Here is a 144,179-nt window from a genome sequence, read left to right as displayed (position 1 = left end):
TGGTAGTTAGTAGATTAATACGATCTAATATTAAAATGTATTTTGTCTAACAACATGAAATTTATTGCTTTGGCTAAATAGTCACTAGACCTAACCTAAAAATGTATTTTGTTTGATCACGTGAAATTATTAGGCCTAGTACTAATTCCGAAAATCGAATGCTGCTTTGAAATGTATGCTTAAGAATACTTACTCCTAAAAATGTTGCTATTCTAGTAGGCCTAGTTATAATTTTATTGCTGTGTCCGTGCGCATGATTCCTTCTCCATTATCTTCTTTTTACAGTTCATTATTCATATGAATTATAGATTCCTGAAGCGTACTCTGAATGGCACACGATTTCTTTCTTGGAGGAGTCACTGCTATACTATTTCCTCTCTTCGACGTTATTGTAATAAAAGTCTAAACACGAAAGAAATTAATTAAAATGTGAAATGGTATGTTTCTATCGATTACTGAAGGTCATGTATCACATCAAGTATGTTATATTTATTTACACTTACCTGACTATAATATTGAATTGTAACCATAACACAACGCAACACATAAAATAACTATTATACTCGTATATTAATATTAATACTGATATTAATTAATTATTATTAGTATGTACAAATTTCACTAGCTTCCAATAATCGGCTCAGAAATCTATTACAATATGAATTTTCAGAATTATCATACTGACAACTGCAGTCACTGCTGCCAACATAACAGTTGGAAAATTACTAAGCCTACCAGTTGTAGTAGGCCTATATCTCAGTACCGAAATTCGAAACAAAGTTGGCAAAAGAAAATTCAACCTGCAAACTATAAAATCACCATAATCCACAAGTATATGTAGTAATGGGGGGGGGGGAGTTACATTTCATCTTTAGGGTATTAAGTAAGCTGATTCGGACTATAGTCGTACACCACAATCATGGAATCAAAACTTTAGTAATTTAGCGACATCATAGTATTTCTTCAGCTGTATTGGACCTTCACATTATTGAAGATCCTACTACATTATTAATGTTTTATTATCATTATTATCATTATTATTATTATTATTATTATTATTATTATTATTATTATTATTATTACTACTACTACTACTAGACCTACTATTTAATTATTTATTTATTTATTTATTTATTTATTTATTTTATGACTATTTTTAAACGGGAAGGAGGGGATACTCTGATGGTAGATATGAAGAAGTAAAGGAGAAAATGATTATGGTGATGACATGAAGAAAGAGTAGGTTTAGCAGAAGGAAGCTAATGAAAGCAAAAAGAACATTATAATGGTGTTGATGACAAAAAATTACGATGCCGATTATGGTGTACAAAATTAAGAAAAAAAAAAAGAAAATGCGACAGAGAACATAATAATGATGATGATAAAAGGAACATGAAGATGACAATAAAAGTAAGAAGGTAATGATGATGATAATGCCGAAAAGATGACAATAAAGAGGAGATGGTAATGACGAAAATGATAAGCGAGGAACACGATGACTAACAGGAGATGACGAATCCGAATGCAAAAATGACTATATGATTATGATGGAAAAATGGATGACAAAAATAAAAGAAGATTTTGGTGACAAAAATAAGAAGCCAGCGATGACGAATAAAAGAAATGTTTAGGATAACCAAAACAAGAAGAGAAGATTAGTCTGTAGTGTAGAAAAGGAGGAATAATGTGATTAAAGTACCTAATTGACGAAAAGGAGGTGATGATGACGGAAATAAGATGAAGAAAAGGGAGAAGATTAGGGTGACGAAAAGAATATGACAATGAGGAGAAGATGATAATGAAAAGAATATGACAGTGGCAAAAAAGAACAGATAATTATAGTGACGAAAACATGATAATGAGAAGATGATCATGATGATGATGATGATAACAATAATAATAATAATAATAATAATAATAATAGCAACCATCTTAATAATTATTATTTACTTTTATTTATTTATTTAATTAATTTAATTTAATTTATTTAATTTAATTTATTTAATTTAATTAATTTAATCTAATTTATTTAATCTAATTTATTTAATCTAATTTATTTAATCTAATTTATTTAATCTAATCTAATTTAATCTAATCTAATTTACTTAATCTAATCTAATCTAATCTAAGTATTTATTTATTTATTTATTTATTTATTTATTTATTTATTTATTTATTTATTTATTTATTTATTTATTTATTTATTTATTTATTTATTTATTTATTTATTTATTTATTTATTTATTTATTTATTTATTTATTTATTTATTTATTTATTTATTTATTTATTTATTTATTTATTTATTTATTTATTTATTTATTTATTTATTTATTTATTTATTTATTTATTTATTTATTTATTTATTTATTTATTTATTTATTTATTTATTTATTTATTTATTTATTTATTTATTTATTTATTTATTTATTTATTTATTTATTTATTTATTTATTTATTTATTTATTTATTTATTTATTTATTTATTTATTTATTTATTTATTTATTTATTTATTTATTTATTTATTTATTTATTTATTTATTTATTTATTTATTTATTTATTTATTTATTTATTTATTTATTTATTTATTTATTTATTTATTTATTTATTTATTTATTTATTTATTTATTTATTTATTTATTTATTTATTTATTTATTTATTTATTTATTTATTTATTTATTTATTTATTTATTTATTTATTTATTTATTTATTTATTTATTTATTTATTTATTTATTTATTTATTTATTTATTTATTTATTTATTTATTTATTTATTTGAAGCGTGCATTTCCAGAACGTTGTAAGTGCCAATTTGTAAAGTTTACAGTACGAACAAAAAATAGTGCTATACAGTACATCCAACGTTGTGACTTGCACAACCTGAAAGTGCACTACTTTATTACTTGGAGCAGCACTTTCTTTATAACCTTTCGTAATATTGTCAAACAAGACACCTACAGCTGATATACTTATGTGAAAAAATAGATTTTCCCAGTTTCGGCACTTACAACGTTATGGAAATGCACGCTTCATTTATTTATTTATTTATTTACTTACTTACTTACAAACTTACTGGCTTTTAAGGAACCCGGAGGTTCATTGCCGCCCTCACATAAGCCCGCCATTGGTCACTATCCTGAGCAAGATTAATCCAGTCTCTACCATCATATCCCACCTCCCTCAAATCCATTTCAATATTATCCTCCCATCTATTATTTACTAATATTTAATGTGCTGTACATCAGCCAGGGGCCAATAACAGTTCAGCACATGACAATAGCATTACAATAACATAATAATGATAGAAAATATTGATAGATGAATATGATGATGATGATGATAATAATAATAATAATAATAATAATAATAATAATAATAATAATAGGCCCTAATAATAATAATAATAATAATAAGAAGAAGAAGAAGAAGAAGAAGAAGAAGACGAAGAAGAGTAAGAATAATAACGAAAAGGTAAGCGAAGATTATTGTGATGAAAATAAATTTATGATGGAAAAGCAGAAATAAGCTGGTGATGACAAAGAAGATAATACAGAGACAAGGGGATATAAATATTAAGTTATAGGCCTAATATGGCGCTGAACAGAGGATCAAGATAACGAAATGGTGATGAGGAAAAGAAGAAGAGAAGATTGCGATGGCGAAAGAATAAGATGATGATGTTGAAGGTGAAGAGGATGTGACAGTGAAGAAAAGATGATACTGATGCAGAGGAGAAGGCAAGGTTATGGTGAAGTAAGTCATATGGCAGAAATGAAAATATTGTGACAACGGTAATAATAATAATAATAATATATAATAATAATAATAATAATAATAATAATAATAATAATAATATGATGATGATGATGATGATGATATTGAAGAGGAAAGCATAACGAAAAGATTATAATGACAGCGGAGAGAAAAGAAAAGATGACGAAAAGGAGAAAATCATGGTGACGAAAGAATAGAATACTTAGTAACAGTAATAATAGGCCTAGCAATGATGAACAAAATGACGTTGGCAGTGTGTGTGATGAAGGTGAAAACTTCTAAAGGAAAGAATATGAAGGATAAAATGCTTAGAGTGATGCTAAATATGCTGATGATGAAAATGATGAAAGTTAAAGAGGGAAAAAGAAATGAAGATAACACAATTATAATAGTATGAACTCTTGTGTCAATTAAAACAGGAGACTGTGGTTACTGCTGTGCATGTGGATGGTAACGAGTGTAATTTATCGGTATTAACTTCGTAGCGACATGCCCCAGGAAGAATCCATTAAATTTCACCCGGAAACTTACTGTGTGCTACTTCTTTCTTTTGTTTTTTGTTACTCAAGAGCCACTCTACGTTGTCAATTCTGGTTTAGTCTTTTTGTGTTTCGCTTTTTAGGCATAGGTTTCACGTTTGATTTGTGAAGCTGAAAGTTTTTAAGTTCAATCGGTGGTCATAACCTTAGACCCAAATAAGATATGAGTTCATATAAGAGGAATTACATTGTGTCCTGCGCATGATCCTGAGGAAAGACAACAGACCTCCAAGAGGAAGTGGTGACGTCATGTTTTACGAACAGATAAAAGTAGAATACCACATTGAGTCACAGGGAGATCTGGGTCACTCTAGTATAATAATACGGGAAAAGTTTTTTTTTTTCTTTTCTGGTTCTGAACAGTTCTTTCAAATACGTTTTATAGTGAAGTCTGTAGAAGGAAAAGAATCGGCTGTAAAGTGCGACACACTACTGTTCTTAATTATTGCAGCCTTTGTAATAGGAATAAGTAATATAAAAATTAATATGAAAGAGAATATTTACTGCCGACTTTAAGCGCAGCTATAAACACTCGAAGATATGCTGCAGCTCAGGTTTTCTATCTCCAATAGCAATTAAATTCCGGCCTGCAACGTGGCTATAAGTACTTTTGGCTAGCTCGAAAACGTGGACCCGCATGTCCAGAGTTAGAAAGAAACACCACAATTCTGGGCAGGTGAATCTAAACAGGCAAGAAAGAGTCTTGTAAGAAAGTCTTCAATTACTACTTGCATTACAGGGTTGTTTCCGATCTCTGACAACGAATTTGAATGACGTCAGGAATCACACCGACACACAGTGTGCAATTTTCCCGATCTAGGTGGACAAAAATCAAATTTCGACTTGTTTAGTTATGCATAGGTGAATATGAATTCGTGTTATTTAATATTTGAAGAATGTTGTGAGTAATAGATTTTGCTGATTTATGAACGGCAAACTATATTTAGAAGGGTATAAACTTTAAGTTCTTCCTAACACTTCTCACTCTGGTTCAGTCGTAGAGAGGCTTACTATGTGGGTGAAAAAGAGCGAATTGTTAGTGATTTATTGTGTTCTGAAACATGGAATTTGTTCAAAAAGGTACGTTCTTACTAATGTAACTTCAATTACAAGTTTATAAAGTATTTTCCTTCTTACAGTAGAGTTTAAATATTACAGTTGAAAAACTTATGTTTAAAGTTCTCCAAATATAATGTGAGTTTAAGTACAGCCGGTCACGTCCGGTTACAACAATTATTTTATCATTTAATACAGCATGATTTAGAGTGTTGAATCCTTGTTTTAAAGTTTGCGCGTTCTTGCGTATTTATCAGTAATTAGTTTTTTCATTGTGGAACGTACGGTAACTGTTCCATGTTTGGCTTAACAGAATAAAAGAATCATTGACTAAGGAAGTCTTTAATCACTGTGAGAGTGTTTTAGGCCTACAATATTATTCATATGATACGGAATATCAGTTTAAAAATACATTGGACACATTTTTATCTAACCTTAACAAGCGCACAGTGAATCTAAACGCAAATCATTAGCTGGACAAAATTAATAACTTCTCTGCAGTCTAACGCATTGTTATGAAACTTTGTACACGACTTAAAGGTGGCACATATGATTTGTATACAAATTCTAATTACGTTTGCACAAGAAAAAATACCCCTTTATAGTGGGTGCATTTAGACAGAATTAATAACTTCTATCTAAAAGATTTTTATGATACATTGTACCAAAGTTACAGGTAGCATATATTTTTGTGCATAAACTATATTTACGATTCCATAAGTGGAACTACTTCTTTTAGGGATGCATTTAAACAAAATTAATACATTCTCTCCTATCTAATAGACTTTTATGAAACTTTATGCAGAAGTTTCAGGTGGAATATATTTTTTTGTCTACAAAGTCTAATTATGTTTTGTAAGAGGAATTGCCTCTTTATAGTGGTGCATTTAGACAAAATTAACAATTTCTCTCCTATATAATATATTTTTATGCAACTTTGTACAACTACTAGGCCTACAGATAGCATACATATGTAATCAGAATTTGTACACAAAAAATATATGCTACCTGTAACTCCTGTACAAAGTTCCATAAAATCTGTTATGTAGGAGAGAAGTTAAACTTGCATAAATGCACTCCCTATAAAGGGGTACTTCCTTTTTTTGGAACTGTAAATATAGTTTATACTCAAAAAATATATCCTACCTGTAACTTCCGAACAATTTTTCATAAAAATCTGTTAGATAGGAGAGAAGTTACTATTTTTGTCTAAAACCACTCCGTATAAAGAGGTAGTTCCTCTTACACAATCGTAGTCAGAGTTTGTACACAAAGAATATGTGCTGTCTGTAAGGTCTGTACAAAGTTTCATAACAATCCGTTGGAATGCAGAGAAATTATGAATTTTGTCCAGCTAGATTTGCGTTATTGCACACTGTGCGACAGCTGAATTGCGGGGAGAGGTGACAGACCAGTAGTGAGTGATTTCATAATCAGAGTGCACGGTGTATCACAGTAGCAATGCCCAAGAAAATCGAGTCTTTTTGGGAGGGGTGCATAACAACCCTTTCCGATGTCAAGTACAATTACGTGAAAATCATAGGAGCCTGCAAAAAACGTGATTTCCTTATTTCCAAGAAAGGCATCTTGTTTGTACCTAATAAGACTGGCAAAGCTGGGATGAGATTAATTCCAGAGTGGAAAAAGCAAGCAAATCCACCCCCCGTCACAAGTCGCCGCACCCCACGAGATGATACAAATTAATTCCATTCGACCTTTACCAATCTTATTAAGTACACAGAAGATGCCTTTCTTGGAAATAACGAAACCTCGTTTATTGCAGGTTTCTTAACTGTACTTGGCATCGGAAAGGGTTGTTATGTACCCCTCCCAAAAAGGCTCGAATTTCTTGGGAATTTCTGCTGTGAGTCGCCGTGCACTCCGACTATGAGATCACTCACTACTGGTCTGTCACCTCGCACCACAGTTCAGCTATCGTGTGACTCCTGACGCACGCCATTCAAATTCGTTATCAGAGATCGGAAACAACCCTGTAGGCCCTCTCGTTCGTTCTTTCTTCACCCTTGTGAGAATTTTAAACTAACCTAGTGGCTTACTACATTCAGGATATGTATGGAGCGAAAGCAAACAAAACAAATTATAAGTTAAAAGTGCGGTTTACAATGTTCTATTTCAGTTATATTTCTTAAGGATAAAGAAATCGGAAAATATGTGGTATTATAAGTTTATTAATACACAATTACATGAAACAAGAAGGATGGCCAAACAGTCGATTGGTAGACCGTGAAAAGTAAGACAAGGAATAATAAAATAAAGAAGGAAATAGAAATGGAAGAAAGGAAAATAAAAGAGGAAAGATAAGTGGAAGCAAAGATAGAAATAAAAAAGAGGTAGATCAAGGTATTAAAAAGAAAGAGAAGGAAAGAAAGAAATATAAATGGAAACCAAGAAAGAGAAAAGGAAACTGGAGAAGATAATAAGAGAAATAGAGTAATGAAATGAAAAGAAAGAAAAAGAAACGAAAGAGGAAGAGAGAAAAGAAAGAATTGAAAAAGAAAGCAAGAAATGAAGGAAGAGGGACATAAAATAAGTAGGATATAATAAAATGTAAGGAAAAAAAAGGGGAAAAAGAGAAAATCAGGAAAGTAGGAAAAGAGTGGAGGGAAGAGAAGGAAAAGGGAACGAAGAAAGAATAACTTCGAACTTACCAATCAAACAAAAATATCACATTACACGAATATGTAAACTATAAAAATATTACTCAATGACTACAAACACGACATGTAATACAATTTATATGAAATGCAAATTTGTCCACATAGTGCAAAAATTGTAAACGAATTCCAACTCACATATAAATATACAACATTAATAATTCATACAACAATATTGCACGATTTAATTATGAACATACAACATAAAAATGCTTCTTTCATTAGTAAGTGAAGGCTCGTAGTATGTCTTTTTTAATATTTTTAACTTTTACCTTAATTTAAGTCTTTTAGCATTTGCCTTCACTACTATGTTAACATCCTATTCTACTTATTTAATCAAATACCTTTCAAATGAGGTTAATATATTTGCAATTACATGTATCTGATAATGTCGCGATGACGACGAAAACGTTAATACAGAATATAAAATATGTAATATAAGCATGATACTATATGATAAGTCAATGACGGATATATAATCAAACATTTATGTGATATTTTGAAGAAGAATGTAAGAAACACTTAAGGAAATTAAAGAAAAAGAAATAGATACGAGTAAAAGAACACATAAGAACCTGGAATGGAAGCAAATACAGAAAAGACGGAAACGGCACAACGTAAAAAATAAAAATAGGGAAAGAAACTGAAAAATAAGACACAAATAACGAAAAGAAAATGTGGGACGTGTAAATAAAGGCCAGGAAAAAGAAAAAGAAACTGTACGACATTGGGAATATATAATGAAATAAAATAAATATAAACAAGTAGAACGAAAGGAATAATAAAAGAAGGAAAATATTAAAGAAAGAAAAACGAAGATGAGACATGCAGGGTTGTAATGTGTGGTTGCGGGTGGAATTGTTTGCTGCTGATTGCGCCGACGTTAATTGGACCGCAGGACCGATGGTATCTACTCGTGGCGCGACTCGCATGCGGCCTCAGTGGTGTCATCTGTGGGCGACAGTCTTAATTAGAGCGAGGCTTGTCATTGCTTGGGGAAGAGAGGATGAGTCATTCAAGTGGGGTAACCCTCCGAACAGGTATAGTACGTACTGTCCACAAATATTTTCTTCCGATTAAAATAAATTCTGTATCAAAATTATTTCAAAATCATATTTAGTCACCTAAGTGTCCAGCCTGAGTGCAGTCACAAGGGAGGTCTGTTTATATCTCGGCTATACAAACCGGGTATAGTGTATATTACCAGGCAAATTCCAAGCTCGGAAGCAGTAGGGATAATGTACGGGGTACAAGTACAGTACTTGAATAAAATAATAGCCAGTTCATTATATTTTTAGCAAATAGTACAGCAGCACTGTTGGCCCTGCCTAAAAGCAAAAGTATTCTTCTTTTTCTGCTTCTTTTTCTTCGTCTTCTTCTTCTTCTTCTTTCATTCCAATTTTACTGTTGGCCTTCAGTAAAAGCAAACGCATTCTTCTCCTTCTTCTTCTTCTTCTTTCATTCCAATTTTACGGTTGGCCTTCAGTAAAAGCAAAAGCATTCTTCTTCTTCTTCTTCTTTTTCTTCTTCCATTCCAATGTTTAGACCCGCTCTAAGGCTAATAGGCTACATATTTAAAACTGTTTGTTAACGCTCCATCGTCTTCAGTCGTCCCAAATCTCTTGGTCCCTTCGGTTTATAAAATAGTAGGCCCACCAACATATAGGCCTAGGCGAAATGAGGCTGAGGATTCGCCATAGATTATCTGACATTTGCTTTACGGTTGGGGAAAACATCAGAGAAAACCAACCAGGTAATCAGTCCAAACGGAAATCGAACCTGCGTCCGAGCGTAACTACTGATCGACAGGCAAGCGCCTTAGCTGACTGAGCTACGCCGGTGGCCGTAAGTGCATGATGAGACTTGAATTATTTTGTCATCGACTACAATTTTAACTATGATATTAGTCAGCGATGTATATAATGGAGTGGGAAAGGAACTGGCCATCCTACCTCATTATCTTCTGACTTAGTTTACTCATGAGTGACATCTTATTGGTGTCACGAGGTTACAACTGTCTTCTGATACTTAACTAAACAACAATTAGGCTATTTTAGCTCTTCGTTGATACATTTCATGTATGGAAATTGATTTGGTTTTTTTCAAATCATATTTTCTTACCATAATCCTTCACTATATTATTCATGATGGTAATTGACCTATCATTACTACTACTATTATTATTGTCTGTCTCAGTGGTAGAGTATTTCGTTGTGTACGGTGTTTCAAAAAGTAGCATCCAGCCATGTGGATAATACTACAAAATCCTTGAAGTTCTTAAGAATTTTATTATTATTATTATTATTATTATTATTATTATTATTATTATTATCATCATCATCATCATCATTGTGATTATTACTGTTCTTCTTCGTGAGGTTGATGGAGATATCTTATTTAGTTGCTTGTATCCAATATCTTGAAGCCAGCCCGTAACCATGATGAAAACATTATTTTTATACTAGACATGTCATTCTAAAAGTTACAGAACATGTATTTTATTTTTATACGATAATAATAAATTATTATTATTATTATTATTATTATCATTATTATTACTATTATTATATTACTACAGCTAGAATTTATAAAACTTGACTCTCACTTTGAGAGAGGGTCAGAGGTTAAGGGTATTCGAGAATAAAGAGCTTAGGAAAATACGAGGACATTCAATAGCCTATATTATGCAATGACAATACTGTAAATCAGCGCTCCTAGCGGTGAGCATCGGGATCTTTTAGTACGTAATAGAGGAGCGATTGTTGTATAAATGTGGAATATTAAAAGCCTTTAAGTAACCATATTTTGTGACTATAGGTACTGTTTCTGATTTGTATTAAGTAATACTTACTTACTTACTGGCTTTTAAGGAACCCGGAGGTTCATTGCCGGCCTCACATAAGCCCGCCATTGGTCCCTATCCTGAGCAAGATTAATCCAGTCTCTGTCATCATATCCCACCTCTCACAAATCCATTTTAATATTATCTTCCCATCTATGTCTCGGCCTCCCCAAAAGTCTTTTTCCCTCCAGCCTCCCAACTAACACTCTATATGCATTTCTTAATTCACCCATACGTGCTACATGCCCTGCCCATTACTAAATCTCAAAACCTTATTCCTTTGCTGTGGTCGTGCCAGAGAATCAGTCCCCTTCCGAGGCTTATTTGAAGGTTTCGTAACAAGCTGTTTTTTACGGTGATGGGTTGTTAGCCCTTCGCCCAACCCCCAAGCTGGAGGACCACCCTCATCGGATGTCTGCGACTGTTTATTCAATATATTCACAGTGTATTAAGTAAAAATGTTCAGTACGTATGAACAAAGATGCTTCATAATAATACAAGTTCCAAGAGGAACAAAATGCAACTCGGTGCTTCAGAATATTGAAAGAAGCCCTACACAATTAACTATTGCAAGATGGGTGGAAGCGAGGCATTCACTTTCAGACAAGAGCTGACAACCAAAGAGCTTTAGATTAATCAGTGAGAGAGATATCCAAAAATGATGCTGCAGATGGAGTCCGCCATTTTCCAAGAATTGGGCAACGTATTGTTGACATGCTAGGGAACTATATTTGAAGTATGTAATGTCAAAAGTAACCTAAATAAATTTAGTGTGAAACTGTAACAATGTTGCTATTAATGTTCGAATGGTATTTGGGGCTAAGAGGGATGAAGTTACAGGAGAATGGAGAAAGTTGCGTAACACAGAACTGCACGCATTGTATTCGTCACTTGACAATAAATAATAAATCCAGATATTTGAGATGACAGGGCATGCAGCACGTATGGGTAAATCCAGAAATGCTTATAGAGTGTTAATTGGGAAACATCAGGGGAAAAGACCTTTGGGGTGGTCGTGACGTAGATGGGATGATAATATTAAAATTAATTTAAGTGAGGTGGGATATGATTGTAGAGACTGGATTAATCTTGCTCACGATAGGGGCCGATGGCAGATTCATGTGAGGGCGGCAATGAAGCTCAGGGTTCTTTAAAAGCCATTTGTAAGTATGGTAGTAAATATTATTACATTACTACCATTATTCTTATTATTATCGTCAGTATTACTATTACAAGGCCGTCTTGATGACGTAGTAACTTTGTAGCGATAAACGTGAGCACTTTCTCTTGAACTGTCTTTCAGTAGAATGATTTTACAATCTCGTTATATGAAGGTAGCGATGATTCTGGTGATAAAGGCTTGACGGACGAAGAGGCATTGAGCTTCAGTCTTAGTGACAACACTATTAACCGTAACGGCTCGACAAATGAAAGGAATCGAAGCCGCCGATGAGACGACTGGGGTGGTTACGGTCTACTGGAAAGCAACTCTGCATAACAAATACCATCGCCACGATGACAGGTTATGGATGAGGATGACACAATCCTATTCTTGGAATGGCTCCACGTGAAACTACTGTACCAAGAAATGCTGGGCGTTCCGACAAACTCTTAAAGAGTGCTACAGTAAGTCGACTTCCATGCAATTTCACTCACATTTCAGCTAAGCACATCCTTACATGTCATTCGTTATGTACGAAACAAAGGTTGCTAGGGTTTTTTTCGGGGTTCTTCCGTTTTTCCCTCATCAATCCGCCAACATACTCCACAATTCTCTTTCATTTATTATATCCTTCTATCTGCCTGCCAGAAAATTCTCACACTTCTCAGAAAATTAAACAAGACCGAATTATTTCAGTGGATCCCAAGACATTGCAATGTTCCTGACAACGCGTAGATGCTTTAGCCAAAAAGAGTGCTTCAAATCACCCTGAAAACCACATCATATCAGTCTCAAAAGTTAATAGTAAAATACATTAGAAACGCATATTTCAAGAGTTGGAAGACAGAACCAAGGAAAAATAGTAGAAGGCATAAATTCAAAACATCCCAGACGGACCACGAAAAACATCAGTCGCCCTTTTGCCGAAGCAATACTGTTCAGGACTGCTTTCGACATCTCCATCGCTTTGTAATTGTGATGTCTTCAGTTTGTATTCTTTATAACTCATCTGAAGTTATGAACAGAGAACACCTCCGGAGATGTCCACCTCTGCGGAGTTCCTCTGAGCCACTCAGTCATTCCAGGCAAACTGGGAATTCCAATGAAAAAGTCTTTTTCAGAAATATTTGTTTATTATTAGTGTCAGACATAGATAAGGCTCTAAATTTAAATATCCTAATGTTTCATTTTCAAAAGAAAAATATTTTACAAGTTTTATAGACACTGAATCTAAGTGATTTTGGCTAGATATAGGTACTTTTTGTTTTCCTAAAGTTTGCAGCGTTTACTCATAGCGAGATTAACTGTTAATATATGTTTTTAAAGGAACTATTCTTGAAGAAATATTTTGGGAGCCTGCACTATTAATTCCACAGCTCCACGATCAAGGAACTTTTACTCTGCATTATATTCTGTCATTTATTTTAAGTGGTTTGTGTTAATAACAATTAGCAATCTTACAGTTCAAGTGAATATTTTGACTTAGAAATGTCACAGTTGTTTTGAAACTGGAAAAATGAAGGACGTTAAATCATCTGTAACATTCGTGACAAAATGTGTGTAACATCCGGGACGTGGAAAAAACAGCTATAAAACGCTTACCGTTATGTTTTTGTGAACTGATTGGACGCCATGAGATTTGCATAGCTTTCACATGGATACCATGAGAATGAATCTATTTTTGGTTGAGGCAGAGACCCGTGTTTTACACATTTTTAATAAGGTGTGAAGTGAGTTTAAAAATCTTGTAACATCCGTGACGGAACCCCCTTTTTTTTTTTGCAATAATAATAAATTTTATTCAAAAACGGTTTTTTTTAATTAAACTGATCTTGTAAATTGATTTTAATAATAAAAATTTGCAAAAGTAATTTCATTTTCAATAGCCTATATAGAGTTTGATAACAGTAAAAATGTAACATCCGTGATAACAGAAATGGCAGCATTAAGATACTGAAAAACATCTGCATAGTCAGATATAATGTTTTATTTCAGTCGTTTTAAGGGTAGAGGATGGTATTTTTTTGGTGAAAAATGAGTAAATTAAAAAAAAATTCTTTAAAATATTCTGTGATATGTGTGGAATGCATAGCATAGCATTTTGTGGGTATTTATGCCCTTATCGAATGTTGAGTCGCCATTTTTAAACTTCCTGCGTTAAGGATTTTTAAATCACTCGCCCACTTTTATTGTTGTTTCCGGTAAATTAAATTTTCAAAAAATTTTTTTTTTCTTTAAAATACCCTTGATATGTGTGGAATGCATTGCATAACATTTTGTGGGTATTTGTGCCCTTATCGGATGTTGAGACGTCATTTTTAAACTTCCAGCGCTATGGATTTTTAAATCACAAGCCCGCTTTTATCGGTTTCCAGTAACTTCATCTTTTTTTTTGCTACATTGCCAGACAAAAATGGATATAATTTCTGAACTATTAAAGATATATGCATGAAATTTAGAACACACATTCTTTAGACTTTTAGGAAACTTTTCTCTGTAACAGAATTTTGTTAATTGATTTCATTTTAAAAATAAGTCCGTTTGTTTGCAAGAAAGGAAATCAGAAAACTGTTATTAAATTTTAATTGTTTATTTTACAAACGTAGGGACTAATATCAAAATTCTGTTATAGACAGTTTGTAGAACATGCTTTTGCAAATACAATGCAAAAAACTGTTTGAATCTATCTTTAAAAACGGTTTATATATATATATATATATATATATATATATATATATATATATATATATCGGTCTTAGTACAATTCTGCATTGGGTATGTTTTTTTTTTTTTTTTTCAAATTTGGGCCCCCAAATAATTTTTTTTTTTTTTCAAAATATTTTTATTTGGTTGAGTTGCCACAGCTATGAGCTCTCTACATACAAAAAAATTAATATTTTACACCAAATAGGAAAAAAGTTTAAAAAAATACCATCCTTTCCCCTTAAAATGTTTGTTACAGATTTCTGCTTGATGCTTTATTGTTTTGTAATTCTTAATTTATTCTTGCTTAACATTTAAGCCATGTTAAGGTATTCATTGTATTGTTTCTTTTTTTTACACCTTTTATTCATTATTATTTATCTCTATGGCAACTTCTCCTTGTAGAAGAAGAAGAACAAAATAATAAATTAATAAATAAACATAAAATAATAAACAATGTGAAATAGACCCCTGATTCTAACTGATCTTGCGAATTCTAACTCTGATCTGTAGGGCGCAAACACGAAACAACTAGGAGACGAAATAATAAAAGAAGCATAGAGGAGTACTGAAGAATTTCCATATGTCAACGGACAATGGAGCGGGCGGGCGGGCGGGCGGCGACTTCCGCACACGCCTGGCAGTGGGCAGTTGACCGCGGGCGGGGGCAACGTACACTATGCGCTCCAGATAACGCGCGGTGATGCGCGCTATCACGGAGATGTGGATCCGCAACTAATCAGGCGGGCCGAGCGCGCGGTCCGGCCTGACAGCTCCGACATAAATCGCCCCGGATTAATTACCTGGGCCCGCGGGTGGGTGGCAGTCGATCACCTCGGACCAGTTCGCCACGGCCGCAGTCAGCGTAACGCTCCGTGCGCAGTAAGCGTTCTGCCGGCCGGGGTACCACAACCTATAGTCCCGTCGCTCTAATTTCCGGCAGCCAATCGCGTTGCAGGTCGGCTACATTTAAATGTGTGCGTCTTGTGATTCGCTGATTCATTTCTTAAGGCTCGATACATACTTAATATAATCGCCCGCCATTTTAGCTTTTTCGTTGGCGTTCGCAGAAAGCACACGAAGACGTTATTTGCCGCTCAATTATTTGCTGAATTACATTGCGTTTGATTTATTATCATAGGAGCTACGACATGATAATGTTTAAAGGTGTGGCTCGTATGGTAGCTCGGCAACGTAAGAACAAAAATGGCGAACAATACTACCTACCTAGACTTTATAGAGCCTTCACTTTCTAAGACGTAAGCAAAGAGGCGGAGTCACGCCGGAAATAACAGCGTCGGGATTTTAAGAGTGCTGCTATACGTTACACAGGGTAGAAGGTCTTCAATGACAGTAACTTCACAGAGTCCATCCTGAAGACCAAGAAATAGAATTTTCCTTTGATATTTTGTGTTATTTATTTGTATTTACTGGAAAATCGACTTTGTTTATAGAAACAATTTCAACATCGTAGTAGGCCTAAATACAGCAGTACCTATTTGCTAACGTATGGACCATCCTCCTTCTGAACATTAAAATGACGTCTTTCTAAATACATAAGCAGGACGCCTTTTTCCTCCTTCTGAATGAAATATAAGCTTTTTTTTTTACTTGATTTTTAACGACGCTGTATCAACTACGAGGTTATTTAATGTCGATGGAATTGGTGATAGCAAGATGATATTTGGCGAGATGAGGCTGAGGATTCGCCATAGATTACCTGACATTTGCTTTACGGTTGGGGAAAACCTCGGAAAAACCTAACCAGGTAATCAGCCCAAGCGGAAATCGAACCCGCGCCCGAGCGTAACTCTTGATCGACAGGCAAGCGCATTAGTCGACTGAGCTACACTGGTTGCCCATAAGTTTTGAAAATATATATAAACGAAGAATGAAGACTCAGGAAGAAATAAAATTAATAAATTTAACTGAAGCTTACGTTTTGAACCTGTTTTGAATATATTTAATTGGCCACCGGCGTAGTTCAGTCGACTGAGGCACTTACCTGTCGATTTGGAGTTCCGTTCTGGCGTGGGTTCGATTCACGCTCGGGATGATTACCAGGTTGGGTTTTTCCGAGATTTTCCCCAACCGTAAGGCGAATGTCAGGCAATCTATGGCGAATCCTCGACCTCATCTCGCCAAATACCATTTACCAATCTCATCGACGCTAAATAACAGAGCAGCGTCGTTAAATAACCAACTAAAATACAGCCTATATAAAGAATCTTCCAATAAAAGTGTCCTACTTTTAACATAATAATAGCTGCCGTGTTTATGAAGTTACAGAAGTCATATTTTCCCCTTAGTTACAGTTGTTGGTAAATAGTCACGCAACGTTACACCATTCCACAACGCGTAGAAATCGTTAAAATCTGTTATCAAAATAGGGTATCCGTTCGCCATGCATTGCTTGAAGTGTACGGTGTGCGTAATCGACCCTGCGAGAGAAAAATTCGACGTTTGATCGAAAAATTTGAGGTAACTGGTTCTGTCGCAAATCAAACAAAGTCCGGTTTCAGCAAGATGAAGCCATGTGTCATACTGCTCACGAAACAATCGACATTTTTGAGGGACAAGTTCAGTGGCTTCATCATTTCGCGTGGTGGTAATGTTAACTGGCACCCGAGATCATGTGATTCAACAGCGTTGAATTACTTCTTATGAGGTTATGTTGAATCACGGGTTTATGCCAACAAGCCAGAAACAGTTAATGACCTAAGGAACAATATAACGCGCGTTATTCGTGAAGTTGAGCCTGGTTTATGTTTGTTTGTCATTGAAAATTGGAAGACCCGTATACGCGCAACCCAACGAAGCCATTTAACTGATGTTCTCTTCCATATGTAAGGCATTAAGTGTACAGTACTTCAAAATAATAATAATAAAATAAATTAACCTCTTTCGTTTATACAATTTGTTTCATTTTAAAAGTATGACACTGTTATTGGAATATCCTTTACATATACAATTTCTCTTATTATGTTAGGCCTATACGCGATGTGATTTTTCATAACAAGAGAAATTGTTCGCCATACCTTACGTCTCTTCCCGGGGTCCCGATAAGTCGAAAGACCTGTCAAATTGTCATGCTCATCAATAATAATATTGTAACAATGAAATTAGCCTATAGTAGCCTATATTTTAATAAAAAATATTTTACAATGATACATATTTGTAATATTAATGTAGGCTACATACCAACAGCAGGCTTAATGCACAAAAAAAAAAGTTCCATTCATACTATTTAATTACTTGTACCCCTGATCACACGTATTTATAAATTACACCTTTTAAAATGATTCATGTTTATTTCATCATCCTTAATTAAAACTTTTCTATCATTTATCTTGTTTATATTATTCAAATTATGTTATGGATTCTGCTGTATGAGATTATGGATAGTCACGTATCAGAGATTGTATAATATAAATTGATAATTGAAATGGAATGCAACTGTTTTAATAAAAATGAAACTGAATCAACAAAGCCTTCTTGACTACTAGTCGTACATAGAGTTAAATGAAGACTGTATAGCTGGCACAACTGGTAAAAAGAGAGCACTGGTCATCAAGGTCCGTCGATAGCTGTTCGTCAGAGACATCTAGCGACCTTGCTGGTCATAACACACTACTGCCATCTAGCGGAATATTTGTAATGATGAGATGGTACAATAATACATTTTCAAGACGGTTTGGTAAGTCAATTAATATTTTATTTTATTAGAGTACTTTATTCCTTCTAATCTTTATATACTTTCTTCTAATCGTGTAATAATCAATTAAATTCCATTCAAGTTTTGATTTTCTCTAGATAAATCGAAACCTCTAGTGAGGTTACTGTTGATAAAAATATTGCTTTCTAAATACAAGGTTTGACGTGCCTGAGCTTTTTGTCCCAAATCCCCTCATTCAATTTTAATTGCAATTATGTCTTACTTTTTGAGACACATTGTAAACACAACCAAATACAAGTAAAGTCGTCGACAAAGCCATAATTTTCAGAAAACATTAGTTCTGCATATCTTCAAAAATATTACGTGCAATACGCATTTCTTAAGTGCACATTCGTATAAATTTGGTGTGTTCTTATGTAGCGCAAAAAAGATGAAGAATGTCTCTTCAACGAAGTAAAGAAATCACGTCTTCTGCGCTAGTAACAAGTTGCATGACCACGTGTGTTTGCAGCTCAGTTCGCATGCACAATCATCTCTAACTCTCCATTAACTTTGTAAAACATTACTGCGATCTGAGAGGCAAGTGATGCGGTCTACGAGTGCAATAAGCGTAACGCTGTGTACACAGTAAGCGTGCTCCATTGTGAACACGCACATGCTACCGACAAACTTAAGATTGAATTTCCTACAAATACCCAATCTGTAATGGTTGACTGTGATTTATATTGAATCTAAAGTTTGTGGATTCAAACCTGGCTGCAAAAATAAATAGTCGTGATAACTAGAGGTCTCATCGCAGCTTCAATCCGTCAGAATGCTTCCTATGAGGTTTATGAGGAGGTTGGTTGTGTCTCTTCTGATGGCTCTACTAGACGGGCTGATATCATCATAATTGATCGGCAGAAGGATAAGGGTGTCATTCTGGATCCCACAATCCGTTTTGAGATGCATGAGCAACAGCCACAAGAGGTGTGTCGTGAAAAACAAGTCATATATGAGCCTTGTTGTCAGCATCTTGGAGCACAATACCACATCACACATTGGACAGTTTTTGGGCTCATGTTCGGTGCCCGTGGCACGATCCCACGTGAAACTTTAAATCAACTTAAACAATATAAAATTTCTGATGCAACGATTGGTGCCATAGGATCTCACGTGTTAAAATCATCCTTAGCTATAATTAGTAATCATTTGTACCCAACAAAATTTTTATTGTAAATGATTTCCTACGTTTTCTTATCTTAATGTTTTTTTCTTTTTCTTTCCAAGTGTCACAAAATTGTTTTGTTTACTTATTCTTTATGAATTTATTAGTAGGCCGATCTATCGAACCGTTATTTAGGGCGGCTTTTGTTTCTACAAATTATCTACGGTAGGTAAAATAACCGTCATCGAAGAAAAATTACTGGCTAGCTGTTTCTTCCCTCAAAGAGCTTACTGTTTAAGAGTAGACATCAGGGTTTAAGCCACAGTCGCATTTGTCGCATTTTGCTACTCGACTTCTAAAAATGCAACAAACTTTCAATGCAAATGTGCAAAAATGCGACAACCACATTGGATTTCAGAAACGAAGATGGTAATGGAGAAAATGTAAAAAATGTTATGTTTTACTTAACGACGCTCGCAATCTACTGACATGAGCCTGTCGCATTTAATCACACTTAAATGCCATCGACCTGGCCCGGGATCGAACCCGCAACCTTGGGCATAGAAGGCCAGCGCTATACCAACTCGCCAACCAGGTCGACGAGAAAATGTAATCAGAGATGTTTGAATTTAAATGAAATATTAATGGCATGAGCAATGTTCAAAAAGGTATTGAGCAATAGATGTTCCGGAATGGATTTCAAATAGTTGGTGCAATTCATGTAAGTTAAGTGAACAATTTCTTCTAATTGATTTATATAACAAAATTATTCTATCCCATTCTGTAAATTGTGAGCGAGAATTTAGTTACATGAGTCTTGTAAAAACTGGAATTAGAAACCGCCTTTCAGTAAAAAGAGTTAGCATTCTGTTAACAAATCTTCAAAGGTTTATTCGTAAAGAATTTCAATACTTAAAGGGCCCATAAAATAGCGTATTTTAATGTGATGTAAATTCAGCGGTAATTGATTCTAGACATACCTACGTGTAATGATTTACTTACATAATTATATCTAGAGTGTAATAAGATGGATTGAAATTAATAAAACTCCAAGAAACAAATTACATAACTTTTCGTTTCTGCATAATTTATTAATTTTATCTTTCTGTAGAACTATTTACAATATTGCACATGCTGAATAAATTTAAAGGAAAAATTGTTCCGGGGCCGGGTATCGATCCAGGAACAATTTTTCCCTTGTCTGCTTCACAGGGAGCTTTAACTGAAAGCTAGATTTGCATTGCACAAGCTTTTCACAATTTGCACAAATATAATTTTCCATTTCTTGCATTTTTGCGACAATTATTTATTTTCTAGCTTAAGGGGTTAGGTACAGCTTGCAGCAATACTTTTTTTTTGGAAATATTCAACATTTTTTCCTCCATTACTGTATCTTGTACACTAATGAAAATTGGTATGTGTAAAACATTATCCTTCTGCTATATAAAAAAATATTTTTACGATTAAAAAAAATATTTATATATATATATATTTTTTTTTTTCAAAATTCAAAGTTCACTGTGCAGTGATGCAGTGATGAAGCTTTTCCCTCATAACTCATAAGTTAGTTAACTTTTTCATGTTCTCTCTCTTTTATTTTATTGCTGAAACTCATGTTTACATTACTTAATGAACAATATTTTTTTTTTATTTTGTGTTAGATATTTGACAATTTTTTAAATGAATTTATTTTTAATCAGACAATCTATCAAAGGTAGAGAAGTGATTTAGCATCATATTGTAGATATGACATGCATAAATACACACCAAAAATTTCATCACAGAATGTTGGATACTTTTTTAGTTATGAGGAAAACGCTTCATCACTGCACAGTGAACTTCGAATTTTGAAAAAAAAAAAAAATATATATATATATATAATTATTTTTAAATCGTAAAAATATGTTTATCATATAGCAGAAGGACAGTGTTTTACACATACTAATTTTCATTATTGTACAAGATAGAGTAATGGAGGAAAACAATGTTTAATATTTCCAAAATTTTACTCCTTTAAGCTGTTCCTAACCCCTTAAACCCTGGTAGACATTCGGCAAGTTTCTCCTTAATTGTGAATACTCACATTTAAATACATTTATTTCAATGATATTTCCGTTCTCGTTCTCGTTCTCGTTTTCGTTTCCGTTCCCGGTTTATTGTGAACCAGCATTAACACGTGTTACAAAGGATTCTTTACTGAAGTAGTGTTACGGCTGACGAGTCATTACTGGCATTGTGAGGCGCGCCGGCGGCCGCATGTGGGTATGGCACTGTATGATGTGGAGCATTGGCAGGGCAACGTCTCTTGCAAGTTGCAACTATTTTACATAGGCCCAAGTACAATATGCAGCTTCTCGGAAGCTGGACGGGGAATATGAAGAATAAATAAGCTGATCGCATTGTTTATGGAGTTGCGCACATAATTGTGGAACCAGTCCCGCTCTATTGTTACGAGAGACCAAGGCAATCTATTATACCAATTTTCTGCTGAACGTAAAGGTCTATTATGCAATGTAAGGCGACAGTTACAGTGAAATATTTATTACAATTAAGGGAGTATTTACAAAACATAGTAAATTAAATTGCTACCCCGGTGGCATTGTTTCTCCACACAGCGAACTACGCTACGAAACTCGTTTATAGGATCAGAGGTTTGTTTTCCATCATGTTGGATATTATTTGTGACTTTGTTCTACCAATCATTACTTTAACAATGCTAAGACGACAGTTTTAGATAACTAATGATATGATATGATATGATATGATATGATATGATATGATATGATATGATATGATATGATATGATATGATATATGACATGATTTATGATATGATATGACATGATTTATGATATGATATGATATGATATGATATGATATGATATGATATGATATGATATGATATGATATGATATGATATGATATGATATGATATATTTTATTTTAATTATTTATTTAACCTGGTAGAGATAAGGCCATCAGATCTTCTCTTCCCCTCTACCAGCGGATTACAACTACAATATTAAGAATACATTTACAATTATAATTACAATTAATATTAAATTTACAAATACAATAAAAATCAAAGCACTAAAAGATTAACTGATTAATAAAGGGTAAACAGTTTATTGTAGAAGTTAAGAAAAGAGAAATTTGTTTATTAATTAAGTAAAAATTAAACCTACTCTACGCAGTAAGAAAATGCTTAATAAGTTTGTTTTTGAACACTGCTAAATTCCGACTGTCTCTGATGTCACTGGGTAGGGTATTCCACAAGCGCGATAGCGAGATTGTGTATGGAAAAAAATAATAAATTAGGTTTTATTTAACGACGCTCGCAACTGCAGAGGTTATATCAGCGTCGCCGGTGCTTCATCCAGCCCTTTTTCTACATTAAACTCGATAATAGACTGTTCTCCAACTCATTCCTCACTCCAACTTCTTCCATTCCTTCACTTAACGATCTCCCCTTTTATTAGTTACTTTTTCTGTCTCTTTCTTCTTTAAATACTTTCTTATCCCTGTGTCACTTCTACCTTTCATATTTCTCGCACAGCTACTAACATTTCTTACTATTATACCGGTATCTGCTTGCTCTCCCCTTCTTCTGAAGTTTTAGATAATTAAAAAACACTATATGCGTATCAATATTTTCTTTCAGTATAAGTTATAAATAATAATAATAATAATAATAATAATAATAATAATAAACATAGGCCCTATAATTAACATACGAATAAAAAAAAATACACACCTCTCGGCTAGGCTAATGCTTCGCATGGCAGAAAAACCTTGACCGAAAGTGTCACAGAAAAGGAATCACGTCCAAATAACGAAAATTTTAGAAACTACGTGATATTCTGACAAGATCTGAAAAATATAAACAATAATATTTCCAACCGAAAATACAGACTTAATTGTCAACAAAACGACGTCAATATGCAAACACCAAGACTATTTAGGCAGCTCCTAAATTACCAACTAAGACATGAAAGATCTCTGGGAAGATGATCAAACTCTGATAGGAGGCCGTAACAGATTACTGTGTGTAAGGTTAGTGAAGAAATTACGGTACATCAAAATAAATAAACAAGTAAATAAATAAATAAATAAATAAATAAATAAAAAGTGATTGTAACTTTTCCATTGTGCCTTCCTAAGGAACGGAAAGAAAAGTAACAGAAGAAGTAAACGAAAGCAGAAGTATAGAAATAATAATAATAATAATAATAATAATAATAATAATAATAATAATCTCATGGAAAACTATTCCTTTTTGTAAGAATGCGTTGAGAATATACATGAGAATGGAAGTTACATGTTCTTTGTAAATTATTCAATTCGTTTCCAATTTTACATTTTGTGACTATTATTTCTAAAATTACAAGATAGGCCTAAATATAATAAAAATTATTCTTATGTGAAGTATTATCGTATGTAAGTAATAACACTGGTCTGAATGGATTTCATTGATTACAAAAAAAAATAGTGTTTATGAATCAGAATTTCATGCTGATTACAAAAATGAAGTCCGTTTTCGTGTACCACATAGGAATTTTTCACAATTAAAAATGTTATGCTTCTAATACTTATCTTAATATTGTAAATTATTGTTATTTTTCTGCGCTTGACATTTGTTAAAGACAATTATTTGACAAAATAATTATAAGACATCCATTATTAATTCTTGAGGATTTATCTATCTCCACCCAACATCATCTATAAACAGAAAGTTGAAATCCATGTGTTTTGAGATCATAAAATGTATTGAAAGAAATATTTACTCTTTTAAGAGGTTGCTATTGAAATAAACCATGAGAGAGTTAATTAATACAGGATCAGATATACAGATTTATACGGGGTGCGATCCAGCCTGTGAGACTATACATTTAAAACCTTCCAGAGATAACCTACCTCCCTTAGAAGTTGTTTTAAACTTGAAGGTTCAGTCCTATGTTGTTCATTATAGTGCAAAAGTGAAGTGGGTCAGCAGTTCTCATTTTTTTCGAGAGAGTAGAGAATAACAATAGTGTTGTTTCATATAAATGCCGAAACGTGTGAAATTTGTTTTAATGAAACGATTTGTGAAAGCTCTAGATAAAGACAGTGAGTGCTTTAAAATACTTTTGTGTTAAATTTTCCACATTAACCTATCGAAAAATTAAAGCTGGTAATATTTATTGGCCCAGAAATTCGATAAATTGAAGATGCACAAGCAGTTCTAGAATACTATGAGTGAAAATGTAAAGGGTGCCTGGAATGCGTTAAAAACGTTGATTTTAGCACATTTTTCCATTCGCATCTAAATTATTTTCCCGATAATTTAGGATATTTTAATGAGGAATGAGCTAAAATATTTCGCCAAAATATCACAAAATGGAAATGAGATATGAGGGGAAGTGGAGTGGTAACATGGCGGCTGATTGCTGGACTGCTCTGAACAACATTCGAGGAGGTCGAAAAGGAGGAAATCTGAAGTTGAATCATAGTCTAGTATATACGAGTACAGTCACGAAGCTTGAGTTGTGAGGGTGCTAGGAACAACTGACTGTGGCAGTACTATTTCGCATTGTCTGTAATGGGGCGATATTAGCGATCCTAGTGGTTAGTAACTATCTATGTATGCATATTTACTACGTATTGAGCTTCGTGACTGTATATACTAGACTGCGGTACAACATTGAATTAAGGTTATGAATGTGATTACTAATAGTTAATAGCAAATTGTAGTCCAGTTTTTCTTACAAAATGCTTGTTGAAAATAATTTTCATGACGTTTGACAAAGCTAAGACTTCATTTCTAGGTAGTAATTAATTTATTAGGATTTATTCACTTTTTATGATTTGTATGAAAACTTCACCTGTTGGAAGAAATTGGAGACATATTTTCGAATTAAGCATAAGAAATCCGTTAAGAAAGCAAACCAACAGAAAAAAATGTCTAAATGCAGACCAGTATTATCATTGAATTTTGCCACTAAGTGGCTTTTCGGACTCTTAAATTTATTGAACCCAGTAATGCTGTTGAAGGGCGTTCTTCCTATATATATATATATATATATATATATATATATATATATATAACTTCTAAACATTTCTCTTGTAATTGTTTTAAATATTGTCATTTATTTTCTAATAAAATAAAATGTCCTTCCTTCATTTCATTCAAGAAAAATAATCACTTTTGAATTCATTCCATAGAAAATTTTGCAATATATAACGTATAACTTCATTTTAGGAGGTAATAAATACTGGTACCAATATAATTTGACAAAACTTAGAGATATCGATATTTTAAACGATTTAGACTACAGCATCGAGATTCTTTGGGCTCAATGACATGTTTCAATCTAGTTATTTTTACACAATCTATAGCAACGTGAACTTTTACATAAACATTTTCCAAAAAGAAAAAAAAAACGAACACTGAGAAAATATATTGTTGTGCATTTACCAAGGCGTTTACTTCTCATTGGAACGATCGCCACGTACAATGCAGATGGTGTGATGTTGGTAATATTATACAAATGCTGTTACCTGCTTAGCGTGGATGTATTGGGCGGAAAACTCCGTAAGAAATGTGCAACATCGTTGCAAGTAAGAATCCAATGGGAGTGTTTCAGTGCTTGTCACATAACAAATGCTGGTGATATTTTCTGTGAGCTACCATAGAAATCAATCCCTGATAGGTTTAAACTGATCGAACTAAAGTCTATAGTACAGTAAGTGCTATATATTAAGTTCCCACCTGTGACTACAACATTCACTGTTTTCTACACAGCTAGATACATGCAGAATACTTGGAGTTCAGTAAATTTTCTTGTGTAATTTTTTTAAGTTTCCGGTCTGTGAATAAATGGAAACTTTCCAATGTTCTGAGACATTAATTCGATCCTTAATTATCGATAATAAAACTATTCTTAGTGCAAGTGTTATTATTATTATTATTATTATTATTATTATTATTATTATTAGTACTATTATTATTATTATCATCATCATAAAAACAAAATTGTGATTACTAATTAGTGTGCCAAAATTTTTGGTGTTATAGTGGAAAGCAAACTCTATAGCCTACCTATTAACTTATTCACTACATAAACCATGGAACTTAAAAACTGGATCTAATACGTTTAATAAATTATTTTTATTCAACTACAGATTTACTACCGAGAGTAAAAGACGGTCGTAGCCTTCTGCCAATCATACCACCCCATTCTATATTTCGTATATTTTCCCTTATTGTACTAGATATCCTTTGAAATTTATTTATCTTCGAATAAATATCTATTTCATGTATGTAGTCTGTACAGGGTGTTTCCGGATGGTGTTACAAACTTTCAGGGATGATGGGGAAGGGCACATGTATCAATTTGATAGAAGGAACCCTGGTCCGGAAATGACTGAGTCGAAAGTTATAAGCAAAAATAGTTGTGTGGAAATGGAATTGAAATTTCGCACCACGTGCCCTCCTTCCCTTAACCTTTGGAACAGTCGTGAAAAGATGGTATGGGTCGGATGTCTCCTACTTGGGTACTTGTACGATACAATATGTGAGCTTTTTACTGTTCCCATTGCCTCATCCGTATTCGAAAATCAGGTCTGCATATTCCGCTCTCGTGTACTCCTCCATTTAACTAGGACTGATCGACTGGATACTGCAACTTGTACACATACACCGCTGTCTATAGACGTGCATATCAGGACCGACCATGTCCGCTACACATTACGCTATCTGCATTGCTTTAGTATAATTTCCTGTCCCCACCCCTCAGACAACGCACTGAATGGAATACTGTTAGTAGACAACGTAAACAACGTCAGATGAATACAGTATGTGTAAGATGTACAGATAAATACACATAAATAAGGTGTACAGAGGAATAAAATTATTTCATTTACACAACTATTTTTGCTTGTAACTTTCGACTCAGTCTTTTCTGGACCAGGGTTCCTTATCTCAGATTGATACACTTGCCCTTCCCCATCATCTCTGAAAGTTTGTAACACCATCCGGAAACACCCTGTATAATATTGGAACGCAAATATTTGAATTATTATTATTTTTTTTTTGTTATATGATTTAATTATTGAGTAGAATTCTGGAGCGACAATATTCCCTTCTCTTAAAAGCCATTAATTTTTAGTTGAGGGTATTTTAAAATGTAAATTCTTCATGGTTGTGTTCAATTTAATTTAAGGCGCTCTGAATTTTATTTTCTGTTCTCACTAAAGTAACTTGAAAGATCATAGCTTTGTCCTGTATTTCGATTTTATCCCCGAATTGCCATTGAGCTACTCGCTTTAATGCAAACTTAAAATTTAAGAGCTTGGAGCTACCGAGGTTCTAAATTTATAGGCCATTCGGTATTTCGTGAAACCTACCTGCGTTTCAGGGGAGGAAGAAAGTGGACTGGGAAGCTTTCCTCCCTCGCTACGCTTCTATTAGTAGCAAGCGAGCTCGCTTATTCCCACCATAAGATTCTTACTATATGCTACGGCGCACGAAAGGATTTGGTTTCACGAGATAAAGAATGACCTATACGTTGTTAAGTTTAAATCTACGTGCATGTATTGTGAATAAACATATTTAATGCAATGACTCGTAGCTTTCATTTTAACATTAGGTTTAGGTTTCGATAATTTGCGTTCTGAATGTGATCTTACACGAAAGGATTTTAACTCTTTCTGTGCTGCAGTGATGCATCTCTGTCTGCCGGGCGGGATCTAACATCGGCGGAACATCGCTTAAAAACACACAAATGAAATTATACATGAAACGTAATATGGATATAACATACAACGCCAATATATTTAGGAAAACGCAGGAAAGAAGGCAGTGAAAAGGGGAGTATTGCGAGAAATGCTGCCATAAATTGTTCACCAGAAATTTTAGTTCATTTCAACCAAAATCTCCGGAGTAGAAAGCTCTATCAGTAATAGATAGGAAGGAGTTCATAGGGAACGCGAGCTGCAGATGATGACGCCGTCGATGTGAGTGAACGAGGTGATAATGACAAGGTGCGCGCTGCCCGACACGTGAGGTGTTGGTGGTCTTGTTTGGGGGCGAGGTGACACGCCGGATCGTGACTCTGGGGTGTGGGGTACACACATTTGTCCGCACTTCACCTTGTTTGTGCACCGCGCCTCGGTTTACGCCTCCTGCATACTTTTGTGTCCCTCCTCCCCCCCCCTTTTGTTTGTTGCGTCAGGGTGATACAATGTTTAAATATGTGCCGCATTCGACAATCATATTATTCTAATATTATTTCCATGTCATTTCCCATACAAAGTCGATATTCGATGTAAAATATTGACAATGATATTTCTTAACTTAAAAAAGCTTATGCTTGAGTGTCAAATGAATAAAACGTTCCTAAAGTTTCCACTTCTGAAGTCACTTGTTTAACAACGGCATTGAGTTGGTGCAGCACACTATTCTGACGTCACTTGCTTAGCAATGGATCAGACTCTTACATAGATATGGTGTTAGCTGGAAGGATAGATTTACTTTCTTCTATGAATTTTATTTACCGGTATTTATTTTATCACAGATTCGCTGTCTCTTCTGTTTCGAGTTCTCCACACTTCTACTCCAAATTACCTTCGTTCCCGGTTTAACTACTTATCCTCCAATCACAATCAAAACACCAGGTCACAGGAGAGCCAAACCCTAGCAATTCCTGCCCATAGAACATCCTACTATTCATCCTCTTTTACTGTCTCAGTCCCCCGTGAATGGAATTCTCTACCTCAGAAGATTAGGGGCTGCCAGACAATAGCCACTTTCAAGAAAAGACTAAACGATTTCTTACGGGCGCAGTTAAATTGAAGTTATAATTGTGATCGAGATTAATAATTTAATTTAATTTTGGTATGACTATTTTTATTACTATTATTATTATTATTATTATTATTATTATTATTATTACATAATTATTTTACTGTTATGAAGATAAAAAGAATTGTCATTCTATTATATTAATTATGTATTATATTGTATTGTAGTATTGTATTGCTTTGTATTGTATTGTATTAATTATGTTATATTCATAGCAATGTAGTAATTTTCTTTTATACTGGTTGAGTGGAAGAGAAGGCCGAATGGCCTTAACTCTGCCAGTTAAAATGAATTATTATTATTATTATTATTATTATTATTATTATTATTATTATTATAAAGGCTCTCCAACAAACCAATACAGATCAAAAGGAGCAATGCCATTGTAAATACTTGTACACATATGTGGTACAAATTTTAAATAAAGAAATAAATGAAACATAATCATTAATAAATTACAACTAATAAATTGCATTAAATTTATTTCACACTTAATCATATTCACAGTGCTTACAAATAAGAACTAATTTCTTAAACATCTATCTCTCTATTCCTCTGTACAGTACATCCTTCTACTAATCATCTTTCAGCATATCGATTCCACGCCTCTGGAATTCTCTCCCTGACCATGTCAGAGACTGTCGGACAATATCAAAATTCAAATTTAAATTAAAACATCACATTCTAGTTCATGGAATTGTTTGTTGAATACCTGCCAGATTGCGCAACTTCGGCTTAACCCACGACATATAATAAATATTGTAACTATGCTGTTGTAAAATTGACAATTAACATGTAATGTATTTATATTATTATTATTATTATTATTATTATTATTATTATTATTATTATTATTACTATCATCATTGCTATCTCTGTTTTTCTTTCTTGTATTAGCTCGATGAGAGCTCTATAGTGTTCTTTTGACCCTGTTGACCCTCTATAGGGCTTTAATTTAATATGTATTATTTTCATCAGCGTCTGTATTGATTTTTTGCATTTATATGTGCTATCTGGTAGGATGGAAGAGAATACCTTGGCCTTAATCCTGTCAGATTAAATAAATAAATAAATAAATAAATAAATAAATAAATAAATAAATATCACAATAATACCCAAGAGAGAGCACAAACTTTTCACTGAATTGCAAAGATCCTATGAATCCCGTGTCTCTTTTTCCCCAAATTGACTCTGACTAGTTTCTGACATTGAATATGACTTACAAGATCCGGATGAAGACAGATTCTTTAACGATTACATATTTAATACATGGTTTAACTTGTAAAGTACTAAATACTATCTTCAGTGTCAAATGAGAACGTGAATTACAATGCACGATTTCAGAACACTTTCAACCCGGTGTAAGTTGTAACACGCCAAGATAGCCAAAATAAATAGCCAAGAACCCTGCGGTAGTAAGCCTTACTAGTATTTCCACATGCATGTTCAAATTTTCCATTTTTATCGAGAAACTCAACTTGAAATTTGTGTTTTTAACTTGTACATTTAAGTGTTTTTCACTGTTTAATGTTTTTATAATATTGACTTATGTTTATTTTGATGTATGTAAAAATCTTGAAGTACAGTTTTGATGCAATGTTTTCCACAAGATATCTTTAACTATCAATGTCTGAAGATGCCACACTAGAATGGAAAAAACATTAACAAATTAAAATACAATGTAAATTTATAATTGCATAATACGCATTAAAGATAAATCACATGATTGAATAGCATTTTTTTAAATTTAGTGTTTCAACATTATTGTTCTCTTATTTTTAACATTTTCCAATTTTAGCAATTTAATCTACAAATTTATTTCTGTATTCTTATGAAAAGTTTGCGAATATTATTAATATATTTTTATTGCTCATTTTATTGCTGTATAATTTCTGTATCTATTGTTCTAGCCTATTGTTGACTAACAGCTATTGGTTAACAAGCTAATATTAATAATAAATAAAATAAATAAACAATCCAGTATTGTTATGGTCATTATCATCTTAAATCATGATTTTATAATTTTTGTAATATTTTACAAATCAAAGAGGCAAATCCATTGTTTTTTTTTTCCAGTCACACGACTCTTAAGTTTTCCGATATTTGCCCCCACTCAGCTTATCTCATAGATAGACCTACAGTTGCATACGAAACTGGGGATAGGCTATATCGTTTTTACTACTTTAGAAAATAATTTAATTTTTTTTTTAAATATCAACATTATCTTTCAAAATCATTTCTATACAATTTTATAAAGATATAAGATAGGAAGATGTAGAAAATTGCGAAGAGAGAAGAAGAGGAAAACGCTGAAGATTTTACTCCTTCATTTCAGATAAAGAGACAATCTTTTTAATAGTCTGTTTGTAATTAATTTTACAATTGCTCTATCAAAGGCTTAGCTTGATATCACATTTTTCTTTCATCCTAAAACTAAAAACATTTCTCCGTAAAATTAAAAACAATGTTCCTTCTGCCGGGATACGCAAAATAGAAGGAAAATCAACTACCTTTTATCTCGTGTTGAACTGTTTTATCCTAAAGAGATCATAAAATTTTACATCCTCCATATCGGCAATTCTCACTTCATTCCGATTACACCTTATGTTTAAAGTGGAAGCTATCTTAAGAGAAGACCAGCCAGCAATTCCGATCCGCGAGTTCAGATTACGGAATACACTCAATAGAATACACTCAATAGAGATGTAATAACTAATATTAACGCCCATAGAATAATAAAATTAATTCGCAACCGAAAAGGAATCTGACCTGTGCTGAAATCGTAAACGTAGCCAAGTGGCTATATAACAGCATAGAAAGCAATTTCAAGTTCTAATTCGAAGAGCATCATAAAATTTTACAGACCAGTTTACCCATGAAATACTCTGTTGTAATGTCTCCTGCGTACGGTTTTCCCCGCATTCGCTGCGATGTTAGTGAGATAGGCAACGGAATGGCGCATGCATTACGGCAGAACTGCCGAGAAGGAGGCAGATGGCGATTACGGGGCTCTTGTCAAGATATGTCGCGTTCTCTTCTCGTAAACGGAAGCAGAAATTTCAGTAAGTGAAACTTAACGCGAGAAATGGATTAAGTTCTCCAAATTAGTAAAACTTGAAGACGTTATGCGAGTCATTTTCGCAACACTTACATATTTGATATCCCCAAGCTAAAATAATAAAACTTCACATACAGGGCTTACATTTCAAAACTTTCCAGTCTAAATAACTAATTATTTAAATTGAATTCAATTTAAACAAAGTACACGTCAATTTAGATATTGAGGGAGAAGTCTGAAACCAGGCTTAATTGCATTTTAGATTTAACCCCCCACCTCCCAGCCAACCCCACTTAGAAATTTCAAATGGCACCCCTATATTTTTATACTTAAATATGAAAGAGAATTCAATTGTTTATACACCTCATTCATTTGTTTTCGCATCTTTTGTTTTCTATCGTCACCTGGCAACCTCTATTTTTGTTATTATCAATTGATTATAGGATGGAAACACAGATTAGTTTGTGTAATTTTCTAAATTTAATCAATAAGGAAATATCTGTCCAGAAAACTAAGTCGATGGCCTTTCAGGGAAAATTTCCTCTCAGATGTAAACTATTAATACAAAATCAAGGAAATGAACAAGTAAGTTCCTTTAAATTTTGGGGGCACGATCTATAATATGAGGGAGAGATAGATGCTGAAAAGAAGAGAGAAAAATTTAATCGAATTTGTGGAACTATTAGGAGAACACTAAAAGACAAGGTTAGAAAGGAAACATACATGAACTTCTATAAAACAATGGCAGTTCCATGCGGATTATATGGCAGTGAAACTTGGACCCTTGATACAAAAACACTAATAAAATACAAGCAGCAGAAATGAAATTCCTGAGAGGATGCCTAGGAGTCACAAAAAGAGATAGACTACGTAATAAGGACATCCGAAATCTTCTAGAAATATACGAATTGAATAATAAAGTAGATGATTATAGACAAACATGGAAAGACCACGTAAACAGAATGAACAATGAAAGAATACCTAAGAAGATTCTAAATTATAAACCGAAAGGTAAAAGGGACATTGGAAGACCCAAAAGAAGATGGTTGGATCAAAGAGACGCAACAGACCGAGAGGTCTAATGCCTGAAGTAGAAGAAGAAGAATCAATAAGGATGATTTATGTTCTCTCTTGAAGGGTATACACCATTTTAAAATAATTTAATACTCAAACACAACTATTACATGAAATGCTCAATAAGTTTTTATAGCTTTATTCTCTTCAGATCTAATCAACAATAACAACAACCCAGGTTGCCAGGCGTTGATAGAAAACAAAAGATGCGAAAACTAATCAATGAGGTGTACATAAAATTTCAATGCTCTTTCATATTTAAGTGTAAAAATAAAGGACTGCCATTTGAAATTTAAAAGTGGAGTTGCTGGGGGATGAGGGGGGGGGTAAATCTAAAATGCAATTAAGCGTGGTGTCAGACTTCCCCCTCAATATCTAAATTGACGTGTTTTTTGTTTAAATTCAATTCAATTTAAATAATTAGTTATTTAGACTGGGAAGTTTTGAAATGAAAGTCCTGTATATTGTTTCTTAAATTATAAAATTAAATTTCTCTTACATTTTTTTAAACACAAATACTTGGCTTTAAGAAACTGTATTTCCCGTTTTCTATATTATTACAAAATCAATTTTAAAAAGTTTCCACTAAGAACAGAGAAATGCAGTGTCCTTTCTAGCATTTTGCTTTTTGATTTTTCAAATACGTATAATATAAAATGCCTTTATTTTATATTTGTATTTTAGGTCAGTTTAATCAACTGTCCAAAGACAGGTCTGAACCACACAAATGACATCAACAAGGCATCATAGAGGAACTAAGCCAGGAGATAATGGCCAGTTCTTTTCTCCCTCCATTGCATATATCGCCGAATAGCTACATATTACACTACTCAGACTTCATATGCATACAAACAATTGTTCTCCCACTGACACACATCAAGTGAGATGAAGGCCTACAGACTGATAATAGATAATTAGGTACAAGAAAGAGACCTAAACAAATGAAACTACGAAGAAAGAAATAAAAATTACATTCCGAAGCGAATATAAAGCTCAAAAGCACCTTTTTCGTCTATTACGTTATTTTTACGTTTCAATAGCAATACAGTATACAACGACGATAGAATTCTAAGGTTAAACGAAGTCTCTACCTCATTCATGATAACATTGAACCAAACTAATTCTTGTTTTAAGATTTAAAACCATTTTCTCAAACTTGGGAAATGTAGGCCTATGTAATAAGCAAATGGCTAACAAATTTTCTGTTTATTTTTTTAAAACTTAATTGTTGTATCTTAACAACGGAAGCATTTGTTTTAGCACGGAATAACTAAATCCAGTTCTTCATACATTCCATGAGTGCTTAGTTCATCTTGATTTCTCAATTTGTTTAGAAATTATATTAATTTCATCTATGAATAATTTCAAGGGAAAAATTGTTCCGGGGCCGGGTGTCGATCCCGGGACCTCTGGTTGAACGTACCAGGGCTCTCCCAACTTAGCTACCCGGGAACTGGTACGTTCAACCAGAGGTCCCGGGATCGATACCCGGCCCCGGAACAATTTTTCCCTTGAAATTATTCTAATCTGCTTTACAGGAAGCTTCACCTGAAAGACTAGATTTGCATAATTTCATCTATGTTAGTTACTTTGTAAGAACCCTAGAGTTATACATTATTATATTTGCGGAAATTAGTTCTTGAAATAAAATGAATATCAAAAGTTACTAGTTGCAGCTCACAGGCAAACATTCTCACTGGGGTAGATAAAAAGTTATTTTTTCTTCCACCAAGTTAATAATGTCAAAACAAGTGGTTATTGAAGTTTTTGCTACTCGAGCGCAATTACAAGGTCGTCCAGAAAGTACGTTTTCCTGGGGTCGTTTACAGAACGAAAACACAATTTCAAGGAAAAAATTACTGGAACAGATACAACTGTTGAGCTATTTTTCAACATATTCCCCACTTTTGTATCCGCGTGTCTTAGAAGTCTGCCCCCTGGGATCGGAACCAGTGTGTGACAGCTGTCTGCACCTCTCTGTTGATCCCATGGTATGACAAATGTCTCAATTTCAGTGGGAAATATTTTGAAAAATAGTAAAACAATTATTGTAACTGTTCCAATAAACTTTGCATGAAATTGTGTTTTCTTTCTGTAAACGGCCTCAGGGAAACTTACTTTCTGGTCGGCCCTCGTAATTGCGCTGGAGTGGCCAGAATGTGTATAATCATTTGTTTTGACATGATTAAAACGGTAAAAGAAAAAAAAATAACTTTTTTATCTGACCCTCATGAGAATGTTTGCTTGTTAGAGTTATTCTCCAGGAATATCAGGAGATACCCTTAAGCAACCAATTCAAACGATATAATTCCCCGGCTCTCTCTCCTACCTTCTCTCATGATTGAGTTCACATGTATGTAGTTCCGAGAAGGTAGGCCTACCTCTGCATCTAGGATATGGTGCAAATACCCCAAATTCTCACAACACGTTGATCATTATGAAACACTCAAACCATGCTCATGGATGAATATATAATAGGATGCGAAACTTACTGAGTTTCTCGTAACACATACTAGAGGCGCTGTTGTAGAAATTGATCTTGCTGCCACCTATTGAGGGAGGGGCGTTATTACACCTAGCAGCGCACCAAGTAGCACTATGCATTTAGCAGCGCACCTGGTGTCGAAAATGTTAAACTGTGCAGAAAGTATTCCCTCCCACCCCATCGATATTCAAAACTAACCCAATTTAAAATAAAACATTTACAGTTTTATTCCTCACAGCATCTTCTACTAAAAATTCTTACCGGAGCCAACAGGAAAATAAAAGAGACGATCTATTTTACACTACCCAATTAAAATATAACCAGACAGAGACAAAAAATAAAGCAAAAGATTAGATAATTGGGATTGTATTCTTTGGATATTTATTGTACAGCGCAATGGAAAAGTCTCCAAGAACTACTTAGATAGTTCAATTTATTATATTACTATTACTTTACAATACATTCAACAACACTATTTTTACAACGTCCATAAACATCACTGTTTAACATACACTGCTTATACACACACGTATCACTTTATGTTCACTTATTAGCAAGTTTCTGTCTGCCATCTCGTCTCCTCGAACAATATCTCGAACGGATAAATAGAGAACTCTGGGTAATGTATCCAACACGTAGTTCTAATATTCACCACCTACGACGTTGGGCGCTGATCATCTTATTTCAGCCCCCCGCCGCTAGATGGTGCTGACCGCAGTTTCGCATCCTATTCTATATTCATCCATCCCATGCTTTTGATGATGTTAAGGTTGGCCAATACAGTTAAATAAAGAATGCTTTGTATGTATGTAGTTCAAGTTACGCTTTTAAATATCAAAACTAGCTCCCATACTTAACAAGTCTGACGACTACTAGTCTGTTCTGTTCAATACATAAGAATTCGTATCTTCTTCTTGTTGGCCAGGAGTTCTTTTCCATACACAATCTCCGATAACTGTTCACTATTCTTCCTTCACTCATTACTGGCACACGATCATTCCAATACTTTTCTCTCATCAACACTTGTCTTCATTATTCCACGAATCGTTATCGGACTTTTGTGAGAACGGGGAGGAACTTGCGGACTCCTTAACTTGGTAACTGCCGGCTACGCCCCTCAGACGTGATTCTCCAAATTTCGAATGTGTACAACCTTTACTAACCCGAGGTGTTGACAGGTCTCTGACCTCAGGAGTCATTTGTTGGGTGGCGACGGTCTGCAGCACTGTCATTAGTCTTATTTCCGAAGAAAGATGTGTTCTGCAAGGCAATCCTTCAACAGAGCGCCATCGTGAGTCCAGCCCTCGGGTTGGACCACCCTGGGAAGATAAGATTCGAGACAAGGACAAGTCTGCGAGATCGCCTCCCATTATGCAAGTGCGATATTGTTCCTAAGCCGAGCATAATTAGTTCCAGCGGTTTGAGCGTATTCAATCACTGCGACCTGAACCTCCCCGCCAGGTGAACGAGTGTCCCACATCACCACTCCACGCACACGCCATCCAAAATACAATTCTTCGAACACATTGATTATTTGGGCAAACTAACGTTATTGGAATAGTTATAGGCTTTAAGGTTAAAATATAATAATAATAATAATAATAATAATAATAATAATAATATAAATAATCATCACTTATTTATTTAATCTGGCAGAGCTAAGGCCAGTAGGCCTTCTCTTCCGCCCACCCAGACTCTAATTCTAATAGGCTAGAATACAATTAGTTACATAGTTATTACATTAATATCTAGATCATAAAACAACATGAAAGTAAATAATGAAAGTTGGATAATAAATGTTAGTGTGACAATAATAAACATTGGTAAGAAATAGTTATAATAATAATAATAATAATAATAATAATAATAATAATAATAATAAAATATAATAATAATGAGATAATTTAAATATTTATTCTGTGATATATATATATATATATATATATATATATATATATATATATATATATATATATATATATATATATATAAAACCATTAAACATTGAGAAACCTGAAAGAGCTATTATTGCTAACAAGAATTTTTAGAAAAATATTTCATTAGTCTATTCTTAAATTGGTTTAATGTCTGACAGTCCCTGGCATTACTCGGTAGGGAATTCCAAAGCCGAGGAACAGTCACAGTGAAAGAAGATGAATATGAGGATGTTCGGTGAGAGGGAATGGATAATGTTGAGGAGTGTTGTGATCGTGTGTCTAGGTTATGATGGGTGGATCAATTTTGAAAACAAGACGCAAGATAGACAGGAGTGGAGAAATGCAATATGAGAAAGAGAAGGGAAAGACAGTGGATTTTTCTACGATCTTCTAGACGGAGCCAGGACAACATTTCGAGGGATGGTGTTAGGTGATCGGCCCGGCGAATATTGCAGACGAAACGGACGCACATATTATGAACACTTGCAGTCTCTGCGCCGAAGTAACGCTTAGATCAGTAAACAGAATATCACAGTAATCGAAGTGGGGCATCAATCCACCTGTCAAGAAAAAAAAGTATCACGGAAGTGACACTTTCTATTAAGTTATGTTTCATGCGTTTTTCTAACAATTTCAACTTCTATGTTGTGTTGTTATAGCTTTCAACTCTACTTAAAATACATATTTAATCCTGTCATTTAATATGCACCAGAAAGGAACATCAACTTTCGTTCTATGCATTACACAAAAATACACAAAAAATAAGATATTTCACTTAATTTGAAAATTGCATTGTTTAAGTGGATAGACTATAGGTCTACTTATTTACTTACTTACAAGTGGCTTTTAAGGAACCCGGAGAATCATTGCCGCTCACAAATAAGCCCGCCATTGTTCCTATCCTGAGCAAGATTAATCTAGTCTCTACAATCATATCCCACTTCCCTGAAATCCATTTTAATATTATCTTCCCATCTATGTCTCGGCCTTCCCCAAGGTATTTTTCCCTCCAGATTTCCAACTAACACTCTATATGCATTTCTCTATTCACCCATACGTGATACATGCCCTGCTTATCTCAAACGTCTGGATTTAATGTTCCTAATTATGTCAGGTGAAGAATAAGTTAAAAAATTACAGGTATAAACTTATTTTTACATATTTACCTAACGTTTTATCTCAATAATCATCCTTCTTACTGCTAAAATTTAACACAACTTAGGAAAATACATTAATCATTATTTAAAAATTTTATTTTAAGAGTATTTTAGCAATACAAACGGTATAATCATTTTTTTAATCTATTTCCTTACACACGAAACATTATTGAGATCACAGTAATTTTCTAGCACTAGCAGTAAGGTGTTAACATTTCATAAATTCTGTAAATTTGATGAGAAAAAGAGATCATTACAAAAGTTTATAAAACTTAATAAATTTTAAGGTGTTTTCAAGCAAACTTTAACAGATGATACATTAAGAATCTGTGTGTATCACAATAGCCTTACTTCATTGCTCTGTATAATATGTCTAGATTTATAGCACTGAGCCCTATAGGTGTTTGGCAATGGTCAACACAGGTTATTATAGTACACTAGTTTTGTTTTATTTGTTATTACTTACTTACTTACTTACAAATGCCTTTTAAGGAACCCGGAGTTTCATTGCCGCCCTCACATAAGCCCGCCATAGGTCCCTATTCTGTGAAAGATTAATCCAGTCTCTATCATCATATCCCACCTCCCTCAAATCCACTTTAATATTATCTCCCCACCTACGTCTCGGCCTCCCCAAAGGTCTTTTTCCCTTCGGCCTCCCAACCAACACTCTATATGCATTTCTGGATTCGTCCATACGTGCTACATGCCCTGCCCATCTCAATCGTCTGGATTTAATGTTCCTAATCATACCAGGTGAAGAATACAATGCGTTGTGTAACTTTCTCCATTCTCCTGTAACTTCATTCCTCTTAGTCCCAAATATTTTCCTAAGCACCTTATTCTCAAAGACCCTTAATTTCTGTTCCTCTCTCAAAGTGAGAGTTCAAGTTTCACAGCCATACAGAACAACCAGTAATATAATTGTTTTATAAAAAATATAAATTATCGCCAAATCCTTCATATAACGGACAGATGGACGGACGGATGGATAGACAGACAAACAGATAGACAGGCAGATAGGTTAATAAATAAATATGTAAGTGAATACAAATATAAATAAATGAATAATTAAATAATATTTTGTACGATAATTTTAATAAGAAATTTTAGGTTTTTGAAATAATTATGTCATTTTCTTTAAATTTTAGGGATATTTTATGTCATTTTTCAAACTTTTTAGGTCATCAAAATCCAAGCCCTGAGAGAAGGAAGTAGGCTATAGCCTATATGACAGCAAATTCTTCAGATCGTAAAAAGAAATGCTCATTATTTGCAATATGGAAAGCGAAAGCTTATCAAATAATTGGCTGCACAGTAAATGATTTCATTTATGTTTAAATGATTATTCAAGGAAATAAAGTACAAATAGTAATCAGAAATAAATTTTTGGTATTTCACCCCATAATGGAACGTAACATTTACAACGTATAGGAACTTCTTACAGGTTTCATCATCAGGGCAGGTAGATGTGGCCAGAAGGGATCACCTAATCTGTTTGGCTTTTTATGACTGACTACTCCAAACAAATGAACTAACAGAGTAGGCAATCCCTCTGGTCATACATATTTTCGCTGATGATGGAACCTGTATATAGTTCCGAAACGTTGGAAATATTAAATTCCACTCTATTTCAGATCACATCCATCATGAAGTTCTAAAAGCGTATACAGATAGTAGTCTAATATTATTGGTCATATGATAAATAGCTTAGGATTTGCGAAAAGCACAGAATGTAGGCTTTAATAGAAAAGTATTCGTCAATGGGGTGACACTTTTTCTACCTTCTGAGTTCCAAGAAGTGTTATCACAGTGAAAGCATAGCTCAATAGAAACTGCGAGAGCTGGAGCCACGCTATGTAACCCCTGGAGAATTGCTACACCTGTGACACCGCACGCGTCAGGTGGACCATTGTACCAACGCCATATATCACGTGTGCGTGTTCATTTGCATGCGCCGCGACTGGCAGTCTGGCTCATTTCTTTCCAAATGTCAGCTCGTCCGATTTGAGACATTTCCATATCGACGCCTTCTCCTTCGCCCGAGCGTGGAACGGCGGCAGATATACTTCCTTGTGGCTTTCAACGTCCTCTGTGTTTATGTAATCTGTCATGCTTGCCAGCGAATCCGAGTTCGCGGATTAAAATGTGGGCCCATGGCAATGTATTATTAAAGCAATAAAATTTATTAGTAGGGCTCGGATTTTTAGGTGCTAAAAATCAGGAAAATATTTTTTTATGTGCTAAAAATCCGGAAAATATGTGACAAAAAAGGAAAAATATTTAAAGACATAAAATTGTTTAGTCACACGTTAAAAAGTGTTAAAATTTTTAAAAAAGGTATATACCTTGGGCAGACGGCCCGTTTCGACGTGATGTTACGTCTTCATAAGTGTCTCAGAGTAGTTCAGAAGACGTAACATCACATCGAAACGGGGCGTCTGTCCAAGGTATATACTTTTTTTTTTAAATTTTAACACTTTTTAACGTGTGACTAAACAATTTTATGTTTTTAACAAACAAAGTGTTAACGTGAACTATAATCAATGAAAAATATTTAATTATGTTTCAATTATTTTAGGTGAATATAAACAATATGCAGTATTCACCAGTATAAATTATGTTGTTTAGCCAACTGCTGGAAAATTACAATATACACAATGAGATTCATCCTCAAGTTGTCCATCACAAATGACTGACGATTATCGCGGAACACTGCCTTGTACTGGGAAAAAGAGCGCCCTGGCTATTCAGAAACAATATGTACTCCCTAGAGACATGTTGATAATTAGAAACGAAAACAGTGGCAGCTGATGTTTATGAAGCTATAATTGCTACTTGAATTAGCGTTATGAAAAATTACAAGGCAGTACTAAATGAAATATCATTGTTTATGTGTGTTAGTTACACAATTTTTTAGTGGAGACAACTTTTATCGCTTGTGGCGAGAGAGCAGACTGCAGTTCCACAGGTGGGCAATTCCGAGAAACAGTTGCCACGTCTAAGCAACTGCACTGAACACGTCACGTCTAAGCAACGGCACTGAACATACAGGTGATGATTAATCTGAAATGGGGCTTCTGTCCAAAATTACTTGATGAAAACCTAATTTTTATGTGTTTTATGTCAATATTTTAAAATATGTATTTACACAAAAAAATCAAAATAACTTATCTGTTTTTATGTGAAATAAAATTTAAAATACATGCTCAGTGACCTTTTCCGACACTTAAAACACAATTACGAGTTTCTATTAGAGTGCAAATAAAATATATTTATTTATCTAAGAATCCTAGCTCTACTTCATAGTATTACGACTATCTTCGGAGTAAACTAATATTGGTATTTGAATTTGGCATTAGATGGTATTTGAAATCTGGACTTACAAGTTAACAACATATTTTATAGGGTCGAGAAATATACCATTGAACCACGTACAACATATGGAAGACGATGAACTATCAAGGAAAATGTTACTTTACAAACCAAGACTATGTATAAGTGTGGGATGCACATATAAAATATGGCATGATCGTCTGAACCATAGACAAATAACACAGAAATAGGCCTAACTCCAGTAGGCCTTCACTTACTGGAAAAAAAATCGTTCGGCACGTTCGAATTTTTAGTATAATATCGCTCATATGTCCATATTTCCAAATTAAAATTCACAGGATTGCGATATTAAATTTTGGTTGAAGGCTTTTAATATCGAAGGTTGATTTTGATTAATTGTTGACTTCTGTTGAAGGATCTGAAGTCAGAAAAATTTGTTATAATGGTTTGAAGAATTGCCACATTTATAGCTCCATTCATGCAATATTAACACATTTAAATACATAATCAAGTAATCTTTGAAAATGTCTATACAGTAAACAAAATCAAACAGCGCTATCTTGTTCATATTCACAATTTAGGTTCAACTCATTCTAAGTCTCATGCAGACATTTCATTTTTCAATACTGCTTTCTCTTCATTTGGAAGTTCTGTCTTCGAGATTGTCTTCTATGTTCCAGCTTCACATTGTCTCTTTTCACAGCAGTAGTCAGCAACCAACATTTCATCCCACCTGCCTTGATAACGCTTTTATATTTCTTTCATGTCTTGATGAACCCTTTCTCCGTGTTCTTCGTTGTAAAGTCAAGATGGCTATGAAGGAAATGGATTTTAATACTCATATTGCATCCTAAATTTTTCATAGCTATCAATATATTTTCTACAATGTGGGACCATGTGGTATAGATCTTATGGTTGATTTTAAGTTTGGATAGACAATGTTTTTCATACTTTTCTTGTTATGACCGTCGACTTTCTCTTTTTATTAGTGGTTCCAACTATTTGATCTTCATTGAACTCTATGGACGATTACTAGTCAAGAAGCCTTTGTTGATTCAATTTCAGTTTTGTTAAAACAGTTGCATTCCACTTCAATTATCAATATATATTAAACAACCTCTGATACGTGACTATCCATAATCTCATACAGCAGAAGCTATAACATAACCTAAATAATATGAACAAGATAAATGATAGAACATGTTTAATGAAGGATGATAAAATAAACATGAATCATTTTAAAAGGTACAATTATTGAAGGTATAATGTCGACAAATAAAGAAAAAAATGCTAGAGAAGTGATGAAACCAAATGCTAGAGACGTGGCAAAAATGCTAGGGAAGTGATAAAAATTGTAGGATAAGCAGCCATGATTGGTTAAACACGTCGTTCCGTACCGTATTATTGGTCAAAAATAGTATGAAGTAGTAAACGTGTAATAGCCTGTTTAAATTAAATGTTTAAATACAATATGCATACCATATGCAGGGTGTCTCTAAATTAGACCGACAAAATTAGACAGCAGATATATAACCTTCGTGGAAGCATATTTTGTTAAGGAACCCATGGGCTGCGACGCTTCGTTTCAGTGCAAGAAGGAATTACAGGTCGGAATAAAGTAAGTAGGTATGTGCAAATAACAAGCGATTCTGTGTCACATCATTCTTTGTATTAATCCAAACAAAGAAAAAATACTTACAGAAAAACGAAACCAACGACGCATTAAACTATACTGAACATTATAACAGAATGAGTGCAGTACAAGTAGACGAATAACACGGATAACAAGAGGTCGTACCAATGGAAGTAAACAAACGTGCTTTAATCGATACCAAATGATACTGGGCTCCAAACGTAAACAAACCGAGTGATAGTAGTAATGCCACACCCCTCTTGGACTGAAAAGAGTGATTATCCGCTCCCGTCTTCTTGCAATGAAACGAAGCATGGCAGCCCATAGGTTCCTTAACAAAATATGCTTCCACGAAGGTTATGTTCCCTAATTTTGTCGGTTTAATTTAGAGACACTCTGTATATGATTTTTGGTTTAACATATAGATATGAATATAATGGTTGAAGATTAAACTGAAAACCTTTGACAACATATTCCTTCTCCTTCCGATCTCTCCATAGCAATTGTGTATTTAATATTCAACGTAACAGGTCTGCCAATATCTAATCACTGACCAAATGACCAAATGTGGCTAATATAGCTACTTCATCTCCGACTGAAATTATAATTCAGCTAAACAATAATATGATTTTATAGTTCAATAATAATAATATCAACGTTATAAAAATGATGACTCCTGTAAATAATGGGTATTCATAACATCTGTTTAAAATATTGTCAGATTGATAACACTTATAAATAACTAATTTATTTTCATCATTAACATCAGAACACAGCTAATATACTCCGACTCAATGCGGCAATCTAAAAACTCCTATGAGAACACAACTTCCATCAAAAGAGTTAAACACCCCTGGTCTTAACAGTCTGTGTCATAACGAGCATTCATCGAAGAAAATTCTGATGCATTTAGCTACGAATTAAAAAATGTACCCATTACAAGTTTAAAACCTCATGCAGCTGTATGAGTCATCAGAGCTGGCGTTATTATTACTGGCACAGGTATAAAATCACATTATCAACACAATCTATCACGAATTGGGCCATATATGTCGACTTCATCCAGTAGAGAAGCTATATACTCTACACTGACTGTAATCAACTTACAATGGAATTAGGCTATATTATATTCGAGGCGAGGAAAAGTTTATCTTAATCCAATACGGCAATTTTTTTTTTCCTTTCTCTCCGTGGTTTAGCAACGTATTTCGTCGAGTTCAATGCTAGCCACATGTTCAGGAAATAATAAAGTTTGTGTTTACCTATTATTATTGCAAATTATTATTGTACATGCTGGAAAAAAGAAAAAGTAAGCATTAAAAGGTCCAAACAAAAGGCGATAACAAAGATGTAGATTTACAAATTTAAATTCTGTTATGTTTGAAAAGCATACAATAGAAATCGTAGTTCATATATCCATACAGATTCATACCCAAAGTCGCCAATATTACCGTATTTACTAGCGTAATTTTCGCTCTCGCATAAATTTTAAGTGGCTATTTTGGGTTCTTTTTTTATCCTCGTATAATTTTCGCACTTTTTAATAGCAACAAATAAAAGAGACTCAGTTATACATCAGTTAGGCCTATAATAGGCAAGTGCGATAACCTCGCCACGGGGTTTCTCATAACCCTCCTCGCGGATGTCTGATCTTGAATAGTTGTGACAAAGCATTGTTTTTGTCTCCAAAGTCGTCACTCGCACACTGACCTCCCCTATCTCTGGCCAAGGGTTGCTAGTGATAGTAGTATTCGTTTCAGAGTGCCAAATATTACGAGTTAGTCGATAATGCTTTGAATTTTTGACCATTTTGAAATGTATATATACAGACGTATATTACAATAAAGTAAATTACTTTAATGTATAGAGTACCGCAGGTATATTTTCTATTTCTCGCGTAATTTACGCAACTCTATTTTCAAGATGATAGCTCTCTCAAAAAAGTGAGAAAAATACGCGATTATAGAGCGCAGTTGTGAAAAACTGTTTGATTTACTAAATTGTGTCGCACTTCAGTTTACGATGGTGATTTCATTATGTTTTCTTTAGTGTTTTAATATAGTATGAAACCTATTTCAACAATATTTATGTAATATTTAATGGTAGAAATCATACTTATGCTATACAAAAATCTGAAAACTAGATTATTAATTACATTTTACAGGGTGCGTAAAACTACTTTTAAAGACTTGCAAAGTAGCAGATCGGACCAAAAGACACTTATGGTAAGAAGCCATGAGTTGAAATGCGTAGCCAAAATTCCGCTTTCCAGGCGGGATATAAAGTGTTCAACAAGTAGGCCTGTAGTTGACAACCTGATTGAACGGACGGGAAGGCCTGATGGTCAGAGTCGAGCAAATCGGCCCAAGTCCACGGGCTGATACACCGCTGACGTCACTGGGCTAAGCAGTGTCGCACTGAACTAGCCCGTGACGTCACCCTGCACCACCGCACGGGTCGCGGCGGACTGCTTGTGGAGCGGTTTAGTGCGGTGAGCCCAAGCTTCCGCTTCTATCAGTTACTTATGAATTGAGTTGGCGCGGGTTTGTGCTTGTGTGTGCGGTTCGATCAACGATCAGCTACTGTTTCAAACGTTTTCGTTTTTGATTTCTGTTTTTCAAGATGAGTCCAAATAATGGTGCATCGCAAAGAAATACAGTCTCTGTGATGCTCTATTACACTATCAAAGTTCTTTGACAAAGAATATTATGATAAAATATTTCCTCAAAGATTTTTTATGAAAGATAGGATTTGGTTATATTACGCTACATAAAATCTTTTAAAACACGCTTTCCGTATATTAGTTGATACTAATATTTACGCGTTAAGTTTATGATTTGTTTATACTATTATTTACGCGTTAAGTTTATAACATCATGAATAAAGAACAGTATTATGCTTGTTTAGCTGCAATTAGTTCAATTAGGCTATTACAATATGCATGTTACTGAGAAAGAAACGCCTTTGGGTTAAACTCCTGATCACAATACAAATATGTGGACAGGGGTTAAACCATGTATTGCAAGACGTGATAAGAGAGGTATAAATCAGAACTTATTGAAAGACCTACAATGAGGGGACTTGAAAAGTTATACAAATTATCATAAAATATTATTTACTTAAAAATGGCTTTTAACGAACCCGCAGGTTTATTGCCGCCCTACATAACCCCGCCATCGGTCCCTATCCTGTGCAAGATTAATACAGTCTCCATCATCATATCCCACCTTCCTCAAATCCATTTTAATATTATCCTCCCATCTACGTCTCGGCCTCGCCAAAGATCTTTTTCCGTCCGGCCTCCCAACTAACACTCTATATGCATTTCCGGATTCGCCCAAATAATATTAATATTATATTATAAAAATTATTTATTTACATTTCATTTCCTTCATACTCCGATATCAGAATTTTTGTGGTAGCAACAATCTAGTTATATTTACGTTCCGCCATATTTGTTTCAAGGTATAGAAATCTTTTATCAAAGATAACAAGCTGCACTTACATTTAATAAAAGATATTTTATCAAAGGAAATTTTACAAAAGAAAACCCATTACACTGTCATATATTGTATAATATATATTTTATAAAAAGATCTTTGCAAAACACTTTGATAATGTAATAGCAGCCCGGAAAAACTTCATCCCAGACACCGGCCGTGAAAGCATACTTTCTAAAATACAATCTCTCTAGATAAAAAGTATTGAAGGAGAAAATCGCTGCTAGAAAGTTTAAAAATACAAAGTCGGATGAAAATTTCAAAAAGTACCATAGGGACAGTTTTTAAATCTGTGTTCGACATCAGTGGAAAATATTTTAATTTTGTACTGTGTCCTGTATGCTTATGCCACACGCCAAGCGAAAGCACAACTAATGCGGGCAAGCAGGAAAGGAGTAGAATGCAATCAACTGGTGGGATGACGTCACCGCACTGAGCAATGCGGTGGGCTAAGTTGGGCTGCGTAACCCAGCGTGATGGGCTACGAAGCGGCCGCGCCAAGCAGTGTTGGTCTTGGGTGGGCTGGGCTGCTTAAGCATTAGGATTGACAGTGCTACGCTGAGGGCAGTCTGCAGGACTCTGCTGATGGTCTTAACTCTGCTAGGGAGAATGAAACTATTATTATTATTATTATTATTATTATTATTATTATTATTATTATTATTATTGGGAGAGAGACCCCAAATGTTGGTTAGCTGTCCTTTTTAAAGGGTAACCATTGAAAGGTTCAGCTTACTGATCAGTGAATAAAAAGACAATAATTTCTTAATTAAAGATTTTTTGTTTTTCTATGAATATTAATTTTTATTATTTATAATTTATATATTTAATCGAAGTGAATGTAAATTAAAAGAGCAGCTATCTGTAACCGGATCATTTTTTATTATACACTTATGTGATGGTACAAATAATAATTTACTAGCCTATATGTAATTGAACCTCTCAAAACATTTAGTGCTATTTCTTCCAAAGATGAAATACTTAAACCTAAACGCAAGAATGTAGCACGTACTCCAATTAAAATCCCAATTACTTACCAATTTGGAATGTCATACTTTTCACAAAAATAGGGAATACGTGGCTCGTAATGTCTCTGTTTTTTCTTATTTACTTCTTCTGCTTGACTGGCATCCTTTTTTGAATCTCACAGTTGGGTCTAAAATGTATCCGAACATATTATTTCCACTGAGCGCAACAATATCTGCTCTTTTTTATGGAGTCGTCCGATGATATGCAACGCACCTCTTCAAATATTTCAAAGATGTTTAATTTCCTGAGCGATTCAACAATGCTGTTTCTCACTTTATTCATAAATTAATTATTATAGGCCTACTCAATTTATAAAGGAAAGTTACAATAAATACATTTATGCTCGACCATGCCGAAATGTAGTAATTATACACCTGGTAGCAGTCCTTTAATGCATGTCATTAAAGTACACCTACTCATTGAAGTACAGGTGTTTTCAGCCAATGACAACTCAGCTTACAGATGTTCAGCCAATGACAAGTCAGCTTTGTACCGTTATAAAACCGCAAGTATCGATTATTCTCGGATATTCAATCGAAAGAGAATTAGCGAAAAGTCACGGAGGCTGAAAATCCAATACTGTCGCAGAAGGTTATGTTCTGTTACTATAATAATTAGCGTTAATTGTAAATAATATTCAAATAAATTCAATTTGTCATCTCGTTTTTCAATGTCGAAGTCAATAATCAAGGTTATATCAAATTTAACGGGATTACACCAAGGTCAATGACATTATTGTTCCTCAGAAAAAATCAATATATTTTCGCGTCTGCGCACATCTCACAATTCACGACCTAGAACAAGGTCACTTCCGATCTTGTCAGATACAAATAAAATGTATACATCTGAATAATTTCAAGTCAGAAATATGGTCGAGCATAAAAAGTCGTATGAAATTCGCCTATAATGGTAATTAAGAGGCTCGTATGAAAATTATGAAACTCGCTTGCGCTCGTTTCATAAACATCCATACTCGCTTCTTAATTACTACCATTATAGGCTCATTGCATAATGTGCTATTATAGAAGTCTGAGATTTATGTTATATTTATATTAAAGATAAATATAAATATTTAGGAATATGTATTATATGAATTTCTCGTGTTAAATTCTATCGTCCCTGTTTACATGTTTCGACCTGTTATTGGTCTTCTTCAGAACTGGTCGTTGCTGGTCTTGGGGCCTCTTGTTTTGTTTTCTGTGGGAGTGTGTTTGTGTAGTGTAATGTGGAGTCAATGTGTAATCAAGAGGTATAAATACTTATTTACTAAAATACGAGGATAGGGCCTAATAATTTCAAGAAGAAATTTTCTTTTCTTTTAGATTTGTATGTGAATGTCTTCATTTCGTTTAGAAAATTACGAAAACTCCGCATAATTCCAAAATAGGTAATCATGTGTTATCGCATCAATATCATAGAATTTTTCCTTCCATGGCTCGTCCTTGGCTCTGGTCATTCATCCAGTGTCCCCATCCAGGAGCGACGCTCCGAAGGTGTAGTTCTTTTTGTCGCCGGTTTCGCGTTTTATAATGTGAGCCAAACTACATAACACCCCATAATGATGATAATGATTAATGAAGCAATTGTATAATCTGTGTAGAGGAAACGGGAGTTCATTATGTTTTATTTAGAGTTTTAGTATAATATGAAACTTTTTTAACGTTGTTTACATAATGTTTAATGGTAGAAATCATACTTTTACTACACAAAATTCTGAAAACTCAATTAATTACATATTTACAGATCTACAGGGTGTGTATAAATACTTTTAAAGATTCGATTCGCGAACCACCAGTTATAAACTTATTCACACTACAGAAATGCAGAAGGTAACATCTATCAATTCAAGATACAGATGACCAGACTTAGCGCTAACACAAATAGTCGCCACCTTGTCAAGAAGAGAGTCGTGGTAATTTCGAGAAGAGACAATACTAGTAGATACTGTAATCTATAAATCATACATTAAAATATTTCTTAATTTAAAAGCCGAGAAGAATGGGAGGATAGTAAGGAATAAAGGAGTGTTCTCTGTACTAATGCTGGCGCCTAATGGACATAACGAATTGTTTGGGATGCTGTGGCCATACATCACGCGCAGAGGTTGGCTTCATCCCATTGTTTCTCTGCTGATGGTAGAAGAATGAATTTTGGGGGGTCACAGCCCACACTGCCCCGCCCGGGCTCACGCCCCTGGCTTGCCTAATCTCCAATCGTTCAGTGTACATTCTCCACAGAGCACAAATGATGTCAAGTTGACGGGGTGGGCGCATTGTTCGCGTGACATCGAGGCCATATGATACGGAATTTAGTGCTACCGTCGGCAGTAGCACGTGTAATATGGACACGTGACGACAGCAACATTTCCTTCGAGTACTCAAGAAGCTGGTTTGATATCTTTTCTGTCTGCTTCCTCACTCTTTTCGCCTGAAGTGCCTAATTACGTTATCTTAGAGAAAATTTTGAGCATCATTCTCCGAAATTATTAAATAATTCATATTTTAACAATAATATTGTTGTTTGTTGTTGTTTAGTCCACTGTCCGAAGACAGGTTTGAACCTTATAAGTGACACCAATAAGGCATTACTTATGAGACAACTAAGTCAGGAGATAATTGGATGGGGTGACGAGTTCCTTTACCCCTCCCTTGCATACATCGCTGACTAATTACATATTACGCTAATCAGACTTCAGATGTATACAAACAATAATTGTTCTTCCTAGTTAGCTCTGTGGTAGAATGTCGGCCTCCAGACTAGCCGGCCCGGGTTCGTTTCCCAGCGGGATCAAAAAGTTTCATGTAAAATTCCTACCTCGGGACTAGGAGTGATGGCGGTGCGAAACTTCTAATCCAGGGATGCAGAACTGGTGAGAGGGGGGGCTGGAAAACATGGGGAAAGCGTTGGTTCCCCGTCCACAGCCCACCGGCGTTGAATGTCTTATCTGTGGCCCGTACGCAATCACATAATACAAACGCTGAATACAAATCCCCTCCCCTACCAAGTCAATGACGCGGGGATGGAAGGAAGGGGTGAGTGACGTATCCGATGAGTGACGCAACGCCACAATTGTCGCCCAGTTCTCCAAGCCTATTCTAATCACTAGATTGTGCACCAATATGCCTGGGTTAAATCTCAAATCTCTCCGCAGTGCATATGAAGAGAAGACATATTATGTCACTGTTGATAGTGATTCGTCCGTCGGACGGGGACGTTAAGCCTGGCGGCCCCCTTGGAGCTACTCGACAGGAGTAGGCTACGTGCCGGCACCAGGTTTCCCCTTCTACCTTCCTCATCTTCATCACTCATTCCAGACATTACATTTACACGAACACTTACACATACACTCACTCTAGTACACGACATAACTCTCCACAGATACACATCATGTACAGGGTGGCCCGCAGAAGTGGTGTACAACTAGAATGGTCAGAGCGTCGGCTTTCCACGCTGATAGCACAGGTTGAAATCACGGCGGGTCCAAGTGGAATTTATGATGGACACAATACTTCCTATTCAGAAACTTGTGGTAAATAATATTGTAAAATATGATTGTGATCTATTCTGTGTTGGAAGGCAAACTCAAAACGTTGCAATAAATAAATAAGTAAATAAGCTCATCAATAAACATATTACACACAAATAAATAAATAAATAAATAATAATTCAAAATTAGGAATTAAGAAAATAAACCAAAATACTTGTAAGAGCTATAAAAAAATAGATTCTAGCACAGTTATTCTTAATCTTTTCTTAACATAGGCCCACAGTATCTTGAAATATATTTATCCCACCATACTGAATTGAGACATTTAATTACATTCTTAATTTGTTGCATTATACGCTTGATTTATTTTTATCAAAATCATTTATATTTACAGTGGTTCCTAAGTAAATTAGAAAAACTTATTCATATAATAGTCGATTTCTACGAAACTGTATGAACACAGTTTGCTTAATAGTTTAGCAGAAATCGCTGTGTATTTCACGTAGATTGAAAATTTGCAGCTATTCACGAACTTCCCATTTTTCTGATATTCTAATCGAGTAAAGCCTTTAAAACTCAGGAAGAATTTCACGTCACTAGATTCTATTCTTTTTTATTAGTACGATTCAGTAAATAATTCCCGGAGGTTCAAAATTTGTAGTTATTTATCTGTCAACCTAGTCGAAAGAAGTCAACAATTTAATTTTAATCTATCTACTTACCTACCTACCTACTTACCTCTCTCTCTATATATATATATATCCATCCATCTTCAGCTCGATTGAGAGATCATTTGCACCCAAATGTTAATAAAGGTATAGCTGAAGTTTCAAAGAATTTCAATTGATGTTAATGGTGATAATTACTAAATGTCAGAATTCCATATGATCTGCAAACTCCAAAGGCTATACCCCCCTCTCTTAATTTCAAGGTCTCTTAAAAGCAATGACTTCTCTGCATGCAGAGTACACGGGAACCCCATTAATCAAGGAATTGGCAGGGTGTCGCCACCCTCTTGGTATGTGGCAGGTAACGGGTTCCACCCCACCCTGTGACATCTTATTAGCATCCCACCACTGCAATCCATCATCATTAGCATCAGTTCCCAAGTGACAGGACACACACCGAGAAGATTCAGAGCGAGGGAGACGCGGAGTTCAGGCACGAGAGGAGCTTAGAATGCACAAATGCAACATTCAATATTGTCGTGAGGACTTTCAAACTAGGCCCAATGGGACAGATTATTGAGGGCGATAACATTCTTAGTATAGCTCCCTTTGGAAATGAAGTAAGCTAGAGAGTTCAAGTGAACAACATTTTCTGAACGTGCTAATCTCAAGTCCAGGTTCCTTGCTTCGCACAGACAAATGATTCAGAAAATTTGAGAGACTAGAATCTCGAACCAGGGAAATATAAATCTAGCACTGAAACCTATTCGCGTAATATTTCGTGTCCTGAGGCGACAGGTTTCAATATTCTCCTGGTGAGTCGTGTGAAGAGGTGAGGGGATCGAGAGATGATTTACAATATAAAACGAAAAAAAAACTTATTAAGATACATTTATTTTGTATTTAGAAACATAAACAACGGTGAACATAATAGTACATTATGCAACGAGTCTATAATGGTAGTAATTTTTTTATTTTTTTTTATTTTAGTAGTTTATTTTACGACGCTTTGTCAACATCTAAGGTTATTTAGCGTATGAATTAGATGAAGGTGATAATGCCGGTGAAACGAGTCCGGAGTCCAGCACCGAAAGTTACCCAGCATTTACTCATATTGGGTTGAGGGAAAACCCCAGAAAAAACCTCAACCAGGTAACTTGCCCCGACAGGGAATCGAACCCGGGCCACCTGGTTTCGCGGCTAGACGTGCTAACCGTTACTCCACAGGTGTGGACTAATGGTAGTAATTAAGACGCGAGTATGTTTATGAAACGGGCGCAAGCGAGTTTCATAATTTTCATACGAGCGTCTTAATTACCATTATAGGCAAGTTTCATACGACTTTTAATGTTCGACCATATTTCTAACTTGAAATTATGCATAAGTATTCATGTTATTCTTATCTGACTGGGTAGCGGAACTGACCTTGCGCAATACTCGTAAATTGTGAGATGTGCGCAGACGCGAAAGTATTGACTTTTTCCGAGGCACGAATATCATTGACCTTGATATAACCTAGAGAACATTAGTCTTGATATAACCTGGAAATTGATTTAGACATTGAAAAACGAGATGACAAATTGAATTTATTTGAATATCATTTACAATTAACGCTAATTATTATAATAACAGAACATAATCTTCTGCGACAGTATTGGATTTCCGGCCTCCGTGACGTTTCGCTAGTTGTCTTTCGATTGCATACCCGAGAATAATCGATACTTGCGCTTTCATATTGCTACAATAGTGTTTTCTGATTGGTGGAACACCTGAACTTTAATGAATAGGTGTACTTTAATGAGGTCCATTAAAGGACTGCTACCAGGTGTATAATTACTACATTTCGGCATGGTCGAGCATAAAATAAAAAAAAACAGTTTAAATAATTATAAAGCAAAACCAAACTCAATAAATGAGTCTGTTTTTCAGAAATTATTTCTCAAATCTGCACTAAGTATTCGACACACACAGAGATACCACATCATTTTCAATTTCAAGAAGATTTCTCACTTTTATTTTGAGGGCAATCATAGATGACGAACTTATTTTGAATAAATGCGAGGTTGCAAATGTTATAAAAATGTAAGAGCTTCTTTTGCAAGTTCGAGGCATTCTTTTGATACAAAATTGATCTTTACTTTGTCTAGATTCAACATTCCATCAGTACTAAGTAGGTACATATTTCAATGAGTATTTTCTTTTTTTTTTTAATTTCAGCCAGTTGAACGCAACTGTCTAAAAAGGATTCAGTATCCATCTGTGACTTTAGTAATTGTTTTGAGTTTCTTCCGGAAAATACTCAGAAAGCTGTTGAAATAGTTATGGCTTCTCCAGGAAATAAAATCTCCATCAGAGAAGCTTGCAAATGATAGAAAATATATTTTTTAAATAATAGTGGGTTTTACAGCTGTATTTCCACCTACATTCCCTGTGTCCAATGTTCCAAGGTACAAGATGGTATGTTCCAAGGTGCATGAACCTGTTGTACAGTGGAATACTTTACATATCCTTTAATTTAACTTTTTTTTAAATTCTTAATAGATCTGTGAAACAGGAAAACACATGTAGAAAGTTGCAAAGGAATCTTCAATAATTATCTCAAGCATTTTTTTTCCACTTTAAAACTTTCATTTCCCGAAATTAAACAAATAAAATGTGAAAAGTGATTCAAGGTATACAAGAGTCCTCTATAATATTAAAAAGGGATTGTTTTTGAAAAATCTTGTCGCAATTGGATTTTGTTCGAAGTTTCCAGTTTTTCGACATTAGAAATTTATATCATTCCGTCAACATCTCGATTTTGTCATCATTCAATAGCATTCCCAGAACGCCGACTGGCGACGCACGAAGGGGGCTGGTCTAGAGACGAGTGGGACTTGCCTGTTCGAAACGTGGGTACACAGCGAATCTTAGTGTAGTCAACCAGTGTGAGTTTGGGAACGAGTCTACCTTGAGGATTGGAGCAATAGAACTTCAAAGATCGCAGCACTGAGTCGTAGTGCCCCTCCTCCTTCAAATTAAATTCAATAAAATTATATTTATATAAAAAGGAAGCCCGAGGCTGACACATAAAACAGACAAGCATGCAAAGTGAATCAATATTTACTTTTCGTTGTGGTCGAGGTATATGAGGATGAGAAGGATCTATAAACTTCTTCACCGTGAATTTATCGTATCTGTACAATCTCGTAAATGATGTCATTATGACTGCAAAAGTGAGAGAATATACACATTTTTTTGTGTTATACCATTCACCTCAGAATTCAATAAGATTACATTGCAATCAGGTGACATTTCAATTTTCTTAAATGGTCGAGCTAGATCTTTGAACATGGGAGGTGTGATATTAGGAGGAAGAAGAATAAAGTGCATAAGATGTGCTGATAATATGGCGTTGTTAGCAGAAGAGGAGATGCTGCTATGGCAGGCTTGGAGAACTGGGCGACAATTGTGATGTTGCATCACTCATCGGATACGTCACTCACCCTTGCCTTCCTTCCATCCCCGCGTCATTGACTTGGTAGGGAAGGGGATTTGTATTCAGTGTCTGTCTTATATGATTGCGTACGGGCCACAGATACGTAATTCAACTCCGGTGGACTGTGGACGGGGAACCCATGCTTTCCACCTCTCTCTCGCCAGTTCTGTATCCCTGTACTAAGGAATATGCTACCGGAGCTAAAGGACAGCTGAGAGTAGTATGGGATGAAGATAAATGCAAATAAGACGGGAACCATCGTTATAGGAAGAGAAATAAAAAAGATAAACTTACGAATTCTAAATGAGACAGTAGAGCAAGTGGACAGCTTCAAATACTTGGGGTGTACTATAAGCAGTAACATGAGCTGGTGCCAGGAAGTAAAGAGGATAGCAATGGCTCAGGAAGCTTTTCGTAGAAAAAGAAGCATCTTCTGGGGACCTCTGGAAAAAGAACTAAGGAAGAGACTAGTGAAGTGCTTTGTATGGAGTGTGTCATTGTATGGGGCAGAAACATGGACATTACGACGAAGACAAGAGAAGCGAATAGAAGCATTTCAAATGTGGATATGGAGAAGAATGGAACGTGTGAAGTGGACAGACAGAATAAGGAATGAAGTTGTGTTGGAAGGAGTAGATGAAGAAAGAATGATGCTGAAACTGGTCAAGAAGAGGAAAAGTAATTAGTTGGGTCACTGGCTGAAAAGAAACTGCCTATAGAAGGAGGCACTGGAAGTAATGGTGAACAGGAGAAGAATTCGGGGCATAAGAAGATATCAGATGATAGACGACATTAAGATATAGGCCTATGGATCATATGAGGAGACAAAGAGGAAGGCTGAAAAAGGAAAGATTGGAGAAAGCTGGGTTTGCAGTGAATGAATGAATGAAAGAATGAATGTGAGGGAAATCGATTTTTTCACTACCCTGCATTTTGATGTTAAAAACAAAATTCGAATTGTTAAATAAAAATTACAAAATTTCACCTCAGTGTATCCTTAAGTTCATAGAATTGAACATTTAAAAATTTTTATGCTCGACCATGCCGAAATGTAGTAATTATACACCTGGTAGTAGCCCTTTAATGCACCTCATTAAAATACATCTATTCATTATAGTTCAGTTGTTCAGCCAATGAGAAATCACCATTGTAGCATTATAAAAGCTCAAGTATCGATTATTCTCAGATATGCAATCGAAAGACAACTAGCAAAACGTCACGGAGGCTGGAAATCCAATACTGTCGCAGAAGGTTATGTTCTGTTACTATAATAATTAGCGTTAATTATAATTAATATTCAAATAAATTCAATTTGCCATCTCGTTTTTCAAATTCTAAATCAATTTCCAGGTTATATCAAGATTAATGTTCATGTTATTCTCTAGATTATATCAAGGTCAATGACATTCGTTCCTCGGAAAAAAATCAATACTTTCGCGTCTGCGCACATCTCACAATTTAGAAGGCCAGTTCCGCTCCTCACTTCGATAACCATAACATGAATACTTATGAATAATTTCAAGTTAGAAATATGGTCGAGCATAAAAAGTCGTATGAAACCTGTCTATAATGGTAATTAAGACGCTCGTATGAAAATTATGAAACTCGCTTGCGCTCGTTTCATAAACAAACATGTCCACACCTGTGGAGTAACGGTCAGCGCGTCTGGCTGCGAAACCAGGTGGCCCGGGTTCGATTCCCGGTCGGGGCAAGTTACTTGGTTGAGGTTTTTTCCGGGGTTTTCCCTCAACCCAATATGAGCAAATGCTGGGTAACTTTCGGTGCTGGACCCCGAACTCATTTCACCGGCATTATCACCTTCATCTCATTCAGACGCTAAATAACCTAAGCTGTTGATAAAGCGTCGTAAAATAACCTACTAAAATAAAATAAAATAAACAAACATACTCGCGTCTTAATTACTACCATTATAGGCTCGTTGCATAATGTAATAATAATAATAATATATACTTTTTTTAGGGTTATAGCACGTTAACACATGTGGTCCGCGCTGAGCGGGTTGGGAACCGGGCGAGGTGACGGCGCGCTCGCAACAAGTGAACGGGTTACAGGTCACCGGCAGAAGGTCAGTCAGTCTTCCCGTCCCCGTGTCAGGTGTAACGGTAAAATATATGGGCACGTATTATATCCCCCCTCGCGCTGTATTATATGGTGGGTGGGGCAGCAGCGCTATGTAGCCCAGATCACAACACGGAGCTGCCTGCCCACCCTCCTCTTATTTATAAGTCTACTTCACGTTTCATCCAAAAATTATTTTTTTGTACCTGACCCCAGTGGGCGTGAAGCTACTTTTTCAAGACAGCTATTATGTCAATGGTTATATATGCACTACTTCTTAAGGACGGATCTCTCATAACGCCATTGTTAATAAAGTCAACGATCGATATAGTATACGAGAACTGTCTTTCGAGATGTTTTTGCGATATCGACTAACGGGAGAAAGTTTCCTTTATTGTGATCATCTTGGACGCTTTGTTGATATCTCTGGGACTAATTATAGTGCACAGACCGCTCGGACTGCTTTTGTTTTCTCACGATCTTACATCTATATGTAACGGGAAGCGTAATCACAACAGCTGTGAAAGTACTCGACTGAGCACGTACGGGTTTTGTCTTCAAGTAGGCACAGATGATCTATAAAGATTTCAATAAAAAAATTCTCTTCACGATTAACTCTATTGTTATGCGATTTTTATACCGAACAATTGAATGCATTTATGGAATTGTCTTATATTTATTCCAGCTATAAAAATCCAAGACAACTGCTACACAAAGCCTCGCCCAATGCAATAATCACTGCACTGCAGTTGCGTATTTTAGGATGAAGATTGTAGGTTGTTCAGTGCACACTTAACATCTCCATCCAGTCTCTCCTGTAATTCAGTGCTGTAACACTAACTTTATTACTGCTGGGTTCGGGGTTTGCGACTTCGAATCCTACTGAGGAGATTATAGCTGGTGGCACGTATTCGTAGAATAGTCCACAGCTATAGAGTAACGGTTAGCACATCTGACCGCGAAACGAGCGGGCCGGAGTTAAAATCTTGGTTGGAACAAATTATTTAGTTGAGGGTTCCTCTGAGGTTTTCCTTCAACCAATCGAAACAGAATGGCTGGATAACTTTCGGCGTTGTACTTCGAATTCAATTCGTCATCATATTTGCCCTTCCCCTCTTTCATCACAATCTCCGTTTCTTTTCTAGGTTTCGTGCTTGCTCCGATGTAGAGTAGGCTGTGGATCGTCACCAAACTTGGACCCCGTGAATATGTGGTCGTTCGTTGTTGGTGGTAGTGCTATGCACCGTGGGCTCTCCACTGGGCTCATGGCAACTCGTGGAACCGGTGTTGAAAGATCGCAGTGAGGACTGCGTGGAAAGATAAAGTGATCATGTAGGCGGCGCACAGGCGATATGTAGCGCGAGGGACACACCATTCCAAGCCGAGTAGTAGCCCTACATTACGGTGTTACCGAATTGGCTCCCAGAGTATAAATTCCGAATTTCCGACTTTGCGCCTGGTTTACATTCGAATTGGCTCCGAAACTGCTATTCTGCATCAACCCCGACTGCATTAACACTTGGGACTATCTATATTACGTACGTCTGGTTAAAAATGTTATTTCAGTTGTGCAGTACTTCAGCCATTAGCTTCATCTTTACATTTTCGGTAAAAACTCAAAACTCTCTTTTTTTAAAAACTGCATTGAGAAATATCACGTCCTCTGTATTCTTCCATAACACCTTTAAAATTTTTCTTTTTTCACAATTTTATATTTTAGAGAGTACAAAATAACGTAACACATTTGTTTCAGATGTTGATAGTCCTAATTAATTCATCAAGTTGTCATGTTGACATCAAAGTTCAGATTTGTTTCCGTCTGTTATTCGCTAGGACTTTAGTTACAATGAGCTATATTATAAAATATAGTGCAGTTCATAATAATTATGATTAATGAATACTTATTGGATTATTTAACGGAAATCCTTTATATTTTTCTATATACAGATAGTATGGCCCAAACATTTTATATTAATTTTGTATTATTGATTGACTATGCCATAGCATATTTTTTATATTTATGGCTGTAATGAAATTAAATTAAATAGGGGAGCAGAGTTCATAAAATAGTAAACACATTCAAAACTACGGGATCAATATTGGACAAGAAATCAAATAGAAGACGTCACAAAACAACATACCAGAAGAAACAACCAACATTTCGGAAACGGAGCTGCACTATGTGAATCAAAATGCGTTTAGATGCTACAACGCGTGCCTCGTGGCAAATGAAGAACATTTTCAACATCATCTTTGAAAAGGAAAGCACTTTTTACAATTTAAAACTGTAAAAAAAAAAAAACTGTCCGTTCCACGGTATAGTTCGCATGTTCTTAACTCACAAGCGACCGCTCTGCGGGCCGCGTGTGGACAGCTGCGCTGCTCAATGCAGGATGCACTGAGCTTCCTCGAACGGGCCCTAACAAAATAAACGCGCTGTTGTATATTCAAAATCACGCCTATTCAGAGTCATCTGTCCCTCGATCCTACAGACGTACACAAATTGGTAATACTTATGAATTAAGCCAACATCTGTTGAGAAGAACCAATAACTTAGTTGTCAAGTGCTCAGTAATGTTGTTGTTTAGTCAACTGTCCGAAGTAAGTTTTGAACCTCACAAGTGATACCAAGAGGCACCACTTATGAGGAAACTAGGCCAGGAGATAATGGGATAGGGTGGCCAGTTCCTTTCTCCCTCCATTGCATATATCGTCAACTAGCTACACATTACACTAGTCAGACTTCAGATGCATACAAACATATTTTGTTCTTCCTCTGACACATATCGTGAAGTGAGATGTACTGCCTGATAATTATAGATGTACATATCAGCCAGAACCTCAATCAGAGGATGGCTCAGTATTAAAAACCAAATAACTATTCCTCTGAAAAGACAGAAGAAGGAATAGAAAGAAAGGATGGTAATACTTGAGTTAATCTCTATGTGAACTACAATGAAGTAGTGGAACAACAACAATGAGGATAGGGGAAGCATTCAGAAAATTTTATCCAAAAAATCACCAACACTGCAGCTGAAGATGATATGATCGTGATCCAGAGATAGCGGCAGGATGTCCCCCTCCTCGACCTGTTTTAGTAGATTATGTCCTCTTTTCAATCTTCCCAATCAACATTATCTAAGTTTCGTTAGAGGAACAGGTTACTTTGGAGTGAGACAAGTGGCCAACAGTCTGGGATCTCTAACAAATACCTCGTCATCATCTACATCCCTACGCAAAAACATACATACCTTTCAGGTTTATTTTCCCCACAACTTATCCTTGTCTATCTTGTATAATATCAGCTCCACAAAATAACACAAATCGCACAGAACCTGCACTTACTATAATTGAAGATATGTCTCTTTTTTTTTTTAGACGCTGTCAGCTAAATAATTTGTAGTCGATCCAGGAAGAAGAAAACAGTTGTCTTTTTCATTGATGTGACGACGCAACTCAAACATTATTGAAGTATTAACTCCAGGAATGTAATTATAGACGCTCATGTGTTAAAATGACCTGAAGCTAGGATTTTTAAAGTTTACGTTTGAACGAAATTTTGCCTTCACATCGTGTTTTATTAAGGATGCATTATTGGTCGCGACGGCTGCATCTCAGATCTGAGAGACACCGGTTTCGTAGCGCGGAGTTCCGGGATCAGCACCAGGCATGGTCGCATTGGACATGTGGTGTAATAATCAATGCTGAAGCAGATTTCTCTAGCAAGTATTTAATTTCACTTTGCTCTCATCCATCATCGTCACTGAGGTGTGCAGTGGAGAATTTATCACTACCCGCGCTGTGACCTGGCGTAGGTTAAAGAACTTGGCCGTTTTGCAAAGCCTGTGCAAGAATTCTTTTGCATGGTTTATTACAGCCTACAGACCTATGCGCTTTCCTTTTTATTTTCTATTCCGATATTCTGAATATACTGTAGTCCACTGGTTTATTGCGTCTGTCCATATATTTCTTACTATGTTTCTAGATTTATCCGCTAGATGCCTCTCCGTTTTTCACAAACAAAAATTGAGTAGCGCAAAGATTCGGATAGCCTCCTTTATGGCCCCAAGCACTCAAGTCTCAGCTTTGTGACTGTAAGGCGACTAAAGTTCTCAATTACTCTTAATGCCCTTTCCTTCTAACATTGGCATTAGTATTTAGTATTTATTTAAATTGGTAGACATATGGCCACCAGGCCTGCTCTTCCTCTTGCAACTTCAATATAAAGGAATAAAATTAAAATTATAAATTACAATTAATATTAAATTTACAATTGAAATAAAAATCAAAGCATTAAAGGATTACTTGATTAATAATGACTAGACAATTTATTGTAGAAGTGAAGAACAGAGGAAGAATTTTTTTACTGAAGTATAAATTAAACGTAGAATATATGAAGAGTCCACTGCAAGAATGATGGATGTCATTTGGAATACATTTTGCAGGAGAAGCAATTGAAAGTTTGAAATGCTTAGCGCTCAAAGCTTAACTGTGATTTTCCGATCATTACTGGACATTGACTATCAGTGTTAATGCCATATAACTCTCTATGCACATTCTATATGTCTTAAGCTATGCATTGACAGTCTTGGTTCATTTTCGATAAGAAAGTGACATCCATCATTCTTGCAGTGGACTCTTCATATGAAATTGATTTGTGAGCGTTAGCCAACTTTTATAGGTTATTCTGTGTGTTTGTATAAATTGTCATTTAGATCTATCATAAAGTAGAATTAGGACATGAATTGTAAATCACTTAATCATGATCATGTTTAATCAATATTTCATTATATGTAAGCCTGTTAATGTGCTCGAAAATGATTTTTATAATTAAGTAAGACTATTAGGCCTAATATTACTATTTTTGTTTGTTTCATTGTGTATTTAACTTCTGGTAGTGTGGAGGAGAAGGCCTCATGGCCTTAACTGTACAAGACTAAATAAATAAGTAAAATTATATAGGAATGAAATTACCAGAGATTGAAATATTTTGTGCTAGAATAAGAGAACTACATATTTATAAGAATTCATTTCAGAAAGAGTCTCAACTACTGGCAATGTGCCTAGTAAGTTTGCGTTTGAATTCAATTTTATTTTGACAGTTCCTGATGCTAGCAGGTAGCAAATTCCAAAGTCTTGACAGGGCTGTTGTGAAAGAGGATGAGTATGAGGAGTGCCATGAGATGGTATTGTTAGTTTTGTTTCATGGCGAGAGCGTATATATGAAGTGAGACTATAGGAATAGAAGAGTTCAAGATTTTGAAAAGAAGGAGATGTGGATGTAAATTTATTCTTTTATGCAATTTAAGCCAATCTATTGGTTCCAGAGATGGTGAAATATAAATAAATAAATAAATGTTGAGATTAGGACACATGTTTATATGACATTCTTTGCTTAGAATGTCTTCGAAAATAAGCTCCGTAAGTGGCGGTAAATCCTCGTGAATTACTCAGTATATGGAGTTATTTCTAGTTTTACGTTAAACGTTAGGTTAATTAATATTTTATTTATTTGTCTAATGGCTAGTACATAATATTTACTATCATTGACTGAGCGAAAAACAAGAAAGTGGTGAACAAAAACTACAGATTAAGTAATCAAAAACATTCGGGCTCTGGCTTCCCAGTAGCGGTCGACTTCCTTGGAGGATTTCAGAGCAGGGCATTTTGCAAGATGTTGTCTATCCATGTCTTCCTGGTGATGGCACAAAACGCAGGATGCTGATGGAAGGATGCCAAGACGATTGAGGTGTTTACCCAGGATGTCATGTTCAGTGTTAAGACGAAAGCTTGCAACTGCCAGTCTTCTGGGTTCAGGAGGTATATCCTTCAGTAATTTCCTACGTTGTTGCGAAATGTTTATGTCCAATTCTTGTTGGTGATTATTTTTTGTAGTTGCTCGATATATTGTTTTACTGAGCTAAATAAAGTTTTCCGTGGGTTTATTTAGAGATTGGCACCCTTCTTAGCTAATGTGTCAGCGTGTTCATTCCCATGTAGATTACAATGTCCTGGGATCCATTGTAACACAACTGTTTTGCCATGTTCTTTTAAAGTTGCAAGTATTTTTGACAATTATTGATTTGTTCTGTGTAGGGGTGGTCAGTTTTATTTATGGACAAAATGGATGCTTTTGAGTCCAAGAGGATGACGGCGTTTGTGAATTTATCCATATGGAATAAAAGTTGATTTAAGGCAATATGTACTTATAGCTTCCATTTCTCCATCATAGGCAGATAGATTATAATTAATTAATATTGTAAGAATGAAAATTATTGCATTTTTTCGATTGTCACCGTCCTTTTTCCTTTAGTGCCTCAAAATTGCAGATGAAAGTTTTGAAAGTTTCATTTCCATCTGGCACCAATATTACATTTTCTATCTACAGTATATTCATTCGAAAAATATAATCCACTGAAATCTCATCAATTTTGGGACACAGTGTATTTACAAGAAAACCCACGAAACAACTACATCCAAGAGCTTTAGTGAATCTTTCAGACCAGATTGTAACACAAATATAATATAATCAATAACAAAAACAGGGAGTATTTCCTCTTTTACTAGTTCGTGCAACAATATCAAAGTGAGGAATGATTGGCATCTTGTAAAGGGATAGAAGATTTATCAGAGTGGAAGATAGACTAAAAAAAGAAAGCAGGCATATCTGCTGCAGTTGATTAAAATGAGCACAAGCAAGACTATAAATGACAGAATCAACACAATTAAATGATGTAACATTGCGCTACTGCAAAAAAAAAATACAAAGTGGTTTCAAGATATTCCGAAGCAATGCATTGGAATGCTGGCTGCAACCGCATTTTTACCCTGTCTAATAAAGAACACGCTTTTATTGGTCTATTCCTAGCAAAAGCCTGTGAGGTTATGTATATATAGGTGCTATTCTTAAAAAACATGTGTAGTTTATAAAACATCAGATGTGTCGAGATTGCATCGTTTTAATAACTTCTCGAATCATTACAGAAAGTACCAGTATCTATGTGTGATCATTTAATTAAAATGCAGTTAGTCTACATAAACCAACCCTACTCTTTGATTTTAAGCGATTGCTTTTCTTTCCAGCATCCAAATATAATTTCATTCAACCTGTCCACTTGTGTCTACTTTTCATTACTTAGTTCACTACTTTCCTCCAGATTTATTTTAGATTTCTTTTCTTTCCCCTTTCTGTGGATTCTAAATTTACTATGTCTGATGGAAATAGAGATGTGCTTACCGATTTCATATCAGTCTAGTATCAAAGATATCGATTTCAAAAACAGATATGAATATAAATTTCTATATATAAAAAAATAAATAACATATCGATACATACAAATACATATCGATATGAATAAAAGAAAACAGTGGACAGGCATTGGATAGGTTTTTATTTCTCAACCGTAATATCAGGGACTGAAATGCTCTACGTGCAGATTTACTAAAGCCCTAAAAATAACCACAATTTAAAAAAATAGGCTTAAGGACTTAACTAACAGACGGTAATATAATATGCCCACTTTTTGTGGACCTCCCATCCCCTCTTCACCCTTCATGCTTTAGCTGCGTAAGAATTTGTAACAAATATTGTGAATTTCATTTTTGTTTTGTTACCGATAAGCTGCTATAATTTAATGTGTAACACTTTTATTAAGCAGCCAATGCTTATCTACTATAAGAAGTTCACAGAACACACACACCAATGGCTAGGTTTTCAATCATTTACAAATGTTAATTGTTAATTTTAATTATAATGCATCTGAAGATGATACAAAAAAATGGTATCGAAAACGTTCATGTAAAAATCTTATTCATGTAAATGACTATTATAGTAGATAAGCATTGGCGGCTTAATAAAAGTGTTACACATTAAATATTGTGAAGTTTTTATTAGTTGTAAGTACAGATACTCTTTATTACAAACTACCATTAAACATCAACAGAAATAGACATAGGGCTATTAGTAAATCACATGTCTATCTTCTATAGATGTGTATTCTCAGTTTGGGGGAAAATTCTGATATGAGCTCGTTAATAGTTTTCTTTTATTCACTTACTTACGATAAGTGCTTCAATATTTAATTCGTTACTTATTCATCCATTCATTTATTCGTCCACCTAATTATTAATTCATTCGTTTATATATTCATCTATCTGTTTATTTATTCATTCATCTATCCGTCCATTTATCTATTCATCCATTCATTTATTTATTCATGCATCTACCCATTCATCCATCTATCCATGTATTTATTTACTTATTTACTCATTTATTGTTTTCTTAATTACATATTTATTTATTCATTTATTTATTTATTTATTTATCTATCTATTTATTTATCTATTTACTTATGTATTTATTTATTCTTTCATTCATATACTCCTTTACTTATCTCATCGTTTCTCAATAACTAGACATAAATTCGACAGTTGTAATTATCTATGAATAGCCTCTGTAGTGAAAAATGTACGTTAGAGGCCTATAAGACCTAATTATATAGTAGGGTCAAATTTTAATCACTTCATTACTATCCCCTTCACATGTAAATTATTACGATGACTCGCTGATGTAGGCCTGTCTATTATGCACGGCCGATGAAGCATCTCTAACATTGCTTCATAAAATATCAATCAATAATAAAATAGGTGAGATGAGAGTAAAACGAGTGAAGAGAACGAATGTGTGTGCTAAAATAGCCTATACGTGTGCATGTAAGGCGAATGTTGTATATCTGATTTATGTACTTATATATATATATATATATATGTATATTTATTTATTTATTTATTAAGGTCTACCGAGCGTGGTAGACCTGCAGACAGTGCCTTGAAAGTAGGACTTGGGTTCGATCTCCCGAGACCGGCAATCCTGGCTTATGTTTTTAGTGGTCTCCCTCAGTCACACCAGACAACCGCCGGGATTGTTCCTTAAAATAGGACTGACCACAACAGGGCTGTTTTTTATTTAGACTTGTTAAGTAAGTTATTTAGATTCACACATAACTATTTAGGTACGTACTGATAAGTGATTAGATTTAGAAAGATGTTAAATTCATGTGTCTCCACACATATCCATCAAAAGTTTCATGATCCCGTGCAGAGAAACACAAGTTTGTTAGTGTACGACTTCCAAATGGGGAAATCGTTCATTTCAGGAGACGAAATTACTATTTGATTTTATAGCGTATTTTTATTCTTACATTTACTTATCCCTTTTTTTTTGCTGTAATTGTCACAGGGTGAAAACAAATTCGTAGTGATTAATATGCATTCATTCATTGATTTTCATATTAAATGTAGTTTGTTAATATGTACTAAACACTTTGCAGCCAATAAAATTTTACTCTATGATTGAAATTTATTTCTCATATTATTTTACTACTTAAAATATTGGCGTAATGGTTGTCTTTATCTATGTATAAAAAATGACCATTTTACAAGTATTTACTTCCGACTAGCAAAAGAGCTCTCTAGTTCAGAAGTATTAAGAGGTAACTCCGTATCTGTAACATTGGCATTGGAGCAATGCGTGGAAATATGCCGTGAAAAGATTTTATGCTTCTCTATTAAAGGAATGAAACAAGATAAAAATGAAAGCAGCTATTCGTATCGATGCCTAGAAATCTCGACAGGATTGCAGCCGGGAAAGGTCACCTGTTTATATGGTTGGAGGATAACATAGCGAAGGATTGCCCATAATTTTTGTAGACATTAAAAAAAAAAGAAAGAAACAGTGTTCACTTGTAGGAAATACATTCATGTGAAGTATGCAGTAAAAATAAATTAAGATAAAATGCGACTACAAATATATTTCACCGTTTATCGATTTGAAGATTTCTCCAACACAGTGGGCATAACCGTAAACTTATGAACCTATAGTCATAAACCTATCAACAGATATGTATTTGTTTCGTTTAATGAACGGACTGGCTTGTTTACAGCTGACAGAATTGATGCTTCTAACACGAAAATTCAGGACGAATGTAGGGATTATACGCAGATAATATTGAAATCAAGATATCCTTCATAACAGCACGGGGCATTCTTGACAGTATGAAAAATAACTATAATCATAATCATGATCAACAATAATCATAAGTTTAAGGGCGATGAGAAGATAAATGAAAATGAAGTTATGTTACTGTCAATGGCTATAATAAAAGTTACTGAGACATACAGCATCTGTGAAGTAAACACTATTACAGAAATATGAAAATGTATGCACACTCCTGAAATGAAAACTGTATGAATTGTGGCGAATTATTTAGAATTATGTCAAAGTCGGGGATACTTTTGGAGTATCTGTAGGCCTACTTAAAATTTTGCTAAAAAATAATTTCACGATGATAACATATTATATTTTCTTATACCATTTTTTGCGTCTCGCAAATGTAGTTTTCTTCTATCATGTCGAGAATATTGCTACCGTATATATGAGTAATTTATTTTCTTGTACTATTATTCAAAGGGCGGCCGGGTAGCTCAGTTGGTAGAGCAGCGAGCTACGGACTGGAAGGTCCGGGGTTCGATCCCAGGTGGTGACAGGATTTTTTCTCGTTACCAAACTTTCAGAACGGCCCTGAGGTTTACTCAGCCTCCTATAAAATTGAGTACCGGATCTTTCCCGGGGCTCATCCTGCCTAAGGTTTTTCCGTGGTTTTCCTAAGGCGCTAAGACAAATGTCGGGATGAGCCCTAAAAGAAATGGGCCACGGACCTGCACTCATATCCCCATGAATCTCCTTAATTAACAATTACATCTCTCCCCCCTCTTCGCAATTGAGCCATCATATAGCCAAATGGCTGGTCTCGAAATTGAGACAAATCAACAAGGCTCATGACCTCCTACATAATAGCCAAATTGGCTAGTCTCTTATATGAGACAACTCATCCTGCCTAAGGTATTCCGTGGTTTTCCTCAGGCGTAAGACAAATGTCGGGATGAGCCCTATAAGAAATGGGCCACGGACCTATATGCCCTTCCCCATATATATTCCACCTTTATTATAAATTATGTATGCCCTAGTTCAGATAATATTAATAGTCTATTAAACATATGAGGTCACTCAATAAGTCGCAAATTGAAAGGACAGGGATATCTCAAATTGCAGCTTAGATTTCACGGCGCTTCTTCCGACGGCCTTCACCTGCTTTGTCATCGAACAACAGATGACGGCGTCTTGCCATCCTGACGGCAACACCAGCCAACTCCTCCTCGCCCCGTTCCGTGATCAATTGATCAATCTCAGCCCCCCTCGCGTATGTGGTACCTAAGAGGTTACGTCCAATTTCGGCTTCCCCTTCAAAATTTTCTAGAGCTCCTTCAGGGGAGCAGCGTAACCCGGAGTGAGACTAGTGGCCAACAGGCTTGGAGCTCACATATTTAGTTTTGTACAGCCCCCAACCCCTTGCAAGGACGCGTTTTGCGTACCTTTTAAATTTTCCTCCCAATTCTCCTTCGATTTTTCGATTTTCGATTTCCCGGGGGTAAAAGGCGGTCAGAGCGTGGTGCCGACCACACCACCTCATTCTAGTGCCGAGGTCATGGAAAGCATGGGGCTCTACCTCCATGCCCCCCCAAGTGCCTTCATGGCATGTTACGGGGATACCTTTACCTTTTACCTTTACTATTATTCAAAGGCATATATTGAAATCATTTGCTATGAACCAAAGTAAGAAATGCTTTTCTAAATGACACAAAAATTACAATCTTCATAGTCCCAAAAAGTAAAATAATAAATTTATTTGGTTTTATTTATAAGCTGCGACGTTTTAAGTATATAAGTGAGAAATACTGTCATTCATTTATACTATCCTAACGCTAATTATTTCTGTGGGAATTACTGACGCATAACATAGGATTTTACAACTAATATTAATAAAGATAGCCGTTTTCCCATCGGTGTGATTGCCTGGTTAGGCGGTAAAAAATGGAATAAAATAGCACAAAAGTAGAAATAGTTCGGGATACTAGTATGATGATGAATTTCTCAAAAGTAATTATTCTTTGTTACGTTTGTCAGTTTATTCTACAGTGTGATAAAGGAGTCAGTTGATAAATGGGAAACATTACTCTATTTTGAAATACAATTGTATATAGTATGTTCACTACCGCAAAATGTGCTCCATTTACTTGAAGAGAGCAGTATATTATGATAATAAATGATTGAAAGAATTTTATGTTTGTCTTTTGAATATGCAGAAATTTGATCTGAACAAATGTAATTTTCGTTCTGAAAAGGAATTTAAAAAAATATATTTTTTTTTCGGATCACATTCCTGCACATTTAGGGACAAAACTATCTCAAAAGGGGAAAAAAAAACGAGCAAAATGTTATTAAACCTTTTTGTTTAAAATGTATAAAGAAAACCTCCTGAAATTAATGGCAATAATTACGGTTCAAATTATATTGTCTAATTGTCTTGAAAGCTTAGGCCTACCAAGATTTCTCCACACTCATGGTATACTTATAACTGAATTAGTGTACTTACTATGTACCAATAATTACGTATTATATACGATATGATTAACTTCTTATTTGTCCTACATTTCAAAGTAAAATACTGATATAAGATCTATGGAACATAATTTATCATATATAATAAACACAAAAAACCTCACTTCTTAGAATTTTAACGATTAACTTATTACGTAAAATTAAATTGATAATGCATTTCTTGTGATAACTTACAACTGGGTGCATGCTATTCGATAGCACATCAGTAAATGAAAGAACAAAATAAAATGAATAAATTATTAAGCACTCGTCGAAAACACCTTCATATGTAACTTAATGTTTTGTTCGTTTTGTTGGTTTAAATCTCTTAAGCATATAAGTAATTTTACAGTTCAGCTGAATTTTCAAATAAAATTAAAAAAAAATTACCTCACTTCACTCAAAGACAGCCTGGAGAGTTCATAACTTTTAGCATATGACCTCTTAATCTCTCTTAAACCTACTAAGAACTCAATAAAACACCAACGATGTCTTAAATTTAAGTATTAGCAAGTATTTTCGTCTATTGATGTCAGGATCCCATAAGCTCCGTGGCGTCAGTCTGGCTATCAAATATATCATCCGGCGTAGAAAGGGAAACTTAAAGACTGCAGTTACCCACTCACTGGGATCTATGTGATTCTCAGACGTCCATTGCTTGTCTTACCGTGGCCATAATGCGGGCCCACAAGTCAAGTAATGCAGAAAATTACCCAATTAAGTCGGTGGGGGAAAAAAGAAAACAGGTGCTTATAAGCGACACCAGCTATTATGTGAAATGCATGCGGGTTATCGAAAGCATTATTTTCGTTGCCTGGCTTCATTCGTCTGTAAGGTTTCAGAAAGACGTGTTCGGTGTCAGGCAAAGATACCAGTTTAAGACAATTAGCTACTGTCCATTAATTAAAAAGTACTTCCATCATTTTTCGTGGACAAAATAAACTTATAATACCCGTAAACAGGTAAAATATAAGTCAAACTTTCAGCAAAATTTCGCATTATACAGTTTTGTAAAGAAATAAAATGTAATCATATTCATGATGAACTTAGAGACACTTTTAACATTTTCATTCTTAAAATAATTCCGATCGGTCGAGTGAATCGCCGTATGTTATGAAATACGTACAGTTGGCCTATATTACACAAGAAGAATACTAAAACAATGTTATTAATAGAACCCGGATTTTTAGGTCCAAAAAAAAACTTCATTTTAGGATTTGTTATATCTAAAATGGGATTTTTAATGGTTTATAAGTAAAATATAGGAACAATATTTAGGGGAACTTAAATTCAGTTGTATTAGTTTTAAGGGGAATTAAAAGGGGTAACATCAGCTGCTTGTTCACGCGGATGAACGTGAATGTATTAGGAGAAAATCCACAAACTATTAGGGAAAACACGGGAATTTTACTTGAAGCAAGTAAAGAGATAAGTTTGGAAGTAAATCTCGAAAAGAAAAAAATATATGATTATGTCTCGTGACCAGAACATTGTACAAAATATAAAAATGGGACATTCATCCTTTGAAGAGGTGTAAAAATTCAAATATCTTGGAGCAACAGTAACAAATATAAATGATACTCGGAGGAAATTAAACACAGAATAAATATGTGAAATGCCTGTTATTATTCTGTTGAGAAGCTTTTGTCATCTAATCTGCTCTCAAAAAAGCTGAAATTTACAATTCATAAAACAGTTATATTACCGGTTGTTCTGTATGGTTTTGAAACTTTGACTCTTATTTTGAGAGAGGAACAAAGATTAAGGGTGTTGGAGAATAAGGTGCTTAGGAAAATATTTGGGACTAAGAGGGAAGAAGTTACAGGAGAATGGAGAAAGTTACACAACGCAGCACTGCATGCATTGTATTCTTCACCTGACATTATTACTAATTAGTAACATTAAATCCAGATGTTTGACATGGACAAGACATGTTGCACGTATGGGTGAGTGCATAAATGCGTATAGAAGGTTGGATATAATGGTAGGGACTGGATTAGTCTTGCTCAGGATAGGGACCGATGGCGGGCTTATGTGAGAGCGGTAATGAACCTCCGGGTTCTCTAAAAGCCATTTTGTAAGGGGAATTGGTTCTAAAGCCGTGCAAAATTTATGAAAATGTAACTACATTCTATTTGTCATAGCCTCGCTTATAATACTCACAACTAAATTATGTTTTCTTCTTATTATATCTCTTTCTACTCTTTAAGTATGTATTAGACGTTCTACACATTGCTTTACCTCTTAACGGAAATACATTTTCAGTTACACTTATAGGATATGCACTGCATTGCTACTATTTTCTATTTTCCTATAGGTACTTCAGATTTCGCAGAAATATTAATCACATAGACTTAGAAGCAGCAGAATGCATTCCTTTCAAAAAGAATAGGAATTCTTTAAATATTATGGTGTTGGGGTATATTTGACTTTTTAATAATTTAAAAATTTATATTCTCTCTCATATAATGGAATGTACGGCAGAATAAGTTTAATATATTTCAATAAATTTGATAGGGTAGCATTATAATACAACTGGAAAGATAGCTGAAACTTTCGTAAGCCTAGCTCAACTAGTTTATAAAACGTACTAATGATTTCGTAAATGTAGGCTTCCAAAAGCTGAATGTAGCCTATGTTATTGATTTTTACGGGGTCACGATTGGAATAACCACATTTATTTAATATGAATATTCCCAGAATACATATACACATATAAATTATATATTATTGTTCACAAAAGAACACTTTTTAATATAATCAAATAAAAATTGATCCTATTGACAAACAACTCCCTTTAAGAAAGTGAGTTATTGATTTTAAAATGTTTTTCATTACTAAAAGGAACATTAAAAGAAAAGCTTTTAAATAAGGTGAAAAAATCAATACAATGCATTGCAAAATTGTATCTACAAAACAGTAAAGATGTATCCTACTTTCTTGTTTTCGGTATGACTAGCAAAATATTACTATTTCATCCGTGCAGAAGTTGCATACTGCCACAACAAGTGTGATTTGCGTATTGCATTGCCCAAAGATTTATTAACTTTAATGGAACGGCGTAAAAGTGTACTAATGCAACAGTAGTAAATATAACGCTAGTATAAAAATAAAAAGAAAATGAGATATCAATGAATTCATTACTCTACATCCGACAATTGAAATTTTTGTTTGTCAATAATGCTGCACTACACAGAATTCTCTGTCTCCCCCCCTTTCTTAATGAGTATGTATGTATGTATGTATGTATGTATGTATGTATGTATGTATGTATGTATGTATGTATGTATGTATGTATGTATGTATGTATGTATGTATGTATGTATGTATGCATGCATATATGTTTGTATAAATATACTTATGTACGTGGTAGTTCTAATCTTTTAAATAAAATGCGATGTTGGTTAAGTTCAGAAAAAATAACACGCATAATATGTGGAGGAGAGGAAGGCCTTATTTTAAAAACAGCGATTTAGATCAATTTTGTCTGTGACATCACTTTCAGTCATTTCTGAGCCTGGTAAAATGCACATGCTCCTCCGTTCTATCATCAAATCATTTAGATCATTTTAAACATTAAGAGAGACTAATTTAAGTATTTAATGAAGTAATGTAAAGTAACAGCTCTACTTCTTTAGTACCTTTACCTACTGTGCTACCAAATGCTTATTAGTTCTCGAGATTCTTCTGTACGTTAGAAAAACGTTTCAGATGAAAGATGCTTTACCTTGAGAAAATAATCAGATTATCTAAAATTATGTTAGTACTTCATTTGCAATTCTAATGCTATTTCCCATTGCCTCAAGAAAGAGACAAACTGAAAAACTGTCAATGTAATTTTCTGAAAAGTCACCGATTATTATAAAAGTTTAAAATATTAACATTTAATTTTCCTCATCTACTTAAGAGATATTGGCCTGTAATGATTTGTATGAGTCACTCTCCTTTCATCTCATAAATTATGTAAAATGCTACTTTTGTACATATTACACAGCAGAATTTTTAATAGGCATATTTTGTAGTACCAGACAAAATACTTAACAGTTTTAAACACAATCCAGTATTGCAAACTACTTTTAGCAAAAAAAATAAATTCACTTGCTAAACAAAAAAATTACCAACTTTGTATGTAATTCAACGTAATAAAATATTCTGAATGAATTTGATTGACATTCTTACTTGGTCTTCAACGAAGATGTGATGTCGGAGAAGGAGCAAATCCTGAAAAGACAGAAAAAAGATTTAGTCACTACAGTAAACATGAGTGTTCCAAATTTGTATTTCGATACTTTCACAAATATACGTTTTTTGAACATCTAAAACGCCAGAATGAAGATTAAAACTGTATAGTTACAACTTCAAGTTAAAGATCGTGTTTTATAATAGTGCACATCTTATTTCATGCGACCGTTGTTTATTCATTGAAATATCTCCATAACTACAGTGTATTAATATTAGTTGATCCATTCAAGTCCATCATTGCTAATTTTTCTATCACTCCTTGCTACTCGCGGACATTATTTAGTACTCTACACACAACGGTAATTTTCGAAAAAGAATTAGATAATTTTTTTTCTCAGATCTGAGTTTTACACTAAAAATATTTGAAGATTAAATTTTTTGTGTGATAAAATAAAGCCACACTAGTAAAAATAAAGAGGAAATAAATTTCAGGATAAATTAATGAAATGTTTCACAATTTAATATAGATAGAATATACTAGTACAGAGCTTGCATATTCAAGCTCGTACGGACAGTAGCACGCGGCGGGCAGATTGGTCCGCACGCGGGTTAAATTACTTCCCCTACTGCAATGCACCGAAAGAGGGGTAGCGGTGAATGGTTGTCCATGCATTCGTTAAGTAGAGTAGCGATGTACAGTATAGAACATGGAGACATACTGTCCTTAATATGAGGCGTTCAAAGCTAAAGTGGATCATGTCCACGAGACGTAGTTTTGAGATAATAGAACTTAAAGTTAACTTGCTCTAGTGGATTATCTAATTTTACTAGTAATCATTTTATTACTTCATTCTCAAATTCTAGATTTATGAAATTTAAACAATTGTGATGTTAATTGACGCAACGCTTTGGTGACTTGATCCACTATGGCTCAGAACATCGTGAACAAATAATCTGAGCCAAAAGTGACTGGTGTTACCTACCGGCGAATGCTTGGAATTAAGACTTGATCCATTACTGCTCGGAAAAGATCCAACTTCAGATAATCAGAAAATGAATTAAACTTAATTTATTAAAATTTGTGACTTGATCCACTTAGTTCTGAATGCCTCATATGTGGAAAACATTGCATTATTAAAAAAATGATATTTTCAGAGATGCTAAATGGAAATGATCCAACGCAAATTAGAGCTCTTCTGTCGCCCCATTCCGTTAATCCAGGAAATTTGCCTCCTGAGTTGTAGCTAAAATTAATTGATCTTCCACATAATGCAATGCAGAAATATACGTATAAGGACAAACACTTCTTTAGCTTTTATAATTCTTTATGCTCGACCATGCCGAAATGTAGTAATTATACACCTGGTAGCAGTCCTTTAATGCATGTCATTAAAGTACACCTACTCATTAAAGTACAGGTCTTCAGCCAATCACAAGTCAGCTTTGTACCGTTATATCGATTATTCTCGGATATGCAGTCGACAGACAATTAGCGAAAAGTCACGAAGGCTGGAAATCCAATACTGTCGCAGAAGGTTATGTTCTGTTACTATAATAACACTGAATAACAAAAAAACATTTTCGGTGGATATCTTGGTACCCAACAGTCATTTTAAGACAACTGAAACATGCCGATTCCAAATATGCAAACCATTTGTCTCTATTACCCACCGTTCTAGAGATATACGACATCAACCATTATGTATAACAACTCACAGACAGGAGTTTCAGTAGAGCATTTATTGCTATATGGAGTACTAATGAACATGGCTTTAGCTAAGAAAATGGTGCAATTGCCCCACATGACACATAATTATAGTAGTAATATTTCAGTACCGTCCTGTAAGTCTTGGAAGTGGCTGTCTGCAATGGTCTTCCTCATTTGTGGACCAATGAACACACCTTCTTTCACTTTCACGTAACTCAACTCTGGAAGCTTGTTACACAGGTACCAAAAAGCATCTGAGTCGGTGTCTAGCGGCTTCACGAAATTCTTCATGAGCCCCAGCTGTATATGAAGCGGTGACATGATAACTTTGTCATGCTCAACTCACGGTACACGAAGGCTGCATTCTATTTCTGAAGGGCCAATTGTTCTTTATATGATGGTTCTTTCTATCTCTGATGCCCCACTCGCAGATGAAGCAGCAGTACTTGGTGTACTCTGTGTACATTCCCATGAGAATAGTGATAACGTTTAAATCACCACAGATATGCCAATTGCACTCCGGATAGCGTATTTTTTTCAAGAAATAGCGACATGGTTTCGTACGTATCTTTCAGTTGCGTAGAATATGCAACCGCTAATGACGAATATCTTTTTCCATTATGTAATAATATTATTTACTACCTTCAAACTTGTCTTAGATGAGTCTATGAACGGTCGCCATGATTCAATGATGTGTTCTACCCCGAAGCTTGACATAAGATGTTGAATGTCCATGCATTATGCAATAGTATCACTCATTGCAAAGAACTTCCCAAGTTCTTTATGTCTGTGCCGAAACTGTGTAGTCGTTGTAACCGGTGCAAGGAAATTAAATTGTTTAAGACGTGAACCGAGCAGTTCAGCTTGGCCTTTTGTTAGTGCCAGGTCCCGTACAAATCGCAAAGTTGAGCATTATTCATTAAATGAATATCTTCTGCATGTTGGTAGTAGTTAGAGTCTGGGTCGTTGGTAGGAGATGAAAGAGGAGTTTCTTCTTGTGTATCTTCATTAACTGTGTATTTTGCAGGTGCTGTTGGTATTTGACAAGTGACAGGGTCATGTGAAATTGGTTTAGAAACTGAAGGAACGTCTGGATACTTTACAGATGCACTAGTTTTGTAGGAGAATCCGGTGACGTTTGACAAAAAGAAATAGTCTGTGGTGTGGTTGCTTGACTCACGCCATATCACAGGAACTCCAAATGTCAGATGGTTACTGTTCTGCGCCTTTCTTATCCAACCGCACAAGTTGCATGCATAGATCAAACAGATGAACTGTGGTGCCCACGACTTACCACTATCCACTTTCGAATCAAAGTATAGTTCATATTATGTTTTCTTAAGAAACGGTGTAAAAGTTTTCCGATGGAATTTGTCTGTTACATAGCCGCACACGTATCAAAACACATCTGGTGAAATTCTATATCATCCGGAAAAACGACAAAAAAAAATCGACGAACTGTGTTCCATGTAAAAATACAATTTCATCGATAATTTCAAAACCTGACGTGATAGCGCAAAACGGTTTTCAGATTTGAAATCAGCATGAAAAGCTGCATTAGAAATAGTAAACATCATGTCAGATATTTACCACTTGTTTATCAGTGTAATTAGAGTTAATTGTAAATAATATTCAAATAAATTCAATTTGTCATCTCGTTTTTCAATTCTAAATCAATTTCCAGGTTCTATCAGACTAATGTTCATTCTTATTCTGTGCCAAGGTCAATGACATTCGGCCTCGGAAGAAATCAATACTTTCGCGTCTGCGCACATCTCACAATTCAGGTCAGTTCGCACAAATAACCATAAAAAGATCTAATTTTCAATACTTTCAAGTTAGAAATATGGTCAAGCGTAAAAAGTCGTATGAAACTTGCCTATAATGGTAATTAAGACGCTCGTATGAAAATTATGAAACTCGCTTGCGCTCGTTTCATAAACAATCGTACTTGCGTCTTAATTACTACCATTATAGGCTCGTTGCATAATGTACTATTAAACTATATACTGTATCTGAAGATTCGTAAATTTGCAGTGAAAATAACTCTATTACGATTTTCACCATCATATACGTACTGATAGGTCTTCATGAACCTAACAAAGCCAAGATTAAGGGTCAAGCTATTCGAACATAATAAGTGTCCTATGATTAGATTTGCTTCTTTAAATAACATTTTGAGAAGACGTAATAAGACTGATGTGAGGCGGAAATCGAAGATATTCTAGCGAAATTTAAGTTTAAAACGTTTATTTTCGCATAACATTATTGCTATTATGATGAAAATGATGTAATACTCCAGCGTTTCGAAAGTTGTATACATGAACACAGTCCATATTGTAGTGTAGCCTACAAGTAACATTTTTTTTAGTATTAGCCAAATCGGCTTCTATTTTGTAATTATCGAAACTTATTCTAAAACCATCATTGGTATCATTACCATGCTCACTATCATCACCCATTAACCTTAAAGAATACGACCTTTCGATGCATCACTCGTGTGAAAATTTTAAAATCGAGCTGGACATTCAATTATGCAACTCTCTGGTCGTGTGGTCTGTACAGCTCAAGAGAACCGCTTAAGACAGCAAAGATCGAACGTATAAGAAATATAATTTTGTTTTGAAATTTAATCCTTCAGCCACTATGAGATATAACTTTTCTTTGTTAGTTTATTTACTTATCTGCTTATTAACTTGTCATGAAATGCGTGCTGCAAGTCAGGCAATACGCTCATTGCCTTGTCCTCACTTCAATAAAGTGACGATCGGAACACATAAACTCATTATTCTACCTGTCACTTTATATGGTTGTGAAACTAACACCACGAGAGAGGAGCAGAGGTTAAATAGTGTGAAAATAAAGCGCTTATGAAGATAAATGAAGTAAAGGAGAATGGAGAAAGTTGCATCATTAAGAGTTTCACAGTTTTTATTCGTCACCAAATATAGTTAACGTGTAATTCTAAACTGTTCTTAAGGGCGGGACTTGCGTATGTCTGAAGGAAGAAACGAAGATCCCGGGCAGGATCTTGGAGTAGCTACTTGGGTTTCTCTTGCAAACTACATTGCTATATGAGCATCGTCCCATCGTGCCTGAATGATCTGCCGTTCAAATACGAAGCTACACAAAGAACTACAATTAAACTACACAAATAAACATTTATAAGGAGTCACATTAGCGAAGTCGTTTTCGGTGGTCTAGTTGTTACTGTACTCGCCACTCGATTCAATATTTACTTGTTTAGAAACCTTCAAGCGCGATGAACTTTCAAGGGCTGTAACAAATTCTGCACTGTACCAAGGAAACAGTGGTAGGTGGAATACGTCACCCAGTTCCAGGAATATAACTACGGTACAGTTGTGTTGGTCTGAATGATTTATTTTAAATTATTTATTTTTGTTTCTGTTTACAAATGGAGGGTAAGCAATAAGTACTAACTAGCACTAGAGGAGGTATTAGAAAAAGTAGTAATATAGAAAGTAGCCTAATACTAGAGATAGAAGAAGTAGTAGTAGAGGAAGTATTAATAGTATATTATCTACCAAAAAGTAATTGGGCACTCTTTTTGCCCCTTTAGAACCTCGTGGTACCACCTCTTGTTGCTATAACAGCAGCCACCCTGTCAGGCATGCTGTCCATTAGTTTGTGTAGGATATCCATTGGAATGCGTCGCCATTCCTCTTGCAATATGGCACTCAGTTGGACAATGGAAGTTGGCCGCATCTTCCGAGACCTCAATCGCCGGTCCAATTCGTCCCAAAGGTGCTCAATGTGATTGAGATCAGGACTCTGCAGGCCAGTCCAACCGGTGAACATTGTTGTCTGCATACCACTGCATAGTAGCCGCCGAAACATGGGGCCAACTTCCATTATTTAATATACAATAATTATATAATAAAATTATAATAATTACAGTAATAAAAAATAAAACAAAGGTAAATTTAATTCTAACTGTAAATAAATAAATAAATAAATGCAATAAACCTAGGACTATAAATAAAGACTATGCTATAATACCCATAATGCCTACTATAAGAAAAAGTAAACCTAACTTGTAAGTATTTGTATTAAACCCAACTATTATCAACATAAGTGTTTAGAAGCCACCTTAATTGTATGTATGTATTTATTTACACTGCAAGTGGGCAAGCACCCGGTGGCAGTGGTATATACAATATTGTGACAGCGACGTGAGATTCGAACTCACGACCAGCGTCCCGCATGAAAGCAGATCGCACAGGCTCCACGGAACATTGAGTGACGTCGCGCGGTGGAGAGAAGAGAGAGGGTGTATTACGTCACGCGACGAGTTTGCGCGCGCATCTGGTGCTGGTAGAGAGGAGAGGGCCCTGGATTTCTCTGGAATGCCATCTCTAGAGACGGGTGGAACCTTCGAGGTTACGTCGCTATGGTTATAAATTACGGTCGCGAAGGAACGACGGCAGTTTCAGAGTTTTCAGTTGATTAGTCAGCCAGTCAGTGAGAAAGCCAGAGCAAGCAAGCCAGTCTTGTGTACCGGAGTTCGACTCGAGTGTGCGTCCGCAACTGCGTCAGCAGCCGAAGGCCTGAGTTCGAGTGCAGTGGACCGCAGTTGGAGGGACCTGAGTTCGAGTGCAGTGGACCGCAGTTGGAGGGACCCGAGTTCGAGTACAGTGAACTGTCTCTGAAGGTCTGTGGTTCGAGATACTGTAAACTCGAGTGACTGAGATAGACGAACTGTGAACTGAGAACTGGTAGTTCTGATTTGTAAATAGTGCTTTGTAAATATTAGTTAAGATTAACAGTTCATTGTTGTGCGTAATAGTCCAAGTAAATTGTCATTGTCGTCGGTGGAGTGCTGAATACTGTGTGAGTGAAGATCCAATTGTTGACGAGAGCGTTTAAGGTGAATTGTGGAAAGGAATTATTGTTGTGACGAATAAATTACATTGTTGTTACTAATAAAATTCACAATATTAACAATACACAATAAAATGATAAGCAATACACAATAAAATTTACAATACATAATACAATTTACAACACATATACAATTTTATACACAATACAATAAGAATACACAATACAATTTAACACAATAATAATAAAACATAAAATAAAACACCTAATTTTACAACACAACCTACATAATTATGTAGAGGTCCTACATAAGTTTCAATAGTCTTTCACTTTACTCTCATCTCATTCCTTGTAGTGGCACTATGACGCATTTCACTGACACTTTAGCACACATTTCACTGACACTCTGTAACACATTTCACTGACACTATAGAACACATTTCATTGACGCTATAAATTATCACTGATCGGAACTGTTCACTGCACTGTAAAACCATAACTTCACTGACTGACCTCGCTTCACTGATACAACAGTTCAAATAAGTCAAATAATTGCATCCTTATGCATACTTATAAACAGAACTACATTTAAACTAAACATTTCTAGTCTAAGACTCTCTTACACGCTATTTTTAAATAATTTACAATTCAAACCAAAGAAGTAAACTCGTCAGGCTAGATAAATACATGTCACCTTAAAAAATTAAATGTTGAATGTCACCTTAATTTTAATTTGCACTTTATACACAACTTTTTAAGTTATTCTTGAATCTCCTTAAGGAAGGACAGCCCTCAAAGACCGCTGCAGGTAGGTCATTCCAATCATTTATAGTTCTATTTAAAAATGAGAATTTACCTATATCCGTTTTCTGTTTCCTACATTTGAAATTAATTACATATTAATTTAATTAATTATATGAGACAACTTAGATAATTACACTGCACCTACAATTACTCCTAAAATCTCAGTCTAATCTTTTCAACCTTTCTTTAAATGTATTGATTTTGAGAGGACCACCCTGAAAGATTGCCGCAGGTAAACTGTTCCAATCTACTATTGTGCGGTTTACAAAGGAAAATTTTGCTATGTCAGTTCTTTGTTTCCTGCATTTAAACTTCCTAATGTGATCAGCTCTGACTAAGTATGATGGTGTCATTAATCTAGCACTGATGTTGGTTCATGCTTTGTGTCCCATTTATGCCTTAAACAATGCGCTCAGTCTGGTTTTTCGTCTCCTTGATTTGAGAAATTCCCACCCTAAGTCTTTTATTATTTCTTCGCCATGTCACTTTCCCATTTTACATATTTTGCCGCCCTGTGTTGAACCTTTTCTATTGAATCAATTTGGTTTCGTCTATACGGATCCCAACCTATTGCTCCATATTCCATAACTGGGCGAACAAAGGTTTTATAAGCTAATTATTTTGACCTTCTGTTAGCTTTCTTAAGAATAATCGTAGAGAAGTGTACATAGTACTAGAGATAGAGAAAGTAGTAGTACAGAAAGTACTAGTAGTATTAGAGGTAGTAGTATGAGTAGTGAGAGAAAGTACTAGTAGCACTAGAAGAGGTATTAGAAAAAATAGTAATATAAGTAGTACTAGGAACAGAGGAAGTAGTGGAGAGAGTAGGTTTACTAGTAGTATTAGAGGTAGTAGTGCAAGACGTAGAACGAGAAAGTATTAATAGCACTAGGGGAGGTATTAGAAAAGTAATAATATAAAAAGTAGTACTAGAGACAGAGGAAGTAATAGTGCAGAAAATACTAGTAGTATTAGAGAAAGTAGCGTAAGAAGTAGTGAGAGAAAGTACTAATAGGACTAGAGGAGGTATTAGGAAAAATAGTAATATTAGTAGTACTAAAGACAGAGGAAGTAGTGGAGGAAGTAGGCCTACTAATAGTATTAGAGGTAGTAATGCAAGACGTAGTACGAGAAGTACTAATAGCACTAGGGGAGGTATTAGAAAAGTAATAATATAGAAAGTAGTACTAGAGATAGAGGAAGTAATTAATAGTACAGGAAATACTAGTAGTATTAGAGGAAGTACTGTAAGGAGTAGTAAGAAAATATGCTAGTAGCACTAGAAGAAGTATTAGGAAAGTAATAATATAAAAAGTAGCACTAGAGATAGGGAAAGTAGTAGTAGAGGAAGTACTAGAAGTACTAAAGGAAGTAATATTTAGAGGCAGCAGCAGCAGCAGCAGCAGCAAAGGTACCAGGTCATGTATAAGGATAGAGAATGAGAATGATGAAGATGTTAGCACCAGAAACGTCGAACTACCCCTTCACCTACTGGGGATTGAAGGTGAAGGCGTTGACTGATGTGTTGAACAACAAGAAGTTAAAGCTAACACTCACACCAGGCGACATAGAGGGCGGGCATGCAACTTGTGGACCGTGTACCTGTCAACACACCTGAGGGGCTCTGCCTCAGATCTAACAGAAATGCAGCGCAGTGCAATGCATTGTGTCCTGGATCAGCAGATAAAAGTGGCTCTTCCTCCCACAGACGAACGCTCCAATCACGAACTGGCATAATGTTACCAAACCTGCTGGGGGATTGTCAAATGCAGGCAGGTGTGGCGGACAAATGCCATTTCTTGTCCCCCGCAGTCAGAGGTCACAGATTGTCACTAGGGCGAACAGGATTTGAGACCAGGAGGCTTTGACGAGTCGAGGTTGGTTGCCGATTTACTGCGTTTGTCTCTGTAGTTATTATCAGAATCTCCAAGTCGACCTTTTGGTGTCCAGAATATCTGTGGTTTTCCTCGTTTCTCCTAGCGATTGTTCTAAGACGTGGCCTTGATAATGCCGCCTTGAGGTTTTATAAATTGATATGCTCATCATCAACCTTGTAATTTGCGGTTTTTAAACGACGTGCACTGCTGCAAATTTAATTTACTTGATACTGATTTTGTACCTGTTGCTTGTCCGAAAAGGTTCAGCTGTGAGACAACTAATCAACCATTCCCTTTATATAATTATTATATAAAAAGAATGTTAGATCTCCGGCCTTCAAATCTTGGGTTGGACGACAGTGCAGAATGAAAGTTCTTCCGCTTTCCTTAGCTTTACGAACTTAATTCCAACGACGTTCTTACCTTTCCTCTCATCTCAGGATAATACAAGTTGTAGTTCATCTTCTTAAACTAGCCTACCATTTAAAAATGCACACAAATGAAATAATTTGCTACATATCTAAATAAGAATATATAATTCTTTTTTTTTTTTTGAGCCCGTGGTTTTCTATTTTTCGAAACGAAGATGATAACGTGGACAGTATTATAAAATTATTGGTAGCACAACAGGCAGAAAATGGAAAAATTCCAAAATAAACACTAAAAACCTTCACTTTATCCAACACAAAATACAACCCTGCCAAAGCAGAGATTTGAACTCTGGTAATCGTAAGTCAGCATTCTGCCCACTGAGCAACCATGTTGCGTGTACATAAGTAGGCTTACAACTGCTAAAAAAGAATCGCTTGAGTATGTATCAGTAGCTATATTCTGAATATTTGTGTTCTTTCAATGTTTTCTTAAGGTTAATACTAATTTTATTATTATTGTACTCTTGCAATCCCCTTGTAGTTGATGTTCGTTCATTACTAGTAAGTTACGTGAATTTTGCCATTAGAAACATCCGTAACGAGTAGAATATATGTTTAATTTCACCCTTATTCATCATCTAAGAACGAAGATAGATACAATCCTTTAAGTTTTTATTTTATATTTTTTTTTACATTTCATCTGCAATAGAAAATGTGCAATGTAAACCTCTTCTGAAAATGGTAAAGGTAAAGGTATCCCCGTTAAATGTTATGTTTTATTTAACGACGCTCGCAACTGCAGAGGTTATATCGGTATCCCCGTAATATGCCATGAAGGCACTTGGGGGCATAGAGGTAGAGCCCCATTGTGTAAGTAATAATTGAGGAGCTCACTTTCAAAACGTCTCTTGTCCATCTGATAACGAAAATGAGCTTCCTACGTTCATGCATTCTTCAAATATAACTTTACATACATATTTCATGATTTTGCTTCACAACGCACTCTAAACCACTAAAATCTTGTGTTAAACCATGAAAGAGGAAAAAAAAAGAAGCTTTTGGAAACCTAGGAATAATTTTTGCTATATTAGCAATTGGATTACTAGGTTTTGTAGTATGAGCACATTTTTATTTTACTTATTTCTGGTTTAACAATGTTTATAGCTGGTTTGGGAGCAAATTTTGAATATGATTTTGACTATTGGAATCAAAACTGATTCTTGTCCACAGCGAAATTGCAACAACATATCTGTGATGATTGTTCAGAACATGATAAGTCCAAAAAAGCTGTTTTCAGATACAAACATTTCTATTTTCACGTTTCTTTTAAAAGTCAGAATTCTAGTTTACATACATGTGAATGAAAATGACATAGATTTGGGCACTGTATATGTATGCATATCGTCGTTGTTCCGGCAATAACTCCTATATGTGACATATTTATCGATTTTCAGATTTTTGCTCTATTAAATAACTTAAATATGTGATACAGCAAATAATAAAATCTCCTATACATAATTATATATTTCTTTCTTTCGAAAATGTAAGAATTCACAATCTCCTATGCACTAATGCCATAAAAGAATAAATGTGTTTTTTTCGTCCTACTGAAAAATATCATATTTTGAACATAGGAGTTATTGCAGGAACAAGACGATATGCTCATGCTTTTCTGTAGTTTCTAAGTAGACTACCGGTAAGTGTAGATGTTTTTCGTGATTTCCCATAAAGTTGTGGGAATGGATAAGAGTCGTTTTGAAAATAAGCTCCTCAATTCTTCCTTTCATTTAGAAAAGAAAATAGAATATGTTGACATCTCTTCAAAATAATTTTCTGGAAAAGTATTTTAAGCCACTTTACTTCCATACGAAAGGCCCTTGTCTTACCTTATTTTTTTCTATGTAATAATTATTATTACCATTGCATTTTTCACACAAGAGAACAAAATTCAACGCCACAATACTGTAACAATGCTCTGTGTGAAATGGTCGCACTTAAGTGTCGTAAAAACTGTAGTCGATCGCGCTTCCGTGCACCCACATTTCCACAGGGCTTTCACAGCAGACGAGACTCATAAAATCATGACGAATGCGAACGATGTATTACAGTGCAGGTAATGGACATGGATTGCAAGGGACCATTATTTTTAAGAACTTCAACGAGATACCATTACGATGTTCAAAATTATTTCCAGTTTCCTTATAGAGAAAAGACAATATTATGTCTCCTCACATTTCCCGCCCCACTCCTTCAATTATATTTAACCCAGGAACCATTTCATGCACCTTCCCTTTTGTACAGTTTGTGTTAATGAACTTTTCTTGGTAAAACAGTCGTCATTATAACTGCAGGAAATATAAAGCAGTGCTTTATGTAGCTTGTACATAGGACTCCAGTTCTGCTGTCTTGCGGTAGATGTTGGTTGCAGGTACATGTGAGGTGTCAAATGGATGAATTTATTATCGGCTCTTCATATTTCAGGTTTCTGTTCAAATCGGTGCAATGGACATTTAGACTAATAAAGAAAGCATTCGGACAGGGTATATTGCTTTACTCTATCATTTCATCAGACAGGTGTCCCAAAAATAAGCTTCGTAACTTCAGGAATGTATTCCTCATAAGAGGGGGTCCCTTTCAAAACCTTCTAAATGCATAACTCTAGATTTTGAAAATATGTAACTCAGTAACCATGATTAATGCAATTTTGTCCATACAAGGTGATTCACGAGGAGTTACCGCTACTTACGGAGCATATTCCCGAAAACATTTTGTACAAAAAATGTCATATAAACATTGGTCCTTTTCACAATATTTTCGGAATTACACTAATTTAAAATTATTAAAAATACCTTTTTTATTCAGTTTTATGGGTAAAGGAATATTACAATTAAATAATGAACTATTCAGAAGTATAATTTATTTAATTAGCTAGTACTCTGAAGCTAAAAATGTGTTGTTAATGCCATAGTTGCTTGGTACATATTTTTTTTCAATTTTTAACTACAAAATTACATTTTTTTTTTCGAATTTATCACAACAATTGTTACAAATCACGTCAATCTTATAAACGTTTTAAGACTGTAAATTAGGATGCAAAACTGAACTGTAAAGAATCAAGTTGATAGAAGTCATGTGATCTGTAACAATTATTGTGATAAGTGTGTAAGAATAATGTAATTGTGCTCGAATTAACAAAACTAAAAAAAAATTGGGGGAGGGAAATCTGACAAAGCAACTAGGGAATTAAAAACGTATTTTTTAGCTTCCAAATAAAGTAGAGCGTCTCGTTTAGGCACAGTGAAAACGTAAACAAAGCGAAAGGGGGGGGGGAGAGCCGTACAATTAACAGGGGGATGCACAAGGTTTGAGTTACAACTTTTATGACAGAGCATTAATTGAAATTCCATTTTCCAAAATCACACAAAACAAAAGAACACAAATTGCATAACGTTATCATATACACATTTTAACAAACAAGTAAGTATAACATTGAAATAATTCAATATAACAAATCAAATTTTGCTACATATATGATGTAGCTTTCAAGCAGCATTTTTTACGGTCATGAATTTCATTCTCTGTATGACTAACATAATATCACCGTCGTTTGTGGCCGAATTAACAAAACTACAGTACATGGTCTGAAGTGACAACACTATTTCCTAAACATAATTACAGTACTGTAGTTTTGTTAATTCGAGCACAGAAGACGGTGATATTATGTTAGTCATTCAGAGAATAAAATTTATGACTGTATAAAATGCTGCTTGAAAGCAACATCATACAAGTAGCAAGTTTGTTATACTGATTTATTTCAATGTTACAATTGCTTGTTTGTTAAAATGTGTATATGATAACGTTATGTAATTTGTGTTCTTTTGTTTTGTACGTTTTTGGAAAATATAATTTTAATTAATGCTCCGCCATAAATGTTGTAACTAAAACCTTGTGCATCCCTCGTGTTTATCGTACGGCTCGTCCTCCCCCCCCCCCCACACGTTACCTACACTTTGTTTACGTTTTCACTGTGCCTAAACGAGATGCTCTACTGTACAAGCCAATTAAAGAAAGTGTACTTCTCATTCATTTTCTATTTATAACATTCTTGTCCCTTTAAAACTAAAGAAAAAAGGTATTTTTAACAACTTCAAATTAGTGTAACTCTAGAATAGAACACGTCTTTATATGACTGTTTTTGCTCGGAATGTCTCCAGAAATAAGCTTCGTTAAGTGGTGGTAACTTCTCGTGAATCACCCTGTATAATATTTGCCAAAAGATATTTCTTTCTAATAGAATTCAGATTTTCAAGAGATTCATTCCATTAATTTTGGAGATAATTATGTTTTAATTTACATTATATTACAAAAGGAATGACGTCTGAAAAGTGTACTGGATACTATTGAGTCAGGCCTACTAAGACTTAATTCGTGATCGTTGTTGATAATGGCATGATGATGATGATGATGATGATGATGATGATGATGATGATGATGATGATGATGATGATGATGATGATGATGATGATGTGATGTTTAAAAATAAAGTAAGGAAAAGGAGTTGTATGAACAAAAATCATAACATATTTAAATCGTTCAAAATCTAGAAACAAAGACTACAGGTACAAGATATAATTTAACGAAGTCTACCCTTGTCTTTAAGATCTAAATTACATTCACAACTATTTGAGGGAGAGTTCAAGTAAGAGCGTTAATCTTATGTCCGTGTAAGACAAACGACAAGAGCTTTTCCCACTGCAAGCAAGATGTGTGTAACCTGTTAGTATCTCGAAGCAGATTATCTTCATTATCCATCAAAATCACTATCGCCATAGCAACGGTGTGGGACGTGGAATCAGAGAAACATACCAGCAGCAAAACTACTGGATGTAGAACAACATCATGCAATTCAAATAACCGTGGTCGTGGCAGTTCCAAGTAAACGTATCTGCAATTCCATCGTTAATCGTCGATTGAAATAATGATCTGTAGCAGTTGTTTTGCACTATTTCTTTAATCAGCTTTCTATTTCACTTTCCAATTAGTTCGACAAGACAGGTCAACTATGTAGCTTCAAAAGCAATCTCTGTCGTAAATTGATCTTCAGCATCGTGATTATTTTCTCAAGAATGATTATATATCGATCTTGTTATTTTTCCTTACGGAACAGAACTGCTGTCTCCTGTGTCATATGATAGAGTTCTCACTCTTTATATTGATTAGCTAGAGCAACAGTTCACGAACTATTAGATCAAAGGCAGTAAATCATTGCCAAATCGCATCACAGACGGGCTTTATTAATACTCAGAAATAAATGTGTTCAAAAAACAACTTCTCACATTTCTTTATTGTTTTTCATCGTCATTCAATATTCATATAAGTAACTATACTTTCCTAGCCACTTCTGGAATTGTTCTGTTCATCTTCTTATTCCCATATAGGTAAACCACAGTCTAGTATATACAGTCAAGAAGGTCAATACGTAGTAAATATGCAACCATAGATTGTTGCTAACCACTAGGATCGCTAATATCGCTTCATTACAGACAATGCGAAATAGTACCGGCACACAGTGGTTCATTTTCCCAATTTCTTGGCCAAAACCTCTAGAGATGTTTGAATTAATTTGAACGTAATAAAGTTGAAACAAATCGTAAAAGTAACATAATTAAGAATTAAATATCGAGTAAATTCACATAAATAGCTATAGTATATGCTTTTTTTTGCGTGGATGACCAATTCATTGCTTCTTAGGGTATTCAAAGTTATAGCCTATTTTATCTATATACATAAATCTATATATAATGTGTGTATAGTACAGTAATTATTTCATTCGCTAACATCCTAGTCTTTATCAGGGGCCTGAGTGGACACACCTAAATGTGTAGATGCATCTGGAGCTGACAGAAGTGACATTACATCTGCAGACAAATGCCTCAGTTTCTTTCTTGGGACTTTCAATATTCTTTATGAAGTATGGTCCAACAATGCCTGCAGATCAGTTTCAGCAGACTTTTCTGTTATTTGAATGACATTGGTATCGGGATAGCATGTCTTTTGTGCTTCTAGCACCGTTCTGTATTGCTGGAAAATGTAGGCGATGGATTTTTAGCCTCGGACCTACAGGTTATAATGGAATTTTGTTAATTTAACTGCAACTAGAATGGACAATGCTCTTACTCCAGATAAAGATATACAACGATCTTAACTTGTAATTTATAAGCTTTTCTGCATGTTGACGTACTGATTGGTGTTGAAAATTGTACATCTTTTATTGCAGCAGCAGTAGTAACAATCTCTCCTGCTTCACGAAGACTAATTTGTGTGGCATATGCAAGTTCTGAAGGACCTATGTTTTGTCTTAATCCCTGTGCTTTTCGCCTTTTATAACGTTCACCACTTTACTAAATTCTAGTAATGGACGTTCGACTCTCTATTGCGTTTCAGTAACGCATATTGGAAAACTCGTAGATTTTCAAGCCATTTCTTATTCTGTGGTAGAAATCGTTCAACTGTCCTATTTGACCGTTGCCATCTGGTTCTAAAATTATATATTAAATGTTTTAATACATTTTCTAGTTCATCGGATGATGTCGGAGGGGAATCAGTTATGATTCTAATGCGTTCTCTTAAATAATCATACTTTTCTTCAAATTTAGATGATGAACGTTCCTGTAGTATAGTAAACAATTCACGCCTAGTGAGGTTTATGTGATGACTTTCATGTCCTGAACGGAATTACAGAAATAATTCAAATTTTTATAAATTTATGAAGGATTAATATACGACACAACAATTTTTTGTGGCAACGTATTTCATAGGTAAGCAAAATGAAATAATGCACAAGAAAGCTAGAGGTTTTACCTATTCTTCGACATTGGAACCAAGTCTCTCGACATATTTCTCCTATCGTGACACTTTTTAGTACACCTCGTTCATAAAACTCTGTTTTTTGGGCGTATAGCCACCTGCGCACGACCGATTTCACTTCTTCATCCGAACCGAAGCGTTGTCCTCCTAGCAATTTCTTCATTGGTCCGAAGAGGTGAAAGTCAGACGGTGCAAGGTCTGGACTGTAGTGTGGGTGATTGCCGCCTTAATGATGGCTCTGACATTGGGTGGTGTTGCAGCGGTCACTGGTTGGCCGGAACGCGCTTCGTCGGCGGACTTCTTCGAAGAACCTGCACCACCTGGAGATGTTGCTATGGTCCAGACAATCAAGCGCCATACACCTCCAATATTTCCCTTTGGATTTCACTCGAATTTTTTGTTTTTCGCAAAAAAAATGCACTACACCTTGTTGCTCTTCACAAGTGAATGATGGTAGAAAACGCGTCATTTTTACTCAGTCGTTACAGCTTGTTTAGCCAGGGTGACATCCAAACGAATCATTGCTGTATGTAGTGCAAGCTTCAAACTAACTCTCTGCCAAATTTCAACGTCCTAACCAAAATAGTATTCCGTTAAATAATTGTTGTGTGTTACTTTCCGATCCTTGTATTACAACGCAAAGAAGCAGTGCGCACTTCAAAACTAAATTCGAGCTAGTGGGCCCAGTGGCAGTTGGGGGCAGACTTTCTTTATTGGTACATGAAGAGCATCCACATAGGTATGATCTGTAATGAGAAACTTGACAGGACCTCACAGGACCGATAACTTTTAACCTCCGTGAATCTGCCGCTTTCACATTTTCAACCACAATCAACGTGACTATATTATTTAATATCTAAATGCCGTTAGTTAATTAAGTAATAAATTAAAACTATGTTCAAATATTCTACATATCTCCAGGAATCGAATCCATGCTTCAGCTTTTATTTTCACACTTATACCACTTATTTATAACACTTCAAAAAGGACCTTTCTTTCACCACGCAAACTCAGCAACTGGATTGTCCAAGAGAGACGCATTTTCAGCCACGTATTTACAAGCACAGGACTGGAGATTGGAGATAAGATATACGATGTCTACATGCCCTGTCCTTCCTCTTCAACTTAAGACAACAAACAACCCTCCCCTGTATGTTTCAGTTTTGGGGTTTTGGCCAGGAATTCGGGAAAATGAACCACTGTGCGGCACAGTCTATTGCTCCTAGCACCCTCACAACTCAAGCTTCGTGACTGTATATACTAGACTGTGGGTAAACTGAGTCCCTACTATCATAAGGGTATAGGTAAACTGAAAGACTGAAATATTTATGCTAGAATAAGAGAACTATTCACAATAAGCCATGTCTGGACGAGTCTCAATTTATTATTAATGAAATGCCTAGAAAGTTTGCTTTTATTTCGACAGTTCCTGATGCTAGCATGCAGGCTATTGTGAAAGAGGATCACGAAAGGTGCAATGGGATGGTATTGTTACAGCTCGACCAAGTTAAGTCTGCGAGTCGAGAGGGGAAGTTGGAGGCAGGTATGTAGTGAAAGGAGGCGGTAACGAGAGGAGACCAGTACAGTCTCATATGACAGCAAAGTTTTCCTACTGCGCTTCAGTTCATAAGCGGTAACAATTTAAGACGCTTTGAAATAGACTGTACTTCTACTTCTGCTTGACAGTAAGATTTGGCGTTCTGATTGGCAAGCGTGGGCTTAGGAGAGAAAGTTGCATGAGGGGGGAGGCAGCGTAACTGTTGCCTTTATCTGAAGACAAGGACAAAAAATCCGTGCGCTCCGTAGAGTATTTTAAACGATGTGCACACGTTGAAATCTGAGCGTCAAGTGACCTATGTGGCAACTGTGTTTTGCCTCTACATTCCATCCCGATATCCCCACTCGCAGACTTGACTTGGACAAGCTGTAGTATTGTTTCGTTGCGAAAACGTGTGTTCAGATTATGATGGGAAGAAAGATAAGTGAAGCAAGGCAACAGATACGAAGGAATATAGCAGTTCAAGATTTAGAAAGTAACCAAGATTTTTTTTCTACTCGTGGTAATATAATAGTACATTATGCAACGAGCCTATAATGGTAGTAATTAAGACGCGAGTATGTATATGAAACGAGCGCAAGCGAGTTTCATAATTTTCATAGAGCGTCTTAATTACCATTATAGTCAAGTTTCATACGACTTTTTATGCTCGACCATATTTCTAACTTGAAATTATTCAGACGTATTCATTTTATTCTTAACTGACTGAGGAGCGGAACTGACCTTATGCAATATCTCGTAAATTGTGAGATGTGCGCAGACGCGAAAGTATTTATTTTTTTTTTCCGAGGAACGAATGTCATTGACCTTGATATAATCTAGAGAGTAAAATAAACATTAACCTTGATATAACCTTGAAATTGGTTTAGACATTGAAAAACGATATGACAAATTGAATTTATTTGAATGTTATTTACAATTAACGCTAATTATTATAGTAACAGGACATAACCTTTTGCGACAGTATTGGATTTCCAGCCTCCGTGACGTTTCGCTAGTTGTCTTCCGATTGCATATCCGAGAATAATCGATACTTGCGCTTTCATATTGCTACAATGGTGCTTTTTGATTGGTGGAACACCTGAACTTTAATGAATAGGTGTACTTTAATGAGGTCCATTAAAGGGCTGCTACCAGGTGGCATGGTCGAGCATAAACAATTTTACAATCTAGGAAGATCTGTGAATATCCAACGTTGGTGAGAAATACTCATGTGTCAAAATGCGACAAAAGGAAGAAATCTTGAAAAATGGTGGTAGTGATGGTTGTGGTGGTCGTGTTGATGATGATAACGATTAAATACTTATTAATAAACAACTTCAAAAAAGTATATAGGCTTATATACTTCTATTATAAAGTGAACAAAACTATTTCCACTCGTATGACTATTTTTTGCCGAGATGTGGAGTTTCCAATGGACACGGCGCACCTTTCTGCTCTGTCAATCGTGTTAACGCTTTACTCACATTTGCATAACAATCACTAAAGAAAAGACGTGTATTATTATCGCCGGTGTGAGATTAATTTATGACGTGGACTGCAGCACTTGCTTGATATGAGTCACAAGAATGCAACACTCCTGATTTATCACACTGGCAAAAGTAAAATGTCGTTTACAGGAATGCAACAAGAAAATTATCCCATCTATTACACGTCTGCAAGCATCCTGACAGCGGCATCTTTTTGAAAACTATTTTTCCAACAAAGTGTGCAATAAACGTTATGATGGGATACATCAGGCATACCAACATCACGAGAGATAATGTCCTTCGATATGTACATTACTCGACGACGCATAAAATCGGAACTCCTACACCAGAATGCGTTACTTTCAACGGTGCGGTGCGGCTTGACTTGAGAAGAGAGTAATAATAAAAAAAAAATCGATTGATTGGCACATTTTGCCCGTCCGCCTGTAAAATTTGCATATGACAAATGGGGCTGGGGTGGAATATATTGCGGTATCATTACAGTGATGGGTATTTATTACTAATGGTGTCCGATAAACGCTGGAAGGCTCTCCGTCGGAGCGGTTCACCGTGAACACCGCAATTTACTCCTCCACCGCACACGCTACGGCGATGTTCTTACACGTTTTAGCAGCAGAAGACCGTGCGAGAGCTAGAGTACCGGGTGTCTCAGCATGCATTGAAAATAACATACAGAAGACAATGGAATGGAATTTTCGACAGCGGAGCACTATGATCCAACACTGCGAACTTTTACGATCTATTGCACTAACCCTCAAGCTAGCCGCATTCCCAAACCCACACCGGCTGACTACATTAAGTTTCGCTGCGTACACATGTTAAGAAGAGCGGGCAACCCCACTCGTCCCCTACGTGCGTCGCTAGCCGGCGTTCGGGAAATGCTATGAAATGATAAAAGGAAATAGAGAAATGTTGACGAAATGATGTAGATGACAAATGTGGGGAAACATGAGAACCCCGAGGAAAAACCCCAACTGTGACCTTGTTCGCCACAGGTGTCACTGTGGATATCAATTAAAAATTCCGGGGCCTGACAGAGACTTGAACACGGACCGCCTCCGTCATAGGCTGAAGGTCCGACCACTCAGCCACCGCAGGGAACATACACAAGTCGAACACTAATATTAATGTTATGGTAAAGTGAATTATTAATATTGTAACTTTTATTTTCCTTTATCACTACGCACCCGATAACAATGTGACTTATATTTCTAATAATTCACCCTACAACAACGGGTATTCCACTCAACACAGCAACACAATAGTCGTTATTGCACTCCACACGACGACAATGACAACACACGACGAGTATTATTGAGAAGAACAACAAGGTACTCCTAAATTCAATTAATGTTCACAATACACTATGTGCAGAACAAAATTGTCAGTTCACAGTTCCTTCGCCTTGGCTAGTTCTTCTAGCTCACTGTTCAAATTTACTGCACATCGAACTCAGGTCTTCCGGATGCGTCGCCCTCGCCTGGATGCTGCCACAGTTACGGACTCACTCTAGTTCACTGCACTTCGAACTCAAGTCCTCCTTGCTCGCCGCTGTCCAAGACAAGATTTGAAGGCTGACTGACTGACTGACTGACTGACTGATTGCTCTGTCGGCACTCACAGTGTTATTTATTACACCATAACTACTGGAATCTTCGATTCGCGTGGCTTACAGAATCTTCGAGAGAGATTCGCTTCTCAACGCTTCCTTACTTCCTCCGCTCCGCACCGTTACCGTAGTTCTCCTCCCCTTGCTCCGTACCGCGGCTAGCGTCAGGTGTTCGCTTTTCCGTTTCCCTCGCCTTCCTCCTCGCTAGATGCGCGCGCAACCTCCTGACGCGACCAGAACAATCCAGACGGGTGCCACAATATTAAAAATCCAGTGTTTCCTACTGCAGTTGTACCACTAGTCTGCGTGGTAGGGATCCGACCTGCGTTATAACAAAAGGCTATAAATTCATTGATTCCAAACGGACTCAGAATATATTATAAAAATAGATAATGAAATAAAATTGAATTTGAATTTATTTTTCTGACCCAAAATACAGGAATGCGTAAACACACAGAATAAAATGTAACTTCTTTTCCGACTTAAAAAAGATATAAATAAAATGTTATTTCGAACAATTTATGTACTATGGACACCATGCAAGTGATTCTTTAATATAATAATTGAGTATACTTAAATACTTGCAATACAACATCCTGTTTGAATTCAGCAGGCAATTTATATTTACTACACCATTTAACAAAAAAGCCAGATATAGTTCCTCGCGTCCCGAGAAACAAACCAGTCACACTGATATTCTTTAAGAAGTATTTGTTCAGAAAGAACGGAATGGTAGGTTCGTAGATTCGATGCTTCTCCCTATTAACCTCCAAGGGTTGGGATACGGAGGTTTCATAGCGGATAGTTAACTATGGTCTAAATTTTAAAACTAAATTATAAATCTGTTCAAACCACTGTCGGACCATCTCTTTCTTGGCCACCTATGCTTCTGTTTCCTTTGTGATTTATCCCTTGCTGTTTACACTAATCTTTTGTCATTCATTCTAGTTATGAGATTGTCCCATTCATTCCTTCGTATATGTATCCAATAATTTATTGGCTGAATTTTACACCAGTCGTTTATTGTATAATTCCTGATATTATCTCTGCGTGTTTTATTTAGGCCTGCTATTCTTCTTGATATCCTCATTTTACTAGTTTCGTTTTTATTTTTTGCATTTTCTGAACTACTAGGGTCATTTAATAAATAATGCACAGGTTAGTAGAATTGTGAAGTGGATGACGCAAGACCAACGAAAATTATGTCAGCTGAAATTGAAGGCTGAGGAAGAAGCACGCGTGTTCGTTTTGTCCATAACATATTTTGTTTTAAGTTACGAGAGCTAGAAATGGAGCCTACACGTGCCCGAGTTATCCCAAATTCGAGGTACTCTCACTCCCTTTGGATTACCGAGATTCTACTTTATATAAATCGCAGTAGTGGAGGAAAATATCAGCTGTGTAACCAGTGTAATACCGGTACTACTCACTAATGTGGCAATGGAATAATGTAACGAAGCTGTTCTAGTGATTTCGAAACTCCCTCTGTAATGACTACGTGTAAGAACCATCTTAAGAAAGAAACCTTGAAACTTCTATCCTTCTCTTTACTCTGTCACATAAATACTTGTCAAATCATTGTATTCTACAAATTAAATCAGACAGTCGTCGAATGTACGACTAAATAACAAGATTAATTTTTCTGCACTATGGACTATTTCACATTATATGAGGCATTGTCGTGCATTATATTAAGAGAGAATAAGGGAAAGTCACATATTTGATATAAATTGTGAAATAACAATTCATAAATACTTATTAATGGAGAAAAATTCATTCCGGCGCCGGAAATCAAACCCAGGACCCTCAGCTCGGCGCGCTGAGTGCTCCTACCATCTGAGCTATGCCAGGAGTTTACAAAAAAAACAAGTAAAGAACTCTTACTTCACTTCCACCCTGAGTACTTCGGTCGTTGTTTACATTATGAGTGGTTCTTATTTTGTTGTTATTGTTGTTGGTCAACTGTCCGAAGACAGATCTGAACCTCACAATTGATACCATGAAGGCACTACTTATGAGGAAACTAAGCCGGGAAATAATAGGGTAGGGTGGCCAGTTCCTTTCCCCTCCATTGCATACATCGCCGACTAGCTACATATTACACTAGTCAGACTTCAAATGCATACAAACAAATTCTTCTTCCTCTGACACATATCGTCAAGTGAGATGTAGTGCCTAATAAATAGATTTACATATCAGCCAGAACCTCAATCAGAGGATTCTTATTTTGAATAGACTATAATAACCAAAAATATACTGGAATAGAAAATACGATTCATTCGTTCATAGTGTTCTGCCCAAGGGAAAGTTTTTCACTGCAAACTCAACATTCTCTAGTCTTTCCTATTTTCTGCCTTCCTCTTTGTCTCTGCATATAATCCATATATCTTAATGTCGTCTATCATCTGATATATTCTTCTGCCCCGAACTCTTCTTCCGCTCACCATTCCTTCCAGTGCATCCTTCAGTAGGCAGTTTCTTCTCATCCAGTGACCCAGCCAATTCCTTTTTCTCTTCCTGATCAGCTTCAACATCATTCTTTCTTCACCCACTCTTGCCAACATAGTTTCGGTTCTTTTTCTATGTGTCCATTTCACACTCTCCATTCATCTCCATATCCACATTTCAAATGCTTCTGGTCGCTTCTCTTCACTTCGTCCATATTTCTGCCAGAAAATACGATATTAAACAATAAAACCCTCATCAGTAATGATGAAAAATAATAAAATAGAAAAAAGAAAGATGTATTCGCGCAATCATAGGGATTTTGTTTATCCGCTATCATTTTTTATTTATTTATAACCTTCACATTCCCACTTTTCTTCTTCTTATTCCAAATGATTATTATTTCATATTCGTGCTATTTCTTCTTCCAGTTCTTCTTCTTCACGCGTACAGCTACTTCGTTATTTTAGTCCCATTAGTTCTCTGTTTTATTTTAATCTACATATTTTATCGCTTCAACTTTCTGTTCTTCTTTATTCTCTTTTTATATATCACTGAACAACAAATTTTTACTTTTTGTCTTGCTCCAAAATAAAAATAGGTAAATATGACTAATATGTGTGCCCTAAATGTGAATTTAAAATCCAAATTTCCCTATCATGTACCATTTTCCGGGAAAAATGAATTGAATTTGTTATGACAAAACTTATTTGTTTTTAATTTTTCACTGCTACTGGTAAAATTACAACATCCTAGGGATTCAAAATCCTCATAATAGACTAATTGAAAAATATATACTGGATACAAAAATGATGTAACATAGTTTAAAATACGACAACAATAATAATATTTCATGTGTATACTAAGAAAAATCTTGGAATTTGAACTTCCATTAAAAATAATTTTCTGGATGACTTGTGTTTATAACTAGACCCGGGACTGTATTTTACAAGAAACCGACAATAGTCTTCAAGCATTCTGGATGATGATCTTCGTTTATATTGCTTTTCCATTTCAGATATGAAATCTTCCTCCATGCTCGTCGCTTACCGCTCCAAAGTTAAGAAGAAAGAAATCCAAATGAGAACGTAAAAAGTATATTTTGAGAGACATATCATACTCCATTTTGTCATATGCACTTAACATGGTTTCCACAATACGTTCTATGTAGTTCTCAGTCCTGAATTTCCAAGGAAATTTGAACAAACTTCTTTGAAAGCGCGCCATGCCATTCTTTCTGTAACGGAAAGTTCTTCCTCAAGCAAAGAGTCAGCCATAACTTTGTGAATTTGTGGACCGATGAAAATGCTCTCTTTTAATTTTCCTTCACTCAAACTGGTGAACATTTCCTTTAAATACTGAAAACTACGTCCTTGTTTGTTCATTGCATATACCTCACTTTGAACGGTTATGAAATTTACTTAATAGAAGCTACCAATATCTGTTTATTTATTAGAAGTAGAAAAGAACATGCCAATAACCATAAGAAACCGAAAATAAGTCATAAACTCATAAAATGTATTAGCTTGTGTTTTGGTTTATACCCCCAACCCGCGCCAGATGTTTCCTGGAGGAGCGCTTATCGAAAAGTGAAATCATAGTATATCTCAAAAACCTTACGTGATACGAAGAAAAGAGATGCATTTTCGGATTCAGCGCACATCAAACCATAAGGGACACATTGTTTTAAGTCGGAGCAAAATTCTTGTTGTTTCAGTGTATTTAGTCTTCGGTTTCTCCATAATATGCTTTATACTTTTCTTTGTTTTATCCCCCTCTTCTATCTGACATGGCTGCCCTGATCTAGACCTAAGTATGCACTTTTCTATAAGCTGCAAGTTGTTAAAGAATCTAGTCTTCTAGTCGTTCACATAAACTGGCTTGACTGGCGGCGGAGGTACTTTGTATTGAGGAGTCTGATGTTACACTTACTCACAAAAAGCGCTGCCTCCTCGTTTTAGGACAACAGTGATTTATCTCATTAAGAATCATCTCGAGTGAAACCGTTGTTAGAGGCAGGCAACATTACATGGCTTTAAGTGAACTTCATTTTTCTTTATTGTCCGGTTTATTATGATGATGTTATTTAGAGTAACTTCTTTTCTTTTCTGCCGAGACTTTCAGGTGGGTTTTTAAGAAGGAAGAAGAGTGTAAATGATGCCATAAGAAAGCAGCCCGTAATAACAGACCTCAATAAACAAGTCCTTAGTATCTTTTCTATTAGAAGTCCTGCTGTGCGAAAAGTGCGGTTCAGCGTCATTATGCTTCCCAGCAACTCGACCTCTCCTCATGCAAACGCTATAATCCATTCTTATTATCAATTTCTTGCTTAACAACAAATATAAACTCAATCTACAAGCACACAACAAAGAATATATTAACTGTTTACAGTAATAATTTCGCTTTTTTCTTGTAACTAAAAACATAGACAAAACAAAACAGTCCTGCTGTCTAATGGTAGCTCTCCCGACTACAAATCCAGCGGATCCCGGTTCGATTCCCTGCAGAGATGTGAGTGTTTATCTCCAAATCATTTTGTGAAGTGTATATAATTATGTCTTTCTTGTTTTGTACGGAACAATATCATTTTTTATGTTTTGTCTTATTTTAATGATTTAATTTATTTCAAATTTGGTTTATTATTTTTAATTGTTGTAATAGTTTCCACTCGTCCCACGTCGTAGTTGCATTGTCTAGGGCAGTGGTATTCAATCTATGGTACGCGTACCCCCAGGAGTACGCTGGGTTGTCTTAAGAGATACGCATCCAATGACTAGGCATGTAAAAATGCTGACATATTTATTTTACTATGTATATTTCTTGACAATTGAGCACCTAACATTTCTAAATGAGCTAAGTGCCAAAAACAACTTTCTGATATAGAGCGTATTCCGAATCTCACCGGTGAGCAATCCGATGGCATCACGGTGTTCCGAATTCCACCGATGACGTCATTGATGCTCCACCGGTGTCGCACCGGTGCCATCAACTTGCAGAGGTGGTGGCAGTCTCCATCAGCCGCCATCAGTGAATCTGATTGGTTCTTGTATAGGGCGGGAATTAGCAGACGAATAACATCGTGCACTGTTGTGTCATGGCGGTGTGTTCTGCTTTAGTTCTGCTGTATTGTTTGTAATGAGCACAACGTAAAAACAATATGTTAATGGCTTATGAGCGAACATGTCAAGGAACACGTTATTACTACCGGTTCAAGAAATAAATTGTTTATGCTATCTTTTCTTTGAATGATATGGGAGTACGAAAATTTCGCAAAATTTTGCTGCGTAACACAGACAACAACTTGTACAGTCGCCATGATAGCCATCGATCCTTCCAGCAGTTTTGTTCCTTATTTCGCTGCAACGTGACGTCATTGATGCCACCGGACTGGTGAGATTCGGAATACGCTGATATTGACGCCATGTATTGTGGGTCCCTATCACCACGGCATGGCGAGTCCTCAGGTTGTGGATAGAGGAGACTGCCTCCAGATAGGGAGGGTAGCTGCGAATATATTGAATAAGCAGTCGTGGACAGCCGATAAAGGGTGGTCCTCCAGCTTGGGGGTTGAGCGAAGGGCTAACAACCTACCACCGTAAAAAAAAAAGCAGGTTGTTACGAATCCATACAATAAGCCTCGGAATGGGACTGATTCTCTGGCACGACCACAGCAAAGGAATAATGTTGTGACGTATGGGCGAATCCAGAAATGCGTATAGAGTGTTAGCTGGGAGACCGGAGGGAAAAAGACCTTTTGGGAGGCAGAGACGTAGATGGGAGGATAATATTAAAATGGATTAGAGGGAGGTGGGATATGATGATAGAGACTGGATTAATCTTGCACAGGATAGGGACCGATGGCGGGCTTAAGTGAGGACAGCAATGAACCTGCGGGTTCAACTAACACTCTACTATATGCATTTCTGGATTCACCCATACGTGCTACATGCCCTGCCCAACTCAAACGTATGGATATAATGTTCCTAATTATCTTAGGTGGAGAATACAATGCATGCAGTTCTGTGTTCTGTAACTTTCTCCATTCTCCTGTAACATCATCCCTCTTAGCCTCAAATATTTTCCTAAGAACCTTATTCTCAAACACCCTTAACCTATGTTCCTCTTCAAAGTGAGAGTTCAAGTTTCACAACCGTACAGAACAACCGGTAATATAACTGTTTTATAAATTCTAACTTTCAGATTTTTTGACAGTAGACTAGATGACAAAAGCTTCTCAACCTATTAATAACACGCATTTCCCATATTAATTCCGCGTTTAATTTCCTCCCGAGTGTAATTTATATTTGTTACTGTTGCTTCAAGATATTTGAATTTTTCCACCTCTTCCAAAGATAAATACGTTATGTTTTATTTAACGACTCTCGCAAATCCAGAGATTATATCAGCGTCGCCGGATGTGCCGGAATTTTGTCCCGCAGGAGTTCTTTTACATGCCAGTAAATCTACTGACATGAGCCTGTCGCATTTAAGCGCACTTAAATGCCATCGACCTGGCCCGGGATCGAACCCGCAACCTTGGGCATAGAAGGCCAGCGCTATACCAACCTGCCAACCAGGTCGACCCAAAGATAAATCTCCAATTTTTATATTTCCATTTCGTACAATATTCTAGTCACGAGACATAATCATATACTTTGTCTTTTTGCGATTTACTTCCAAACCTATCGCTTTACTTGCTTCAAGTAAAATTTCCGTGTTTTCTCTAATCGTTTGTGGATTTTCTCCTAATATAATCATGTCGTCCGCATAGACAAGCAGCTGATGTTACCCGTTCAATTCCAAACCCCCTCTGTTATCCTCAACTTTCCTAATGGCATATTATAGAGCAAAGTTAAAAAACAAAGGTGATAATGCATCTCCTTGCTTCAGCCCGCAGTGAATTGGAAAAGCATGAGATAGAAACTGGCCTATACGGACTCTGCTGTAAGTTTCACTAAGACACATTTTATTTAATCGAACTAGTTTCTTGGGAGTACCAAATTCAATAAGAATAGTATATAAAACTTCTCTCTTAACCCAGTCATATGTATTTTTGAAATCTATGAATAACGGATGTACCGTAACCTTATACTCCCATTTTTTCTCCAATATCTGTCGAATACAAAAAATCTGATCAATTCATAAACATCCATAGTCTAGTTATGTGAATAAGGACGGTATGCCATTTCACTAAAGCTGTGTACAAATCTCTCTGCTGTTACCATAATTACTTTTCGGAGTTTACCGGCATTGGTAACAGACAACAAGAGTGCGTTGTGAGGCTCATGCGCAGGCAGGCTGGCACCACATAACTGCGAGGAACGCACATTCAATCACTACGATAGCTGTTTGCATAAAGTACGACCAACTCTTTCTCTGAACAGAGAGGAGGAGCCAACTTTTGTACAGAGAGAAAGCGAGTGAGTTATCGGGCAGAACTGTCCGGCGTATCAGCTCTGCCCATAAAGCAAAGCCAACAGCCTGCGAGTCAAGATGATAGGATACAGGTACACTCAACAAAACCCAAACTACAAGTCCACAAGCACAGTCTAGTATATAGAGTCGCGAAGCTTGGGGTGATTTTTTGCTTTTCTCGCGATAGTTGCTAGCCGCTTGGAGCGCTGTGTGTACTAGGAACAATAGACTGTGTCACTGGGATCGTGATCTAATACAGGCCGTAATGTGACTCGCTTAACCCAATCACGAAGGGCGGCGTTTCAGCCATATAAATTAATTGGAATGCATAAAAAGTAACATATTTTTCTCTAAAATGTAGTGTAATTGCATTAATAAAATTTAAAACAATGATTAGGAGACACTTCACACATAACTCCTTGCGAGTTAAGGTGTAATATTATTTTTGGTGTGAAAATTACGTTATTCGTATGTGTAATAGACCTACCTGACTTTATTTCGATTAAATATTGCGAAATTATTGTAAATTCATTTATGCACGATTCATTAGTTTTCAGTTGCAACGCACGAATATTTAGATATGTTGAAATTATAGGTTATGTTTACTGTCCCAGTTGCCCCTTTCTGTCTAATTTTAGTGCTCTCCAATGTCCTGCCATTCATATGGAAATATTATAGGTTATGTTTACTATATCTTATATTCCTAGATTCGTAATTATACATTATAATTAAGCATAATGTCATGTATGATACTCCGCACATTCAATTTCTCTGTATTTTAATATTACAATTGAGTATTGTATTATTGTATTTATCTACTACCTAAGAGACGAAGTAACAATCGTACGTACACTAATTTCATAAGAGTGGTATGATAAATTTTCTGTCTTTATCAAGGAAGGTAAATGGTGCTATATTAAAATCACAATATAAATTCTTTTTTATTAAACCTCAAAATAGCTTCCATTCTAAACTTAAAATGTTGATGCGAAAAGATTATGTTAACATGTAAAATTCTCTTCACATTAAAATAACACAGTTTTGTAATTATTTCTGCAACATATTATGCAACAAGAAGTAAAGGGAACTTATGGACACATTACACTAAATAAAACTTAGCTATGATACGCAATAAAGTTATAATATAATAATTCACTGAGCTCCATACACTGAAATAGAAAACCCGAACATATATTACGACTGGTCTAGTTCGAAAAGGCATTGACTGTGCCGTATTTCGCATTGTTGTGAAAAGTTGTGTAAACTGTGAAATGTTAGTTATCGGTTGTAATAACTGTAAATGGCTAAAATACAATAATTTGAGTAATAATATGAGACAAGGAGACGTTTGTTGCACTATAAATTCTAAGGAAAAGAGGTCAGAGTTATCCTTCCGAAAGATCCAGGAAGGTGAATTTATAAAATATAATATATACTTTATGAAAATAATATATAAACCTTATGTATTTCGTATTTCAATAGTGGAAGGAAGGTATTAATTTTTCAAAAGAACACGATATCAAAAGTACTATCGTCTGCTAGGGAAAGAGTTTGTGATGAGGCGCTAGTAGCGATCCTGGTGGCTAGCAACTATCTATGGATGCATATTTCAACTGTCTATGTTTGCATATTTAGTAAGTATTGAGCTTCGCAACTGTATATACTAAACTGTGCTACAAGTCCTCTCATCGTATTGTTCCATAATGCCGACCTATGGGTCCCTCTGGTAGCTCAGTGCCAGACATTGAGCTTGTCAGGCCCCGGACTGAAGAGCAAGGCCTATTTGTCATGGGCGGTATTGAAAGGTGAGGATTTTCCAGTTGCCTCTTAAATTTAGGCCTACAAATTTCATTCCAACAATTCTGTTCATTTCATATTAATTTCTTCTAATTACATGATATTTCACTTCACAAACTCTCACACAGCGCAGAAAAATTTGAGGACAAACTTTTGCAGTGTTCGCCTTGTTCAATATCAAGTGACTTACAATGGCGAACGTCTGACCGTAGTAGTGGCTCCAAAGAACAACACATCTCCAGCTCAAAATCTTCATCCTCATGAATTCAAGCTTCCTGATTGTTTATATGAAGAGCTCTTACCTATCAGCCATGCTAAATATATGCACCTTCTGGTGTTGAAAAACTTCTGTGGTGATGATGCTAAATATAATTTTGAAACTTTAGCACGAAGTAAAACAAGTTAATGAATGAATGTTAGCCATGATCTCCCATGTTGGACACAGGCCTCCTGTGATGGGGTTAGAACCCCCTCGACAGGGATGGCTCAAGTGTACTCGCTTGGTGAGCCAATCCAGGCGAGCTTGTCGTGTACACTACTTTTGTGACATTGTTAATAACCCTGTTCAACTTTAACTAGTCTCAGCACTGTTCTTTGTTCATTTTTTTTCTTGCACTACACACATTATACTGACACTGGCACTTTGACAAACACTGATTGATATTTACACTATTTACCTGACACTTTCTCAACACTGACTTCACTATTTACAAAACTTATCTTACACTTTCACTAATACTGACTTTACTATTTACAATATCTTAACACTAATTACGTTATCTATTTACAATGAGCTTCCCGAGTTCTTTCCACAAAACTCTGTTCTTTGCTGTCCTCGACCATTGTTTCCCCGCCTCTTTGGTAAACATGTCAGACCATCTGAGCCGTGGTCTTCCCTGTCCTCTCTTTCAGACGTAGGGGTCCCACATCGTGACTGCATGGGTCCATCTTGTCTGACGTAGTCTCGCCACATGTCCCCGCCAGATCCACTTCGTTGCCGTGGCTCGTTCTGTTGCGTCAGTAGTGTTCGTCAGTCTTTGTAGTGTTTCGTTTGTCATTCTTTCTCGTAGCGTGATGCCCAGTATTTTTCTTTACATAAACAAGTTAAAGACAACTGAAAATGCAGTGTCCATATTGATTTCCAAACAAAGTTTATATATTACATTAATAATGTTAATCATGACTGCACTGTGAATATAAAACAGTGGACTCATTGTTTTTATTTGACATTCATTGTTTTTCATCTTTACAGTTTGTTATTGCAATAGATAAACCTAATTATAATAACATGTTACATTTTCATGTAACTATCATCGATGTTGTCTGTGTGTAGTAGGCCTACATAGGTCACATCTTCTTCTGTCAAATGGATGTTTGTATCAGTCAATAAATTTGACTACAAATTGGTTTCAAACTTTAAAATTCAATTTATAGGAAACTAAAATAAAAAAAAGACATCTACTGTTTTTCCCCTGTACCCTTCAAATATTAAATATCAATCCAATACTTAGGCCTAATTCATTCTCAAAATTGTGGCTGAACACTCCATAGGTAGTCGTATTTGCGGTAATCTTCAACAAAGTTAATCGGACTTGTCGCTATTTTCAGTTTAAAAGCCCATCATCACCAAACGAAACACTTTTCAGTTTATACAAATCTAGTCTTTCAGGTAAAGCTCCCTGTAAAGCAGATTTGAATAATTTCAAGGGAAAAATTGTTCCGGGGCCGGGTATCGATCCCGGGACCTCTGGTTGAACGTACCAGCGCTCTACCAACTGAGCTACCCGGGAAGTACACCCGACACCGTCTCAACTTCTCCCTTTTATATCCACACGACTCGCGTAGGCTGACGAAACGCCAGAGACCCACATCGGTGCACACAAACTCTGTGTGACTTGGAATTGTGGTTTTCTGTTAACGTACACAGTGACGTATATATTTTACAAATCTAGTCTTTCAGGTAAAGCTCCCTGTAAAGCAGATTTGCACTCGATGTGGGTCTCTGGCGTTTCGTCAGCCTACGCGAGTCGTGTGGATATAAAAGGGAGAAGTTGAGACGGTGTCGGGTGTACTTCCCGGGTAGCTCAGTTGGTAGAGCGCTGGTACGTTCAACCAGAGGCCCCGGGATCGATACCCGGCCCCGGAACAATTTTTCCCTTGAAATTATTCACTTTTCAGTTTATTCACGGCCACCTAGAAAAATCAGCTACTCGCAACATGCTACTGTTGATTAAAATAACGCACAAGATACGCACCGGCGATGGGTAGCTTTAAATTGCTGCATGGGCTCTCATTCTTAGTTGAAAAAGACATACACATTTGAATGCGTTTCGTTCACTCTTGCATGCATTGCTTGAATGCGTAAAGTTGAAAGAAAAGTTGAACCGTGTAGATGCACCTTAAAATGTATTCTATGTGGAAACATTGCGGTTGTATCATATGACATTTTAACATGATTTTTTGATAATACAAGTAATATTATATTATGACCATGAGAGGATTTAATTTCTTCATTTCTTACGAATATTTCAAAATGAGAATGACACAGACAGGTTTGCTATCTGGGAAAAAAATAGTTTCGCCTCTTTATGGTATCATCTAGGAGCGGAAGCCAGACAATTCTGGCTACTCTGTTTCAGAGAGCAGCCGTGATGTATCGCCAGTGACTGTCGGGTCTGGCTGTGCCATCCATTACACATTATCTGAACGAGGCTGGAAGCCGGGCCTGGAGCAGAGACAGTAGGCGCACCCTTATGTAATAGCGCGGTCGAACAAAGCGTCATTACGCATGCGTTTTCGCTGCTGCTGCCGCCTGGTGACACATAAATGAATCTCAATCCCTAAGATTTGTTACTATTCTATCTCTGTCATTATGAAAAGGGGTGAGGATAGAAGAATGGTCGAAACTTAAATGTCTATAGCCTAAACCGAAGTCCGAATGGTCCAAGGAATAACTATTCTAATCTCCGCCCTAGCAACTTTGCTAAATTAAGTGTGCAGTCGTAATTCTTACTTTCTGATTATATTGCGTATATGGAAAGAGGAAATATTCAGGTACTGAAAATATATATATTTTACTAATTGCGTCATTCACCCCTATGAAGCCAGTTATGTAGACCAATTTACCGACATAGTCGTTGCCCAGAGGTGCGCCATACGAGGCTGGTCTACGCTACACCCGCGATTAAGACGATATTATGGAGATTTGTTGGGATGCCCAGGGGAACCGAGTTCCCGGTTATGTAAGATCATAAAGACGACATTATAGTTGCTGTCCTTATAGCTGTTACCATTGACTATAGTATTCTCTGTGTCAGAAATAAATAACTCTCGTTTACAGTCAACAAACTTACCTTTTATTATAGAGGTGAGTCAATAAGTTACAAACTGAATTAGCGACCAATATTTTGGAATGAGGCGCCTGAAGCTATCATTGCTAGATCACAGCATTATCCAGGTGTCAAGGTGATCGAAAATTATTAATAATTCTGAAAGAGAACCGGAAGAAATAAAAGAAGGTGCTGGTATTACTACCAGAAAAATCAAGGGAAAAATATGAAGTACCATGGTGGGGTTATGCAATGGTACTTAGATGATTTTTAAGGAACCCGCAGGTTCATTGCCCCCTCACATAAGCCCGCCATTGGTCCCTATCTTGAGCAAGATTAATCCAGTCTCTATCATCATATCACACATCCCTCAAATGCATTTTAATATTATTCTCCCATCTACCTCTCGGCTTTTCCAAAAGCCTTTTTTCCTCCGGCCTCCCTACTAACACTCTATATGCATTTCTGGATTCGCCCATACGTGCTACATGCCCTGCCCATCTCAAACGTCTGGATTTAATGTTTCTAATTATGTCAGGTGAAGAATACAATGCGGGCAGTTCTGTACTATGTAACTTTCTCCATTCTCCTGTACCTTCATCCCTTTTAGCCCCAAATATTTTCCTAAGAACCTTATTGACAAACACTCTTAATCTCTGTTCCTCTCTCAAAGTGAGAGTCCAAGTTTCACAACATACAGAAAACCCGTTAATATAATTGTTTTATAAATTCTAACTTTCAGATTTTTTGACAGCAGACTAGATGACGAAAGCTTCTCAACCGAATAATAACAGGCATTTCCCATATTTATTCTGCGTTTAAATTCCTCTCGAGTGTCATTTAACTTATGTTTGTTACTGTTGCTCCAAGATATTTGAATATTTTCTTCTTCGAAGGAAAAATCTCCAATTTTTATATTTCCATTTCGTAGAATATTCTGGTCACGAGACATAATCATATACTTCGTCTTTTCGGGGTTTACTTCCAAGCCTATCGCTTTACTTGCTTTAAGTAGAATTTCCGTATTTTCCCTAATCGTTTGTGGATTTTCTCCTAACATATTCACGTCATCTACATAGACAAGAAGCTGATGTAACCCGTTCAATTCCAAACCCTCTCTGTTATCCTGAACTTTCCTAATGGCATATTTAGAGCAAAGTTAAAAATTAAAGGTGATAATGCATCTCCTTGCTTTAGCCCGCTATAAATTGGAAAAGCATCAGACAGAAGCTGGCCTATACAGACTCTGCTGTAAGTTTCACTGAGACACATTTTAATTAATCGAACTAGTTTCTTGGGAATACCAATTTCAATAAGAATGTTATATAAAACTTATCTCTTAACAGAGTCATATGCCTTTTTGAAATCTATGAATAACTGATGTACTGTACCCTTATACTTCCATTTTTTTTCACCAATATCTGTCGAATACAAAAAATCTGATCAATAGTCGATCTATGACGCCTAAAACCACATTGATGATCCCCAATAATTTCATATACTGTACAGCTGTCAAAAGAAAAAGTGGCCGCTCTCCTGAAACAAAGTTCCCTTCGGGTATCTTCGCTACAATTCGGAGACAGGCGATGTTACATGTTGTTGGACCACGTTGCCTGTTATCTACAGTTATAATTGAAGTATTCTGTGTGTTATCGATAGCATACTGGTAGCGTTCAGGCCTCTTATTCATGAGGTCCTGCGTTCGACTACAACCACGTGCTTTTTATGTTCTTTTTTGTTCTGTTTTTGAGAGAGACAAACTATACATAATGGCTCCTTTGTCTTTTACGATTATTTTAGTAATTAACATCAGGTTCATTAATATATTATGCCATGACTTTATCATTATGATATTGTGGCTGCAAATGGAAAGAAAAAAGATTTTATTCTCAATAAAAATATCTTTCGTGGCATAAACAAAACAAATTTACTGGCGTCGGCCTTAAAACATTAAAACAATTAAGCGTTCAAAAAACAAAACAAAAAGCCACAATTCAATATTTAGTCTATCTTCCTCTTATCTCGATCATCTTGCAGTCGAGTGGGCATGGAATTGACTAGTCTTTGCAAATAGCGACTGTTTTTAGATACGATATTCCAGGCATTCTGAACATACATACATAAGTGTTCTGTCCATGGGCAGGTCTTTCATTGCAAACCCAGCAATCTCCAATCTTTCCTATTTTCTGCCTTCCTCTTAGTCTCCGCATATGATCCACATATCCTAATGTCGTCTATTATTCTTTTCAACCAGAGACCCAACCAGTTACTTTTTATCTTTCTAATCAGTTTCAGCATCATTCTTTCTTCACTCACTTTTTCAAACACAATTTTATTTCTTATTCTATCTGTCCACTTCACACGCACCGTTCTTCTCCACATCCACATTTCAAATGCTTCAATTCGTTTCTCTTCATTTCGTCGTAATGTCCATGTTCCTTCCCCATACAATGCCACACTCCACACAAAGCACTTCACTAGTCTCTTCCTTAGCTCTTTTTCCAGAGGTCCGCAGAAGATCCTTCTTCTTCTATTAAAAGCTTCCTTTCTTCATGTTTGCAGTTTTTCTTGGGAAGGATAGGCCTAACATCCCGTTGCTTTCCGCACACCACTATCTCTTTCGCATCTTATTAAATTCCAGGGGGCCCAAGCGTGGAGATGAGGAGAGTGGATTTGACTAATTGGGCCCTCCGGACTTCACCGAAAGTCACGGCAAGGGTTAAATATTAATTCTATCAGGATGTTTGACCCTAACAGAGATCGGGAAATCTCAATTAGCCTTTGCCCCCAGCATCCTGGACTAGCTTCTACGAATTATCAGAAAATCTTAGAGTGTGATTGGGCCAATTTTTCCGAAAATGTTTCCACACTTTTGCCCTCGTAGTTCAGCGGACGAACGTCGGAATTTAGATGTCAACGTCTCAGGTTCAATTCCTCGTTACTCCTTTTCATTTTATTGTGGTTCAAGATAGTATAATGTAATAATACAAAAAGGAAAACTAATAGCAGTAGTATGCAACTGAATTTTTCCAAACCTAATATTAAATTTATGTTATTTATATCGCTAAAGAACGATTACAATATAAATAACTTGAATATTATTTATACAGTATCACTAAAGAACGATAACACAATATAAATGATAAATATCGGTTTGATTAATTAATATAAGATATTATATAATACGTATTTAATTATATAAATAAAATAAGCTATTTTACTAAGAAAGATGTTTATTTGTGTTATAATAATTACTTACATAAAATACAGATTATTTATATTGCGAAAGAACAATAACAATATAAATAACTTGAATATTATTTTATAATGCTAATGAAGGAAAACAATATAAATGATAACTTGAATATTATTTATATCGCTAAAGAACGATAACAATATAAAAAAACGTGAATATTATTCATATCGGAATTTCACAGATTTATTACAGATGTATTTAAGAAATTGTAGAAGAATAGTAATTAGTAACAGTGTCCTATTTATTCTTCTTGGAGCCAAATTTGTAACTTTTAAAAGTGTGGTTACTATGTTGAAGTGTATGTGTTGTAACGGATGCTTGATTTGTTATGTATGTGAGTCAGTTATGGGATGCTTGATGTCGTCGCAATGTCGTAATTATAGTTTGATTGTGTTTGTGTGACTATTGTGTATTAATTTATGATGTATGGTACGGGAAGCTGCATATTTGTGTTATAGAAGTGTTACGTATGTGTGTTGTTAATGTTTTTGTATGTTTCAAATTGATAACTGATATTTGTTTTGCCTAATTTACGGATTGTTTATGTTTTGTTTACATGGCGTAAGCTAATTTAATTTTCTTTTCCATTTCTCTTTATTCTTATCTTTTTTGTGTATAAAACTATAGCCCTAACATACAATACATATGTAAAATAGGGCTAACCCCCATTGGAGATACTGTAACTACAATAGTAATAATTATTATTCATATCGTTATAATACGATAACAGAAAAAAAATGACTTGAATTTTATTCATATCTCTAAAGAACGGTAACAAAATATAAATAACGTGATATCCATCAAGAACGATAACTGGATATAAATGATAATTTGAATATCATTTACATCGCTAAAGAACGATTAAAAAATAAAGTGAAAACTTGAAGAAGGCCCGAACCCAGAACCTTTGAATCATTAAACAAGCACTCTACCGTTGGTATGCGAGGAGCAGATATGGAACACTTTCATAGTTCCGGAACTGCTTGTACAAGCACATGCATCGTGTAACATCGCCGCGACCCGAAGTGGACTTTGAAAATATTTGCTGTTCACGAGTGCGGCCACTTTTTTTTTTTTTTTTTTTTTTTGACAGCTGTACATACGGAGTTAATCTTCTTAAAAGAATATTGGACAAAGTTTTGTACGTCAACAAAAGTGATATTCATCGAAAGTTACTACAGTTAGTCTTGTCCTACTTCTTAAAATAGTTACAATTATGGACATCTTCCATTGTTGTGGTATCTGGTACAATTTCCTTACCCCAAATAGTAGACTAAGTACAAGCTTATAAATTTCGCTAGATAATGCGCTTCTACCTTCTTGTATTAATTCTGCTGGAATTTGATCGATACCTGGAGATTTTCAATTTTTCAGATTTTCTATCGCAATTTCGACTTCAGAAAGTGTATAAATGGCTCAGCAGTTTGTATTTCAATTTCGTCCCGATCATTTATATTTGGCCTATGTACATTTAGTAGTTGCCCAAAATAGTTTTTCCATCTGTTCAGGATTGAATGAGAGTCTGCAAGCAAATCACCATTCTCATCCTTGACCATGTTTACCTTTGCCTAATATCCGTTCTTAAATTCCTTTATGCCCTTATAAAAATTTCTAATGTTTTTATTCTCACTATTTGTTTCTACCTCATTCAGTTTTTCCTTCAAGCAATGTCGCTTTTTATTCCTAAGTGTACGACTTGCTTCCCGTCTTTCATTGAAATAATTATCTCTATTCGCCTCAACTGGATCCTGTAAGAATCTCAATTTGTTTATGCAGTGGTGCAAGGTAAAAAAAAATGTTCCACTAAGTACAGCGAAAAAATTCTTCCCACTCATTCATATGGTTTCAAACTCTAATTTACTTCCTGTTAATTCTGATACGTATGTTACAAATAGTAAAAAAGTTAATGGTTATTAATCAAATAATTCTTGAAGTAATTTATTTCATTAGTGGACGTTTATTAACCAAAAAAAAAAAACAACAATTCTTAAAAGTAGATCTGGTTTTGTTTGAATCGTTTTAATGATCGGTTGCGATTGCTGCTGTGTGATATCTAGCAGGAAACAATTTGCAATAATTGGAACAACACAGTTGAAAGGCAACGTTTAAAACACATAGTTCATTATATTTACACACAGATATCATTCGCAGCTTAAAGAATAACTGTCGTGAAAAGCATAAAAAGTGTAACCTTCGTGGTAATTGTTTATTTCTTCTGAAATCTAATTTAATTTCAAGATCATTAAAACTGTTGGGTTAAATGTTGATATTGGTGACAGTGTAAACCATAATATTTATTTACGTTACAAGGATTGAAAGTGAGGTTTTACGGTTAAGTCGAGATGTTTATGGTCGAAGCATAGCTGAGGCCGGAATTTCGAAACGAATTCGTAAAAGACTTTAATTCTTGTAACGTATTAGTAAAATGCGTTACAAGAGCAGTATGTTGACGTTTTCATGTTCGAGGAAAAGATTGAAAAAGCGAAACGTAGTTGAGCTTTTTTAATTTCCGAGAACATGAAAACAAACATACCGCTCGTGTATCATACATTATTTTGTGCGAAGATCGTTTATTACATACCTGAAAGAGGAATTTCTAATTAGTTGCAATGAAATCTCCATCTTAGTTTCTGTTCAATGACGGCAACTTTGGAAAACAAATATATCTATCTTCAACATTGTTGCTATAAAATGTTTTCTGTGTTTACTATACTCCAGCAGGCCGTGATATACGTCTGTCTTTTTTCCTCCCCCAGTCTATAAATGCGAACTTAAAACAAACGGTAAGGTTATGTAATGATTTATTTTTCATTTTAATATTTTAACAATATTATTTATATAACATATTGCAGTAATAACATCGGCATCTGGAATCTTGTTGATTTTTTCACGGATTCCTTAATGTTACTTGCATTACAAATGCAGTAACTTTTGTGGTGTTGTAGAGTTTACTTAATTTTTGCAAATATTTGAAAACAATAATTAACAGTGCAATTTAGGTGAAATTGCAGTGGTAAGCTTCCAGTTTATAATTATTACTATGTTAAACGTCTCTAAAAATAATATGTTAAAAGCCTAAAGCAGTAAAATGAATGTCGCGCTTAAGCGGTAAGAAGAGGGAAATCGTTATGTGTGTTACGTTGGGAATACTGAATGTGGTATTTGACACTTACCGCGTATTGGTTTTGTGCGGAAAGCAAGCAAATACGCACGATCTCGCACAAAATATTTTATTTCATATTATGCCGAAATTCATTATTTTTTAAATGAATATTAACATGTACACATTGAACAACCGATAGAAAAGGACACTCCTAAAACATGCTCAGAATAAATTGGCCCGAATGTATTGTTGAAGTTCATGAACGAACTACGCTCATTACGGAGCTATCCATGCAGGGACAGTTGATAGGCGGAAAATTATGGAGTGAGATTTGGATGGATATTTTGAAGTTCGGAGAGAAGTATCAGATACAGGTAACGAAGCGATTGGAGAATGATCCAATGGGGTAGAAATTTTGTAGAAGTTTTACAAACAGGAAAACAGACTTATGTATGTACGACATCCAGATATAATATTTGATCGATTTGTGTAATGGATAACGTGAGGTATACAATAAATACAAACATGATGTAGATGTATACTTAGATAATATCTACAGGGACATCATTTTATTTTTACTTCAATTTTTATTGTATCTGAGTTTTTGAATGTACTTCACTCCCACCCCTTCTACTAAGGAAGTTCTAACTCCACACAGAACCAAGACCGCAGATAGTAAGCAGTGCTGAGTTACTGAGTATAGTACGTTCCAGAAATATGTTCGCGTTTTCCAGTGACGAAAGAGCTTTCAATATTGAATCATATTTTCGCACAGGTACTGTCCGTTTGCCTACGTCGCATCCCGATTTCCCCCACCTGCTTCTGCTCGCCCCTCTGTAATAGCTGGGCTGTCTTAGCTCTTTTCTGAAAACATTAATTTCTCTTAGGAATTGGAAGTTTACGTAATATTATACAGCTGTTTAATTTAACTTAAATAAAAGGGCCTCGTTAAGTAATTAACTGTCACGTGATTTCCTCCCTTTCTACAATCCTGCGGCATAACCACTTGGACGGACAGTAGATAGCATGTCTGAGTAATTTTATATTTTCTGGTCGGGCAGAAGTGAAGATTGAATTCACAGTACGTAGAGTAGGTACAGAATTATTTCAACATGAGTTACTAGTACGAAGGACGAAACTGGCAATTGCAATTAGATGCAATAGTCTATAGTGCGATAATATGCACAAAAGAACTGAAGCCTGTATCGAAATGAACGGCCACCATTTTCAAAATTGTGTTTAAATATTCATATTATGATTATTTTTCAATTTAACTTCTTTCTCTATATTGTACGCTAATGTGCTGTAGACAGTATAATATACACTGCATAATGAATACGTTCGCATGGATAACTCACTTCGTGAAAAAGAAAAACCTAATGAAAATTATCAAACTCAAAATCGCGATATTTCCTAGTTTACGTAAATGGATGAACTACTTTTCTTCCTTCCTATACCTAGTAGAGTGATTTGTGTTTTACGCCAGTATCATCGAACTCCAGTCTTGGAGGGGGGAGCAAGCGGTGTTTCCGGTTCTCTAAAGGTATAGACAGGTTAATATTAAAAAGTTAGTAAAAATAAAATGATGTCCCTGTACTAATTTCTATAGTGTTGTAGTCCAATTCTAAAATATTGTAGTATTTTTGTTTTAATTCACTATGTCACATGTGTTTGTTAATATTAATGTTCAAGTCATTGGTATGATGTTCATTGCGGGGCCAATCATTGAACAAGTTGATATAAAAGGACACGCCTAAAAATCTGCTGACAATGGATTGACCCGAATTGTACCAACTTTTGAAATGTATAAAATAATTTGGAAGTAAATAAGGAGGATTTGTCTGTGTAATTTCTATTGAGTAACTTCACTTGTTTAGTTTTAAAGCTACTAATTATTAAGTTTGTCATGGTTTATTCATATTTTGGTGATAATGGCGTTCCTTTTGTGAATATTACAGTACATTGTACTGTAATGTTCTGTTTGTCGGTCATTTTGTAACACAATAAAGTAGTGAAATAAGATATAGTATGAAATATTCTTTTACTGTATTCAAATGTAGTAGTAATATTTTTTATTTAACGACACTTTCAACTGCAGACGTTATTCGACGACGATGCCGACGAGTTTTATCTGGAGCCCTCTGTCAGAAGTAAATATATTATACTTACTGAAAATAAATTGGTTATCATTTTCAGTTTATAATTTTTGTATTAATTTTTTCTGTTAAAAATTTTAACTGGAATATGTAGAAATAATTTATGGATACGGCTGGCTCTTTTACGTGCCGTAAATCTACAACAACTCACAGCTTTACTTTGCTCCCAAAAATCTACAATGCTAAGAATTTATTCAATCCCTGCAAGGTTTAAACGCTCGAACCTCGGATAAATGTGTCAGAATGGTGACTGCAACACATCCGTGGACAACACTCTAATGGCATAATACCATACAAATTGAAAGTATACCCAAATAGTGAAGCCAGAAGTAGTTCATGCCTATCCGAACAGAAACTTGGCAAGCGTTCAATCCCACCGAAGTTGTAAGTTATTCTGTATTTGGGGAAACATTTACGACCGTCGCATGTCTTCTCATCCGAACACCCATGACCTTTACTTACTTCAGCATGTGACTTTTATGATTGTAACTTTATTTTTCTAGAAATGTTATAACACGCGAAGGCTGGGGCTTAAAAATGAATGTTGAAGTGAAAAATTAAATGAAAAGACTGGAGCAAGATTGTAAACATGGCCTCACACTTGTGTTAAATATGAACCTGTCCACTAGCCTTCATCATCCCCTTTTGTCTAGAGTCCGCAGGAGACCGAGATGAAGCCACCCATCACACTGCATGCCAGGAAGAACGTGGAGACACCCACCAAGTGGAGCGTACACTAATGGAACTCAGAACTACCAACAAAAATAATCATCTGGTATTTTTTAATGATATATGTAGTGAGTCCGGTTAAAATTTTTACAGCTGCCCACTCCGCGCTATGAGACTGGTGATTGAAAACGACCATGGAGAACGTACACTATACAGAGTGGGTAAAAAGTATGGAACAATGCTTGTAACTTTCTTATTTCTAATTTTATGAAGAAACTATTTACACGAAAGTTGTAGGGTTTCAAAGAAGGAATATTTTGAACATGTTTTCAAATACTGTGCTTTTTATTTATAAAGGATGTACTACGCGACCAAGGCGGGACCCGTCGTGGCAGAATGAGGAACTTCTTGCTCGCTGCGTATGTTTACTGCTGGAGTATCGTCACATCCAATGCCTAGCGTTTCAATCTGGTCGCAAGGCCGCGTGTAGGAAGACGTGTGTTTCGTAGCCAAGCGCGGAGCGTTATTTATAATGTCAAAGTTTTGTGATGAAGAAAATACAACGGGTTTATACTTACCTTTATCGAAGACAACAGAGTTTGCTGCAGCTATTGTGAAGTTAAATAAGGAAACATTTAGTAGGATTAGAAAGGAAGGTAAAGAATGTGAGGACAAGGGTGTAGAAATATCTACACCAAATAAAGTTAGACGACCTGCTGCAAATAAGGTTGAATTAGACGACATAGACAAATGTATCATAAGAACAGGAGTTCATAAATATTATGGTCTCTACAAAGAGCTTTCAACATTAGGAAAGTTGCATAACTTAAATTTTGTAAGAGAGAGATAGGTTTTAAAGGGTGCAAGGAAACTTTACGAAACCTCATACTATCCATAGGGTTTGCATTAATAAATGTAAAGATAAAAGGAAATATCTAATAGAACGCTCTGATATAGGAGCCCGTTATTTACCTGGACGAAATATGGTTCCATACTCATTACAATGTCCACAAATGTTGACAAGACGTAAACGTGTCAGGATTTATACAAATAGCAGTGCAGGTCAACGACTTACAGCAGCCATGCTGGTGGTAGTGATGGTTTTATACCGTAGTTCGGCCACTTTAAAATACGACGGTAAGAAATATATATCAAATGAAATATTGTATAAAATAGGGTACCTACTTTAGTTTCCGTTACTTTCGATTCATGATTCCTCCTTTACGAACACCGATATTATGGTGTGTTTTCTGAATAGATTGCTATGTGTATTAATATGATAAAATAAAACTAAACAATAAAGTTAACTATATATACGAACATGTTACGTATAAACCGTGTTAATAATAATGAAACAAGAGCGCAGTTCAGCATGTGCTTCATTTTTCATCTGATGCTGACTTTACAACACGGTCTGTGTTGTGAAGCGAATCGCAGCGCCACCAAACAAAACGGTTCCCGCCTTGGTAGCGTAGTATCAATGAGTCTGTTTTTTTTAATAGCGCCGTGTACTTATTTCTCCATTTTTGGATTCTCCAGGTCTCAGTACGTACAAAATCATTTTTTTTTGTCATTTATAAACTATTCTTTTGTAAAAATTACCTCTTTTGATAATGTATGTGTACTGAATAAAGGGAAATTTTAATGCTTCAGTGCAACAATTTGTAGAGGCTTCGGGTTAAACAATTGCAGACAAAAACCAAGTAAGCTAATAAAAACAACTGAATAACAGTATTAATATTATTTAAACTTATAATATTTAAAAAGACACATTGTAGGATATGCACCATTGAAATTTAACTGCAATAGTAATGCAATATATGGATTTTAAAGCAAGAAAACCCACTAAAACCAAAATTAGCATTTTATTATGTCGTATCACGTGTTGATTTCAGTTCACAAAAGATGCTCAAAATGGCCCCCATTTACTGCCAAAAATTCATAAATCTGTCTTTGAAATTGTTTAATTTTTAACCGTTGTTATTCAATTCAGCAGAAATTTTGGACCCAAAATATATAATACATTAATTAGAGCTTACCCTGAGCTAAGTACACTTAACACACATAGATTTAAGAAACAAATCAGATTAATTATTTAATTGTTTAAGCTAATTGAGTTAAAATTGTTACTCTAATATTCATGTACTTCTGTATTTTCTATTTGTATATAGACCCTGTTATTACATGCTGTATGTATTTTACCATTTATTAATGTGATTGTGCTCAATGAACTCTCGTAATTTTGTGATATATTTTGTATAACTGATCTGAACTGCGCCCGAGCACGAGCTTCTGCTCTTTCGGGCTGCAATGCCTAATGTAGCTCAAGTGTATAGTATTAATAAATATTATTATTATTATTATTATTATTATTATTATTATTATTATTATTATTATTATTATTATTATTAATTGTTTTTATTACCTTTATTCACTTGTTTCTATTAGCGTTTGTCTGCAATTGTTTAATCCAAAGCTTCCTCAAATTGATGTACTGAAACATTAAAATTTTCCTTTATTCAGTACACATACATTGCCATCAAAAGAGGTAATTTTTACAAAAGAATAGTTTATAAATGGAAAAAATTATGATTTTGTACATACTGAGACCAGGAAAATCCAAAAATGGAGAAATAAGTACATGGTGCCATTAAAAAAACACACTCATTGGCACACTCTTTATAAATTAAAAGCATAGTACTTGAAAATATGTTCAAAATATTCCTTCTTTGATATCCTACAACTTTTGCATAAACAGATTCTTCAAAAAATTATAAATAAGGAAGGTACAAGCATTGTTCCATACTTCTTAGTCACCCTGTATTATATTCCGTTTATCGTATGTAAAAACAATGCAGAAATAACTTAATCGGTGTTAGAAATTTAGCTGACTTTGACAATAATCTGTAAAACAAGAAAACATCATTTGTGGTTGCTAAATCAAAGCCTGGCATTCTCTTGCATTACTAATAGCACAGAGCCTGCTAATTTCTAAACATAACCCACTGATTAAGTTATTTCTTAATTGTTTTTATACATAGGTTTCTTACGGCAATGAAATCCACATTCAATACTCAGGAAACACATTGTATATTAAGTACGCCTTTAGGGTCTATATATTTAAATATATTATATGATCCCTAAATTTGAGTGAAGATGCAAGTTATATTTGACTCAATCAAAGTATTTTTTAACGCAGAAGAATAACAAACAAACAAACAAAACACGATTGCGTGTAACGTCAATTCAGGAATTAGAAGAATGGAATTTAAATTAATACAATTTGCTGTAAGATTTAAGTGTGTATTTAACAACACACTTACTTTATGCAAAGTATTTTCTTTAACTACTGAATAATCTCTTGAATTTGACTTGTTTAACAACAATCTGTGTGTGTTGTAGTTTGTAAGGCTTGCGCTATAATTTACGTTGGCTACATAATTTCATAAGTTTTTTAAATTGTATTTTTGATACTCGTTTTTGTTTCACCTATGATGTTCCAAACCAATTAAGAAATGTAAGCTATAATTTATATAGTAAAAATTACAACTCAGTAAGTCAGAAAACAAACTGAGTGGAAATCAATAATTGAGGTGTTGCCGGTGATCATGACGACGCTATTGTCGCTACGAGTAATAAAACAAAATCACCATCATCAGCAGCAGCAGCTGCTGTTGCTATTTTATCGGTTAGGCCTCTCCTGGCCTATTCCGTCTCCAGAAAACTGTGTCCTAAAGTCTTGGTTTTTCTGAACTGACGCATGCGAGTTGCGAAATGCGAGGCCCGCCTCGCACAAATCCGGACTACACGAAAGATAGTGAGTGGTTTTCTATAACTGCGAGATGCGAGGTCTGCGTACCTCGCAGTTATAGAAACCACTCACTATCTCTCGAATAGTCCGGATTTGTGCGAGACGGGCCTCGTACCTCGCAACTCGCATGCGTCAGTTCAGAAAAACTAAGGCTTCAGACCTAGTAAAGTGCAATTTATTGCAAATAATCTTGTTTAGCACGTTCAGTGCAATATTACTCCAGTTAGTCATATGTTTTTATTAAGTTTACTTAATGCCGAAAATATGAATAGGGCCTATATTTTCTATAAATTCTTTTTTCTTCCTATCCAGGAGCTTATATTCTGCGAGCCCTGGAATTTTTCGATCTTAATTTATTAATTTCATTTCTTCTTAAGGGACACTGGGACTGACTTTGAAACTTTTAAAGTATATTATTAATTTCTCTCAAATTCAGCGGGTTTGTTATGTCTGTACGTTTAAATAACTGTACCAAATTTCATAAAGTTTCATTCATTAGTTCCTTAGATATTAATTTTCACGTATATTAATTGTATTACATTATGCGTAAATTCACACTCTATATGCATTTCTGGATTCGCCCATACGTGCTAAAATGTCCTGCCCATATCAAACGTCTGGATTTAATGTTTCCAATTATATCAGGTGAAGAATACAATGCGTGCAGTTCTGTGTTGTGTAACTTTCTCCATTCACCTGTAACTTCATCCCTCATAGCTCCAAATATTTTCCTAAGCACCTTACTCTCAAACATCCTTAACCTCTGTTCCTCTCTCAAAGTCAGAGTCCAAGTTTTACATTCATACAGAACAACCGGTAATATAACTGTTTTGTAAATTCTAACTTTCAGGTTTTTGAGAGCAGACTGGATGACAAACGCTTCTCAGCCGAATATTAACAGGCATTTCCCATATTTATTCTGTGTTTAATTTCCGCCCGAGTGTCATCTATAATTTGTTACTGTCGCTCCAAGATATTACAATTTTTCTACGTCTTCAAAGGATAGATTTCCAATTTTTATACGAGTATTTCAGTTTCGTACAATGTTCTGGTCACGAAACATAATTATGGTGTATATTTAATAAATAAATAAAAGAAAAATAATGATTAGTAATGCAATACACTGAAATAAATTTAACGCTATTCCTCTTTCATTTATTTTCACAAGATGGACGTTAACAGGGGTTAGGACAGTGACTGTTTCTCGTTTGAATCAATGAAAATTAACTCAATGTCAACGACAAATATTGCAATTATATAACCTACGAGATTTCTAATAAAAACTGTAGCTTTCAGCAACGTGAATGTTTGCCTGAACGATGGATTCCTAATCTAAATCCTTACAATATACCTAAGTACAGTATGTTTACGGAATACATTTCATTCTTTTCTTTATCACTAAAGAATACATCCTCCGTTACTTTAGTAATTTATTTTCCCCATTATCTAATAATAAAAATACTGAAGATGCCGTATCTCATATGTGGAAGTACCTGCTGTTTCCTGGTAATCAAGCACACCGCATCTTCAAAGGCGGCTTCAGGAATTTACACGATGTCTCCAATATTAGTTTCGCCTCAAGAGCTTGAACAATTCAGACTTAGGTCCCCAAAATTAAACATTGATCGTTAACGTGTTACAGCGTCGTAAAGCTGGGAGAGTCTGCATTCCACAGATACATACATTAGCTACCGTTCTAACACAATGAGGACGGACAGGAACCAAAGGAACCGAAGTAGAAGCAAAGGTTAAGGACAATAACAATCCTGATATTATCCTCATGTTATGACGGGTCTCATATTTACGGCAGATGCCTCAAATTTCATGTACTTAATATCGAAGACTTGTGTGCTAAGATGCGACGATGTTGTAGAGTTACAGTCGGTTATATTTTTAACAAAAATCTTATGTTAACTCATCGATAGTTGCAAAAGATTCCCACTAGTTCTCAATCAGTTTGTCTTAGGCTCGGTTTTATAAATACGGTTAATCTAAAGATTATGTTAAATCTAACCGTGAGTTTAACTCAACGTGCCGTATTACAGAGTCTCGGTTAAGTTAAACCGTAGTGGAATACGATTGGTATTACTGCTAGGAAAGAAAAGAAAACGATCGCAGCTGTTTAATTATATTATTGATTTAAAATAGCCGACAATCGTGGAGAATCTTCGTTAAGAAATATCTTTATTCTTCGTAATCAGAGAGAGGATCATAAAAAATCTATAGAATATCAATACCGTGTACTTATATGCTTGTCAGACTTAACCTCAAATATTTTCTTAACGTTAGCTTCCAAAGTTATACTATCAAGCAACGCCCCAACACAATGCAGCCAAACTAAACCTTGTATGACCATCGCGACCTAATTCCATACAGAATCAACTGAGTAATGAAGTAATATTAGTGTGCGTATTTTATCTGTTATCTAGAATGTTTATGAGACAGAATTCAGTCAAACAATACAATTATTTTAATGAGTCTAGTAAAATTAGGTAATATTATTACTGTGTTTATATATCAGGCTCCATAGTAAATCTTACCAGGAGACTGTCTGCCACACATAGTACAATGCTCATTAGGTTTATAGTAGATTTATGGACAACTTCAAAATCTTACATCGTTTCAGTATGCCTACTACCACAGGAAAAATAGCGCAGCGCAAATTGATGCAGAGATTCAACAGAATGTTTTCAAAAATAAAAAAAAGAAATCATTTATCTTTTCAGATAATCTTTAAATTCAATCCCTAAAACATATTTTTTCACTTCCTCATTTTTCTGTCGCATGTTGTATCCGAGTTTCAATTTTTCGATATGTATTGAACTACTACTACCACAACGTCACGGCTGTAATAGTTTGAAGTACTAGAAACGATTTTTACGCAATATTTATTATCATTGTTGCACCATATACTTGTAGTTTTGTCGTTCTTTGGTGATATCCACTGGTTTTGAGTAAATTATCGTTGTTTTCGATTTTAGGGGATTTGGCATTTTTCGAATGGAGTTAAGTATCGTTACGGTAGTGGGGGGGGGGGGTTTACAAACAAAGGTCTCGCCCAAAAGTTGGTCGCGCCTTCAAAACGTTTGGGAACCACTCTTCTAGAGTTAGACTGTTTCATATATTCAGCACACAACAAGTTGTACAACTTTCCAAAGTGATATCTGTTCCTTGGGGATAATTTCGCTTGGACCAAGAAAGAATTTCGTAATGTACCTGTAATGTTCTTAATATGTCCAGTTTCTTTCATGACTATCCGGATTACGTCCAGATAAATAGGCCTACACACGTATATTACACTATATACGTTGCATACGTGCATACAAACATATATACATGCACATAGCATGCATGCCTATATTTACTCGGTTATTTAACGATGCTGTATCAACTACTAGTTATTTAGCGTCGATGGGAGTGGTGATAGCGAGATGAGAATTCGCCATAGATCGCCTTACAGTTGGGGAAAACCTAAAAAAAAAACCAACCAGATAATTATCCAAAACTGGGGTTGAACTCCGCCCGAACGCAACTCTGGATCGGCAGACAAGCACCTTAGCAGTCTGAGCTTCACCGGGCTACATGCATATATACATGATCAGACAGACTAATCGTTACTTCACAGTGGTGGAGTGTGGACAGTGTGTGTAATTTGGAGAAACAATGTTGAGAGAGTGTGATAACTAGGGAATGAATTTGTAGTTCCGTATCTATTTTGTATGCTGCGTCCTGGACTATGTTATTAACATATATCTGCGTTTCATGTACACAGTATCCCCCTATTAAAATTCTATAAGACCTGAAACGCTTGAATGAACCATAAAGTCCCATAAATCACTAAAGCTGTGTATGTGCCTAAGAAGCATCTTTTAGTATTTTTAGTACATTTAAAATAAAAATACTGGTATTAAAAATGCAAAAATGCCCCCAAAAAATTACAAAAATGCTATCTACTTAGAACGTAAAAAAATCCCTTACAAACAAACACTGATCTGGCAAATTCGTCCCATATTTGTCTTAGAAGGGGAGGGAAAAAATTTTACTTAATTTCCTACAATCGAAGTTCGTTTGGAAAGTCCATTCTAGAATAAAAGAGGTAGTAGGGTGTTCAGGTTAAGCGAGAGCTTACAAATTAGTTTTCGCGTTAATGCACCCGCATTATGCGATATAATTAGTCTTCAGTTCAGTAGCACTCATTGTCAACACCAGTTCTTTGTACTACACAAATAAAACCTAAAATAAAATATTTACTAAAATTAAAACTATTAATTGTTAATCTTATATAAACTCGTAAATTGGATTTCATTATGTACTAAATCTCTTTTTTTTTAACACCTTTTGTATCCAATAATGAAGGAAAAAGACTTTGTACGCATCCGTGTATTCAACATACAAATTTAAAGAAATGCATATAACTTGATTGGTTCCTGAATAATTGTCCGAAGTCATATGAAGGGCTATCGTATGACTCCCTGAGAGTGACACAATACATATAAGGATAAAATAATTAATTTCGTTATTTATCTGAAAGAGAGCAGATATATTGGTCGTAAAGTACTTCCAAAGTTTTTAAAGAGTTTGAAATTGAGTCAATCGACGCCTCAAGTTTTGTGTACAAATTCATACCTCTGAGATTCTATTTTGCTTTTTATTTATTTGAGTCGTTGACAAGAAAAACCAATGATCTCATGAGGTAGCAATTTATTTCTAGAAAGGGCGCGTTAAGTTAGGTAGGTGTTAAAGAAAACAAATGCAGAATTAATTCAAAATTAATTATTCCCTGTCTGTTACAATAAATAAACACAGACTATAAATCATAGCTGTGTAATAAAGCTTCGCTGCAGAACTGCCTTCCGCTCCCAATGACATATAATCAGAAATTCAAATTAGTGGGTTTAATGGAGTACAGGTGCGAGTATTGGAGTCAATGAGGATGGAGCGCTAATACAATTAGAGGATTTCATTATCGGGGTTATGTAAGAAGTGAAAGAGGTTTCTACCTCTTAATTAGATTTTTCTGCCTACGTTTCTACGGTATAGAATCGCTTTGAGAAAGAACCTCGTTCACTTCTTGTCTCTGCATCGGAAAGTCTTCGGAGCGAGACTTGTGAATAGCTAGGATTACAAATTTCATTTAGCCGTTATAATTCTCCGCTTTAAATAAGACCTGAAGAAATGGAATAAGCTCTGTTTTCCTCTCCTTCTTTTGAATATCCTGATACAGCTGTATCCAGCAAACGCTATCACTAGGAAATGGATTTTTCAGAAATAAAATAAAATCTCAAGAATACACTTTTCCATTCATGACGGCACATTTGTCTACCATAGCCGAGTTGTTTTGCTTCCGCATATTTCATCCAATAGGAATTGATCATGTTTAACTTTTCTCTGGTTTATTTTCTTACAATATTTCGTTTTCCTCTTTTAAGTTTCATTGCTGTTCACACAGGTTCTAGTTTCACTTCATTGGAATTCATTTCTACGTGATTATGTGGAAATTTTGTAACCGTTTAAAATTTAAAATTTTATTTCAGTTAGCATGTGCTTTAAACTTACGATATGTGCATCTGAAAGGAATAGTACTATCGTTTATTCGATTCACTTCATTAAACTTGGGCCGTATTCATAGACATTTTTTAGCGCGGGCTTCCGGTGGATGATCAGCATTTTTCGTATTCATAAACCAGTGTTAGCGATAGAATATGATTTGAATTCTCTACTAGTAACCAGTGGATAGCCGGGGCTAGCTTAGTACGCTCGTAGCGCGTGCTGCGAAATGTCTATGAATAGCACCCGCAGCATTCGCTACGAGCGTACTAAGCTAGCCCCGGCTATCCACTGGTTACTAATACAGAATTCAAATCATGTCCTATCACTAACACTGGTTTATGAATACGAAAAATGCTGATCATCCACCGGAAGCCCGCGCTAAAAATGTCTATGAATACAGCCCATAGCTATCTATTAGTAACCACTTTTTTACAAGTTGCATTTTGACGATACTTTTATTATGTCATATTGATATTTGTGTGCACGTTCTCCACTGTACTGAGGGGGCGGCCCGTACTGAGCTCCTATGACCCCACGCTACTGTTAACTTACGTTATTTCCGCGCATGCGCGTGTTGTCAACCGTGAAAGACTGATCCAAACGTACTGTTGATTGGTATTAAAGATTATCGAACCTGGTCCAAACTTTCTGCGCGAAATTTAGAGAACTTGATGCAATCTGTTTTATTTTATGGATACAGGGGACCAGAAAAATTGTGTTTTCATTCGTGGATTCCGATTGGACTGAGTGGAATTAATTCTGTTCGGAGTGTAAAAGCTATTACTAATTATTAAATTTTATTTTAAAGATATTTTGCATGGATTTCTACAATTAAGGAAAGTCCAAAACTGATGGAGGAAATTCAATCTTCAAAAAAATATTACACTCGTAATTCTGATAATTGTTCTGATCCTGAAACATGTTAAAAGGCACTGTATACAATTTAGGTTAAGTTTACTTACTGGCTTTTAAGGAACCCGGAGGTTCATTGTCGCCCTCACATAAGCCCACCATTGGTCCCTATCCTGAGCAAGATTAATCCAGTCTCTATCAACAAACAGGGTTCCTTATTGTTAGAGCTATCACCCCTCAGAGTCTGTCGCTGAGGTTTTGAATCACCCTGTACAGTACAGCTTACTAAACTGCGGAATCCCTCTAAGTCTCGGTCAATTTTTTTCTAAGTTTGGCAACAATGTATATCAGCTCAATCTGAAAAGCACTCAGCAAAGTGGCGGTAGATTGCAAATTATAAAACGGATGACATAATGCACGCATTTTCCATCACTATTATTATGGAAGTATTTTCAATCCTCTGTCCTTAGTAATGGACAGGAAGGTGCGGAAGTAAATAACGTTTTTTTTCTCTCGTAACTCATGGGAAAATGTCGCAGAGGGTGCAAGCTGTGCTTTCAGCAGGTAGGAAGAGGAAGCAGGTGTAATTATTATATCAACAATATGGCGGGCAGCGACTGTACGCGCATCAAAACACTTGTTTTATGGCGAGAGTAAAACCACGGGTGGGGGTCCATGTACACTGATATAGATCCTCAGTAACATTACTGCCACATTACAGCCTCCGCAGTAAGGGGTACATCTTCCTGTCACAGCAGTCAGCTCTAACAGCGTTCGGAGGCGAAATGCCAAGCGCGAGGCTACCACGAGTTACTACCGACGCTTCTTCAGCGTGTTGCAGCGAAACTGTATCGCGTAACAAGGCAGACGCATGGAAATTACTCGAGTTCAACACCCGACTCCTGGTGTCTGTGGAAAACGTTTACTATTAGTCTAACAACATAATATTATGAAAGTTATTGATTTCAACTATTATAAATCCCTGATAATGAAACGTAAAGCTCGTCTCAAAAGATTAGTAGCACTGCCTGCCTGCCTGCCTGCTTGCTTGCTTATGACTTTTAGCGAACCCGGAGGTTCATTGTCGCCCTCACATAAACCCAGCTCATCTCAACGTCTGGATATAATGTGCCTAATTATGTCAGGTGAAGGAATACAATGTGTGCAGTTCTGTGTTGTGTAACTTTCCCCATTCTCCTGTAACTTCATCCCTCTTAGTCCCAAGTATTTTCCTAAGCACCTTAATCTCAAACTCCCTTAATCTCGGTTCATCTATCAAAGTGAGACTCTAAGTTTCACAACCATACAGAACAACCGGTAACATAACTGTTTTATAGATTGTAACTTTCACCCTTTTTGAGAGCAGACTGGAAAACAAAAAGCTCCTCAACACTGACAGTATTTTGAAGTATGTCAGAAATATTAACCATTTTGACTTTCACTTAGTGAAGCCGCGAAACTTAGAAAACATTAATTTACGCCTATAAGGATAGTTTGAATTATGGACTGTAAAAAGTATTTGAGCAAAGGCAAATGCAGTTTTGCTTACAAAAAATTAAAAAGAGCTTTCAAAAAATTTTAATCTGATGCTTTCAGAGATAATAAAATACTCATCGCAGGAATTTTAGAATGAACTATTTAAAATTTAAATAAGATTCAAAAGGAAATACTATTATAATGAAGTTTTATTTATTTATTTATTTATTCATTTATTTACTTGTTTACTTATTTACTTATTTATTTATTTACTTATTTACTTATTAATTTTTTATTTATTTATTTGTATTTTTTATTTATTCATTTATTTATTCATTCATTCATTCATTCATTCATTTATTTATTTATTTATTTATTTATTTATTTATTTATTTGTATTCAATGGCTATCGTAACATTTGAAACTTCTAAATCGTTGTGCTGTGTTAACGTTATGTTTTTATTTAAGTTTATAAGTCTCCAGAGGATTCGATATAATGAAGTTTATTACCGACTGCGATAAATGTTAGAATATCCGGCTTCTTATATGGTCATCCTCAGTACGAACCATTAAAGTCACGCAGAACTCGCATTGTCGGACTTAACTTAGAAACCGTGCCGTGAGCTGCTTGGTTATTTTACATATGGTATTATTTGTGAGGGTTCTTTATCGTGTTTCATTAACGCGCATTCATTTCACAGGCAGCCGTAGGCAGAGTCCAGTACAACAGACATGTTTATTATGAGATAAATAAATAAAAAGTGCCTATGCTTCTCTCGGAAGACTGTAGGCAGATGGTGATGCTAAGAATCAGATATAAAACAACACTTAATCATACAGTTTATGTTTTTTACGCTTATTGAAAAGTGTGATTAGACACTTTCACAGTGAGTTTACTTACACAAGCGACTCTCTTATGTACCACACTCTGTGTCATGATTTCGCACATAAATATTAACTACGATGTTCACACACTTATTTGTGTTTTTTTTTAATTATATAATTAGCTTCTTCAATGTTCTGTCCACAACAAATTGAAATGCGATATAAGGAAGAAAGAAATACAGTAATATCAAATGCGAAATTTATTATTATTCAGATATTCATAAAAAATTAGATACTTTAATCCAGTAAAACTTCGTTAATCTGGACCACGATAAGCGGATTTCGCTTAATCCGAACAGGGAAACAAGAGATGAGTTTGGAAAAATTAAAGATACAGTAATATCAAATGCGAAATTTATTATTATTCAGCTATTCATAAAAATTAGACATTTTAATACAGTGAAACTTCGTTAATCGGGACCCCGATAAGCGGACTTCGCTTAATCCGATCAGGGAAACAAAAGATGTGTTTGGAAAAATTAAAGATACAGCAATATCAAATGCGACATTTATTATTATTCAGATATTCATAAAAATTAGATATATTAATACAATAAAACTTCTTCGTTAATCCGGATCCCGATAAGCGGATTTCGCTTAATCCGAACAGGGAAACAAAAGATGAGTTCGGAAAAATTACAGATACAGTAATATCAAATGCGAAATTTAGTATTATTCAGATATTCATAAAAATTATATATTTTAATACAGTGAAACTTCGTTAATCCGGACCCCGATAAGGGGACTTCGCTTAATCCGAACAGGGAAACAAAAGATGAGTTTGGAAAAATTACAGATACAGTAATATCAAATGCGAAATTTATTATTTTTCAGCTATTCATAAAAATTAGACATTTTAATACAGTGAAACTTCGTTAATCAGGACCCCGATAAGCGGACTTCGCTTAATCCGAACAGGGAAACAAAAGATGTGTTTGGAAAAATTAAAGCTACAGTAATATCAAATGCGAAATTTATTACTATTCAGATATTCATAAAAATTAGATATTTTAATGCAGTAAAACTTCGTTACTCCGAACCCCGATAAGCGGACTTCACTTAATCCCAACAGGGAAACGAAAGATGAGTTTGGAAAAATTAAAGAACCTTGTTTTAAGACATACTTTTATACATTATAACTATATAATTACAATATTACATCTACAGTATAAAAAAAAACAAAGAAAATACATCAAGTTTGCATTGAAATAATTAAATTATACAGACAAATATTATTATCGATTACACAAACAAAGGTTTAAAGTAAGTATACATTTTACTGTACTGTATAGTAATAAACGTGTTTTGTTTCTATAAACGGAGTTTTAGTACACTTTCTACTGCCCTTTTAGGTCATTTCAGTTTATCCGGGCTTTCATTAAACCGGTCAACTTATCCCCCCCATTAGTCTGGATTAACGAGGTTTTACTGTCCTAGAAAATCGTGTTAAAATCGACTATTAAAGTGATCATTTCGTTCAGTTCAAATGTAAAACACCTGGGAGTTAATTTTTAACCTTATCTTACCTGGGACACGCATATCAAACACACTAGCAAGAAAGTATTTTGCAACTTTCAGTCATTAAAAGGATTGTACCACTATCCAACCAAATCAAAGCAGACGCTTGTGTAGGCTCTTATTACGCCTCATTTCGATAACTGTGTCAGGGGGGATTTATCCCAGAAACTGTAACGTGTTCATAATGCCTATGTTCGTTTCATTTGCAATGTCCGTTACTACGATCACATCTCATCTTCTTTAAATAAATTATTGTGATTCAGGTTATTCGAGAGGAGAAAATTAAATTCTTTTCACTCTAATACCGAATTTTGCACACCTCTGCCCCCTGTTAGTTATTTGTTCGATTCCACAGTCTTTCTCACTGTCATAACTTAAGTATCTGATCACAACACAATAACGCGCTAGAAATTCCACTCCACACATCGTCTCTGTATTCCTCATCTTTTCCTGTTGCTTACATATCCTACTTCTCATCACTGGAATTCTCTGCCGTCTGAAGTCAAGGGCTGCCGCACTTTGATTTCTTTTAAATATACAGGTTGATTCACGAAGATTGTGCAATACTCTAGGATGTGATTTCTGGCATCATTCTAATGAAAAAAGTTCATATAAACATGTCATATTTTTTTAATTGAGTTACGCCCTCCTAAAAGTTAAACATAAACGTAGATATTATGAAGGTTTAAGCATTTAAATTATTTACAACAATGGTATTGGGTGTATTATAAATTCATTAAAGAATATTCACATTATTACTCACCTGAAAAATCTGTATTAAAGCCGGCTTTCAAATACTCCATTTTTGCAGCAATACACGTGGCCGTCCGAGTATGAACTGCGCTCCCCTCATTCCCTAACTTCCGTTGTTCGGAGGCTAGGTAGATACGTTGTACCGGTGTTGTGTTATCTCTAACCGCGACCCTGATGTCATGAGATTTTATGTCGCTGCTATCAGCTGTATTGTAACACATACAGCTCCAGTCGTCCAGAGAGAGAGAGAGAGTTCACAAGAATGCGTGTTACGGAAGAAAGAAACGTGATTTTATCCGAAAATACTCAAAATCGGACACATGTATATATGAACTTTTTTCATCAGAATGATGTCAGAAATCACATCCTAGAGTACTACACAATCTTCGTGAATCACCCTGTATATCTTACGATGAGTTACTAGACTTCACGCATTATAAACACTTCATTCAATGTACTTCATTATGTTTATTTCTGTTCTTATTTTTATTGTGTACACTTTATTCAATTTACAGCATAGTGATATGAGACTATAGAGTTCTTCAGGGTCTGCCAGTGGGCAATAACGATAAATAAGTGAAGTGTCAAGTTATTTTCTTCTTTTTTTCTGTTCCTATTATTCACAATTATAATGTACCTTATTTATGTACAATAATAGTACATTATGCAACGAGCCTATAATGAAGGTAATTAAGAAGTGAGTATGGATATTTATGAAACGAGCGCAAGCGAGTTTCATAATTTTCATACGAGCGTCTTAATTACCATTATAGGCAAGTTTCATACGACTTTTTATGCTCGACCATATTTCTAACTTTAAATTATTCAGAAGTATACATTTTATTTGTATCTGACAGAAGATCGGAAGTGACCTTGTTCATAGCTCTTGAATTGTGAGATGTGCGCAGACGCGAAAGTATTGATTTTTTCCGAGGAACAATAATGTCATTGACCTTGATGTAATGTAACATGAACTAATTTTGATATAACCTGGAAATTGATTTAGAATTGAAAAACGAAATGACAAATTGAATTTATTTGAATATTATTTACAATTAACGCTAATTATTATAGTAACAGAACATAACCTTCTGCGACAGTATTGGATTTCCAGCCTCCGTGACGTTTCCCTCGTCTTTCGATTGCATATCCGAGAATAATCGAAAACCTGAACTTTAATGAATAGGTGTACTTTAATGACATGCATTAAAGGACTGCTACCAGGTGTATAATTACTACATTTCGGCATGGTCGAGCATAAAGTTTATTTAATTTAGAAATAGGAGTATATGATTATTGTGCAATTGTAATAATGACACTAGCATTTTTTATTAAACAGAAGTTAAAATTGTTAAAAATTGGATGGCTGTGAAAAAATTACTTTTCAAATATTTTGTAAGGATATTCATGAATATGCTCTATTAGAATATAGTGTAATATTAATAAGTATACCGTAAAATAATAATAATAATAATAATAATAATAATAATAATAATAATAATAATAATACACAAAATGTAGAATACCGATAATGTAAATTGTAAACAATTTTAATAATAAACCCCAACCCCCTTGACAAAATTCTGCGTACGCCACTGCCAGGCTTTAACTGCTGTGTATACCATGACTGGACTCTTAAATAAAAATGCAATTTGCAATACAGCCTACACAGCGGAGTTACATTATTTGTTTTACACCTTCGTGTCTATATTTGAAAACATGAAAATAGAAATGTTAAGCACGTTATTTCACTAGCAAAAAATAAATAAAAGATGAGATGAAAAGCCTCATGACTACATAATTTCCACGCGTATCACCTTAAATCGAGACCTACCAAAGATTTATCCTACAGGCAAGGCTGAGGACTGAACATGCTGAAAGAGCCAAGACACGAAGTTCTTCGACTATTACAATCACTGTAAATGAATTATCCCTGCCCGCTTGTCTGTTAACTTAGGAATTTTATGTCCGTTGCACATCCCTCATACCAGACAACATTTTTAAACAGAAAACCGTGTATGCGCTATTCTTCTATTGGCAAATAAATTAGCATTTTATATCGTCTTGTAACATGGATATCTATCCGAGCAACACAAGTCTTCCATTGTCACGTGAGATACATCACGAATTATCGGCACTAAATTTTATTGGGATATGCATTGTGGTCGACAGTTGTATTAATAATGCAATTTGACAACATGCAATTGCAATATACTGGCGACGTGCGAGCAGCGCGGGGCTGTTTATTGTTAGGTGGAGCTCTGAAAACTTGTGCAGCCAAGCTCAGTACTACAAGGCCTCGCCAGAGTCCATGCTGAGTCCTGCATTGTGTGATCAGCTTATTCTACACTCTTTTCTTTTATTTTTATATCTACTTGAAAGGGTAAAACACCTTATAGGCAGGCTACAGTCGGTATGGCTCTAAACAGAACACGGAAAGTATTTTCAGAGCCATCATACGGCCAGCAAAAGAACTAGGATTTAAAATAGAGACGAAAATGCTGGTTGAAGATAGACTGTCCTAGTAGTGATGCTGCTGCAGTGCACAGAAGAGATGGGATAACAGTTAATTATTCAGTACAGTATTTGCAATAGATATAATCTATACTAATAATAAATCTGTAGCCGAAATTTAATCGCTTTTTTGAAATTTTTGTTTGTATGTCTGTCTGTCTGTATGTTTGTTACCTTTTCACGTGATAATGGCTGAACGGATTTCGATGAAAATTGGAATATAAATTAAGTTCGTTGTAACTTAGATTTTAGGCTATATGGCATTCAAAATACATTATTTAAAATGGGGGTTATAAGGGGGCGTGAATTAAATAAATCGAAATATCTCGCTTATTATTGATTTTTGTGAAAAATGTTACGTAACAAAAGTTTCTTTAAGAATAATTTGCGATAAGTTTTATTCCTTGAAAAATTTTGATAGGACTGATATTTAATGAGATAAATGAGTTTTAAAATTAAAATAACTGCCATCTAAGGTCGTGTAATGAATTAAAAAACAAATGACTTCGTCTATAAAGGGCCTTGGACAGCAACAATCGAAAGCTATGAAAGATAGCCTACAGATAATGTTTCTGTGTTTGTATGAAGTAATATCAGAAGCTAAATTAACCGATTTGTATAATTAATTATTAATTCACCATTGGAAAGTGTAGTTTCTCTAGATGGACAAAATGCTATAATGTTATTACAGTAACTTCTGAGTGAATCGAGGACAGGTAAGATTAAAATAGCTTCTTATGCACAGAAAACTTGATAGGCTATTCTGTACATTCGTTTCCTGTATTTCCTAAAATAATTTTTATGACCAAATGAGTGGTCTCTGGATCAAGATGATCGCATTTTAATTATGCAAATACAATTTAAATTAAGTAACATAATAAACGATTTATTCTTACATCAAACACGAATTTTCCCTGGATCAAATGTCCTATTTTAATTATGTAATTACTTTATATTTATTTCTAACGGTTGCAGCGGAGCGCACGGGTACTGCTAGTAATAATAATAATAATAATAATAATAATAATAATAATAATAATAATAATAATAGAATAATTAGCATCATGTGCAGACCTCTAGAAAAAGAACTAAGGAAGAGACTAGTGAAGTGCTATGTGTGGAGTCTGGAATTTTATGTGGGGGAAAAACATAAACATTACGACGAAGTGAAGAGAAGCGAATAGAAATACAGGGACATCATTTTATTTTTACTAACATTTTTAATATTAACCTGGCCATACCTTTAGAGAACCGGAAACACCGTTCGCTACCCCCTTCCACGGCTGGAGTTCGATGATACTGGCGTAAAATACAAACAAATCACTTTACTAGGTATAGAAGGGAAGAAACGTAGTTCATCCATTTATGTAAACTAGGAAATATCGCGATTTTGAGTTCGATAATTTTCATTGGGTTTTTGTTTAATCAAAATGCAGTACTGTATTAACAATAAGTGTTTCTACTCACGAACTGAGTTAACCATCCGAACGTATTTATTATGCAGTGTATATTATACTGTCTACAGCACATTAGCGTACAATTTAGAGAATGAAGTTAAATTGTAAAATAATCATAATATGGATATTTACACACATATTTGAAAATGGTGGCCGTTCATTTCGATACAGGCTTCAGTTCTTTTGTGCATATTATCGCACTGTAGACTATTTTACCTAATTCCAATTACCAGTTTCGTCCTTCGTACTAGTAACTCATGTTGAAATAATTCTGTACCTACTCTATAAAAGAGTGCCTTACGTACTGTAAATTCAATCTTCACTTCTGCTCAACCCGCACAGATAAAATTACTCAGACATGCTATCTACTGTCCGTCCAAGTGGTTATGCCGCAGGATCGTAGAAAGGGGGGAAATCACGTGACAGTTAATTACTTAACGAGGCCCTTTCATTTAAGTTATTTTAAACAGTTGTATAATATTACGTAAACGTCCAATTCCTAACAGAAATTAATGTTTCCAGAAAAGAGCTAAAACAGCCCAGAGGGGCGTGCAGAAGCAGGTGGGGGAAATCGGGATGCGACGTAGGCAAACGGACAGTAACTGTGCGAAAATATGATTCAATATTGAAAGCCCTTTCGTCACTGGAAAACGCGAACATATTTCTGGGACATATTATACCCACTAACTCAGTGCTGTTTACTATATGCGGCCTTGATTCTGTCTGGAGCACACTTGGAACTTTATTAGTAGAAGGGGTGGGAGTGAAGTACATTAAAAACTCAGGTACAATAAAAACTGAAGTAAAAATAAAATGATGTCCCTGTATTTGAAATGTGGATATGGAGAATAATTGAGCGTGTGAAGAAAGAATGATGCTGAAACTGATCAGGAAGAGAAAAAGGAATTGGCTGGGTCACTGGCTGAGAAGAAACTGCATACTGAAGGATGTACTGGAAGTAATGGTGAACAGGAGAAGAGTTCGGTGCAGAAGAAATCAGATGATAGACAACATTAAGATATATGGATCATATGAGAAGACAAAGAGGAAGGTAGAAAATAGGAAAGACTGGATAATGCTGGGTTTGTAGTGAAGGACCTGCCCTTGTGCAGAAACTTGAATGAAAAATTAATATAATAATAATATCAGCAATCTCAGTGCCTTATACAGAGCTATTATTATCATACGTCTCAAAAAAGAGCAGGCGGCCGGACCCTGCGTGGTTTCCGCCGCGCGTTAACCGTTTCTCCCGCGCAATCGAGCTCCTGTAGCCATATGGCATTCAGTGTGTTTAGAAGTCGTGTAATGAAACTCTGGATTCTTTAAGTGTACAATGTTGTTTTATAAAGTTTATTGATTATTATGTATTTAGGTATGAGATAAAAGTATCTTAATGAGATATTAATCTACAGAAATAAACGCAGTATAAGAGTCGTAGGTCTGCTGATGTAATGCATCCATGGGAAAAATTTATCTGCAGCGACATCTGTCCTCATAGCGTAGTATTTTATAACTGAAAAATAACCACATGGATTTTGCTGACAGCTTTCACATTTGGGTTCAGAATTACCTTACATGAGACACTAATCTTTTATAATAATTCATAGCATGGGTTACAGGTCGTCGAAGACGCAAGCAAAGAGATCAGCTTTCCTCACAACGTCTTAGGAGAGGTGCTCTTTCTGGACATTTCCTCACACAGGACAAGTTTCCTTAATTTTTACGAACCTGTTGTCCGGGATTCTGTCTATAATGACATCCGTCTTCGTGGGTACTTTCACGGATTTTTATCGCCTCTTAAAAATTCATAGCTCTTGGCACAGTTTAAACCCTCGAACTTCATAACTTCGTAAGTACAGATCAGTGGTTCTCAAAGTATGGGTCACGACCCCGTGGGGGGGCCGTGCAAACAGCTTAGAGAGGTCACGAGATGATTTACAAATTAAAACATAAAACCTTATTAACATACATTTATTTTGTATTTAGTAATTTAAACAATGGCAAACATGAAAATAAAACAATTTTCAGTAGTTATAAAGTAAAAGGTAATTTAGTAAAAGGCAAACAGTGGTATTAAATTGATTAAAAATTGATTTGATTCCAACATACATGTCTTAAATCATTCTAAAACTACTATTGTACCATTTTCGTTAATATCTGTTGGTATGAAATCTCCTGATTTGCTCTTGTTTAAAAATGCATACATCCAATTGTTCTTCTGATAGTTGTAACTGTCCTATTCTAAATGAATCTCAAGTTAAATATCTCGGAATAATGATCGACCAACATTTACGTTGGGATGAACATGTTATTTTTCTGTGCAATAGATTAAGAAAAATTATTCACTATTTTGTCATCCTACGAAATTACTTGACTCTCCATACTTTACGACTGATTTATCTCGCATTAGTACAAACTATATTACAATACGGCATTATAGGATGGGGTAGTGCTTATAGTACCTCCCTCATGCCAATAACTCTGCTACAGAAAAGAATAATAAAAATATGCCTTAATAAACCTCTTAATTATCTTTCAGAGCTGTTGTATTCAGAACTTAAAGTATTTGACGACCATCAAATTTATAACAGTGTATTACTGAATTTCGTACATAAAAACCGAAACATATTTAATTTATATTCACATAAATATAAAACCAAAACATCAGACAACATATGCTTGACAGTTCCTAAATGTACTACAACTTTAGCATATAATCACAGTAGCAACTACGGTCCAAGGCTTTATAACATGATAATAGATAAATTCCCAAACATACAATTTGCTAATACTCTTTATTTTAAAAAATCTATTAAAAATTGCTGTTAACAGAGAAAATTTAAAGTTCAATTATTGTGATATGTGTTTTTTCTTCTTCTTTTTTTTTCTTTTATTACTTTTTACTCTGTTATTCAATAAAATGTCTTAACATTGAATTATGTGGAATGCCCCCTGAGCACGAGTATGTAACTTACTCTTTCTGGGGGTGCTAGAGAGTTCTTATATAAAAAAATCAATATGTATCTTTGTTTTGACAATAAAGTATTATTACTATTATTATTATTTATTTAATTATTTATTTATTTATTTATTTGGTGCCTTTCGTCCCCCCCCCCTTAGAAAGCAGTTTCTCCAATCTAGACTTTGTATTCGATACATAGAGAACGATATCATTTGTAAGTTTAAAGCGATTTCTCGCTTTTATTTTCATAGGAATCATATTATACGAGAAACTCTTTTGCATAAATACGAAGTTGCAAATATAAAATATTTAAGATAAAAAATCAAGTGTCTTTATGAATCATCATCATCATCATCATCATCATCATCGTTTAGTGCTATAACTCTGGGTGGGTTTTGACCTCTTTAACAACGGTTTCCATCTTATTCTGGCGTCCATCATATTTATCCAGCTTCTCACTCCCATAGTCTCGAGGTACACCTTACTTTTGGTCTACCCTTTCTCCTCCTATTACATAGTCTCCCCTTTAATATTCGTACTGGTATCCGTGTTTCTATTATGTCCATGCCATTTTATCCATTGAGCTTTTATAATTAAATTTTGCAATATTCTGTCCGTCAATAGGGTTAGTGCATATAAATCCATTGGGTAAAAGATAACACAAGCATAATAAAATATTTGGTTTATAGTAAACTATTACCCCAGCACCATGGCGATAATGGTTTGAAAAAATCTACTCGAAATTATGTTTATATAATATTTCGTGTCATTGTTGCCATATACAAAATGTTAATCAAATATGTGGAACGATTAAAAGAGCCCTATTAAACAAAACAAGGAAAGAAACCATCTTGAAATTTTATAAAGCCTTGGCAGTTCCATCTCTTTTGTATGGCTCAGAATGCTGGATTCTAACAGAAAAACAAAAACACAAAATAGAAGTATCAGAAATGAGATTTTTGAAATCGGTAGCTGGATACAGAAGAATAGTCAGATAATATAATGAAACGATAAGAGACGAACTGAACATATTCAACTTAAACAATTAAATAAAAGATTACCAAGGAAAATACTATGAATATGTACAAAGATTGCCAGAATACCGTATCCCTAAAAAGATTCTAGAGCAGGAGTGCACAAACAGCGCTCAACGAGCACGCGCGCTCCTTCGAAGCGGAAGAGCGGTGTTTACCGCTCGCCGAAACGGAGAGGAAGATACGTCAGAATGACATAGACTTGCTATAGGTAGAGGAGAGGGAAACGACCACTCAGTTATCTAGTGGAGTGCAGTGTGTAGGCCTATTCTCAGTAACTGTTTCACGTTGCTTACCTACTGCTACAATACAGTATGGAGGAATCTAAAAGACGGAACGTAACATTTAACATTTAACGATTTACAGCTCGAACTTATTGATCTTCAATGTGAATAATACTACTAGCCTGGTTGAGTTTTACAAGACTAAACATTAGCAATAATATTCAAGACTACACAGGCTGGTTGTGAGAATGATTGGTATGTTTGGCTCAATATTTATATTTGTGAGCAACTGTTTTCTATAATCAACTTTAATAAAGGCAGACATCGAACATCTGTAACTGATGTCTCATTATGATCAGTAGGCTACTGTTCCTTTCAACTGCCAAGAGCATAAAACCTCGTTTTGATGTACTGATAAATAAAAATATAACAAAATGATATTGTACATTTAAGTAGCTATAGAATTTCTATTACTTCTGTAAAATAAATATTTCTTTATTAATTAATAATAGTCCAAGATAGTTTTGCAAACACTGAACGGGAATCCATTTCATAAGCACTCGTAATAGTACTTTCTTTTGTGCATATTTTGTTCGAGATCACCCCTTCTTCCAGTCCACCCTTATACAGAGCGCAGCTAATATCTGCATTCCGCTCATGAGCTGTGAGCCGGCTCGGAGAGCGCAAACCTTGTGCAGGCCTGTTCTAGAGTATAAACCTAAAGGCAAGAGAGACAGAGAAAGACTTACGAAGAGATGGAGAGATCAATTTCTTTGAGAGGATGGAACAGGTTGAAAGGCCTAATCCCTTGGATGATGATGATGATGATGATGATGATGATGATGATGATGATGATGATGATGATGATGCCATATAGTACTTCTATTTCGATCGTTCTTTGGGTGAGAGAAATTATGGTTGTTTTCGATTTTACAGGTAATTTTACCGGTAGAGTACGGCAGTGGCGGATCCCAAAAAATCTCTCGCCCGAAATGGATCGCGCCTTCAAAACTTTGTGGAACCACTGCTATAGATATACCATTGAGAATGACATCCACTGTAGTTTGAAGGGTCATTACACGAATTATAGTTTAGTTTACAGCAATCAGTGGAGGAGGTCCATCGAATAGGCTCTGCCGCGCTGCTTCTGTCAGAGTGGCGTGAGCTCATATACCCGGATATGTGGAGCAAAACGTTGACGGCCGCGTAATTTATGAGTCGGTTGCCGCTGCGGAGCGTGCGATCTAACGACCATCCCAAAGAACAGGTTCTCTGCGTCTGGACCACGTCCCAATGTCAGAACACTCTTCAGCCCCGTCCAAGGTCTCCTCCCCACGCCTCGCATTAGCGGGCATATTTCTTACCTGAGTGATCCCGAGATGACACTAAAATGTGTTGATTAACCCTTTCAACCGAAGTGATGACCTTGATTACGTAATCTCGTATAATTTTAAATCGCTTGTAAATTTTGGCCTGTCAAAAGCTATTCTGATAAAGTAGTAACGTAACTGTCCTTCGAAATGTATGTAACAAAAAAGCGGGAAATTCCAGAAATTTATAAAAAAGAATCGATGTCTATGAGTCCCAAATTCTTAGAAATACTGCTGCTGCTCTTGCTCCTGGTACTGCTAACGCTACCACTACTGCTGCTACTACTACTATTGCTACTAATACCACAGTCTAGTATATACAGTCACGAAGCTCAATACGTAGTAAATATGAATCCTAACCACTAGGATCGCTACTATCGCTTCATTATAGAAAATGCGAAATAGTACCGGCACAGTCTATTGTTCCTAGTACTCTCAACAACTCAAGCTTCGTGACTGTATATACTAGACTGTGCTAATACTACTATTAATAATAATAATAATAATAATAATAATAATAATAATAATAATAATATAAAAATGATATGGTTTATAATTATAATGTCTGTTTCGTTTTCTTTGGTACCGGTATCTGATCCCTTCACATTTTTCTATTTTTGCTAAAATATTTTCTATCCTTCAGACTGTAAACACTGCGTCATAACTAAAGCGTTTTGACCTTCAACAAATTAATGCAAAAGCAACGCTGCGATGCCGAATCACTAATAGCAATATTTCAATCCACTGAAATCTCAGCCCTCGGTTTAACTTCTGATTTAAAAATACATAACAATCTAAAATAATAATAATAATAATAATAATAATAATAATAATAATAATAATAATAGTAATAATAATAATAATAATAATAATAATAATAATAATAATTTTCGTCGTTTGAGATGGGCAGGGCATGTAGCAGAAATGCATACAGAGTGTTAGTTGGGAAGCCGGAAGGAAAAAGACCTGTAGAGAGGTCGAGACGTAGATGGGAGGATAATATTAAAATGAATTTGAGGGAGGTGGGATATGATGGTTGGGACTGGATTGATCTTGCTCAGGATAGAAACCAATTGCGGGCTTATGTGATGGTGGGAATGAACCTCCGGGTTCTCTAAAAGCCATAAGTAAGTAATAATGTTCAGTGACTGAAAACGTTCATGCGTGTCATTGGTATGATTAACATCGTAATTATGTTCACCGAATTTGTCACTATTCCTGAATGCGTTATCTACTCAACATTTTGTTTGGAATCTTTCATGCGAATCAATCTACATTTAAATGTATAGGCCATTCGATATCTCGTGAAACCTACCTGCGCGGCAAGAGTAGTAAGTGAACTGAGAAGCTTTCCTCGCCACATGTCGACTTGTAGCTAGCGAGCTCGCTTGCCCCAAGGTTCTTAATATATGTTACGGCGCACGCAATTATTTGGTTTCACGAGATAACGAATGACCTGTAC

This window comes from Periplaneta americana, chromosome 9 (assembly GCF_040183065.1).
Source record: "Periplaneta americana isolate PAMFEO1 chromosome 9, P.americana_PAMFEO1_priV1, whole genome shotgun sequence".
NCBI lineage: Eukaryota > Metazoa > Arthropoda > Insecta > Blattodea > Blattidae > Periplaneta > Periplaneta americana.
This window is presented reverse-complemented; position numbering follows the sequence as displayed.